At 42.7% G+C, this 144,179-nt stretch overlaps 1 pseudogene; it reads right to left on the bottom strand.

Annotated features, from left to right (window-relative positions):
- Window positions 1-13,848: 13,848 nt before the first annotated feature.
- Window positions 13,849-119,527, bottom strand: LOC122899100 (annotated as a pseudogene).
- Window positions 119,528-144,179: the final 24,652 nt, after the last annotated feature.

Below are 144,179 nucleotides of genomic sequence, written 5' to 3' on the forward strand. Positions count from 1 at the left end.
GGAGGTGATGAGATGTGTATTTGAACAACTTAAACAGGAGTGCTCAGAATGACTCCAATCGGCCTAGCACCACTGGAGAAAAAGACGTAGGCGCCAGAAACCAGACTGGCCAGATTCGAACCTCGGTTCTGTAAACAACTAGTGCCAAGAGCTCCGGTCAGCCCCTGCATTCCTCTGTGCCTTCGTTTCCCCATCTAATGGGCACTCATCATAACACCTGCCTCCATAAGTCAGTATGTGTGCCTGGCACGGAGCTGTAAGTCTGTTAAGCAGTGAGAGTTTGCTAAGCAGAAATTTGGGGGGCTGTGTCAGAAATAGAAGGAAAGACCTGCAGAAAGGGAAGCTCATTCTCTTGCAGGAGATGGAGGCCAGCCTCAGAGAGTGGCACTTCCTTGGATTCTGAATGGTTGAGAAGGGCTTCCTTAGGTGGGGAAGGAGCCCCTCCTTCCCCAGTGTTCCCTAGGAGGCCAGCTATGAGGTGTTCCCTGAAAGGAGGCGGGGAGGGTCTTCCCCACTGAGCCACACTGGGCAGGGAATGCACATGGCTCAGTGTGGGATGCTGCTGCCTCCAGTAGCTCCTTTTCACTACCCTCTGCGACTCTGCTAGCTGCGCCTTCTCTTTGCCTGTGCGCTGCATTTCCAGTCTTGTTGAAAGGAATCGGCTCACCAGGCAAGTCTTAGGACAAGACAGTAAGTCATTTTTCTAAAGAAATATGTACGCCTTTTAAAGAGGTGAATTTTGTTAAATAAAAATTATGTTTTTCCTAAAGGTTCTGCTGAGTCAAAGTTTTGGAAATTCATTTATCTTACGGAATTCTTGGCTATCAGAGCCTGGAGTGACCGTTCAAAACATGCAATTCATAGATGGAGAGATGATAGCAAGAGCCTGGGAAGTCCTACTCAGGGGGTCATGACAGAGCTAGGGCCAGGGTCCAGGGTTTTGGTTTGGACTCCCTGCTGAGTACATGAGGTCAAAGCTACAACCTGGTTGCTGGAAACATGGGCAGTAAAATGAGGCAGATTTTTGGCACAGAATGGGGATGACTGTTTTAACAGGCCATGGCTGTTCGGAACTGAAGTGGATTGCCAAAAGCTAATGAGCTCCCCATCACCAGGGGCATGAAAGCCAAGGCTGGAGGACTCTTGGGAAATGGTGTCGTTGGATTAATATACTTCTGAGTTTTCTTTCAAGTTTGGTAAAGAGTTCTTAGCAGGTTAAGATTTTCTTCCTAGTTGAAGAGATTTTTAAAAAAAATAATGAATTAGTGTTGCTGAATTTTATTGAATGCTTTTTCTGAATCTATTGAGATGATCACATGGGTCTTCTACTGTAACTTGTTAATCTGGTGAATTAAAATGATAGATTTTCTTTTCATTTTGTTTTGGTTCTTTTTAAATAAGTAAAATATTTCAGACATAATTGAAGTTCTGCATGCTCCTCATGGATCTCATTTTTTCCCCTCCCTCCCCCGAGGCAAATACCACCCTAAATTCAGTGTTTATCATTCTCCTGCATATTTTTGTACTATTGCTACATATGTATGCATCATAAACAATATGTGGTGTTGTTTTGCATGTTTTCAAAGTTTATACAAATGGTATGTTACTATGCATATTCTACAATTTGCTTTCCATTTTGATATTTGAATCTCTAGTTCATTCTAGTTGCTATATGTCATTGCATTGTGTTGCAATGTAATTGCATTACTACGGTTTATTTATCCCTTCTTTTGTTTAGGAACAATAAAGTTGTTTCTAATTTTGCTATTGCAAACAATAGCAAAGATAAATATTCTTATAAAAGGCTCCTTCTGGACCATGCAAAACTGCTTTGTTTGGCCATAGGGTATGCTCTTTTTAAATTTTATTTTATTTTACTTTTTTAATTTATTTGACAGACAGAGATCACAAGTAGGCACAGAGAGAGGAGGAAGCAGGCTCCCCGCTGGCAGAGAGCTGAACCGGGGCTCGATTCCAGGACCCTGGGATCATGACCTGAGCTACAGGCAGAGGCTTTAACCCACTGAGCCATGCAGGCACCCTGGTATGCTCTTTTAAAAAGTTGTTAAATATGGTCAAATTACTCCCTAAAGCACACTCCCAGGTGTGTAAGTATAGATCTGTGTTTCCATATCCTTATCAGTAACTTGTGTTGTCAGTCTTTTAATGTTTGCTGGTCTAATGGTTATAAAATGACATTGCATCATTGTTTTAATTTGAATTTTCCCCATTTACAATAGACCAAGAAGAGGCTATAGAGCAACCATGGGGGACTTAGGGATTGCAATCTTGGAGACACAGAGCAGACCAAAACTGAAAGTGTATTCTAAATGGCAAGGGCAAGAGGGGAGTACAGGCTTCTGAAGACAAACCGAGAAACTTACATGACTTGTTTTGAATGGATTATGATTGGTCCTGACAGAGTTAAACTAATACATGATTGGCTCTTTGACTAGTAGATGGTCCATTATTTCTGCTTCAATCCAGAAGGTACTTAAAGTGAATTGACAAGAGACAGTTGACGAAAGTCCAGTTTCTGGTGTTCAAGAACTGAAACCCAAGAGGTGCATAGGCTGTGTTTCCCCATCTTTCCCCCCGACCCCCCACTGCCCTGTTTTGGATGACTCTCTTAGCAATCCTTACTCTTTTTTTTCTCTTGACTCCTCTTTCATAATACTAATGAAACTGAGAACTTTTAATATATATTAAATAGTTAATATTTAACACATACATTAATTTATAGCTTTTATAAATATAAATTATATGCATAAGATTATATATGTAATTATCATATTGCTATTCATATCTTTTGCCCTCCTTTTCTTACTGATTTGAAGACCTGAAATATATATATGTGAATTCTGAAAGCTAAGCATTTGTTAGTCATATGTATTACAAAGATACTCTCTTAGTCTGTGGTTTCAGCTTGAGACACAAGTGTTCTGTATAATTGCAAATTGAATACTCATGGAAATCACCAATTTAAGAAGTAGAAAGTTACCACCTCCAGAAACCCATCATGTGTCCTTGCCTTTTTGTATAGTTTAGCTACCCAAGTAGAAACCCCTAAACACACTATAGGTTAGTTTTGTCCACTTTTGAGCTTTACAGAAGTGAAATTGTTTTGTATTTTTTCTTTTACTCAACCTGGGTTTATTTGGTTCATTCTTGTGATGTGCAGGCATACTCATTGTCCTTGCCGATGCTATTTTGTCCAACGAGCACTCCACGGTTTATCCAACCTGCTTTTGATTTGTGTTTTTCCATCTAGTTTTTGACTATTTCAAAAATATAACCCACAACACTCCTGTACATATCTCTCTGTGCACACGTGCATGAGTCTCTCCGGAGACTATACCTAGGAGACGAATTTCTCAATCATCAGGTATGCATATCTTCAGTTTTGTTAGAGAGTGCCAAACTATCTTTCACAGTGTCGTAGCTTGTCTTCCCTTTTGCTTGTGGTAGCTATTGTTGAACAAAATTTTTAACTAAAAGGCAGTCAAATTTATCAATATTTCTTTTCTTTTATAATGCCTTGTCTAAGAAATCTTTCTCTGCCCTGAAGACATTTTCCTCTTTTTTGCCTAAGTGTTTAAAAATTTTGCCTCTTGGGGCACCTGGGTGGCTCAGTGGGTTAAAGCCTCTGCCTTCGGCTCAGGTCATGATCCCAGATCCTGAGATCGAGCCCCACATCGGGCTCTCTGCTCAGCTGGGAGCTTGCTTCCTCCTCTTTCTCTGCTTGCCTCTCTGCTTACTTGTATTCTGTGTCTGTCAAATAAATAAATAAATAATCTTAAAAAAATTTTTTTTGCCTCTCTGATTTGGGTTCTTAATTTACTGAGAAATACTTTCTGTATGTGATGAATTTGTAGGAACCTAGTTTTTACTCTTTTCAGTAGGGATGGTCAATTGTCTCAGTACTGTTGAACGAAGAATTCATTTTCTCATCAACTTGTGACATTCCCTTTTTCACAATTTCAAGTTTCTATCGAAGGACAGATCTTTTTCGTGAGGAGGGGTTACTTTTGTTTACCATTTTATTTCCTTAATTGTTTGATTTATTCAGGTTTCTTATTCCTTCTTAAGCTAATTTTGGCAATTTTTATTTTCTAGAAATATGAAATTTCTTTAGGTTTTCACATTTAAAAACAGAAAGCCAAGATTATTGCAATTTTTAAAGTCTCTTTCTGAGTTATAGCTCCTCTTTATCCCTAATTTTGGATATTTATGTCTTTTCTCTTTGTTCCTTTGTTCAACCTTGTTGGAAGCCAATTTTATTAGTTTTTTTCTAAAAGAGAAATAGCTTTTGTCTTCGTTGATCTTTTCTCTTTTTGTTGTCTTTTTTATTTTTTTACTCTTTTAAAAAAGATTTTAATTGTTTATTTGTGAGAGAAAGAGCATGCACATGCACAAATGGGGGAAGGGACAGAGGGAGAAGCAGACTCCCCATCCAGCAGGGACTGGGATTCTGGGCTTGATCCCAGGACCCTGAGATCATGACCTGAGCCGAAGGCAGATGCTTAACCAACTGAGCCACCCGGGGGGGGGCAAAATTTTACTCTTGCATCAATTCATACCCCCATTAGTTAAAACTTTGGGTCCAGATACAATTTAGGGTTAAAAATCTAACTCTTAATCTTAGATTATACAGGTAAATCATGCAGTGTAGCATTATTTGAGACACATAAAATAGGGTTTTAGAAACTGACCCTTCTAAACCAGATTATTCTGTCCCAGTAAGTCCTTCAACAGTAGTTCTATCTTTGGTACCATCCTCCATTCAGCCACAGGGACTGCCATAATGTGACCTGTGACCCCATGGATTGGCCAAAAGGACTTCAGTATACTTGTCATGCTTCGTCCCCTTTTTCTTTTTTTCTTTAATTTGATTTTATTGATATTTTCTATTGTTTTCTTATTTCATTACTTTCTGCCCTTAAAATTTAATATTTTTTTTTCTTGTTCCTGTTTCTGTTTCTTATCTTTTCATTGGTCCCTGAATTGAACAACACTGATTCATGTGTATCTTTTATTTTAATCAGTGCATTTGCAGTTAAAAGTTCTCTTCTAATGACTGGTCAGCTACACAGGTTTAATATGCAACTTTCAGTGAAAGGCCATGCTAAATATTTTGTAATTTCCATGGCTCTGCCCTTGTTCACGATGAGTTGCTTGGTAATGCAGTCTCAAGTTTCCAATATGCTTTCTTGTTTTGTTTTGTTTGGAATTAACTTTTATGGGTGCTTTCTAATTTGGTTTTATTGTCATAGGAGGAAATGGTCTATAGATATGGATTTTTTTGGTGTTGAGATTTCTTCTCTTAGTATCATATGTGGTCATTTTTTGGTAAGGGCTTCACATGTACTAGAAAAGAATACATTTTCTCTACCTGTTGGCTGAAAATTTTCTATACATTTATTAGACAGTAGGTGTTGATTTCATTGTTCAAACTTTTTATACTTTAATAATACTTTGTCTGCTTATATATAATTCCTATAAGAACTTGTTAAAATCTCCCATCACATTTCTATATTGGTCATTTTTTCCTTTGTAATTTTGTCTGTTTCTGCATTGTATACTTTGAGGTAATTTTGTGAGGTAAGTAGAAATTCATTATTGCTATATTTCCTCAATGGATTGGATTTCTTTATGTAATATATAAGTGTATAATATGTAATAAATTACATAATGTATTGTACCTTGAATTTTATGTTGTCGCATGTTTGTCTTGCTACAATAGTTTAGTGGTGGTGGTGGTGGCCATGGCGTATCTTTCTTATGCTTTTATTTCAACATTCTTAACCAATTTTGTTTCAAGTGTGTCTCTTGTAAGTGTTTCATTGGATTTAAGTGTAATTTTATAATCTATTTTAGTCGGTGGATTTTTTTTTTTTTAACAGTTTTCTTAAAGGCAGAACCTAAAGCAATCTCAGCATGTTAAGAGAGAGGGAGTGAAGAGAACCAAGGCAGGGAGAATGGAAAGCATATGTAAGGACTTCACAACAAGCCATGAGACGGTGCTAACGCTTGACAGGTGAACTTGCTTCCCCTCTTGGTGCATCACCACACGTGCTGTGTGGACATACTCATGCTTTGGCAAAGTCTGTTGAAAAGAGGACAGGAGAAGGAATTTACCTGCTGGCTTCTTCCTAACTCCTATCTAATTAGTCAAAGTTTGCTCTGTTGGGGTTTAACTTACCTGAGCTACAGGTTGAAATAGCTAATCTGTGCACTGTGGCGTAAAATGTCGACTAAGTGGGAGAAGGCAGAGAACATGGGCAGCGGTCTTAGCTACAGACCCACACAGAGCTGACCGTCACTCAGCAGGGGCTGGAGGAGAGCCAGAGGCTGTGTCTGCGAGGCAGATGAAGCCAAGAGAATTTGAAGGTGTGCACAAGACACATTGCCTGCAACATTCACTGTAATTACTTATATATTTGTACTTATTTTTTTTTTGCCACCTTATTTTGTGTCTTCTATATTCTGTTCTTGTCTTTGTTTTTCCCCATCCTTTTCCTGCCTTCTGTTGAACTGAGAAAGTTTTTACATCTTCCCCCACTCCCAGACCTTTTTTCCCCCTGCGGCAGTTCAGAAAATAGACTGTATTTTTATATTTATGGTGGTTATCCTGGAGTTTGTATGTACTTAATGACATACATATACTTAACGACACGTTTTTCTATCAGATTTAAAAGTCATTCCATATTTCTATCCTCTCCCAAAACACGACACAGATTTCAACCCTCTTTAACTAATTGAACACCATTCCCATCTAGTTACTATTGTTTCTAAAGTTAGTTGTCCTATTAGTAACAAAACTGTGGTCTCTTTTTTAGTTAAAAATTAAGTTGACTGATTTTTTTCCTTATCTCATTAGCTCCCTCCTGAACTCACTTGTCTTCTTGTTGAAGTATACCCTCCAATGGTTTAAGTCATACTTTATTCATATTTCCTTAGTTTTTACCTACTGTCCTTTTCCTGTTCCAGGACCCCATCTAGGACACAATCCCTTTAATCATCACGTCTCCTGAGGCTCTTCTTAGCTGATGCCTTTTCCTAGACTTTCCTTGTTTTTGATGACTTTGACAGTTTTGAGGGGGTACTGGTTAGGTATTTTGCAGAATACCTCATTATTGGCATTTGCCTAGTGTTTTTTTTTTCTCATAAGACTGAGGTTATGGGTTGATGGGAGGAAGATCACAGAGGTAAAGTGACATTTTCATTACATCACATCAAGGGTACATAACCTACTATCAACATGATTTATGATTGTTGATGTTGGCCTTGATCACCTGGCTGAGCTACTATTCGTTGGGTTTCTCCACTGTGAAAAGTATTCTTCCCCAGCTCACACCCCTTCCCTATTATATACTTTGGAAAGAAGTCAGTATACACAGCCCACACCTTTGGAGTGGGGAGTCCTTCTCCCCTTCCTTGAGGGCAGAGTACCTGTACAAACTATTTGGAATTCTTCTGCGTGGGAGATTTATCTTTCCTCAATCCTTTATTAATTTTTTCAATCAGGTATTTATATTGATAGAGATTCAACTGATTCCCAAGGTGACTTTGGTCCACACCTTGTCCCCTGAGGCTTTTCTGTGAGGTGATTTCATACATTTGTAATACTGTTAGTGTCTCTTGTCATAGTTTGCATTCCTTTCTGGTATCCCTGACTTAATAGTTGAGTTTTTTTTAGGGGGGGTGTTGGGGCAGAGAGACAGGGAGAGAGAGAATCACAAGCAAGCTCCATGTCCTAGCGCAGAGCCCGATTCAGGGCTCAATCTTATTACCCCGAGATCATGATCTGAGCCAAAATCAAGAGTCTAATGCTTAACTGAATGAGCCAGGCAGTTAATAACTGAATTTTTAAAAAAATTTTTGCATGCATTAGGTTTCATTCATCATGCTGTAAAGGTTGACAAGTGCACCATTACACTGTCACACCGGCTAGTCTCACTGCTCTGAAATATCCTCTGTGCTCCCACTGGTTCATGGCTTGCCCCTTCTCCCAAGCTCCCAAGGTTGCCCCTTCCAAGTGGCAACCACTGATCATTATATTATTTCAGTATTTTGCCTTTTCCAGATTGTCACAGAATTGAACTCATACAATACGTAGCCTTTTCATAGGGTCTACTTTGAGTTGTGTGTATTTGAGTTTCCGTGCAATCTTTTTGTGACTTGATAGCCCATTTCTTTTTTATTCTAAATTCTATTCTATTGTATGGATGTGCCACAGTTTGCTTACCCATTCACCTATTGAAGGACATCTTGGTTGCTTCCAGTGTTTGAAGGTTTTTGAAGAAAACTGCTGTAAACTTTCATGTACAGGTCTTTGTATAAATATACATTTTCAAATCAATTGGGTTAATCCCTTAGGAGTGTGCTTGTTGGATGGTATAAGAAGGCGATGCTTAAGTTTGTAAGAGACTGCCAAACTGTCTTCCAAAGTGACTGTACCATTTGACATTTCTACCATCAAAGGATGAATGTTTGTTATTCCACATCCTCCCCAGCATTTGATGTTTTAGGTTTGACTTTTTTTTTTTCTAAAAAATGTATAGTGGTATCTCATTGCTTTAATTTGCAATTCTCTGATGATAAATGATGCGAAACATATTTTTGTATGCTCATTTGCCATTTGTATATCATCTTTGGTATGGTGTCTGTTCAGATCGGCTTCCCATTTTTATTTATTTATTTATTTTTAATTTTAATTTTTACTTTTTATTTTTTTAGAGATTTTATTTATTTATTTGACAGGCAGAGATCACAAGTAGGCAGAGAGGCAGGCAAATAGAGAGAGAGGTGGAAGCAGGCTTCCTGCTGAGCAGAGAGCCCGATTCAGGGTTTGATCCCAGGATCCTGGGATCATGACCCAAGCTGAAGGCAGAGGCTTTAACCCACTGAGCCACCCAGGCGCCCCAGGTTTCCCATTTTTAAATGAGGTTGTTTGTTTTCTTATTGCTAAGTTTTAAGTGATCTTTGTATATTTTGGATCTATAGAAACATGTGTTACAATTATTTTCTCTCAGTCTGTGGCTTGTCTTTTGATTGTCTTTAGAGTGTCTTTCACAGAGCAGAACACTTTAATTTTAGTAAAATTTAAGATTAATTTTGTCATTTGTTGGTCACCTTTTTGGTGTGGTATCTAAAATCCCATTGTCAAACCCAGTGTCACATAGATGTGGTTTGTCATGTAGATCTACATTTTCCTCTAGAAATCTTATAGAATTATATTTTATATTTAGGTCTATGATTCATTTCGAGTTAATTTTTCTGAAAAATGTGAGATCTGAATCAAGATCTTTTTTTAAATTTGGAAATCCATTTGTTCTAGCACCGTTTATTGAAAAGGCAATCCTTTCTTCATTAAAATGCCTTTGTTCACTTTATCAAAGATTAGTTGGCTATAATTGTGTGGATTTATTTTTGGACTCTCTATTCCTTTGATCTCTGTGTCTATTCTTTTTTTTTTTTCCTCATCTCTGTGTCTATTCTATTCTTTTCTTTTTTTAACACTATCCTGTCTTGATTAGTGTAGACTTACAGTAAGTTGTGAAATCAGGTAATTGTCAGTCCTACAGTTTTGTTCTTCATGTGTTGGCCGTTCTTGGTCTTTTGCCTTTCCATAGACTTTCCAGCTCTACATTCTGATCTTGGCTTTGTCAATATCCATAAACTAGCTTTTTGGATATTGACTGGGACTGTGCTGCCTCCATACATGGAGTTGGGGAGAATTGACATCTTAATGATTTGGAGTCTTGCTATCCATAAACATGGAATATCTCTCCATTTGTTTAGATCTTGTTTTATTTCGTTCATCAGGATTTTATAGTTTTTCTTATATAGATCCTGTACATATTTTCTTAAGTTTATATCTAAGTATTTAATTTTTCATACTCATCAATGATATTGTTTTAAGTTTCAAATTCCAATTATTAATTGTTAGTATATAAAGAAGCCATTGACTTTTGTATATTAGCCTGTATCCAGCAAATTGTCATAATTACTTATTAGTTCCAGGTGTTTTTTGGTTGGTTCTTTGGAATTTTCCACCTAGACAATCACGTCACCTACAAAAACAGGTAGTTTTCTTTCTTCTTTGCAAATCTGTACACCTTTCATTTCCTTCTTTGTCTTATTGTATGCATGAAGACTTCCAGTACAAATGGTAAGAGGGAACATATTCACCTTTTTCCCAATGTTAGGGAAAAATATTCAATTTTTTTGCCTTTAAGTTAATTTGGTTTGTATTTCTTAATCATATGTGAGCATACATTAATATATTTATAAGCCATTCATATTTTAATTTTTCTGAAAACACTAAGCTTTTAAGTTAAAAAATATTTCCATCTTCATTGAGATGTATGTATGTACATGATGTATATATGGTTGACAAGTGAAAAATTGCATATATTTAAGAGGCACAACATGATGTTTTGATATATGTATACATTATGAAATGATTAGCACAACGAAGCTAATATATCCATCACTTCACATAGTCACCTTTTTTTGTGTGTGTGGTGGTGTTGAGAACACTTATGATTACTCTCTTAGAAAATTTCAAGTATACAGCACATTATTATTTAACTATAGTCACCATGCTGTACATTGGGTCTCCAGCACTTATTCATCTTGTAACTGAATTTCTTTCTTTTTTTTCAATAGCCATTTTTTATTATGTCTACTGTTGAGATTTTGATCAGCATTGCATTGAACTTGTAGATTTATTGGGACCTTGACGATATCGTTGTATGGTACATGAGCAAGATATTGCTCTCTGTTTATTCACTTATTTATTTATGTCTTACCTTGAATAAAATTAATCTTTTTACCAGTTAACAATATCTCCCCTTTGTCCCATTCCCCTGCCTGTAGTAATCACCATTATATTCTCTGTTACTATGAGTAAAACTTTTTTTTTTAAAGATTTCACATATAAGTGGGATCATGCTTTATTTGTCTCTCCATGTCTGGCTTATTTCACTTAGCATAATGTCCTTCAGCTTCATCCATGTTGTTGCAAATGGCAGGATTTCCTTCTTTTTAAACGGTAAATAACATTCCATTTTACACACACACACACACACACACATATACATATGCACCACACTTTATCCATTCATCTGTTGATGAACACTTAGGTTGTTTTCATATCTTGACTACTGTGAATAATGTAACACAGTAGTGTAGATATCGCTCTGAGATAGTGATTTTATTTTTTTTGGATTTATACCCAGAAATGGGATTGCTGGATTATATGGTAGTTCTAATTTTAATTTTTTGAGGAACTTCCATACTCTTTTCCATAATGGCTGTACTAATTTACACCTCCACTAACAGTGCATGAGGGTTCCTTTTTCCCCACATCCTCACCGACACCTATTATTTTCTGATTTTTTGATAATAGACATCCTAACAGATGTATGGTGATATCTCATTGTGGTTTTGATTTCCATTTGCCTGATGATTAGTGATGTTGAGTATCTTTTCATACATATTTTGCCATTTGTGTGTCTTCTTTGGGAAAATGTCTATTCAGGTCTTTTGTCTATGTTTTAAATTGGGTAATTTATTTATTTTTTGCTGTTGAGTTGTATATGTCCCTCATATACTTTGGATATTAATCCCTTATCAGATACATGGTCTGCAAATGTTGTCTCTAGTTCCATAGGTTGCCTTTTCATTTTGTTAATTGTTTCTCTTGCTGTGTAGAAAATTTTCAGTTTGATGTAGTCCCACTTATTTAATTTTGTTGCATGTGCTTTGGTGTCAAATCCAAAAAAATCATTGCCAAGACTATGTCTATCTGCTTATTTTCCTTTATGTTTTCTTCTAGGAATTTTATGATTTTGGGTCTTGTGCTTAAAACTAATCTATTTCAAGTTGATTTTGTGTATGTTGTAAGATAAAGGTTCTATTACATTCTTTTTCAATTGGCTATCCAGCTTTCCCAACAGCATTCACTGAAGAGACAATCCTTTTCCTATTTTGTGTTCTTGGTGCTTTTGTGGAAAATTAGTTGGCCATATGTACCTGGGTTTATTTCAGGGCTTTCTATTCTGTTCCACTTGTCTATGTGTTTGTTTTCATGCTGATACCATGCTGTTTGATTATTATCACTTTGTAATATAATTTGAAGTCAGGAAGAGTGATATGTCCAATATTTTGTTCATCTTACTCAAGATTGCATTAGCTATTCAGGGTCTTTTGAGGTTTCATAATTTTAGGATTTTTTTCTATTTATGTGAAAAATACCTTTTGAATTTTTGTAGGAATTGCATTAAATCTATATCTTGTTTTAACTAGAATGGATATTTTTAAAATATTAACTTTTAATTTGTGAACATAGATTTTTTCAAAATTTAATTTGTCTTCCGTTTCTTTCATCAGTGTTTAATAGTTTTCAGTGTACAGATCTTTTACCTCTTTGGTTAAATTTATTCCTGAGTATTTTATTCTTTTTGATGTTATTGGGAAAGGGAATGTTTTCTTCTTCTTCTTCTTCTTCTTTTTTTTGGTAGTTTGTTGTTTGTGTATAGAGATGCAACTGATTATTTTTTGCTGATTTTCTATCTTTCAACTTTACTAAATTTATTTATTAGTTTTAATAGTTTATTTTGGTGGAGTATTTAGGGTTATATATTTATAAGACCATGTTATCTGCAAAAGCAGCACTTTTATTTCTTCTTATCTGATTTGTATGGCAAGCATTATTAATTTCAAAGAACCAGCTTTTGGCTTGGTTGATTTTCTCTATTTTCCTGCTTTCAATTTCACTGATATTTGCTCTAATTATTACTTCTTTCCTTATGCTTGCTTTAGGCTTCAATTTCCCTTCTTTCTCTAATTTTCTAAGGTGGAAGCTTAGATTGTTGATGTTAAGATCTTTCTTCTTTCCTAATATATGTGTTCAAAATGCTATAAATTTCCCTCTAAGTGCTACTTTCACTGTGTACCACAATTTTTGATGATTTATACCTTCAGTTAGCTCAAAATGTTTTAAAATTTCTCTTGAGATTTCTTTTTTTAACCCATGTGTTATGCACAAGTATATTGTTTAATTTCCAAGTTTTTCAAGATTTTCTACCTATCTTTCTGTTACTGATTTTTTTGTTTAATTCCATTGTTGTATTGAAAGCAGACATTGTATCAGTTCTATTCTTTTTGATTTAAGTTGTGTTTTATAGCCCAGCATGTGGTTTGTCTTGGTGAATGCTCCAAATGAGCCTGAGAAGAGTGTGTGTTCTGTTGTCGTCAGATGAAGTAGTTGATAGATGTCGATTATTCCCAGTTGACTGATGCTGTTGAGTTCCACTGTGTCCTTACTGATATTCTGCCTGCTTGATCTGTCAGTTACTAAAAGAGCCTCCAACTATAATAATGGATATGTCTATTGTCCTTGCAATTCTATTGGTTTTTGTCTCACATATTTTGGTTGGCTATTATTAGGTGCATACACATTAAGGACTATTAACATCCTTATTTTTTTTTAAGATTTAATTTATTTATTTGAGAGAGAGAGAGAGAGAGAGAGAGAGAGCATGAGGTGGGGGGGCAGAGGGAGAGAGAGAAGCAGACTCCCCACTGAGCAGGGAGCCCAATGTGGAGCTCAATTCCAGGACTCCAGGATCATGACCTGAGCCAAAGGCAGACACTTAACTCACTGAACCACCCAGGTATCCCCCATCCTTCTAGTTTTAATTGAGCATTTTTATGATCCTATTTTGTCTCTTCTTTTAGCATATCAATCATATATTTTTTTCTTTTTCTTTTCTTTTCTTTCTTTCTTTCTTTTGGTCTTTCAAACTTCTATTTAATGGCATTGATCTACGATGGATTTTAGATCTTGTGAAAAGTAGCCATGTCCATGGGCTGCACATATTCCTCAAAAGCATTTGTAAGGGCCAATTTAGCCAGAGTGATTTCATCTTGGTTAAACAGTGATTTTGTTGTTTATGCAGTAAAACTTAAACTGACCCTGACTGCGCCCCCCACCCCTCCCAGGGGAACTTACTTAAAAGCAAGTCCGGGAAACCAGTAAAATGTGGTCCACCGGTCCCTGATAACAGAGCCCAAATACAAGGACGGGTCAGGTCAGGTGGAGATAACAGAGTCCGAATGCAGGGATGAGTCAGGCTAGGTGGAGACATCCAATCAGTGGGGCGCGAATGCTGTCTCCCTAGCTACCAACGAGTGTGGACACCGCCTTTTGGGCACCTTTTGAGTGCCAGTTCTGACCAAGGTGATAGGCTAGTTCAAATAGCTACTATGGGGTGAATTGTAATTCAATTGGCCACCCGTGTGTGACCTAGCGTGACTGTGCAGCTTTCTCTGTGTGTTGCAATCTCATTGGCCACCTGTGTATGGCCAGGCTCAACCACATGGCCTTTTCTCCATAAAAGTTAGTCTGTGAGGCTGGGAGTCACTTGCTCTCTCAAGAGGCGGCCCCAAACGCTTGGCTTGATTCTCGATGCTTGGCGCAAAATAAAGCTTTGCTTGACCTTCGCTTTGTATCAGTCCCGCTCCTTTGATCACGGACCCAACAGCAGTGATCCACTCTTCCAGCTTATCTGTTCCAGCTTTATTGCCTTCCACGATGCACTGTTTTTAAAGTTCTGTAATTCCATTCCCCATTGAAACTAGTTTAGAAGAGCCCCTGATCATGCTGTCTGCTTGAATATTCCTGACACCCTCCTCTGGTTTGCTGTATCTGTCTCATCCTAAGGTTTCATATCCAGTAAGCTAGATTACTTGGCAACAAGTACAGGGTTTTCTTTCTTTCTTTCTTTCCTTTTCCTTTCGCTTCTTCACTTTCCTCTTCCTTCTCAGATCCAGAAAGATCAATGTCATTATTATCTTTACTATCTGTGTCTCCACACTTCCTATGATGTCTTCCACATTAGCAGGACCATAGTTGTCCAAAGCTTTCTTCACTCCTGGAAGGCTGGCTTTTTCCTTTTTGTCAGACTTGATGTGATTCTATGAATGTATGGCAAGATACAAGTCTGTGAGTGTGGGGCTGGACACCCCTTCAAATACTGCTGGTCTGTTTATGACAGCACGCACCCCTTGATGTAGCTCCTGTTTGCCAGGTAGTTGTTGAACATCTGTAGGCTAGTGAGGCTTTTCCAGTCTCCAAAACCCCTGGCATCAGCTGATCCGGAACTGGAGGATAGTAAAGGAAAAGAAGAGTGCAGGTGGTCTGCTGATCGCTAAGAGGGGGAAAAAAAACCCCTCAATCACTTTCTTTAAAAAAAAAAAATTTCTTAGTGTTTTCCCCAGAGTTTGCAATAAACATTTATAACTAGCCTTCATTCACTCTCAGATAACACCATATTGCCTCATGGGTAGTAAAGTTACCTTTATAATAGAGTATTACCAATTCCTTCCTCCTGTCTTTTGTTACATTGCTGTCATTTATTTCACTTATCCATGTACTATAATCACCTAATACATTGTCACTATTATTACTTGGAGGAAATGATAATCTATTGGCCCAGTTAACAATAAGAAAACAAAGTACTCTATTTTACCTTCACTTATTCCTTTTTTGGTGATCTTTCGTTTCCTGTATAGATCCAAATTTCTGACCTATGTCATTTTTCCTCTCACTGAAGACCTGTTGCAGAGGTGGCATATTGGTGATGAAGTCTCTGAGGTTTTGTTTGTCTGAGAAAGTCTATTTCTTCTTCACTTTTGAAGGATAATTTCATTAGATATTGAATTCTGGGTCAATGGTTTTTCCCTTTCAACAGTCTTGTCTGTCTGTCTGTCTGTCTATCTATTTATATATTTCTGAAAGAGAGAGAATGGGCAAGTGAGGGTAGGGAGGGGCCAATGGAGAGAGGGACTCCTAAGCAGGCTCCATGCTCAGTGCAGAGCCCAAGGTGGGGCTTCATGTCACAACCCTGAGATCATGAACTGAGCCAAAATCAAGAGTAGGACACTCAAGTGACTGAGTCACCCAGGAGCCCCTCTTTCAACAATTTAAATGTTTCCTTCCACTCTATTTTAGCTTGCATGGTTTCTTGTTGTTGCTGTTTTTTAAGATTTTTTTTTCTAATTAATCTCTACACCCAATGTGGGGCTCAAACTCACAACCCTAAGATCAAGAGTTGTATGCTTCACTGAGCCAGCCAGGTGCCCCAAGCCTTCATGGTCCCTGTTGAGAAGTTTAATGTAGTTTTATCCTTGCTCCTCTATAGGTAAAGTGTTGTTGTGGTTGTTTTCCTCTGTTGCTTTCAAGATTTTCTCTTTGTTGTTGGTTTTCTACGGTTTGAATATGATATGCTTAAGAATAGATTTTTTAGTATTTATCTTCCTTGGTGTTCTCTAAACCTCCTGGGTCTGTCTTTTGGTGTCTTTCATCAATTTTTGAAAATTCCCCGGCCATTACTCCTTCAAATATTTTTTCTGCTCTGTCTCCTCTTTCTTCTCCTTCTCTTTTGGTATCCAATTATATATTTGTTATGCTTTTTCAAATTGTTCCACAGATATTGGATATTTTGTTCTCTTTTCTCATTTTCCCCCTCCGCCCCAGCCCCTTGCATTTTAGTTTGGGAAATGTCTGCTGACATATTTTCAATTTCAGTGATTTTTAGCTTGGCCATGTCCTTTCTACTGATGAGCCCATGAAAGACATTCTTTATTTCTATTACAATATTTTTAAGACTATTTTTTAAGGGACACCTGGATAGCTTAGTCAGTTGAGTATCTGGCTCTTGGTTTTTGGTTCAGACCATGATATCACTGGTTGTGGGATCAAGCCCTGCTAGGGCTCCTTGTTCTGGGTGGCATCTCCCAGAGATTCTCTGCCTCTGCATCTGCTCACAAGCTCTCTCTCTCTCTCTAAAAACAAATAAGTATATATTTTAAAAAATACTATTCTTTAAGAGAAATTTAATGTTTACAGCAAAATTAAGAGGAAAATACAGAGATTTCTCATTTATCTCCTTCTTGCACACATTCACAACCTCTCCTACTATCAGCATCCTCCACCAGAGTGGTACATTTGTTACAATGATGAACCTGTGTTGACACATCATAATGACCCAAAGTCCAGACTTATCATTAAGTTTCACTCTTGGTGTTGCACATTCTGTGGGTTTAGACACATGTAAAATGACATGTGTTCACCATTTTTATATCATACAGACTATTTTCACTATCTTAAAAATCCTCTACATTCACCTTATTCACCACCTCCCCGCAATTCTTAGCAATCACTGATCTTTTTACTGTCTGCATAGTCTTGCCTATTCCAGAATGTCATGTAGTTGGAATCATATAATATGCAGCCTTTTCAGTGGGATTCTTTCAGTTAGTAAAGTGATTTAAGATTCCTCTGTGTCTGTTTTTTGCTCGATAGTTCATTATTATTATTATTATTTTTGTACTGAATGACATTCCATTGTCTGGAGGAATCATAGTTTATTTATCCAGTCATCCATTGAAGGACACCTTTGTTGCTTCCAAGTTTTGGTAATATGAAGTTTCAACTTTATTTATTTGTTTATTTATAACTTTTTAAAATTCTTTTTTTTAAATTAACTAATTAATTTACTTTTAAAAATAAACATATAATGTATTTTTATCTCCAGGGGTACAGGTCTATGAATCACCAGGTTTACACACTTCACAGCACTCACCATAGCACATACCCTCCCCGATGTCCATAAACCCACCCCCTCTCTTAACCCCCCTCCCCCCAGCAACCCTCAGTTTGTTTTGTGAAATTAAGAGTCACTTATGGTTTGTCTCTCTCCCAATCCCATCTTGTTTCATTTATTCTTCTCCTACCCCCTTAACCCTCCCATGTTGCATCTCCACTTCCTCATATCAGGGAGGTCATATGATAGTTGTCTTTTTCTGATTGACTTATTTCCCTAAGCATGATACCCTCTAGTTCCATCCACATCGTCGCAAATGGCAAGATTTCATTTCTTTTGATGGCTGCATAGTATTCCATTGTGTGTATATACTGCATCTTCTTTATCCATTCATCTGTTGATGGACATCTAGGTTCTTTCCATAGTTTGGCTATTGTAGACATTGCTGCTATAAACATTCAGGTGCACGTGCCCCTTCGGATCACTATGTTTGTATCTTTAGGGTAAATACCCAGTAGTGCAATTGCTGGGTCATAGGGCAGTTCTATTTTCAACATTTTGAGAAACCTCCATGCTGTTTTCCAGAGTGGTTGCACCAGCTTGCATTCCTACCAACAGTGTAGGAGGGTTCCCCTTTCTCCACATCCTCGCCAGCATCTGTCATTTCCTGACTTGTTGATTTTAGCCATTCTGACTGGTGTGAGGTGATATCTCATTGTGGTTTTGATTTGTATTTCCCTGATGCCGAGTGATGTAGAGCACTTTTTCATGTGTCTGTTTGCCATCTGGATGTCTTCTTTGCAGAAATGTCTGTTCATGTCTTCTGCCCATTTCTTGATTGGATTATTTGTTCTTTGGGTGTTGAGTTTGCTAAGTTCTTTATAGATTTTGGACACTAGCCCTTTATCTGATATGTTGTTTGCAAATATCTTCTCCCATTCTGTCAGTTGTCTTTTGGTTTTGTTAACTGTTACCTTTGCTGTGCAAAAGCTTTTGATCTTGATGAAATCCCAGTAGTTCATTTTTGCCCTTGCTTCCCTTGCTTTTGGCAATGTTCCTAGAAAGAAGTTGCTGCAGCTGAGGTTGAAGAGGTTGCTGCCTGTGTTCTCCTCAAGGATTTTGATGGATTCCTTTCTCATATTGAGGTCCTTCATCCATTTTGAGTCTATTTTCGTGTGTGGTGTAAGGAAATGGTCCAATTTCATTTTTCTGCATGTGGCTGTCCAATTTTCCCAACACCATTTATTGAAGAGGCTGTCTTTTTTCCATTGGACATTCTTCGTGCTTTGTCGAAGATTAGTTGACCATAGAGTTGAGGGTCTATTTCTGGGCTCTCTATTCTGTTCCATTGATCTATGTGTCTGTTTTTGTGCCAGTACCATGCTGTCTTGATGATGACAGCTTTGTAATAGAGCTTGAAGTCAGGAATTGTGATGCCACCAACTTTGGCTTTCTTTTTCAATATTCCTTTGGCTATTCGGGGTCTTTTCTGGTTTCATATAAATTTTAGGATTATTTGTTCAATTTCTTTGAAAAAAAATGGATGGTATTTTGATAGGAATTGCATTAAATGTGTAGATTGCTTTAGGTAGCATAGACATTTTCACAATATTTGTTCTTCCAATCCAGGAGCATGAAACATTTTTCCATTTCTTTGTGTCTTCCTCAATTTCTTTCATGAGTACTTTATAGTTTTCTGGGTATAGATTCTGTGCCTCTTTGGTTAGGTTTATTCCTAGGTATCTTACAGTTTTGGGTGCAATTGTAAATGGGATTGACTCCTTAATTTCTCTTTCTTCTGTCTTGTTGGTGTAGAGAAATGCAACTGACTCTGTGCATTGATTTTATATCCTGACACTTTACTGAATTCTTGTACAAGTCTAGCAGTTTTGGAGTGGAGTCTTTTGGGTTTTCCACATATAGTATCATATTATCTGCAAAGAGTGGTAGTTTGACTACTTCTTTGCCAATTTGGATGCCTTAATTTCCTTTTGTTGTCTGATTGCTGAGGCTAGGACTTCTAGTGCTATGTTGAATAGCAGTGGTGATAATGGACATCCCTGCCGTGCTCCTGACCTTAGCAGAAAAGCTTTCAGTTTTTCTCCATTGAGAATGATATTTGCTGTGGGGTTTTTTTTTTTTAAAGATTTTATTTATTTATTTGACAGAGAGAGATCACAAGTAGGCATAGAGGCAGGCAGAGAGAGAGAGAGAGGAGGAAGCAGGCTCCCTGCTGAGCAGAAAGCCTGATGCGGGGCTCGATCCCAGGATCCTGAGATCATGACCCGAGCCGAAGGCAGCGGCTTAACCCACTGAGCCACCCAGGCACCCCGCTGTGGGTTTTTCATAGATGGCTTTGATAATATTCAGGTATGTGCCCTCTATCCCTACACTTTGAAGAGTTTTGCTCAGGAAGGGATGCTGTACTTTGTCAAATGCTTTTTCAGCATCTATTGAGAGTATCATATGGTTCTTGTTCTTTCTTTTATTAATGTGTTGTATCACATTGATCGATTTGCAGATGTTGAACCAACCTTGCAGCCCTGGAATAAATCCCACTTGGTCATGGTGAATAATCCTTTTAATATACAGTTGAATCCCATTGGCTAGTATTTTGGTGAGAATTTTCACAGCTGTGTTCATCAAGGATATTGGTCTGTAGTTCTCTTTTTTGATGGGATCCTTGTCTGGTTTTGGGATCAAGGTGATGCTGCCTCATAAAATGAGTTTGGAAGTTTTCCTTCCATTTCTATTTTTTGGAACAGTTTCAGGAGAATAGGAATTAGTTCTTTAAATGTTTGGTAGAATTCCCCTGGGAAGCCATCTGGTCCTGGGTTTTGTTTGGAGATTTTTGATGACTGTTTCAATCTCCTTACTGGTTATGGGTCTGTTCAGGTTTTCTATTTCTTCCTGGTTCAGTTTTGGTAGTTTATATGTCTCTAGAAAAGCATCCATTTCTTCCAGATTGTCAAATTTGTTGGTGTAGAGTTGCTCATAGTATGTTCTTATAATTGTCTGTATTTCTTTGGTGTTAGTTGTGATCTCTCCTCTTTCATTCATGATTTTATTTATTTTTTTTCCTCTTTTCTTTTTGATAAGTCTGGCCAGGGGTTTATCAATCTTATTAATTCTTTCAAAGAACCAGCTCCTAGTTTTGTTGATTTGTTCTATTGTTTTTTTGGTTTCTATTTCATTGATTTCTGCTCTGATCTTCATGATTTCTCTTCTCCTGCTGGGTTTAGGGTTTCTTTCTTGTTCTTTCTCCAGCTCCTTTAGGTGTAGGGTTAGGTTGTGTACTTGAGACCTTTTTTGTTTCTTGAGAAAGGCTTGTATTGTTATATATTTTCCTCTCAGGACTGCCTTTGTTGTATCCCACAGATTCTGAACCATTGTGTTTTCATTATCATTTTGTTTTCATGAATTTTTTCAATTCTTCTTTAATTTCCCGGTTGACCCATTCCTTCTTTAAAAGGATGCTATTTAGTCTCCATGTATTTGGGTTCTTTCCAAATTTCCTTTTGTGATTGAGTTCTAGCTTCAGAGCATCGTGTTCTGAAAATGTGCAGGGAATGATTCCAATCTTTTGATACCGGTTGAGACCTGATTTAGGACCCAGGATGTGATCTAGTCTGGAGAATGTTCCATGTGCACTAGAGAAGAATGTGTATTCTGTTGCTTTGGGATGAAATGTTCTGAATATATCTGTGATGTCCATCTGGTCCAGTGTGTCATTTAAGGCCTTTATTTCCTTGTTGATCTTTTGCTTGGATGATCTGTCCATTTCAGTGAGGGGAGTGTTAAAGTCCCCTACTATTATTGTATTATTGTTGATGTGTTTCTTTGATTTTGTTATTAATTGGTTTATATAGTTGGCTGCTCCCACGTTAGGGGCATAGATATTTAAAATTGTTAAATGTTCTTGTTGGACAGAGCCTTTGAGTATGATATAGTGTCCTTCCTCATCTCTTATTATAGTCTTTGGCTTAAAATCTATTTGATCTGATATAAGGATTGCCACCCCTGCTTTCTTCTGATGTCCCTTAGCATGGTAAATTGTTTTCCACCCCTTCACTTTAAATCTGGAGGTGTCTTTGGGTCTAAAATGAGTTTCTTGTAGGCAACATATAGATGGCTTTTGTTTTTTTATCCATTCTGATACCCTGTGTCTTTTGATTGGGGCATTTAGCCCATTAACATTCAGGGTAACTATTGAGAGATATGAATTTAGTGCCACTGTATTGCCTGTAAGGTGACTGTTACTGTATATTGTCCCTGTTCCTTTCTGATCTACTACTTTTAGGCTCTCTCTTTGCTTAGAGGACCCCTTTCAATATTTCCTGTAGAGCTGGTTTGGTGTTTGCAAATTCTTTCAGTTTTTGTTTGTCCTGGAAGCTTTTTTTTTTTTTTTTTCTCTCCTTCTATTTTCAATGATAGCCTAGCTGGATATAGTATTCTTGGCTGCATGTTTTTCTCATTTAGTGCTCTGAATATATCATGCCAGCTCTTTCTGGACTGCCAGGTCTCTGTGGATAAGTTTGCAGCTAATCTAATATTTTTACCATTCTATGTTACAGACTTCTTTTCCTGGGCTGCTTTCAGGATTTTCTCTTTGTCACTAAGACTAGTAAACTTTACTATTAGGTGACGGGGTGTGGACCTATTCTTGTTGATTTTGAGGGGGGTTCTCTGAACCTCCTGGATTTTGATGCTTGTTCCCTTTGCTATATTAGGGAAATTCTCTCCAACAATTCTCTCCAACATATCTTTTGCTCCCCTCTCTCTTTCTTCTTCTTCTGGAATCCCAATTATTCTAATGTTGTTTTGTCTTATGGTGTCACTTATCTCTCGAATTCTCCCCTTGTGGTCCAGTAGCTGTTTGTCCCTCTTTTGCTCAGCTTCTTTATTCTGTCATTTGGTCTTCTATATCACTAATTATTTCTTCTGCCTCATTTATCCTAGCAGTGAGAGCCTCCATTTTATTTTTATTGCACCTCATTAATAGCTTTTTTGATTTCAACTTGGTTAGATTTTAGTTCTTTTATTTCTCCAAAGAGGGCTTTTATATCTCCCAAGAGGGTTTCTCTAATATCTACCATGCCTTTTTCAAGCCTGGCTAGAACCTTGAGAATCATCATTCTGAACTCTAGATCTGACATATTACCAATGTCTGTATTGATTAGGTCCCTAGCCTTTGGTATTGCCTCTTGTTATTTATTTTTTTTTTTGTGATGAATTTTTCCGTCTTGTCATTTTGTGCAGATAAGAATATATGAAGGAGCAAGTAAAATACTAAAAGGGTGGCAAAGACCCCAGGAAAATACACTTTAACCAAATCAGAAGAGACCCCAAATCGTGGGGGGGGGGGCGGGAGAAAGGAGATAAAAAGAAGTTCAGAAAAAAAAAAAAAGAGGGGCACCTGGGTGACTCAGTGGGTTAAAGCCTCTGCCTTCAGCTCGGGTCATGGTCTCAGGGTCCTGGGATCGAGCCCCGCATCGGGCTCTCTGCTCAGCGGGGAGCCTGCTTCCCTGTCTCTCTCTCTGCCTGCCTCTCTGCTTACTTGTGATCTCTCTATCAAATAAATAAAAAGGAAAAAAAATTTTAAAAAAGAAACAATTAAAAAAGAAAACAAATAAAGAAAAAATATAAAAAAGAAAAAAATATATATATATTAGATAAACTTTCAGAAAGTGGTTGATTTTCTGTTTCTAGAATTTCTGTTCTTCTTCTCTTCAATCTCCCATTGGATTTGTAGGTGTTTGCAATGTTTATATAAGCTATCTAGCTGATCTCCTGCTACCTGATGTAGTCTCAACCTGCTACTTCTCCGCTATCTTGACTCTTCCCTCCACTTTTTTTTAATTCTTTCATAGATTTTCTGTCTCTGATTTCATTGCCTATCTGCTTTTGCATACTGTCTACTTTTTCCTTGAGTCTTTAACATATTAATCATAGTTACTTTACATTCTCAATCATAATTCTAAAATTTATGCCATATATGAGTCTGGTTCTGATGATTGCTTTGTCCATTCAAATCATACATTTTTTCTTCCTTTTTATTATGCCTTGTAATTTTTTGTTGAAAGCATAACATGATGTATTTGATAACATGAACTGAGATAAATAGGCCTTAGTGTGAAGTTTTATGTTAACATGGTTAGGAGCTGTGTTTAATGTTTGTTATAGTTGTAAGTGTCAAAATCTTTAATTTTCTCTAGTATCCTTGTTTGTTAAGTTATCTTTTATCTTTGAGTTTTCCTAAAAACTCTTTTAAATAGAGTCTGGGTCTTATAGCTGTTTCACCTATAATCCACTGTTAACCTCCTGGAGCCCTACTGATGTGGTGGTAAGGTGTGGGGGAGGAGAGGACATCTATAGTCCTGTGAATAAGTCTTAGCCTTTAGTGAACCTGTATCCCTGAGCTGTGACCTTCACAAATGATTCTTACGCCTTTTTTTCCCTTTGGGCGAGACAGAAAGACTAGAGGGAGTTTGAGTTGGATAAATTCCCTTCCCCCACAACAAATAAAGTTCTTTGCCATTGACTGATAGGCCTTTGTTAGGGAGAATGCTCTGGACTTTATTTCAGAATGATTGCTGTTCCCTTCCTTCCCCTGCAAAGACATGAGATTGTTGTTTTGACTCTTCAGCATGACAACTTGGAGGGGTTCCTGGAGGCAAGATCTACAGAAGTGCAAGGTGTCCTATGACTGTAGTTCTGAAGAGTTTCTCACTTACACTAATTTTTAGTTCATCTCTAGCAATTCATTAAAATTACTGTTTAAGTTTATCTACCATCTAAGGCTCCAGCAGCTTTTGCTCAAGGTGAGTTGCTCTGGGCTGTGATTCTTTGTATTAACCTGTCTCCCCAGATTTCAAGGTAGTGGTTTGCACTTTGCCATTAATTCCTTAATGAATCTAAAAAAAGTCACGATTTTGCTTTTATTTTTGTTGTAAGGTTGAGAGTTATGGCTTTATGTGTTGGAGATGAAACTTCAAGTCTCTAAGCATCCTTTTAATGAGTTGGGAAACTTCTAGTCTTTGTATGTCTAAAAAAGTCTTTTCTTGGGGCGCCTGGTTGGCTCAGTGGGTTAAAGCCTCTGCCTTCAGCTCAGGTCATGATCCCAGGGTCCTGGGATCGAGCCCCACATCGGGCTGTCTGCTCAGCGGGGAGCCTGCTTCCCCCTCTCTCTCTCTGTCTGCCTCTCTGCCTACTTGTGATCTCTGTCTGTCAAACAAATAAATAAAATCTTAAAAAAAAAAAGTCTTTTCTCCCCTTTCACTTTGAATGATCATTTATCTGGGTATAAAATCCAAGATTGCCAGATATTTTCAGTCAGCATTTTACAACTACCACTTTACCATCTTTTTGTTGTATATTATTGCTGCTAAGAATTTTGCTATCTCTCCACGTATCATTTCTTTGTAAATTATCTGCCTTTTGGTAGTTTTAAAGATATAAGTTTTTCCTTGAAACTTTACACACCTTCTATAATAGGTCTCTGTGTATAGAATTATCTTCAGTTGATCTATTTTTTATATAATGAATTATATATTATTTAATTCTGAAAAATTTTCAGTTCTGATATTTTCCAATGTTCCATTTCTATCATTTTCTTCATTCTCCTTTTATGAAGGCCATTAGACCAATATTAGCTTGTCAGTTCATTCTCCATGTTTCCACAAATCTACTTACTCAAGTCATGTTCATTCTATGTACTTGGAATATTCTTAAGCATTATTTCCTACAAATTCTCTCTTTGTTTCTTTGTACATTCTGGAGTTTGCCCCACTTATACTCTTTTTGTCCATAAGGAAGATGTTCTATTGAGCCAAAATCTTCCTTCAGTGCCAGTATGTCCTCTGAAAACACCTGTTCAAATCGGCCTTCAAAAATCCCTTGAAATATTTGAAGACCAAGATGCCAGCCTCCCTCTTTTTTAGGTTAAACACCACAGTTAAAGGTCATTGTGAACATAAATGGGTCATAATGAATACTACCTCTTACAATATGGTATTGGGAAATTTGAAAAGTAGATCAATATCTAAATTTTAATCAATAATCCTAGAAGTGTTCATTGGGAACCTGAGGAGCAGCTTGGAAAATTTCCCTGTGGTACATAAATTTATCTTATGTGTCTCATTTGGTTTCAGTCATTTATTAAACAATAATTTATTTTATGTTCAGTTTGTATTAATTATCCTTCTGAGTGCAGGAGCTATGCCAGGGATCAAGACATGGTCCTCAGTTGTGTCAGGTTGAGATTGTGAGTGGGGTGGAAAGGGATGTGACTGTCCAGGCAGAGAGTACAGAGTGAGAATGGTGCCCAGAGAGCACTTGGAAGACCATTTTCAGATTCCCATGCAATATTTAGTAGCACTCCAATCATATTAAGTGGACCCAAGTGTAGCTTCAGGGACCATCCAGTGGAAGTTATTATCCCTCATTATGGAGCTACAGAGGGTCAGGCTCAGCTCTTACACCATTTAAGCCAGTTCTGATCAAGGACAGACAGACTAAATGACTTCAGCCCACCAGCAAGTGAGTCTAAGATTTGCTCCATTGACTCCTGCCTCAGACGTTTGTTGATTCACTCACTGTGGTAGATTAATGACACCAATGGCTCCTAGTAATGGTCTTTCTGTATCCAAACCCTTTATATTGTAACTTTGTAGTCCCCTCCTACCCTGACTCCAGGCTTGGCCACATGACTTGCTAGGGCTAATGTGATGTTTGCAAATGTGATATGGGTAGAAGCTGGAAAAGTGCCTGTAGATTTCCACATCTTCTCTTGTATCTCTGTCTTCCCTGTAATAACCAGACTATTCTCTTCTGGAACCTTGTCCAAGACTAGCTCTCTCTTGTTTTGGTTTCTTTTGTATCTTGTCTTGACTTCTGTTGTTGGAATGAGAAGATACTTGGGTTTTCCTCATGGAGGGATGTGAGGGATACATGGAAGAGAGATGTGTTCCAGATGAGACCATCCTAGATCATCCAGCTCCCAGCTCACTTCCAGTTCACAGTCCCCAGCTGAGGTCAGTTAAGCTTGGTCCAGATTGGTAGAAAGCAGACTCAAATCAACAGAAATCTTAACTGAACCTATAGGTTTATGAGTAATATTAGATGGCTGTTGTTTTAGACTACTAAGTTTTAGGATCCCTTGTTATAGAGCAGTTCTACCTGATACAGAAATGGTAGTTATCTGATGCTCAATCATTCCATGAATCTTTGTGGAATACTTTGCTCTTGGGGGCTTATGGAAAGCTCTGCAAAGAATTTTTCTATTTGCTGCCATACTGGTCCTGTTGGAATGACCAAAATTCTATCTCCGTGTCCTTGTCCAGAACTTTGTATCCCTGCTGGGACTGGAGATGCCCTAATACTCCAGTTGCTTGGCTGGGCCCCTGACCCCCAAGTTCTTTTCAACACCCCTCCCTTCCTTACTGGGTTCATTCTTTGAATGGATGAATTACTTACAATCCCTATACCTCACCTGGAGCGTATATATTTTTTTCACCTAACTGTCCACCTCTTTGCCTCCCAATCGGGTTGGACCTATTTGGGTATGGACAGTGGCCTGAAGTATATGCCTGTTTATTGCCCTCCTTTGGACTCTGCATTCACAGCTGGATGAAGAATCATCTTCTGTGAGTTTGTTCCCTGTATGGTTTGCTAGGGCCGCTATACGAAGTCCATAGACTGTATGGCTTAAACAACAGAAATTCATTTTCTCATAATTCAGGAGGCTGGAAGTCTGAGATCAAAGTTTTGGCAGGGTTGGTTTCTTCTGAGGCTTCTCTTCTCAGCTTTTAGATGGCCACCTTCTCCCTGTGTCCTCACATGGTCTTCTCCCACTGTGTGTCAATGTCCAAATTCCTCTTCCCAGAAAGACACCAATCTTATTGGATTCAGGCCCATCCTAGTGACTTCATTTTAACTTAGTTACCTCTTTACAGACCTGCCCTCCAAATATGGTCACATTCTGAAGTACCAGGGGTGAGGAGTTCAACATAGGAATTTGGTGGGGTGGTACATAATTACCCTCTTAACAGCCACTATGCTCAAATCTAGCTTTCCTTGTCTCTCTCTGGCCTATGTGTTGGAGATCTGAGTTTGCTAGGCTTCCAGCCACCTGAGCTGTGGCAGTTAAGCTCCCATGTATGTGGAGCCTGACATAGATTCTCTTGGCCATTGCAGTTTTGAGATGATAATGCCCAGTTTTTTCCTCTTTACATTGTTTTTACCTAATTGATTCTCATGCTTGTTAGCAACAGTAGCTTTGACTAGAGTAGCTGAAGGTTCAAACGATACCACCTTGCTGGTTGACATGAAAAAAGTATAAGAGAATATGAACTGCTGAGACCAAGTCCATGGAGGGGCTTCCTGGGGGACATTTTATTCTGGATGCAGTAGCTTCTCTTCCTCCTTCAGCCTGTCAGAAGGCCAGAGCCAAGGCGGTGTGTGCCTGGAGGTGGTGCTGCAGGGAGAGCAGTGCCCAGCTCCTGAGGACCCACGGCATCTCTGATAGGAGGCAGACAACACCCAGGAGGCAGCAGAGTTTTACAGAAAGGGCTTTGGAATGAGGCAAGACTATGTTTGATCTTGACTGTGCCATTTAGTATTGATGACTGAGGGCAAGCCATTGAACATTTCTGGGCCTCAGTTTCCTTATCTGTAAAACAGGGAAAGTACTCCCTACTTCACAGGGCCAAGCACTGTGCCTGACCCTATCAGGGGTCCATATATGTGCTGACCAAAAAGGGATGACCCCAAGCTGGGAAACCAGGAGGGGCCCATCTGAAACTTTTTGGAGATAGTGACATATCACAGAATGGTTGAATAACATCAGTCTGAAAGCCTTCCCAGGATTTCTCTTTCCTTAAGCTCCCCTCTATGTGCATGTACTTATGTGCATGTACATACACATACACACACACACACACACACAGAGGATGCATACTAAACAAGTAAGCACCATTCCCAGTCCATGGACACATACCTGTGAATACACAGAGTACACACACCCACGCACATAGGAGCTTGTACAGCCCCAGTGGGTCCCTCTATTATAGATAGACACACATACACAAGTGTGTGCACAAAAACACACGCCCAGACCCCTTCATGGTGGCTGGTTTCCCTCTGTAAAATGGGACCCTGAGTTCCTCACCATACAGTCTCTGATATATAGCTTAATATTGGAGACCAGACCATAACATATATCTAAATATTGAGGACCCTATATTGAGTTGTCCCCCTCAATATATCTAAAATGAAATGTGAAGAGGGGGAAAAACCCTGTAGAGAATTGGAAGCCATACACACAGATTACAATCACCCAATGTTGCTGGTGGAGAAAAATGGATGTTGAGCATTGAATGTTAAAAATTGTGTTGAATTAGATAAGAAAATCCCGTGTAGACTTTGTTAATGATTCATAATCAGCTAATAAGCTCATCTTGAGGAGAATAATGATCCGCGGACCTGTTGGCTCGTTTATCACTGTGTTTTACAACATTGGCAAAGAAACTAATTAAATCCCCGCATCATTACAGAGAATCCCTTTTAATAGAGATACAATGATGCACTAGAGGCTACAGATTACACTGCAAATTGTACCAAGAGATTTTGGACAGCGGGTTTTAATTAACATGTGAGCCAGAAGCAGCTCGCTTAAATAATAACCAGTGCTGGAACCATCTGCACGGAGGAGTCAGGCTGTAGGAGGAGAAGAGGATGGAGGCCCAGGAGGCGAGGAGAGCAGGGGCTGGACCTGGAAGAGGTTTCAGAGTCGGGGCTATGCGGAGAGGGGAGAAACCGAGACGGGGCTTGAGTCCAGGATGGGAGGGGAAGCAAAAACTGGTGGGTGTCAAGGTCAAGAATCAGAGTAGGTGAAGGAATGTAGCTGCTTCTGGGGAAGCCGGAGATGGGGATCTACACTGTGGCATGAGAGTCAGCAGAGTCACAGGAACTCTAGACAGAGTCTCCTGCTTCCCTCCCTGCCATTTTCCATTTGGACAAACAAAACCTAGAGAGATCCCCATGGGCATCATGGACCACTGTCTGGATTCCAGCCGTTGGCAGTCGAATTAGCAAGTTGCTGAGAGCTGCCGTAAAGCAGGCAGGGTGGGCGCGTCGAGAGGGACCCGGCTCTCTAGCTTCTGCTGCAGAGCAGGGGATGCCTTAAGTGGCACAGCCCACGAGGCTTTGATAGCTGGAGTCCAAGGCTTTCATCCTATGCTCTTCTGTAGCAGGCTTTCAAGGAAAGGCTTCAGCCAGTGGGCAAGCAGACAGACAGAAGGACAAGTGGGCCAGAAGGCAGGTGAGTGAAGAAGAAAGCCATGAACTGTGCTTAGCCATGAGTTGCATGTACATTCTTGGAAATGAGTTCCTGGCAAACCCAGGGAGAACTTTATTACCTTAAGGCAAATGCTGGTTCCCCAGGGAGGCCTAAACGGTTCTCTTGCAAGGGCTGGTCCTTCTGAGTTGGACTTCCTGAGGGCAGAGGCCCATGTGGGGACTGCCTGAGTCACACAGCAACTGCTTTGCCTTAGTTTGAGCAACTTGTCATCCATTTTCCCTGGCAGTCCCCGAGTCTGGGTACTTTACTCTTCCCTCCTCCCTCAGAATCCAGGCTTTCCTTCCCAGGCTGAGGCTCACCACTGAGGTGGCCTGTGCCACAGGCGGCGTCTCGGACTTCAAAGAGGCTTTTCTGACAGCTGGGAGATCAAGTATCTGTGCAGGCGAGACGCGGGAAAGAATTCTCCCCAAGTTCATGTCCTTCTCTCTGAGAAAATAAGCTGAAGGCTTCCTCCTCTGAGGCTTGTATATTGGTATTTTTTTTTTTTAAGATCGGCAGCAAAATGATTCATAAAACCTTGGAAACAGATTTCTTGTAAAGCCTCAAAGAACAATGGCTCATTGTGTACCGAGACTCCCACCTGATATTCTGCCAAAGGCGTGATGCGGGCTCCTTCGAGATGGAGCTGCACCCAGCAGTCATTTCCCAGCCTGCTCTTCTCCTGGGGTTCCATGGCAACACCGCAGAGATCCCAGTACCTTCCAGCATTCCCCAGGCAGCATTCACCTTTGTGCCCAGGCCCCCGGACTGCCTCACGGCTGGAGTACTGTTCATCTACCAGAAGTCCTGCCAACACTGTGCACTTGGGCTTCCAAATCAGCACCCCCCACCACCACGTGCCCACGTATGCACACGTGGGCACGTGTGTGCTCACACACGCATATGCACGCACATGCACACTCCTGCCCTCTTCCCACCCTGGAAGCCGGCGGTCCGAGCCACTGGCAACTGGCACTTCTCCTCTCCCCTCAGCCCCATCCAGGTCCGCCGTCCCAGGTCCCTCATGCTTCCTTTCTTTGTTTCCTCCCCATCTACCGGGTCCCCATTCCATAGTTATGGAGTAAACAGAAGTCAGATACCCTCTAGTTCAACCTCCTCCCTTTATAGACAAGGAGAAGGAGGTGCCTTTCAGAGAGGGAGGGGACCGTGATCATGAATGTCATCTTGGGAAACAGAGCAAGCACCCAAGTGTGGCGGGCATCATTCCACTGTGCAGAAGAGGGGCCTCTGTCACCCTTTGAGCTGCCTCTTTGGGACTTCTCAAGGAAGCCTGCGTAATTCCTTCCTCCCTGGTCTCTGCCTTCCATCCCACCCCCTCCTCAGATCCTTGGGCTCCCACGGGGAGCCTGCCACCCCCCACTCTGAAGCTACAAGAGCCTCCAGCTGCACGTATGGATGGTGCCAGTCCCTGGGACTTTGGATCTGGAAGGGACTTTCAAGGGTAGCTGATCCCGCCCACTCATTCTGATGGATGAGTAAAGTGAGGCTCTATGAGGTTGATTGGGGGTGAACAGAGGGACCTGTTGGGCAGGTGCTTGGGAAGACCAAGAAATGCTGCAGCCCACATTCAGGCTTTATCGTGCTTTTATTACAAAAGCTGCTACTGGCTTTGATCCATTGAGGCAGGCGAGGTGGCTGCTAGCTAAGCCTTGTCAACTTTCTTCCTTGTGTTACCTGCCTATGGGCAACCTTTCCCTCCTCCCCCACAGGGCGCCAGGCCACCAAGCAATTCCAGGCAGGCAGCTGGGGCCCCACCTTGCAGTACAGGCTGGTGGCCGCATGGACTCTGGAGTCAGGCAGCCCGGGTTGGAGTCCCAGCTTCCCCTGCTAACTCTGCGCCCGTATAGCCGCGGTTACCAGTGCCATGCTGGAGCTGGCCCGTGAGGGGCGCTTGTTAGACTTGAGGAATTTTGTAAACCAGTGGTTAAATACAACCATTATTAAAAATTAAATGATATAAACTCATAATTAAATAAATTATGCTTAAAACAAAGGCCATAAACACTAAAACAAAATCATTTTCTAATTATTTTATTATCATCTCTATCCTAGAGTTAATACTCCAGAGGCTGGTTATATCTGCTGCATCTGTATGCTATGCAAAGTGCTAACCCGTGCAATGGTGCGCTCCCTGCTTCTGCGCTCCCTACCTCTCATTCCCACTCCAGGATCCGGGATGTCAGGTTAGCAGCTTGCTGCTGTCCATGGTGGGAGCATGGAAGTCAGCAGACACCACAAATCTGGGCAGGTCCTCCCCGTCCTCCAGGGCTTTCTCCCCCCTTCTTAGCCCCCCTCCTCCCTCTCCTTCTCCTCCTCTTTCGTCTTACTTTTTTTGGAGAACCAGCCTCTAAACATTTACTAGCATGCCCCTACTTGTGTCTGACCCTCCCAGCAACCCTATAAACTTCGGGATTCTAGCTTTACAGAGTAGGAAACTCAGACTTGCAGCATCAAATGACATCTCCCAGGTGGAACTGGGAGGGCTAACAGCAGGGACGGATGGAGCTCACCCATGACTTGCAGCTCCCTGCTTGCTTCTGCCGGGGCTTCTGCCAAGTCCAGAGTCAGGCCACCGAGACCCTCAATCTCCATGTTGTGGCTGAAGACTCTCTTCCAAGTCTCTCCTCCCTTCAGCTTCCCAACCAGAAACTATCCAGGGCCACTCCTATGCCTGCCCTCCTTCCTCCTATCCAGAGACTGAGCTGTCCTTCCTGCTTTGGTCTCCTGGCCAATCCTGACACTATGTCCTCCACTGTCCCCACCGCCTCCCCGTCCATCTTGCTCTGCCAACCACCTCCTCCCTGTCTCACACATCCTCTCCCTCTCTCCTGGATGTTGCTTCTCAGATTATGAGCAAACTGAACATTTTTCATCTAAAAATAAAACCTCCCTCCTTCAACCCAATGATTTTTTTGTCCTCCTTCATTGCCTTTTTTCTCTTCTGTTCAGAGCCAGACTCTTGGAAGGGTAGGCCCTGTATCCACTTCCTCACCTCCACAGATACTCTCCCACCACACTTGTCTTCACTCCCACAGACACCAATCCCATTAAGACCTCCATATTGGTTTATCTGAATCTACTGGCCATTTTCCGCGTCTCCAGGACCTCTCTGAGCCACCTGACACCTGACTACCTTCTCTTTTATTGAAACCCTCCTCTCATGTCCAGTGTTTCTGGATCTCCTTTGTCTTTCTGACGGGTCCTTCCAAAGCTCGTCTGCTTCAATCCTCAATACCTCTTCAGTGTTGGTGGTCCTTCAGTGTTGATGATCCTGTCCTCAGCTCTCTCTCTGTCTGATAACCACTTTCCCTGAGCACGCTCACTGCCCCCACCCTGTCCTGTGACCTCAGCCCCCACCAATGTTCTGCTAACTTGACAGCTCAGGTTAATCTCTCAAGCTTCAGACCTATAGACCTGTCTAGGTGACTCCCGCCAAACACACAACTTAACACCCAGTAGTACTTGCTCAGTAAAGGCTTGTTGAGTGAATGAAGCACTGGAAGCGGGTAACCAACCCCAAGCCTGCTTCTCCTCGTACCCACCATCCTCCCCTTTCCTCAGTGACCACAGCTCCCTCCTCAGACTTCTTTTCTGATGCTTCTAACATGGTCCTTTGTGGCTTCATCATCCTTATGAAAGCTTTTCAGAAACAAGGGTCTGTGAACTCTGGCTGGATGCAGCTGAAGACATCACTATCTACATATTCCTCTCTAGGGGACTAGGATAGTTCCCAAGACTTGATCAATGGTATTGGGTTTCTCTGGTGTCTGCCTCAGAGGATCCAATATAGGACCCCATCTCCCTGGGGAAGAAGTCCATAAGATCCAAACCAAGAATGGGCCAAGGTGAGTCTAAACTTACAGGGTGAGATTTGGGGATGCTTCTGTTCTAACAAGAGCTCAGGGCACTGGTCATGGAAACTGGTGGAAACTCTGACATACGCTGGAGGAAGACTGTGACTTGGGGGCACATGGGAGCCAATAATTCATGCCAGGAATACCAGATACTACAGCTAGTGAGGCAGCACATTTAACTCTGACCCCTGTCTGCTATGAGAAGGAAAAGGTTGCTTCTGGCTTCCTTTCCCGATCAGAATGGTTTCGGGGAGTGAGAAGAACCCAGTGCTAGAGTAGGATCATGTTGTTAGTCACAGAACAAGCCTGAGGTCAGTCCTGAAATCCACTGACACGCGCTCCCCCACCCCCCGCCAAATTCCCTCATCTTCCCATCTCCTGTTCCATTCTTCTGAACCTTGTCTTCATCCTCAACAGGCTCTCCACTCCCCTACTTCTCTTGATCTCTTCCTCAGTCCTCCTCCTCTATGCTCCCAACCCTGACCCTGTTGTCAGCTTTTCCATCAAATGTCTCACCACCTCTAAGCAATTTTTATGCCCTTGGCTGCCCATTGCTCCCTGCTATTCCCGAACTCTGGGGAAACCATTCTGCTGGTTCTTTTCCTTCCTGGGCAGATCTTGACAGCCTTGCTGATTGAATCTCCTGAAGATGGTCATTGGGACTCCTGAGATGTCTAAGGAGGACCCTCCCTCCTCCTGTTATGCTGACTGACCCAGGGTTGAGAGCTCTAGTGTGGCTGCTCCAAATCTTCTCCACTCTCCTCTAGGCACTGGTGCAAGATGAGCAAGTTCTCCTGGTTTTCTCAGAGAACAGGACAAGGAGAAATTGAAGCTCCTTCATTCCTCTCTTTTCCACTTCAGAAACACTGGGCATCTTCATTGTTCCCTCCTACCTAAGAGCCAGGTAAGGTCTGGCTCTTGTTCTGAGAATTCCATCCTCCTCTTCCTGTTATTCTACCCTCACCCCTCTCCTGAAACATCTGAAACCTCACTCCATCAGTCACCTTCCCTTTCTTGCATTTCCAATCTTTCCCTTTCCGTTGACATCTTTCTAGAAACTTAGAAACGTGCTCAAGTCCTCCTGACCCCCCTGAGTGACTGCTCTATCTCTCTCCATCATTCAACTTGTCACTGCTGCCACTTCCTCACCACCCACTCCTTCCTTCATCCTTGTGCAATCTGGCTTCCGCCCCCATTTCTCTATGGAAACTGCTCTTCTAATTTCTCAAGCAGCATCCTCATCACCAAACTGAATGTGTTCCTGGCCCACAGGAAGCACCGAGAAGGTAGGGACTCCCTCCAAGGATTGGCTTAGGCACTGGGAAAAGTCAAGACTGGTGAGGGACCATGTCCAGCAGTGGAGTCACCTACAGGTATGTTGGTCTTCAAATAGCTGCCTTCTTGTGCCTTACACCCAGTGATCTTTGTGCGACCCTGTTAGGTAAAAAAAAAATGGCCTCTCTCAGGAGTATCACACTCGTTCACTTTTCTCCAGGCTTAATATCTTCAATTCCTTAACATCTCCATAACCCACTCCTTTTATGGAACAATGCACAGGCTCCTCCCCATTCTCACTAGCCTCCTCTGATGGAAGATCTGATGGATCTACTAAACCAGTCCCTGTTCTTTCTGTAAAAAACTGGTCAACAGCAGCTTCATCTACTAAAAAGTACGAGGTGTTCTTAAGCTATCTGTCATATTGACTCTGATCAGAAGCATGTAACAGTACATCCAACAAGTATGGCGTCTTGGTATAGAAAGATTATCTTTGCAATGAGTCTGTATGCAATTGGAAGTCACATACTTCTACTTCTTTAAAAACATTCTGTAAATTAGGTTCTTTTTTCTTTCATTCACCTGCTTGGTGAGATATTACTGTAGTTCTACTTTTTGGTGCATTTTGTCTTCAATGGGTACTTGATAAATGTTGAATAAATGGATAAATGCATGAATGAGTGAATAAGTATTACAAATATCAAGTCTTTCTAGGTTTATCCTTAACCAATTCTCCCTTGATAATGCTAAGAATATGCTTTGGGCCAATCTTTGGAAGTAACACATATGAAGATTTGTCCTTGATGAGTAGAAAAATTTGACAAGATCCAACAGTGCCTGAAAGGGTCACCACTTTGTGGACTGCAGTCCCCTGGGAGGACAATGCAAGGTAAGGAAGGGAGCTGGAGGCAGATCTGTGGAGACAGAATGTGTCCTGCCTGGATATTCTTCAATACTTCGAACCTCTAAAGGGTATCGTGGGGGAAGTTACAGTGCTGCCTGGAGCACTGGTCTGGTGCCCATCGGAGTGACCAGCCTCCTGTGGAATCCTGCTGCCTTCCTCCCATTGATTTGGCCGGGATCTTTATTGTCTGCTCAAATGTAATTAAAGAGTCCTCTGATGGTGCCAATTAAAGACTCGGAGGGACGGGAGCGGGTGCTCACGGCATCACATGGTGCGGCGCGGTGAAGCTGTAAACATCCATTAGCCATTACAGTTCTCATTAGTCCTTGAAAAACAACTCATTAGTGTCCATAGAACTGACAGGTAAATACAGCTAATGGGCTAAATCTATCAATAAATTCATTGTGTGCAAAATCAGGGTTTCTGTCATTGTGCTGCTTGCGGTGACTAATCAGAAGGTTAAATACTCCTCCTGCAAAAATATATATAAGTTGCAAAGCACTTAGCCTGATAGACTGTGAAAAAATGGCATGTGAGAAACTAATGAAGACATCAAAGGCTTTATTTATACGTAGGGTGGGTTCATTTCAAGTTCAGGTTGCTATGAACTGTCACAGCTGTTTAGCTGAGACTAAATTTTAGAAAGCATATTGATTTGTTTTAATTTAAACGGGGCAGTTTACAAAAGCTGCTTGAATCTGAAGTTATTCCAGAAATGATTGCTCAGTGCATGTTGGTGGGGTGGAGGTCTCAGCAGGCTTCTGCTGCCCCCCCCCCCATAGGCCATCTCCAGGGGCTGCTCATCCTGCAGATGTTGGGGTGGAGGGTCTCAGCAGTGTAGGATGGAAGAGTTGGACATGCTTTTAGGGCTCATCTAGCCCCAGCTCCTCATGGGGCAGAGGGAAAACTGAGGCCAGGGAGGGCTGGCAATAGGCACAAGGTCATTCCATGCACTGGTGGCAGGGACCAGGTCTTTGAGGCTTCCTTCTGCCTCTTGCTTCCTGTTTCTCTCCAGAGGAACCATGATGCTCCTGGGACAGACAGGGTCACCCAAAGATGAGGGCTATCTCCTTGGACATTTGCTGTTCTTTCACGCCCTTGGCCTTCTCCAGCCCTGCTACTTTAACCCAAAGATGCTGCGTCTTCCCATTTTCTGGATTCAGTTCAGCCTCTGTCCTTTGACTTCTGTACTTGGGGAAACAGTAGAAGCTCAGCTGCCTCCTTCCAGCCAAGGATCTACTATCTCGAGCTGTTCGTTTCCTGCACCTATGCCAAAATGTCCCCCTCTCACCTTGTTAGATGGAAGGGAGCTCTTCTTGATCTCAAAAGGATAAAACAGGAGAGGTTATAATCTGCTACCAGCAAGTTGTGTCTGACCTCTCTGCCCCAACCTGCAGGGTTTCTAAAATTTTCATTTGTAATCAGCATAAAACCCGGGAGATTTACATAAAATTTTGACTTTCCAGCTTCTTCTGGGAAATTGGAAGATCTGGCCACACTGGGCTTGATTTCCAGCCTGGTTCAGGTCACTGGGGCTGATTGTTGGTTGCACCTTTAGATGGGGCTGTGCTTTTCCAAACACCCTGCTGTCCTCTGGCCCAGGGGCTGCATTAGCACAGAACAGCATTTCCTCTGACAGTCACAGTGATGATCATGCTGCTGTGTGCCACCACCCCTCAGTGCAATGACTTTTGGATGGTCCTGGTTGCTCTGTGTCACCAGCTCCAGACTCAAACCCCAGGCAGGAGCAGCTAGGTGACTGTCCTGGCTCATCTTGTCTCTAGCTGTAGGGGTCAAGGAGAGTAAGTCCCTGCCCTTTTAGCTTCTGGGATGTGGGCCTGTCTATGGTCCACATAGACCCTAGACCAGACTATGGAAGTGTCTACTCCATCTTCCTCACCCATTTCTTCAGCTTGCTTTGTCCCCTCCAGTTCATGCTTTATGTGGCTTCTTTTAAAGAAGCAAATCTGAGCACATGGCTTCCCTGCATAAAAGCCTTCAAGATCCTTTTGTTGTTTTAGAATAAAATCCAGAACCGTCACAATGTGGCCTGTGCAGCCCTGGCCCCGTGGCCTCCCTTACTCTGTGCATGCCCCTCTCCTCTGCCTCACTCCAGCCTCTGTGGCCCCTTTCAGTTTCTCTGCACAGTATTATTGGCTTCCCACTCCTGATGACCTGGGCATCTGCAGTTTCTTCCGACTGGAATGTTCTTCCCCAGACATTTGCCTGTCCAGCCCCTTCACTCTAACCTCCCAGCCTCTTTCCTTTCCCTCAAAATTGCAAAACTTATCTTGGGGCCTCTAGAGTTTCTGTTCCTTCTGCTTGGAATGCATTTCCCTAGATCTTTCCATCGCCAGCTTCATCTCATCTGCCAGGTGCCAGCTTAAATATCATTTCAGAAAGGCTTTTTGCACCAGCCCCTCCCACCCATCACTCTGCTTCAAGGTATGGAGTGTGATCTGAATTTACATCATTTACTTGTGGTGTCCTTGCCTATTTTCTTCCCCTTCATGATAAAATACAAGCTTCATGAGAGCAAGACTCCATCTCTATTGTTTTCAGACATAGCTTCTGCACCTAGACAGGTGTCTGGCTCATAGATCTCTCCATGAAGAGCTGTCACCGGAACTGCATCAGAGAATGAGAACATCTCCTAGGTTGGAGAGGACTCAATTTCTCAGTTGCCATAAGGGCACTGGGGCCCAGAGAGGCAAACCTGATGTGACAATGGGCAAAGATGAAGCCAAGCCAAAGGGAACATGAAAAGAAACTCGACCTTACTAATAATCAGGGATATACAAACTAGAACAGCAGGATACGACTTTCGCCCCTCAGTCTGGCAAAACTTGTGTTGGCGAGGATCTAGGAAAATGGGAAGGTCAATGGCCGCCACCTTGGACAGCAACTCAGCAATCTCTAGGAAAACTGAAAATGCACACACTCTATCAGTGAGCAATTGTGTTCCTGTGCCTGACCTGGAAAAACCCAGGTGTGCATAAAGATGTTGTACTGATGTGCCTTCATTCCATGAATGTTTACTACACACCTACACATCTCATACCGGGGATGGAAATGCAAGTAGCCCCTTCCTTCATACAGCTTACATTCTGCTTGGGGAGACAGGCAATTATCAATAAATGAGTAAATAAGTTAAAGTATATGTCAGGGGCATCTGGGTGGCTCAGTGTGTTGGGTGTCTGCCTTTGGCTCAGGTCATGATCTTGGGGTCCTGGGATTGAGCCCTGCATCAGAGTCCCTGCTTAGTGGAGAACTTGCTTCTCCCTCTCCCTCTGCAGCTACCACCACCACCTCACATCCCACCACTTGTGTTCTCTCTTATGCTCTATCTATAATAAATAAATAAAATCTTTAAAAAAAAAGTCTATGTCAGATAGGGGTAAGTGCTGTGGAGGAGAGTGAAGCCAGGTAAGGTGCAAATGGAGCCCTGGGGGGACGGGGCTGCTGTTCTTTGGAGGGCCTTTCCAATGGAGAGACATCTGGGCAGAGTGAAGCATGTGGATATGTCTGCATGTGGGGAAGGGAAATATGTTGGGCCGAGAGACTAGCCAGTGCAAAGGCCCTGAGGTGGAAATGGGTGTGGTGAGTTTGAGGAACAGAGACTAGGTCAGTGTGGCTGGAGCAGGGGAGGTAGAAGAGAGAAGGAAGAGTGGTTAACGATGAAGTTGAGGGGCATGGGGTGCCTGAGTGGCTCAGTGGGTTAAAGCCTCTGCCTTGGCTCAGGTCATGATCCCAGGGTCCTGGGATTGAGCCCTACATCTGGCTGTCTGCTCAGCAGGGAGCCTGCTTCCTCCTCTCTCTCTCTGCCTGCCTCTCTGCCTACTTGTGATCTGTCTGTCAAATAAATAAATTAAAAAAAAAAAAGATGAATTTGAGGGGCCGCCAGAGCCCAGCTCATGTAGCCACTATCAGTTGCTGTAAGGATGTTGGCTTTTACTATGAATGCCATCAGAGGGTTTTGAGCAGAACAACAACCTGATGTCACATTGTTTTATAAAAATCACTCTGGGGTGCCTGGGTGGCTCAGTCATTAAGCATCTGCCTTTGGCTCAGGTCATGATCTCAGGGTCCGGAATCAAGCCCCAATTTGGGCTCTGTGTTCAGTGGGAAGCCTGCTTCTCCCTTTCCCACTCCACCTGCTTGGGTTCCCTCTCTTGCTGTCTCTCTCTCTCAAATACATATTTTTAAAAATCTTGAAAGAAATAGATAAGGATCACTCCAGTCACTGTGGCCATGTTGAAAGGAGACTGGGGAGAGGGACAAGGTAAGGGATGATAAGATTTAGACAAAGAGAAGACAGTGGAAAAGCATCCAGAGTTAATACTGGAGATGACAAGATTGGCTGAAAATTGGATATAGCATGGGAGGAAAAAGACAAATCCAGACTGACACCATGGATTTTGGTGTGAGCACCTGAAGAAGGGAACTGCCCTTTATGAGATGGGGGAAAGGGGGTGAGGGGGCAAGGACTGAAATCATCAGGATTTGGGGTGCATGAGAGGGTGGTGCATGTTACATTCAATAAGCCTGCTAGACATTCAGGGGAAGGTGGGAGAAGGCAGCTGGATGTCTGGGCTGACGCTGAGGGCGGAGGTCAGGTGGGTGGTGGCTATCTGGGAGTCTGCAGCATGTAGACAGTATTCAGAGCCTCAGGGACACATGAACCACCCAGGGTATGAGTGTGGGCAGTGAAGAAAAGAAGTCTGAGGACTGAGTCCCAGGACCTGTCATCGTTTGGAGCTCAGGGACATCAAGGGAAATCAGAAAAGCAGATTGAGAAGAAATGGCCCTTCTTAGAACAAGGACCAAGAAAGAGGAAGTGAAAAGAGTTTCCAAGAAGGAGGTCACAATCCAATGTGCTAAGTGATAATGACAGTGAATGAGGATGAGACAGCAGACTGCTGCCCTCTGGATCTGGCCTCATGAGATCTTTGGCCGCCTGGCCAGGTGTTTTGGTGGCGTGGTGGGCAAGAGCCCGATGTCAGTGGGAGAAGGAGAAAATGTGGAGGGGCTAAGTAAAAGCAGCTTCTTGAGGAGTTTCGTTGTGAAGAGAGGCAGAGAAGTGGGGCGGTCATGGAACAGGATGTAGAGGGATGGAGTTTTTATTACTATTTTTTAAAAAAGATTTTTAAAATTTATTTATTTGAGAGAGAGAGAATGAGAGAGAGCATGAGAAGAGGGTCGGTCAGAGGGAGAAGCAGACTTCCCACCAAGCCGGAAGCCCGACTCGAGACTCAATTCTGGGACTCCAGGATCAGCACCTGAGCTGAAGGCAATTGCTCAACCAACTGAGCCACCCAGGTGTTCTTTATTGCCATTTTTTTAAGTAGGGAGAAATTATAACATGTTTGTTTGCTGGTGGGAACAATCCAGTAGGCGGGAAAGATATGGTGCAGCACTGAAGGGATAACTGCTGAATTATTTGTCCAGCAAAAAATTAGAAACAGCCTAAATGGCCATGATGGGAAAAATAGACTAATAGAATATGTTACATTCAAAATTATGAGATACTCTACAGCTGACTCATTGCCCGAAGGAACAAATTTTGATAGCAAAAAGGGGCCTCCGTGGTATGCTTACTTAAGGATACATGTGACAGGATCTCTTGTACTTTAGAGAGACCTTAACTCGGATCACACAGGTCCCTCTGTCTGCTCTCCCCAGACACCTTCATATGTCCCAGTGAGAACATGATGGTTATCAGGCTATCTTGGAAGGTCTGTCTTCCTTCTTTTTGCCTTGGTCAGAAGACTCCTGTGTGACAGTGATGATGATGATGGTGATGTTGATAAAAAAATAAAATTAAAATAGCAGGTACTGAGTATGGAGTATTTCATCCACTCCTTGCCCTCATGGAGCTTACATTGTAGATGGACATTACCCAATCCCAACTATTTCTAATTTCAGTTACGGTGAATGCTATAGAGAATCGAAGAGGGGCCTGGCCCAATCTAGAAGGGCCAAGAAATGTTGTTTACATTGAAACCAGAAGAATGAGCATGAGTGTGACAGGCAAAGGTGGGGAAGGAAGAGAGGGAAAAGAGAGGAAGAGAGTGGTAAGCAGAAGGGAGAGCACCCCTCCCTCCATTGATTCAACAGTTGCTGAGCATCAGCTGTATCCTCTGCAGACAAGGCTCAGATCCCTGCTTTCTTGGGGCTACTGTTCTAGCGGTGGGAGACAGGGAGTGAACACATAAATAATGCCAATTTCAGTTGGTGATGGGTGCTGGGAAGATAATAAATCAGGATAACAGTGGTGGGGGGAGGGACTGGTAGAGTGCTTTGAAAGGATCTCGAGAGAGAGGTGACCTCTCACCTGAGACTGGCCAGACACATGTCCCAGGGGAGTGTCCCAAGCAGAGGAAACAGCAGACACCTAGAAGTGGGAAGTAATGTGTCATGTTGTGGGAACAGCAAGGCCAGTGTGGCTAGGCCTATGAACGAGGGCGGGGGGGCTTGGTGAGATTGGGGTTATGGAGACCAGATCACAAAGGGCTTTGAAACAGTGTTTCAAGCTTCAGCAACCCTTGGTCTTAGCTGTGGATGCAAATGGAATATTTTCTGGAGAAAGTCCAGGAGCCCCAGGTCCTCAGTGAATAGGTGGGCTGTGGTTGGTTTGGCTCACCTCAGCTGCAGAGGCAGAGTTTCCCAATGCACCCCCCCTCCAACCCCCACTTCCAGCCATATATCTTACCTTATCACTCCCGTCCGTTTAGCATGAGCCATATACTCCACTCCAGAGGAGAACTCTCACTTAATTAATTTTAGATTTAAAGCAACAAGAAGTCCTTATATTAAAAACGGAGTGGGGGGGAGAACAGCTTGTTAATTAAAATGTCAGTTAGGGTGTTCCTGGCGAAAACTATGATTAGTGGGTGTTTCCTTTGGTTACAAGCCCTTGTGCTTTGATATTTCATGTGTGAACATAAAGAACCTCACACATGTGCCCAACACCCAGGGACGGGCTACATTTCAAGGTGGTTTCCATGGGTCATTCTGTTCTGCGGACTCCAATGTCCCGGGCCTTCTGGGATTGTTCCCTACGCCTGTCTTTCAACCTCAGACCCCAAACCTCTAGCCTCAGAAGGGTTTTCTCCCACGCAGCCCCCTCTCTCTCACTGCATGCCATTCCCACCCATAGACTCCAGCTCTCTCTGCCTCTGGAAAACCTAGGCATTTAGGGATCAATGCTACCTTTTGCAACTCCTTACAAGATCTCCCGGGCAGAGAGACACCTTCCCTTCCTTTGCACATTGCTTATATCTTTGTCAGGTAAGGGTAAAAAAAAAATTGAGAAAGGAGTTATTTATGATTTATCTTATCCAGCTACCTTCCAAGAAGTGCGGGTCCTTTGTTGTGGTCCATGATGGGGTTGGGGAGGCTGGACTGGCTAAACTGGGGGAAGCCGGTGTCAAATTTCTCTGCTTAAGCAAAGGAATCACAGCAGAAAAGAGCTGGGGGTGGACCTGTCAGTCTGGGAGGCTGATTGGGGGGGTGGGCTGGGGAGGGGCCTGTAGGGAGAAGAGGGAGCTGATGGCTGACAAAATTTGGTGGATTGTGTGGAGGGAATAAGTGTTTCCTGGGGGATTTTTGTTAAGTGTCATGCGTGGTGTGCTTTGTGAACCTCTCTTTTGTCTCCCCGTGACATCTCTGGTGAAACATGTGATTCACCGAGCCTCTATGGAACTGGATTGAATCTGGAAGGGTAAGTTTCAAGAACTGAGAAGGGTCTGAGAATCACCCTCCTTGCCAACTAACATGTTAGTTTGTCACAGTGTCACCCTCCTTGCCAACTGACGTGTTAGTTTGTCACAGTGTCACAGATGCTGGCAGGACACAGGGGACTCTTGAATCAGACACAGGGGACTATGACTCATGATAGTACCACTAGGCAGAGTGTCAGCATTCGTGCTGGGTCTCGAAGCTCTGATTCCCACAGGTGGACACAGGGAGATAGTTAACACCTGCAGCACACGCAGTGGTTTCAGTATAGGAGAGGAACCCCTCGCCGAGGGAACCCACATCTTTTATAATAAGCAGTAAGCCTGGTTGAAAGTCACCCAGAAAGAGACATGTCTTTATTACACTGGACAACAAACAGACCTTTCCTGTGCTTAGAGAGAGACTATCTCTCGTTTCCAGGGTTCTTCACCATACAAACATAATTTAAAGGACAGTTCCAAACAAAGGTAGTCGGAATCTTTGCTTGCAAAGTGTGCAGAAATGCAAGAGACCCATGGAGAATTGTCTGTCTCCCCAGGGCAAGAAGAAGTGCTGATCCCTGCTTCTTGGTGGGAGGAGGATGGGACCAGAAGTTGTATATGACCCCTATGACATCTGGGTCATGAGGTTTATAGTATGCTTTTGAAAACAATTAGTTTGTTATATGCTGAATCAGTTAACCATTGCTATATAATAAACCTCCCAGAACTTGTGGCTTAGTATAAAAATTGCTTATTATTGCTTACAAATCTGAGTCATTTGGGAGGTACTATTGATTTGGCCTGGGCTGGGCCGATCTTGCTGTGCTTTCTTCTATCTCCTCAGGCCCAGCTGGGACACTGAGCAGACTCAGCATATGGTCTTTCATGCCCTGACAAGGTTCCGAGACCGAGGACCTGGTTCCCAGTCTTCTTGAGGCTTAGGCATGGAACAGTCACATTCTCTTTTCCAAGGCAAATCTTAGGACAGCCCAGATTTATGGTATGAGAAATAGATTCTGTCTCATCTAAGAGTAACTCCAAAGTCACTTTGAAAAGGCATATATATACAGAGAAAGGAGTAACTGGGACCACTTTTAGAGGCAATCTATCATTTACCTTCCTTACTGGACTCTGAGTGCCTAGCTGACAGGGATTATGTCCCATTTGTGTCTGTGTCTTGGTGACTGGCCTGGGCTGAGCATAGAAAAGGCATCCATAATGTCTTTGAAGTCAGTAACTGATGTGTAATAGGACAGATGAATAATACATAATGAGGACTTGTTCTCTCTGTGAACTAGATGGTCTGCCAGAGAGAGCCACAGGGGAAGTGCCCTGGCATCTGCTCCGCCACTAGGGTGTGCCTGGTTCTCTTGGTGTCTTCTCAACCCTGTTGCTGTTCTTTAACCTGGGATTTCATCGTATCATGCCTGGTGTGCTCTGCAGTCTGGTTACTGTTCTGTCTGCCCTTCCATCTGTCCACCACATCCTCTCTAGAGATCATTTAAAAATGCACACCTGACTGTCACATTTCCATTTAGATCTGTTGCTGACTCCCCAAAGCCTAGAATACTAGTTTCAGCTCTTTTGCCTGACATTCAAGGCTCTTCACTTGGGACTTGGGTACTGCTCTTCCTTGTCACATGTCCTATATTCTGGCCACTGCAGATCATCTGTAGATCTTGAACATGGAACCAACAGCCCCCTCAACTTGGGTCCCATCCATGCTGTCTGCTGTACTTACCTACATTCTCCCTCTTTGCTCAAATGTCACCTTGATCTTCCAGGGAGAGACATTGACCTATACTTTGTTCTCAGACCACTCAATGGCACTTTCCGTGTCAAACAGATCTGGCTTCCTGGGGCAGGGCTTCTGTCTTTTCTGGATCAGAAGCTCCTTAAAGATAAATGTGCAAAGGTGCCTTTCCCAGTTTCCTTAGGAACCCCACCCCACCATTGCAAGTCACCCTGAGCGCACAGTGGGGTCTCATGTAGAATTGAATCCCATAACATTTGCTAAGCTGAGATTTCAGAGAGGGAAAAAAATAAAGGGAGGGGATAGGAGGGGAGCACAGAGGAGGGAAGAGAAAAGGAGAGAGATTGCAGCTCCGGCTCAGACACAGACCTCCAAAGCATCTGGTTCTGCCCAACCTGGAAATCTGCCCTGGGGCTCCTTGGGTCTTTCTGGAACAGGTCACAGCCTGTAGACTAAAGGCTTTCCACCCTGAGGCTCCTTTTGGGAGTGGAATGGACACTGCAGGGGGGTGGGTGAAGGAGTTCTTCCATTGTTTTGGGGTTTTTTGATCATTTTCATCTCTGTTACTAGCTTTATTTAATTTGTCACTTAATTACTGTTTACTAAGTGTGCTTGTTGCTAACATGTATTTATTTACTGTGCACTTTGTCTGATTTTAGCAGATTTCTTCCCATTTCTTTATATCTGTATTGTTTATTCTAATAATGCATGACCAAGTTAAAAAATTTTTTTTAAATAAATACAGAAGAAATAAAAATCTCTTGGTATTTTATTCTTCAGAGGTAACCACTATTAACAGTTTGGTGCATATCCTTTCAGACTTTTTTTAAAAATGCTTATATAAATATATATATGGATGTGACCCGAATATACCTAAGAAAGCTTTGAAGCTGGTCTCTGCCAAACAGTGCATCCAAAATAACCCAGATCGGACCCCAGGAGCCTGAAGAGTAATAAGAGTCTTATAGTGCAGGGGCTTTGCATGGCTTTGCAAGAGCCAGTGTTAGACATCTCTCCTCCCCATGTGTCTTGCTCACTGCTGCTACTAAGATGCTTCTCGCTTCCTCCTACTCATCTCTTCTTTCTTTGGGCTCTGCCCTCCTGAACTCAGGGGCCTCTCATTGCCTAGAGCTCCCAGAAAGTGCTGCTCTTCTGTGACTGCTGTTCTTGTAAAATTCAGTCCTCCTGGAATTAAAAGAAAAAAAATTCACTACATCTCTTTATCCACGTAAATAGGATTACGGCATACACATTGTTGAGTTAGTGAAAGGGGCACCTGGTGGCTCAGTTAGTTAAGGATCTGACTCTTGATTTCTGCTCAGATCAAGATCTCAGGGTCCTGGGTTTGAGCCCCAAGTTGGGCTCTGTGCTCAGCGGGGAGTCTGCTTGAGATTCTCTCCCTCTCCCTCTGCCCCTCCCCTGGCTCTCACTGGGGTTTTCTCACTCAAATAAATAAATAAATAAATAAATAAATAAACCCAATGTGAAACACATTGTTGAGTTAACCACCCCCTCATGGATACTTTCCCAGGCCTACCTTTTCATTTTAAAGTCTAGGATACAACTCCATTGAATGGATAGCCCGTAATTTATTTAACCAGTCTCTTGTTTCTAGACATGCCAGTGCCTTCCAGTTTTTACTACTAAAACCAATGCTGTCATGAACACCTCTATGACTTTGAAATTTTATGTCTTTTCTTTCTCTTCCACATAGCCCCAAGCCTACTCCAAATTTTATTGTTCTAGAGAAATGTCTGAAAAAGTACAGTTTGTGTTTGATTTTTGCCCCAAACACATTTCCATTGTCTTCCTTCTGGTTCCTTTAGGAAACTCCCCATTCACTCAATGTGATCTGGGGGACTGACATAATGTCCCAACCGTGGTACTAGAGGGTGGGGGAAAGGAGGAGAGGTAGTCACATGACCAGCTGACCACTTAGAGTACCCCTTCCTTCTGACTTTGTTAAACCCATCAGTTTCCACTGTCCATGTCCACTGCACCTGTCCTAGCCCCAGGCTCATCATCTCTGCCCCTAGTCACTGCCACAGACTTTTCTCCAATATTTGTGACTCTGGGATGAGGCAGCTGTCCTCCAACCTCAATGGCCACTCATTGTCCCTGACTGTCCTTCTCATGCCTAAAAGCCATCAGTGGTGTAAATAAAGTTTTATCTTTTCAATCTGCCATGTAGAGGCTTCAGGACCTGGCTTCTTCTTACATCTCCAGCCCTGGGGCTCCCCACTCTCTTCAACACACACCAAAATTCCTGCAAGATTGTATCACTCTCTCGTTTTTGAACATGCCCTGCATTTTCCAGATTCTATCCTTTGATCATGCACTTTATTCCACAAAAATCTCATCCCCAAACAATGTAGCTTTAGGCTCCGGGTCCCCAACCTCCCCCAGGACCAATAGGAAGTAATTGCACCTCCCTGAGGGGATCCCTCAAGATGTAGATGACCTTCTAACATATCTGCATTCCTCAGGGATCACTGGTTAAAAAGGAGCAGAATCCCATTCAGCCAGCTGAGATAAGGGTGGATGGTGGCTTTTGTAAGGACATGGACATCTCATGGAAACCAAACTCAGCCAGACCTCATGGGAATCAGAACTGGGACCTGGGAACCCAGGGGTCTCAACCCATCAGGGGTTGAAAGCGACTTTCTCCATCTCTCAGTGGGTACCTGCCTTTCTGCATCTGCCCTCTCTTTGACTTAAATGAGCATGATGGCAGCTGATGTTCAATACTTGTCCCCTCCCTGCCACTACTCTGAAAATACTCCCATATTTGCATCCACCTACCCCAGGATATAACCCAGGGCTGGGCACATTGTGAGCAGGAAGAGGTATGCTAACATTTTATTTTATTTTTTTGTATGCTAACATTTTAGTACTTACCTGTGAGACATACAGGATTGGTTTATTTTCTTTTATTCTTGTTTAACCCCTCAAACCCTCCCCACATGGGTACTATTATTCTGCCCATTTAACAGATGAGGAAACTGAGACCGTCCTTTGCCCAACTGACAGCCTAGCTTGTGAGAGGACTGGCACTTGACTCTAGGCCCCTTTGAATGAGTACATTACCTTTTTAATCAACAGAAGAGATCTTGAAGTCATGTGCTCCAGGTTCTGGCCTCCAGAGCAGGAGCACAGAATCCCTTCCAGAGAGGAAGCCAGCTATTTTCATCTTAAACGTCTCCAGGGGGCCCCTACTTTCCCTCCAGCGATTTTATCCCCCTCCTCAAATATTAGACTCTTCTTCCTTGCATCTATTCATAACTTCTTGTGTTGATTTAAAAACCCTTTCTGCTTTCAGGTGTCCTCAGACATGAAACCAACTCCTAAGAATCACTTGTTCTTTTTCAACAACCCTGTGCAGCAGACATTTAAGACTTCCAGTTGATAGATAAAAATCTCAAGGCCCAAGAAGGTCAAACAAATCACCTAAGGTCACACAGGACAGACACAGTGGGTCTGGAACTCGAACCTGGGATCTTGGAGTCTAAATGTTCCCTCTAGTCAGACACATCTCCCGTGGGATTTAAGGCTGTCTGATCTGTCTTGGACCACTGAAGAAAGAGGCCTGGCTGCTTCCAAAGTGAGTAAGAAAAAGGGGAGTAAGCGGCAAGTTTGGGAGAGTGATGCGTGAAAGGGAAAGGGCTGTCTCTGAGGTGCAGGGAGGAGTGCGGGAAGGGAGGGGTCCTGGAGGTGACGAATCAGCCCAAAGAGTGGGAAGAATGAAGTAAAAACATGATGGTGAATGCCCAAGCTTTTTACCATGGCCTGCAGTCTGGGTGGGCTCTACTACCATGTCAGAACAATAAGCTGACACCAGGACCATCAAGGGCAAACGGAGATGGAGGGTTAACCTACCTAGAATGTTCTTCATGATGTGCCTCTTTCCTACCCACTCTGAACCTTTCCCTTCCTGCTCTCTGTTTCATTTACTATGCCTCAGCTCTACAACCTTCCTGGCCATCTGTGAAATTACTGGGTGTTGCTACCCCAGGACATGTGCACCTTCCTCTGTCTTTGATGCTTATCCCCCAGATCTTCTTATGGCTGCTCCTCTTGTCATTCAGGTCCCAGTTCACATGTCATCTCCTAGAAGAGGCTTTTCTATCTTCCTAATATAAAGTAGTCCCTTACCCCCGAGACTCTCTATTCCAATTATTGCTTGCTGCATAATAAATAAACCCAACATTTAGTGGTTTACAATAACAATAATACTCCCCCACCCCTTTTTTTAATCTCCTACGGTTTCTGTGGGTCAGGAACTTGGGAGGGGCTTGGTAGGGCAGGCTGGCTCAGAATCTCTCACGCAGTTGCAGTAATGGTGCTTGCAGCTGGAAGAGTGGAGGGCTAGGGCAGCTGGAGGCTCTGTTTATGTAATCTGAAAGCATTGTCATGCAGTCTCTTGGAGAAGGCTAATTTGGGCTTCTTTACAACATAGTACATCAGGACAGTTGGTCTAGTCTCTGGACACTAGGGGCTTCAGGAGAAATGTTTTATCACACAAAGTAGACACTGCAACATCATTTATGACTAGCCTTGGAAGTCACATGGCTTCCCTTCCGCCACATTCTGTGGGTTCCTAGTGAGACACAAGCCTTCCCAGATTCAGGGTTGAGAGGAATTAGACTCTATTTCCCCATGAGCTGTGGGAATGTTCTAGAAAGACACATGAGATCAGAGATATTGTTGTGGCCATCTTTGGAAAATACAGCCTGTCCTACTGTTGTGGCACCCTGTGACACTTCATGCCTGAAATTGCCTTAATCATGTATTTTTGACTTATGATCTTAGTTATTACCTCCCCACTCCCACTCCACGAGAAAATAAGATCCATGGAGAAAGAGATTTTTCTGTCTGCTTCACCTCTTGTCTTCCTAGTGCCTGCCTTGTAAAAGGCACATACACATCTCATTGAAGCAAATGAGTGAAATGCTACAGGGTATACCAGAAACCAGAGATGGCCTCCCAGGGTGCCTGAAGCTGTAGTTTGTGAGCAGTTACTCAAAAAGCATCATTAGAAACTCTGAAACATATTTTCAGAATTGTTTTGTGAACATGAGTTCTCGGCTTCAGTTATCTGGGTGTCCCAGACCCCAGGCTCCACCACCCCTCAGTGGCCCAGTGGTCCCTGATGTCAGGACCCCCCAGAGGGACCAGCATCCCCAGGTGTCTGCCACCAGCCTCACCTTAGTTTGCAAATACTTTCTGTCAGCTTAAGACACCAATTTCTCAGGAATCCTGACTCAGGGGTAAGTGTCCATCTACCCTGGGCCCCAGACCCTCTGTGATCTCATTCCTGCTGACCTTGTTTACCTTTTTCTTTTAAACCAGAAAGAAAGATGCCTATTTTACTAAAGCTTTTCTACAAAGGCCATCTATGAACCCCACCCTGAACTCATCGAACAAATAGTTATTAATGGGTGTATTAGTCAAGGTTCCCTAGAGAAATAGAACCAGCAGAGTGTGAATGTGTGTGTGTGTGTATCTATATCTGTATAAATCTATCTATATATAAATATATAGATATATATCTATTTAAATATATAGATAGATATCTATATAAATAGATATCTATATAAATAGATATCTATATATAAATATATAGATAGATCTCTATAAATAGATAGATCTCTTTATATATATAAATAGATATAAATAAATAGATAGATATAGATACAGAGATATAGAGTTATACAGAGAGAGCTTTATTTTAAGGAATTGGCTCACATGATTTTAGAGGCATAGCAAGTCCAAAATCTACAGTTGGACCATCAAACTGGAGACCTGGGGAGTTCCATTCTGGATCCAAAGGCCGTCTGCTGGCAGAATTCCCTCTTGCTCAGAGAAATCATTCTTTGTTCTATTAAGGCCTTCAACTGATTGGATGAAGCCCACTATGGAAGGTGATCCGCTTTACTCCAAATCTACCAACTTAAATGTTAATCTTATCCAAAAAACACTTTCACAGAAATATCCTGAACAATGTTTGCACTGTGGCCCAGCTAAACTGACACATAATATCAACTATCACAAGGACCAAAGCAAACAATAGAATTGAAAAAGACCTGTTCCTTATGAAACTAGTCTCTCACAGGGAAACAAAATAACCACCTTAATGGTTCTTAAATATACATTCTATTGCATAATATTTCAGAGTCATGTCCTGGGGAGCACTGATTTGGAGGCAGGTGGTCCATAAGTCCTCCTGCTTGTCCTGACACTGGAATAACACAGGCCATGATGAAGCAAAGGTAGGAGAGAAGCGTATTGTTCATTGTGAAGTTTGGAAAAGAAGCTCTTCTGGATGGCTGGTTGTAGTCTGGCCCCAATATGCCAGTGGTATAAAAGTGTGGTAGAAGGGTAAACGGTAGGAGTGTAGAGGGTAGAGGAGGAGGTAGCAGGAGATGTGGCTGATTGTGAGGTTGGAGCCCGTCAAGGCAGTGTGTTGAGTGTTTAAGGCCACGGGTTTTAGAGCTGGACAAATTTAGAGCTCACTACAGAGTCAGATACTTAGAGGCATCACAACTGTGGGCAAAGTCAGATAACTTCAGTGAGACCTGAGCTCTGTATCTGGGTGAAGGGATTGTATTAGTCTCCTATTGCTGCTGTAACAAATTATCACAGACAGGGTGGCTTAAAGCAGCATAACTTTATTATCATGCCGTTTTGAAATCCAAAATGGGTCTCATGAGGCTAAAATCAATGTGTTGGCAGAGCTCTGTTCCTTCTAGAGGGAATCTAGAAGGAAGGCAATCCTTCTAAAGGCAATCTTTCCTTGCCTTTTTCAGCTGTCCACACTTTTTGGCTTATGGAGGCATCACTCCAACCTCTGCTTCTATCATCCCATCTCCTTTCCTGACTCGCCCTTCTGCCTCCTTTTAGTAAGGGACATCACCCTGGGCCCACTCAGACAGTGAGGATAACTTCCCCATCTCTAGATCCTCAACCTAAACACATTTTCAAAGTCCCTTTTGTCATGGGAGGTAATGCATATGCACGTTTTGGAGATTAGGATGAAGATTCCTTTGTGGGGGTATTATTCTGCCTACCACACCCACTTCCCATTAGAAAGATGAAAAGAAGTGATGAATGTGAATGCCTGGCACATGGTATCTGCTAGATATGACAGATGTTACTATTCTTATAAAGAGTTCTGAATCTACAGCAAGAAGCTTGGGCCTCATCCTGAGAAGTACGGGGATAAATGGAGACCCACTTCCCTTAAAAATCTCCTGGATTTTAATCCTGGCAACAAACAATAGATAGGATTTGGGCTAGGATGGAACACAGGGAAGAGAAAGATACTAAATTTTAGTCTCTCTTTTTTTTCTTTCTTTTACAATGAGGTTCAGTCCCTTTAAGAATGACTTACTATCTCTTCCTAATATGTGCCAGACCACGCTGGGGAGGGAGGCTGCTGAGAAGGTGTTTGCAGAGTTTGTTCCTGACACTGACTTTCTGTAAGTGACACAGAAACTGGACATCTTCTGACCTTCCCAGCCTCTTCCTTCTCTGGTTTCCCAACATTGCTTTGATTTTCAGTTTAACCAAATTTCCAGTCTTCCTTCTTTGCTGCATAAACGCTGCTTAGTGGTATCCTATCTGCCCAGAGTCTCCATGGACTGATAACCTGGCAGTGGGCATTTACAGGTTTGGGCTCCTCCACCTTCCAGTCGCACTCCCTGGGAGCTCTAACCAAGGGCACTCATTGCAAGAGTTAGCCTCCTGCATACAGACTTTGTACTGTAGCCAGTCACCAGATCAGCATCCGACATCACAGAGTCACCAGTTACTGTTGCATGGAGCAGGTGATTTTAATCTAATCCCAAAGAAGAGCAACTTCCCCTGAAACTGTAGGCAGGATTTGAGGAAGGGCTGTGCATTTTTCCAGGAAGAAGAGTCATTGTTTTCATCAGATTCTCATATGGATCTGTGAACCCCAGATGGATCTATTCATAAGCACAGAAAACCACATCATCACTTAAATCGGTGACCTCATTGATCTTTTGTAGTGGCTTCTACAGAAGGTTCAGGCAATCCTATGACCCAGCAGTGTCGAGCTGAACCAAATGTTGTTTCATGTTAGTTGGGACAGGCTCCTGCCTGCTCTGATTTTTGAGCAATATAATTGCCCAGCAGACTCAGAGCTTTCTCTTTTTTGCTGAGCTCTGCCACTCAGACCCACATTCATTATGTGGGGGCTTATACATGGAGGCCCCGGGAGAGAGGGATGGCTTGACTCCACTCCAGATGCACATGGTCCCCCTGGTCATGCCCTCTATTAGAGCATGGCTGGGCAGACCCCTCGGCCTTTCTCCAGGAATTTGAAGGGATCAGGATGAAGGCTGAAGCTTAGATTTTTGAGTAGAGGTAATTTCAGAAGGTGGAATCATAGCTTAAGGAATCCTCTGGAGAATTTTCCTGATGCAAAGCTAACAAGACATTGTGATAATTTCTCTGGAGCTGGCCTCATTCCAAGTTGGATTTTAAACGCAGATTATAAAGCAAACACCATCCCCCACAAGTATTAAAGGAGGGGAAAATAACAGAACGGGGGCTGCAAAAATGGTCTCTATTGTGGGACCAAAAGACGTCAATCATGCAGGCTGACAGGCGTCAGAGATTGACAGACAGGCCCTCGCTCCTGACTTCAGTTATCAAGGGGAATGGGAAAAGTGTCTGCAAGAACATGTTAAATTGCCAAAGTCATTACCAGTCACCAATTACCAAAGAAAAGATAACAAGGTGTATTTTAGAAAAATCGATGCAACAACATGCATTTCAATACAGCGAGTTTTTTAGAACTTTTGAAAACAAAACGAACTATTTAGGGAATACACAATGGTTTTCAGTGAATACCAAACACTGGGCTTTGTAAAGTCATCAATATTCACTTTAGATTTGGCTCTGCTGAAGGGGAGCAAAGATCAAGCAGTAAACTAATAGACTTCATTTTTTCCCCTCTAGTTTCACCCAAAGGACAACACGATGACTGGAAGTCCAGGTGGCTATCTTGTAAACTCCCCCAAAGAAAGACTGGCTGGTCATTAAAGGTACCTTCTAAGACCTTGGCATGGACAGAGCACAAGTCAGGTAGGCAGTGATCTGCTGAGGGGATGGGGGATCTGTCCCATGGGACTCTTCCATACGACCCAGCAGAACTTCCTAAACACCTGCTCTGAGCCCTGCTGTGGGCTGGACCCTGGGGATGAAGAGACGAAGGACATAGTTCTTGCCCTATTGGATCTTTCAGCCTGGTTGAGGGAGCACATGACCTCAGTTAATTAGGGAACAAATCGACTGATGAGTCACCAAAGAGAAGTATGTATGAAGTGCAACAAAGAAAAGAGAATGGGAGAGGCCATTGTAGTCTAGAAGAATTGGAGAAGGCAGTGGAGAGAAGGGAGAATTTGAGCTGGTTCTTGGAGATTGATGACATTTTCCTTTGGATGGAAACACCTGATGTAAGTGAAAGCAAGATGTAAGTGAAAAGCCTGAAGTAAGGGAGGACAGTGAGATGACAACAGGAGGGGCAGGTGAGCTTCATTGTAGCAAGCCTTGAATGACAGGCTGAGGTGGTGGCCATTTTGTAGGCAAGGGGAGCCATTGTAGGTTTTTGAGTCAGGGAGGTAGAATGAGCAGAATTGTGTTTAGGGAGGTAGCTCAGCAATGGTGCAGTGGATGGCCCAGGGGATGGCATTGTGGAGGATTGCTGGAGTATATCTGACGAGAGGGGCTGAAGTCCTGACAAGGATGGAGAGGCAGCAGGAAAGACCCGAAGGACTACCATTATATTGCATGCATAAGCCCAAGAGGCCTCTCACTGATCTCTTCTTCCAGCAAGACTTCTCACTTCTCAGGGTCTGCCCAGGTACCATGGCCTCCTGCTGCCTCTTCCCATCCACTGGTAGACCATCTCCCTCATTCTCTGAGTTTCAAGGCTCTTTGTTGAGTTGCCCCTTATGTATGAGTTACATAGAGTTGCCACAATAGTCCAAGTTAGCAGTTTTGCAAGAACAGAACACTGTCACATGCATCTCTGTGCTTCTTCCAACAACAGTGCAGCACTCCTCCTCCCCCCCCACCTCACAGCAGAGGGAAAAATGAAAGAGCAAAGAATCTCATGGTAATGCTCAAGAAAGATCAGGGCTGTTGTAAATTCACCCAATAGGCCACTTGGATCCAATTACCAAAAAGGACCTTTTATGGCTGGTTAAAATTAGACTTATAAAGCTTCTATGAGTGTGCAGTAGGGTAGGACCTGGACACAGTAGATTGGATACCGAGAGACAGAGAAAGAACTGCTGGTCTTGAAACACAGAAAGTAACCGGTGAGAAGCAGAGGCACTGACAGCATTGGAAGAAAGCAAATCCTTTCCATATGATTGGTTGGTGGCCTGGGCATATCGTTAGTTGTCTAAACAGGGACAATTTTGAGGGTGAAAGGGACACCATCTGTAGTTACTACATGACAGAAGGCATAAATTGGGATTATCCCTGAAAGAATAGAATGTAGGGTTACCCTAACGATAGGTATTGCTGCTAGCTTGTCCCTGCTCCCCCACCCCATGGCTCCTTATATTTTATAGATGATAAGAACTTCCTCTCTTAGCCTCTCCTCCTCCACCTCTTCCCCAGGACTTACCTACATCTAGGTAATTTGGACTGAGGACGGAATGTGATTCACCCCTTCCAGGTCCCATCTCTTTTGGAGCATCTGTGCTCTGGGGCAACCCCCTCTTTCTCCATGATCAAATTGAGGGGAAGGTCTGCACTTGAGGAAAAGGCTGAGATTGTCTAGAAGGCCAGTGATTGGAGAGGGAGGGATAGTAGGGAACTCCAGCTGACCTCTAACCTAAGCCTTTATTAACCTTAGCAAAGCTATGATCCCAGAATCTCTTTCTCAGTTGGTTCTATTCTCAGAACCGTGTGACTCTCACTCTCCCAAACCAAATAACCATCCTAAGCAGAGGCTGGGAATTTGCAGAATCTGATCTCCTACAAGGGTGTGGTGGGCCAGTGCAGAGAGGGACTGGACAGAACCCATGCTAGAGGATTCCTAGAATGTGAACAACACGAGAGAATGAAACATCTGGAAAGAACTTGTCTTCGTGTCCATATCTGAGTGTGAGTTTTTACCAGTTTATTTGGGGAAGGATGTGAAAATTAATGATCAGAACCCCACAATTTGTATGTATTTTTAAAATTAAATGTATTGAGGTAATAAATTACATGAGATAAATGAACCCATTTGATTGTTGACAAAGGTCAATCGTGTATAACCACCACACTGTTCGATATATAGAACATTTCCATCTCCCCAAAAAGTGTCCTTGTGTCCCTTCTCAGCTAATCCCCCCCGCCCAGATTTCCCTCCCCAGGCAACTGCTGGTGGGACTTCTACCATTATAGATTAGTTTTGTCTGTTCTAGAACATCATACACATGGATTCACATGCTAGGTTTTCTCTGTAGCATGCATTGTCAATGCTCATTTTTCCATTGCTGAGTAGTTCCATTGTATGGATGTACCAAGTTTATCCAGTCACCTGTTGATGGACATTTGGGTAGTTTCCAGTTTTAAGTTATTTTGAATAAAACTGCTATGAGTATTTGTGCACAAGTCTTTCTGTGGCCATGTATTTTTCTTAGGTAAGTATCTAGGCATTTCTGTGTCATATTATAAGTATATATTTAAATTTATAAGGGACCACAAAACTGTTTTCTAAAGGGGTTGTAAAATTTCACACCTTCCCTCTGAACATATGAGAGTTCTGGGGCACCTACGTGCTACAGTCAGTTAAACGTCTGACTCTTGTCTTCAGCTCAGGTCATGAGCTCAGGTCATGAGCTCAAGCTCCATATCAGGCTCTGTGCTCAGAGCAGAGTCTGCTTAAGACTCTCTCCCTCACCTTCTACCCCTCCCCCCTATACATGCATGCTCTCTCTCTCTCTTTCAAATAAATAAATCTTTTTTTTAAATACCTTTTTTTTAAAAGATTTTATTCATTTATTTATTTGACAGAGAGACATCACAAGTAGGCAGAGAGGCAGGCAGAGAGAGAGAGGAGGAATCAGGCTCCCCGCTGAGCAGAGACCCTGATGTGGGGCTTGATCCCAGGACCCTGAGATCATGACCTGAGCCGAAGGCAGTGGCTTAACCCACTGAGCCACCCAGGCGCCCCTAAATAAATCTTTTTTAAAAAGAACATATGAGTGGTGCCTGGGTGTCTCTGTGGGTTAAGCCTCTGCCTTCGGCTCAGGTCATGATCTCAGGGTCCTGGGATCAAGCCCCACATCAGGGTCTCTGCTCAGCAGGGAGCCTGCTTCCCCTTGCCCCCTGCCTGCCTCTCTGCCTACTTGTGATCTCTGTCAAATAAATAAATAATATCCTTAAAAACAAAAAGAACATATGAGAGTTCTAGTTACCCTCCACACTCACTGACACTTGGTACTGTCAGTCTGTTTTAGACATTGTGGTAAGTATGAAGCACTACTTTACTGAGGTTCTTATTTGCATTTCCTTAATGACTCATGATGTTGAACACCTTTTTATGTGCTTATTGACCACATATGTATCTTTTGTGAAATACCTGAAAAAATTTTTTACTCATTAAAAAAAAAAAAAAAATATATATATATATATATATATATATATATATATATATATATATGTAGTTTTAATTTTGTCAACTTGACTGACTTAAAGGATACCTGGTTAGCTGGTAAACATTATTTGAGGGTGTGCCTGTGAGGATGTTTCTGGAAGACATTAGTAGACTGAGTAGAGACATCTGTTCTCATCAATGTGGGTAGGAATTATCTAATAAATTGCAGGACTGAGTGGAATAAAAAAGGGAAGAAAGGATGGAGGCTGTCTTTCTTCTTGAGCTGGGACATCCATCTTTTTTTGGTCTTGGATTTCGGAGCTTCTAATTCTTGGGTCTTTAGACTCCAGGACTTATACCAGTGGCCCCCTGGTTCTCAGTCCTTTCGATTCAGACTGAATTATAGCAATGGCTTTTTGGGTTCTCCAACTTGCAGGCTGTGGAGTTTCCTGGCTTCCATAACTGTGAGCCAATTCTTATAATCTCTCTCTCTCTCTCTCTCTCTGTCTATCCTATTGGTTCTGTTTCTCTGGAGAACCCTAATACTATAAAACAAAGAATACAAATATAATAAAAAGAACAAAATGTGTTTTGTGTTCTGTTTTATAGCTTATAGTTTTAAGCTGTATATTTAGAACCATGATCCATTCAAGTTAATTTTTTTGTATGGTGTGATGTAGGGATCAGGTTTGTTATTCCTTTTTCCATAAGGATACCCAGTTGTTTCATTATCATTTGTTGAAAGACCATCCTTTTCCCACTAAGTCATTTTAGTATCTTTGTCAAAAATTGACTGAACATGTATAAGTCAGTTTCTTGACTCTATTTTTTCCAATGACTTATCTGTATATCCTTATGTGAATACCACATTTTCTTCATTGCTATAGCTTTGTAATATATCCTGAAATCAAGTATCAGTCCTCCAACTTCAGAACATCATGCCATATATATCATTTGTGATTGTTGGAAATAAATGTACTTGAATTAACTGTGCAATAAACAGTTAATCTTTTCTAGTATGGGTTGTTCAATCACTCAGTCCAAAGGTCTGTGGTCTTCTGAGAATCGTGAGTCAAAGTGCTCATCTGGATTTTCCAACAAATAAAGATCTGGTCTGGTGAGCTCTGCTACTATAGCAGTCATGGTTCTAGTTTCAAACTAGATAACCAGCCTACTTTATAGGATGCTGCTTTTTAACAGGGTGGGTTCCTGCCTAGATTTTCTCCCCTTCATACTAGCACTTACAAAAGCGTCAACACGTCTGTTGTCTGGTTTCTCTAGCTGTGAGGCGGTGGAAAAAATGCTGGGCTAGCTGGCTGCAAAAAGCTCCTCTCTGGCATTCACCAGAGTGCTCCTTGGGATTATCACAAATGTCATGAAAAGACATAAAGCAGAGAGTCACCTTCAGACTCACAAAAGCCCCACCTGCTAGGTAGGTCCAAGTCCCCAGTAGATCTGCTGGTCTCCAACCAGGAGTGGCTCTTGGACAAGGTCTGCTGGCTAACTGGATGGCAGATACCCAGATAAATCTTCATCAGAACCTGAACCTGAGTCAGGCATTACCCGGGGACCACAGCACTATCATTCCATTCTGAGGGACTGCTTTCCCAAACAGCAGTTTGACTCCAACTGCCCAAGAGTCCTTGCTTCCACGCAGCTGGTGTGTTTAGCACAGCCTTCAACTTGGGCTGCAGTGTCAACTTGAAATCAAAATAACTGGGTTCAAGTTCTGGCTCTGACACCTACTAGTAGTGATCCTGGGAAAAACACTTCACATTCCTAGAGTCTAGTTCTTCCCCTGTGGAGTAGAGACTCTAATGTCTTCCTCACAGGGCTACTGTATGCATATGGAAATGTTTTATCAATATAACACACAGTGCAGGAATCTGTCTAAAGGATTATTATTACTGTTATTTCACCTTTTAGTCAAAGTATAGCTAACAGAAGCATGAGGAACATCTGTGTTTCCTATAGGATAAAAAGTGCGTGTATTAGTTTCCTATGGCTGCTATAACAAATTACCATAAACTTGGTTATTTAAAGCAACAAAATTTATTTTCCTACAGTTCTGGAGGCTGGAAGTCCAAAATCAGTTTCAGTGGACTGAAAACAAAGTGTTGGCAGGGCTGTACTTCACCAGAAGCTCTGGGGAAGAATCTGTTTCTTGTATTTTCCAGCTGCTGGTGGAAACTGGCAGTCCCTTACCTTGTGGCTGCATCTCTCCACTCTCTCTATCCTTTCTCCACCTCTCCACCTTTCTCAACCACCTCTCTTCTTCTGTGTCTACTTTTCCTCTACCTCTCTCTTATAAGAATGTTTGCAGTGGCATTCAGGGCCCATCCAGTTATCCAGTATAATTGCCTCATTTCAAGATACTTAATCACATCTGCAAAAACAACCATGTAGGTAACATTCACAGGTGCCAGGGATATCTCCTGAGGCCATCAAGTCACCCACAGCAGTGTGTGTGAGTGTATGTGTGTGTGTGTGTGTGTGTGTGTGTGTGTAATCTGGAACAGGAAAGCACAGCACATTCTCTGTCACATTTGTACAGATCACCTTCCTTAACAAATCATCCTATAATGCAGTCTAAATGACCTTCATGAGAGCTTGCCTCAGATTCTTCCCAAACTTCTCCAGGGATGAATAACCCTTTTACAGATTCACAGCACCCCAGATTTACCAGACATTTTATTATTTATTTGGTCCAGGGGTCAGCCGACTATAGCCCAGGGCCTAATTTGGTTTCTGCCTGTTTCTCAGAGTTGTGTAGTTGGGACAGATACTATTTAGCTCTCAAAGCCTAAAGTACTTATTATCTGGCCCTTTAGAGAAAAACTGTGCTGGTTCTTGGCCTCAACCAATGCCTCCACCATACAGATGGGGAACAGAGGCCCAGGAGGACAAGTGACTCGCTAAGACTCCCACAGTGACTCAGGAGCAGATTCAAGGTCTGTGAGTCTAGTGTTCTTGCCCAAGATGACACTCCTCCAGGGCTCCTGTCTGCCAGAACATCCCTGGGCATGTAGGGGGTAGAGCCCAGAGCCTCAGATGTGGGGTCCAGGCAGATCTCAGACCCTATAAGGAAGACCTTTCAGCAGGGGCTGGTTCACCTCCTAGAGGGATTCAAGCAGATACTGGATATCTTTTCAGAGAGTCTTTCTCAGCATGGTCCTTGGCAAATCAATGAATGGATTTTGAGGTGAAGAAATGATGTGATCTAGGTGTTTGAGGGTCCTAAGCTGGCCTAATGCTTTCTAGGCGTACAGAACACTGGCAGCTTCAAGCTGGGACAGCAAGAAGGGTCTCAGAGACCTGACCCAATCTTCATACCTCTGGCCCGAGGCCAATATAGGGTGTGTCCCCCAACTGGCCACCTTCTAGAAGGCCATAGGAAAACTTGAGCATTTTCAGAAACAGCTAAGTTGATGAAGCCCACCGTTGACTCTCAGAGAGGTAGAGAGGGACCGTGGGGCCTTTAATGATGACTAATTTGCAGCTTATTAATGCGGCGGTAATTAAGAATATTCATTTTATTAAAAGCCGTTTATTGTAATAGTGCATGCAAATCTGGAGACCGGCATTGTGCTCACGTACCAATCGACATAGGTCTATTGTGGCTCTGCGGATGGCAGGTCGCTGCGTCACTAATTGTTAAGAGTTTAGGGTCTAATTTTAAACCCTTTTAATTCCATTTGAAATAATTGCCCTAATGAAATTCAAAGTACTCAGAAGCAGTCATGGAAAAGGTGGATGATGCCCCTCCCCTGCCCCCAGGGAGCCAGGCTTTGAAAGCTTCCGCAGGAGATGCACTTGTCCTGGGGCTATGCTGTGGCTGTTCTCCCTTCCCCTAGGAGGAAGCTGACTCCAGGAAAGGCTGTTAAAGTCTAGTGAGGACCTGACCCTGTCCACAGTGCTGACTGCTGCTGAGGGTGGGGAGGGGTGGCCTGGGTGGAGAGAGACTGCAGGAGGAGGATGCTGTCCGGATAAGTCATTTCTGTAAGCCACACAGTGGTGGGCTTTGCAGAGAACAGGAGGACCCCCCCACCCAGAGACAATGTCCTTTGTTCCCATGACATCATCCACTCCCTGGGACACACCTCAGAGCAGCTGAACCCAGAAGTCATGTTTGATATGACAAAACTCTTGTCAAGGGCTTCCTGCATGACAGACACTCTACAAGGCATTTTACTTGTATTACTCACCTAATCCCCCAGCCACCTCATGACGTGGATTGCCCCACGTTCTCCATTCTATCAATTAGGTAACTGAGCCTGGGAGAGAACGAGAATCTTTTCAAAACTAACGGTTAAGTACAGAAGCAGACTTGAATTGAAGGGGTCTTCTCAGAAGGTGTCTGTGGTTTACAACTTGTAGAGGTGGGTCTGAGCCAGCATTGAGTCACTCAAGTATAGTGCTGACTCCTCTCCACCAATAGCAGCAGAAGGGGAAGTGTATATTAGAGAAAGGGAACTGCATGAGCAAAGTCTTGAGAGCTTGCAAGTCTTTGGCATCTGGTGGACAGACCCAAAGATGACCTCTGTGATCCCTTCCTCTAGTGTCCATGCCCTGAGAGTGGTTGAGACCTGGGACTTGTTTCTAAACAATAGGTTGTGGCAAAGATGATAGGATGTCATTCCTGTGATTACATTATGTTTATAAGACTCTGTCTTAGGGCACCTGGGTGGCTCAGTTGGTTGTGTCTGACTCTTGATTTCAGCTTAGGTTGTGATATCTGGGTCATGATGTTGAGCCGCATGTTGAACTCTGCACTGGGCATGGAGACTACTTGTGATTCTCCCTCCCCTTCTGCTTCTCCCTCATTCACACCTGCATGCTCTCTCTCTCTTCAAAAAGCAAAACACTCCATCTTGCTAGCAGTCTTTCTCTTTCTCTTCTGCTGGCTTTGAGGAAGACAGCACCCATGTTGTGAGCTGCCTATGAAGGGACCCATGTGTCTTTAGATGGCTCATCAGAGAAGAGGGTCTCTGTTTTGCGGAACTGGAGTCTGTTGACATCCTTAGTGAGCCTCAAAGTGGACACTTCCCCAGTATCTTTGTTTTGTGGTGTCCTTCCTTTCCCAAGCACATTATGTGATAGTCTCACTTTCTTGGGGGGCAGCTGGAGCTGCTTTCATTTTTCAGAGCCCAGAGAATGCCATGAAAATCACTCCCGTAGTGTTTTTCTGGTCAAATGCCACTTATTATGTGATCTGCCGCCACCTAAATGATTTAGTATTTCCCCTCTTCTGCAGAGAACTTATTGTGACTTTAATAAGATCTTGCAAAATGAATGGTGAGTGCAAAGACAGAAATCTTGGCCCTTCATCATCTCTCCATTCTTTCAACATTATTGACATTAAGCATAGAGTCTACCAGAAGTAAATAAGAAATAACCTTACCTTCAAGGCATTCACAATCTATTGAGAAAGACAAATGTGTGAAGCAAAGTTCACAGCAAAAGATTCCTGTACTAGAGGCATGCACTGAATGGTCTGGGATTCCCAAAGAAAGGACTGATATATTACTTAGGTTGAGGGATTTTCCAAGCAAAGGGTTCAGATAATACAAACAATGCACAGGAGCATGAAAAGCCCAATAGCACTGGAAATGAATACACACAGGATTCAAGCTGGGAGGGAAGGACAGTTAGGGACCTGAAGTTGGAGAAGTCAGCAGGTTTGGATTACATAAGACCTCACATGTCTAAGAGGCTTGGACTGTATTTTATAGGCAGGAGAAGAAGCAGGGAAAGGATGTGGTCAGAGCTTCAACCTCATAAGTTTTAAACTGTGCACTGTGGTCTTATCTTACAAATAGGTCCTCTTTAGCGTTCTCCATCTCATTGAATGATGCCAAAAGTCTAACATTAACCCAAGACATACCTTCTTCCTCCAATCACCAAGCCCCATCCATATTACCTCCTCAGTATCTCTCAACATTGTTCACTTCTCAACTCCACTGCCCCTGGAGTCCCAAGCACAACCATCTCCCACCTTCCTGAAGAGCCTCTTGACTATTCTCACTGAATCCACTCAACACTTCTTCAAACCCATTCTCCATAACCAGACCATTGTTTTCTTTTCTTTTCTTTTTATAAGCAGTAAAATTTATCTACAGTGAACTGCATGGATTCTAACTATATAAGTGGATGAGTTTTTTAAATATAATTTGATGAGTTTTGACAAATGTATGTACCCATGTACCCACCACCCCAATCAAGATAGAAGATCCATTCATCGCTAAAAGCCTCCCATGATTTTCCCGTCTAATCTCTACTCACATGTAGACACTGCTATGATTTCCATTACCAGAGATTAATTTTTTATCAGGATTCTTCTGCTCAGCATGTCTTCTAGGTTCATCCATATGGTAATAGGTATCAGTAATTCAATGTTATTGTTGGGTATTATTCAATCGTGGAAGTATACTACAATTTATCAACTTACTTGTTAATGAATGTTTGGGGTTATTATGAGTAAGGACTTTTACATGGGGCTTTTAGAAAAGGTTATGTGTTCATTTCTCTGGGGTAACTACCTAATATCTGGATCATATAGTGAGTGTGTGTTTACTGCTGAGAAATTCCCCATTTTACATTCCAACCAGCGATATGGAGAATTGCAGCATCTCCACATCCTTGCCAACACTTAGTATTTTCTGCCTTTATAATGCTAGTCATTTAGAGGGTGTAGAATCACCACATCATGGCTTTAATATAATTTCTTAATGACTCGTAATATTGATTAGCTTTTCATGTGCTTATACTCATTCTCCTATGTTAGTCTGTGAGGTGTATATTCAAGTATTGTGCTCATTTTTAGGAGTTGTTTGGTTTTCTTCTTATGGATTCCTAAGACTTCTCCATATAGCGTGACAGACATACGTACTAAGAGTGTTTTCTTCTAGTCTGTGGCTTATTTTTCATCTTAGAAATAGCCAAGAAGAGTTTAAAGTTTTGATGAAGTCTAATTTATCAATTTTTTATGATTAGTTCTTTTTATATGCTAAGAAATATTTGCCTCCTCCAGTGTTACAAAGATTGCCCCTGTGTTTTCTTTTAGACAATTCAGTATTTAACTATTGCATTTAGGTTTATTATCAACTCAAACTAATTTCTGCGTATGGTGTGAGATAGGAGTTGAAGTTCTACATCTTTCTTCATTTTTTTTTTGCTTGCTTATGGTACTATTTGTTGAGAATACTTTTATTTCCATATTCAATTGCCTGTATGTTTTTATTAAAATTCAAATAACTATGTATTGAAGAGGTCTATTTTGGGATTCTCTATTCTGTTCTGTTGACCTAATTGTCTGTCCCTATCTCCATACTCTACCATCTTGATTAGTGTAGCTTTATAAGCTTTTTATGCCTTAAAATCAGGGAAAGTCCCCCAACCATGTTCTTTATTTCAAGATTCTAGATCTGAAATTTTATATATATTTTAGAATCAACTTGTCAATTTCTTTTTTTTAATGATCTATTGAATTCATGATTAAGATTGCATTATATCTATAGCTATTTGAGGGATAAATACGTTTACAACATTGAGACTTCCAATCCATAAATGTGATAGATTTCTTCATTTATTTAAATCTTTCTTAACTTCGTTCCTTTAATATTTTGTGTTTTCTATTTCCTTTTTTGGGGGGAGGGAGGGGCAGAGGGAGAGTGAGAGTCTCAAGCAGGCTCCAGCCCATTCTGGAGCTCGACATGGGGCTCCACTTACATTCCTGAGATCATGACCTGAGCAGAAATCAAGAATCAGACACTTAACTGACTGAGCCACTCAGCCGCTCCAACATTTAATGTTTTCAATGTAAAGGGCTTGTACTTTTGTTAAATGTACTTTTAAGTATTAGATGTGTCTGTGCTATTATAAATGAATATTTTTTTTTAGTTCTTTGCTGTTAGTATCTGGAAATACAATTGATTTGTGTATATTAACTTATATACTACAATCTTGCTAAATTAATCTATTAGTTTGAGTAGATTTAAAATTTTTATTTCTTAGAGTTTATATGTAAATAGTCATTCCATTAGTGAATAAAGACAACGTTGTTTCCTTTCCAATATTTATTTCTCTTTCTTCTTAATTGTATGGGCTAGAACCCCCAATACAATGTTACATAGACATAGTGAGAGCAGACTTCTTTACCTTATTTCCTGGATTCGGTGGAAATTGTTCAGTATTTCATGCACTAAATGTGGTGTTTGTTGTAAGGTTTTGTTGTTGTCATTACTGCTGCTGTTGTGTATGAAGCTCTTTACCAAACTGAGGAAGTTTCCTGTGAGCTGAATGGGTGCTGAATTTCTCAAGTGATTTTTCTGCATCTATTATTTTCCTCCTTTATTTTTGTAATGTGGTAAATTACATTGATTTTCAAATGTCCCATCAATCTTGCATTCCTGGCCGATGATGCAGAACCCTTTTTATATATTTCCAGATTCTATTTTTTTATTCAGGATTTTTGTACCCATGTTTATAAAAAAAAATATTGGTCTATGGCTTTCTTTTCTTGTGATAGCATTGTCTGGCTTGGTACCAGTTGGCTTTAAAAAATGAGTTGAGGATTGCCCCATCCTCTATTTTCTGAAAGAATTTGTGTAGGATTGATGTTATTTATTCCTTAAATGTTTACTAGAACCCACCAGGGAAATCAGCTGGGTCTACAGTTTTCTTTATAGGAAGTCTTTGATTATAAATTCAAATTATTTAATTAACAAAGACCTATTCCAAGTATCTACTTATTCTTGTGTCAATGTTGAAAAGTTGCGTTTGTATATGTGTTTAAGAAATTTGCCCATTTTAATGAAGCCATCTAACTACTGGCAAAATATTGCTTTATTTTTCTTTTAGTATCTATAGATTTATAGTGATAGCTCTTTTAATCCTGAATCATGTTCTCTCTCTCTCTCTCACTCTGAATCTCTCTTTTGATCAGTTTTTCTAGGGCGTTGTTCAATTTTATCAATCTTTCCAAAGAATGAATTTTGATTTTGTTAATTTTTCTCACTTCTTTGTTTTTTTGCTATTTCACTTATTTCCACTCTTATCTTTATTATTTCCTTCCTTTAAAAAAGAAATTTCCCTTCTTTTCCTAGCTTCTAAAGCAGAAAGTTAGATCATTTATTTAAAAACTTTCTTCTTTTCCCATAAAGGAATTTAAATACACACACACACTCACACATACACGCATACACACACAGGTGCCACTCAGCACTGCTTAGACTACATCCCACAGGTTTTGATATGTATATTTTTATTAACACTCAGTTCAAAGTATTTTACAATTTCCTTTGTGATTTCTTTGATGCATTGGTCATAAGAAGTACGTTGTTTAATTCCTAATCATCCAAAGTTTTTCCAAGACTTCAGTGTTACTGATTTTTACGTCCACTATTTTTTTTAAAGATTTTATTTATTTATTGGACAGAGAGGGAGATCACAAGTAGGCAGAGAGACAGGCAGGCGTTGGGGGGAAGCAGGCTCCCTGCCGAGCAGGGAGCCCAATGCCGGGCTCCATCCCAGGACCCTGAGATCATGACCTGAGCCGAAGGCAGAGGCTTAACCCACTGAGGTATCTAGGTGCCCCTTTCATGTCCACTATTACCAGAAAACACACTCTGTGCGTTTTCAATCTTTTGAAATTTATAAGAACATATTTTATAGTCCAGTACATGGCCTCTCTATCTCTGTGAGCATTCCATGTGCACTTAAAAAGAATGTACCTTCTTCTAGTGTTGGGTATAATGTTCTATAGTGAATGAGATAGATTGGTTGATAGTGTTGTTCAAATCTTCTATATCCTTATTTATTTTTTATCTGTTGTTTTATTAATTAGTGAGAGAGTAAGGATGCTAGCCAATGTTTGCTCCATTTCTTTTGAGAATCCATTAATAGATACACATTTAGGATACACTTGTCTTTCTAATGATTTAACTCTTTTATCATTATGAAATATCTCTCTTTATCTCTCATAATATTCCTTATCTTGAAGCCTAATTTGTCTGGTATTAATATAGCCACATAGCTTTTCATATGCTCACTGTTTACATAAGGAAGAACACACTATATCTTTTCCTCTGTCCTTTTCCTGTCAACTTATCTGAATCTTCACATTTAAAATGCATTTTTGTGTGTGTGGACAGAAAATAGTTGGGTTTTGCAGTTTTATCCAGTCTGATAATCACTAGACTTCAGGTTTTTAAAAGCTGTACAAAGAGGGGCTTCAACCAGCTGATTGCAGACTAGCCTTTCAGCTCCTGTCTCTATGACTCCAATCCACTGCGCAAAAGACCCTGGGACCTTCCTTAAGTAAGGGACCTGCTTGTCACTTGGCTGGCCCCTACTTGGAGCCAGGACTCCAGATAGAATTATCCTGAGTGAGTTGAGGTGGGGTAGGTGGTGTTGATTGTTGCAAGTGCGTAAAACACCATGTGGACCTCTGACCACCTCCTCTGTGCGTCTTCTGTCCTGCTTTAACCCAAGACATACCTTCTTCCTCCAATCACTTCTTCTCTTCATAGCCATCTTCCCTTAACTGCTGTTTTCTTGTGGTTGAGATTTTGCCACTTGGGAAAAATATCTTCAGGGGAACTGTTTCTCTTCTCTCTCTCCTCCTTTGCTCCCAGTCCTGCCAAAGCACACAGAATTGCTTTGAATAACCTGCTAGAGGATTTCTTCCAAGGATTTCAAGGAAAGAGAAATGACAGCAGGAAGAAGAAACTAGAATGTACGGAGGGTCTCCCATGCCTTAGATCTGTATTGTGAAGCCTCTCCACAACCTTGTGAGGTGATGCTTTCATTTTCCCCATTTTGCAGACAAGGAAACCGAGCTCAGAGTGAATAAATAACTTGTTAAAGTCACTGTAGTTAGCACTACAGTGTAGTGTGCCTACAGGGTAGTACCCGCGATTTAAGGCAAGCAGTCCCCATCCCTGCTGTACGGATGCGGATCCTGATTAGTCTAACAATCCACGGGTGGCTTTCTCTGGAGTCAATGATTGCTCTGGGAATAGACAGGTCAACTTAGTTGGCTCGGTCAGACTGAAAGGAAGGATTTACATCTAGGGAGAGGGGCTCACTTCCCCTTCTGCTAGATGTGAACCAGGAAACTCTTATTCCTTGCCCGGGGAGCAGGGAGACCAGCATTGGGATAAAGCAGAGTGAAGAGAGAAAGGCGACTTAGATCTTTGGTGATATTCATTCATCCATCCACCACTACTCCGTTCCTGCAGCCTGCATTAGCATTAGTGTTCCCAGGTGAAGCAATACATTTTCCTGTTGGTTAAGCCAGTTTCAGTGGCTTTCTACGTTTCTCCAATGAGGGCGTCCTCACCGGAAAAGTCACAGAACAAGTAAGCAGGTGGACGCGGGATCCAAAGCTGGGTATGTCCAGCTCCAGAGCCAAAGCTCTTAACTGCTCAGCTCTAGACGTCCTCTCTTCTAGTGGAGTTGCTGACCCCTGTCTTACAGATGAGAAAGCTGAAGTGTAAAAAGGGGAAGTGATTTATCCAGGGTCACAGAGCAAGCAAGCGGCTCACCCTGGCTCAGAACTCATGTTTATCTGACTGCAAAGCCCACGCTCTCTGCACGCCTCCGGTGGCTTCCCACTCTTCTGGCTGCCACCCTTCTGTACCTCTGACTCCAAACAGAGGCCTCTCCGTCACCAAATAATGTGATCAAATCAAACCTTCTTTCCATACAATTAGAAAACATAACAGGTTACAGCAAAAAATGCAAAAACCTCCAAAGCCGCTCAAAGCTAATTAATTTCTATTACTAGTGAGAGAAGAACCACTTAACATGTCTTTTCTTATTCAAATTACCATTGACGGCACCTGCTTTTTTATTCTTGGGAAATCCTGCTACAATGCGGGTAAATTATGTAAGACTGTAGAATTTATGAAGATAAGGCAATTAGCATTACAAAACCGAGTCCGGGTTACAATTTCTGGGGAACAGAAAGAGTTATGATGCTCCCTTAAATGGCCCAGTGAAGTCTCACAGATTGAGTTAATCCTTGTGGTAGTCAGGAAAATTGAAGGCTAAACGGCGCCATGATGGTGGGTAATTAATTGTCTGGGCCCTTTGGTGATGGGGCTGTCTGTGCTGAGGAGGAGGCGGCCAGGGCTCTGCCTATTCCTTCTAGAAGGAAAAGGGACGAAACGGAGGGATTCTGGGGTCGGAAGGCAGGGAGGGCAAGAACTCCCTTCTGAAGTCCCTGGTCATTTGGGTCAAGCAGGGTCCATCCCTGCAGGACCACCCTCCCATATGTTTTCCCCAAATCTCCATCCTTCCCTGCAGCCCCAGCCCCCAGCACAGCTGCCACGACTGTGGAGGCAGCTGCCACCGAGCAGGTGCTCCCTTGGAGTGTTTAGATGCTGCTCAGATTTTGTGTCTGAGCTGGGAGGACTCTTGGAGACATGGTGGATTACCAAGTGTACTTGACTTAATAACCACAGAGAGGGGGTGGGGTAGAATGGTGGTGTGCGTCCTTGGAAACTGTGTGCAAAATTGTGTGTGTGTGTGTGTGTGTGTGTGTCCTTTTCTGCAGAAGGGTCTGTAGCTTCCATTAATTCTGAACAAGTTTTAGGCTTCCCTAACGCCAGGCTAGTTGGAACCATATTATATAGTTGGAGAGGCTGAGGCCGAGACAAGCAGTTTTCCCACCACCCACCTAGCTGCTTAGCATTTGCCTTTTGCTGGTTTCCCACAGTTAGGCCCACCAAGAGCCCACTATTTCCAAAATTAAGACTGGGGCCATAGCATGTGCCTTCTGGGTCTCTTGTTTGAATGTCACCTGTCTCCTTTTCAGACAGTGCCTGTGGCTGGGTCAGGTTTCAAGCAGGTCTCTGCTTCCTCTGGGAGGATGCAACCCTTTTTGGGCGGGGGGGGGGGGGTTGGTTTGCACCATTTGGCAAGCTTAGCAAGCAGCACTCAGACTGGATTCCAGGCCCTATTGGTCACCTTGACTTGTGCCTTTGTGCAGTGAACAACCTACGCAACCATACATAACTTGTTCTCAAATTCTTTACTCTAGGGGTTGAGTCACTGACTGTTACTGGCTTTTTCTCCTGGCAAGGACTAGAGCATACTCTAGGCAGGCCTGGCCAGGGGAGGAGCCAGCTTGGGGTCCAAGAGACCATTAATTAGAAACAGAAATTTCTTTATGGTAGGGCAGAAGCATCAAGTGTAACACTTAGCAGACTTCAGAGCTGTATCAGGCCCAGCCAGAAATGCCCAGTCAGAAAGAAGAGCAAGCCCAGAAATCTTGAGATGAGAAACACACAGGTGTATCTGAGGAATAGTATGCAGGCTCAAGCACTCCAGGGCCACAGAAAAACAGTGATTGTGGGGGAAATTGGTCAGCAAGAGAATGGTGTCCAGGTCTGTGAGGCATTACAGCCCACTGCAAAGACTTTTTTTTTTCCCCCCAACTCTGAATGAATTGAGATGGGAAGCATTGAAAGATTCTGAGCAGAGGAATGACAGAATCTGATCTGACTTTTTAAAGGAATCATGGTGGCTGCTATTTGGGGAGTAAGTTTCTGGGAGAAGAGTAGAAGCAGGGAGATAGTGAGGAGCTTTTGAAACTATCCAGATGAGAGATACTATGGCTTGAATTGAGATGGAAACTGTAACTATTGTTGGGTCCCCCCAAAATTGGGTACCCCAATAATAGGTCCGTGATTAAAGGACGGAGACTGATACGAAGCGAAGGTCAAGCAAAACTTTATTTCGCGCCAAGCATCAGGAATCATACCGACCGTCAAACAGACCGGTCCGGGCCGCCCCTCCAGAGAGGACGACCCCTCCCTGCTTTCCAGACTAACTTTTAAAGAGCAAAGGCCATGTGGTTGGGCCTGGCCATACACAGGTGGCCAATGAGTTTCACACAGGAAACTCCACAGTGATGCTAGGTGACAAATTGAATTACAATTTACCCTAGTAGTCATTTGAACCAGCCTATCACACCTTGGTTAGGTTTGGTGCCAAAAGGCTCCCAAAGGGCGGGGGTCCATACTCCATGGTAGCTAGGAGAGAGTATGAGCCCCCACTGATTGAATACCTCCACCTGGCCAGACCCACCCTTGTACTTGGACATTGTTACCTGGGACTGGTTTCCCGGACTTGCTTTTAAGTAAGTTCCCCTGGGGTGGGGGGTGGGGCAAGGTCAATTTAAGCTTTACAGCAAAATGGCAGTTCAACCGGTGTGGGCCTGCTCTGGCTGAATAGGCCCTTACACTATGAAGATATAATTGTATTTGGGAAACATTTTTATTTTGTCCTTTTTTAAAAAAAAATTGAAGAATAGTGATAGGATGTATTTTTAAGGTAGAGCCAACAGGATTTGATGATATATTGAACGTAAGCTATTAGAGAAGAAAGGAGTCAAGAATGCATTCAGGGTGGCCTTGCAAAATGGAAGAGAATGAGAATGGGCCCAAATGTGTCTGAAAGCCTGGAAAAACAGACGTACTGGGTCTCTTTTTCATGGTTCTGATTTCCAGGCCCAAGTCCTTCCTTCTATGCCCTTCCCCACCAGTTCTGCCCAGAACTGCTGCTCTTGACTCCCTTCTAGAGTGTCATCCTGGCTTTTTCTGTTAAACTGTGGCTTAGTACCAGAATGTTGGATGCTACCCCTCTATCCACCCATCCATCCATCATCAAATGTAAGAACCTATGATGTGCACGACATTGATCTAGGTGCAAGAGTTAAAACAGCGACCAGGACAGCCGTCGTCGCTGCCCTCAGTGCTTAAGCTTCCTCTGGACATTCATGCTAAGAAAGCATCTATCTACCAATCTATCTGTTTACCTAGTTCCATGCCATTTGTAATTTAACCTGCTAATCAATCATTCAGGGGAGACCTGGGTGGCTCTTGGTTTTACATCTCCCACCCCCTGTCATGTCTTTGACAACCAGGTGCTCAGTTACTGTAATAACGGGGAGAATTGGAAGCCCTCAGAGAAATGCCTCTTAGGCACAGAATTGTTTCCAACCCTCTTCATAAACCACAGATTCCATGGGTTTCTGCAGAAGGCTGAGGAAGACAATTGAGAACACCAGTGGAACTCTTACCAACTACTCACCTGTGTTATCTTGGAACCCCAACTAGCATGACCCAGGCTATTGTGCTGATAAGGGGTGTTGGGGCCTAGAACTTGACGCATCCATGAGAGAGAGGCCATGGCTAGGAAGAGCCAAGTGCAAGTTCTAAAAGGAAGTCCAATCAGTCAAATCGTAGTAGTGGGAAGAGAATTCTGTTCAGGTAGGCAATACCCAGTACTGCCTAGTTAGAAAACTGAGGCGTACTGCCATTCTCTCAGAACAAGGTCTGACTGTCCAGAATCTCTGATGAGGCCATTTGTTGGCAGTCAGGGAATGCCTACGTGGTAATGGGAACATTCACGCGTGGCTTTGGACTGCTCCTGGGTTTGGGACTTCAAAGGTCCTTCTGAACCATTAACATCACTCATTAACCTCACTCCACACACCAAGCATTTGGGCACGATTATCTCTCATTATATAGACCACAAAGCAGGTGCTTTGAGAGGTAGGGCAGAGTTGCAAGTCTTCCTGGTCTTTAGTCACATCCCTCAAGTGGTTTCTTCTGCCAAAGAGAATCCTGGAAACCACGCTGCTTTGCCCTGGGAACTGGACAGCCTTGGATCTACAAAAGGTGGAAACTGGAAATGAGCCCAAAAGCCATCCTCAAGTCCTGAGGCCTAACTGTGTGCCAGGCCCTCCAGTAACTACACTGATACAGCATCTCCTTCAATCCTCTGCGTGAGGTAAGTACCATTACCCTTGTCTCCCACTATATGGGGAAACGCAGGGGCTTGGAGAGGTAACACAGCACTGTCCACTCTCCCCCTGGAATCCATGGATATGGATTTGAATCTTGGTCCCACCACTTACAGGGGAAAGTTGAGAAAAATCTCTGACACTCAACTTCCTCAATTCCTCAATTCCTTAGGATAGGCTAAGAATGCCACTTCAGAGGATTGTGGTGGGGATTAGAATGATTTAGAATATGGAAAGGATCTGGCATATAGTAGGCATCAATCTACATTTGTGTCCACCTGCCCCTCGTGGATTCTGGGGAACCCAAACCATGGGAGTGTTGAGGAGGGAGAAGGTATTCTTACCCAAGTAATTCAGTCTTTGAAGGGGCTGGGTGGCAGGGCTCATGCGAAAGGGGTAGGTAGCATGTAGGACTGCCAGATTTAGCAAATTAAAATATAGGATGGCCAGTTAAATTTTAATTTAATTTTAATTTCAGATGAACAACAGATAATTTATTAGGTAAGTATGTCCCAACTGTCACACCTATATTTTATATTGAAAAAAAAAATGTGGGCTGCAAACCAGATTGGGACGGATAAACTGGTCTCCTAGAGCCACCTGCTTGGTTTCGGGTGCCTAAGGTGGGATGCTGGAGAACAGGGCAGGACCTGCAGGCCCCATCCCCTCAAGGTGCTCTGTTGGGCCTGAGGGCTTCACAAAAGAGTAATTGACTAGTAATTATCATCAGTTAGAAGCTCTGCTGCAGGCCTTTTTAGCATAGAAGTGATTCTGGTTCTTAAAAGGATTTGCAGACTTGAACAAATGCCTTCCCTAATCAGTACAAATTGTTCCTTTAAGCAGGAGAGAGCTGTGAGTCTGTACTTTCTCCTTCCAGTTAATGAGTAGTCAGCATCATTTCTGGGCGTTGGGACTCTCGCTCTTCCCTCTGGGGTGCATGGTGGTGGTGGAGAAGGTGGGGCTGGCATTAGGGTGGTTGAGAGGACCTCTGGAGTGCCCTGGCCCATTAGTAGGCTCAGGACTAGAGGCAGCTGACTCAAGCAGAGGTCCTGCCTTTATAAACTGTGTGCCAAAGGACAAGTTCTTAATTCCTTTGGACACAACTTTCTCCCCTGTAAATGTGAATAATGATCAGTACTGCCCTACTTCACAGAACTGACCTGACTGTCAAAAAGGAGAATGTGGGGATGCCTGGGTGGCTCCGTGGGTTAAAGCCTCTGCTTTCAGTTCAAGTCATGATCCCAGGGTCCTGGGATGGAGCTCCGCATCGGGCTCTCTGCTCAGTGGGAGCCTGCTTCCTCCTCTCTCTCTCTCTCTCTCTCTGCCTGCCTCTCTGCCTACTTGTGATCTCTGTCTGTCAAATAAATAAATAAAATCTTTTTTTTTTTTTTAAAGGAGAATGTGTGTGCTCATGGCCTCTCTGGTGAAGAAGCCGCCATCCTCTCCACAATCCTGAGTCCCCACTCCCTCATCGTCTTCATTCCCAAAACTTAGAGAAGCAGACTTGCACCCAAGCACCCAGAATGGAAAACCAAACCCCAACCAACCAAAGCTGGAACCCATCTGATCGTATATTTACATTCTTCCTGTCCTTCCCCTGTGTTGTGCTCAAGTGTTCATGGCTCATGGGGGTTTGTCCCTTTGGGTCCCATCTCAGTGTAGGGGCAGAAATACATGATAATTGTGTTAGAGCTGTTCTGACTTTCTCCAATTTCCAGCTTTGTCATCAGGATGTGCTTTCCCATCCTTTTGCCCCAGGCCGAGCTCAGCCTTGCCTACTGCCAGCAGCCCCTGACTCCTGCCCGATTTCGGCCATGCCTTTTTTTTTTTTTTTTTAAACTGCATCCCTTTACTTAGGCAAATGGCAGAAGGCAAGAGAGGCTAAAGTTTCTGAAACAATCCCGAGCCTAAGAGGATCCCTTCTCATCGGAGAGGCTGGAATCCTTGCAGCACTGATAGGCTTGCTTTGAAGCTTGCTGACCACGGTTGTTATGTTATGGGACCCCAGTGAGACTCCTGGGTGGCCCAGAGTGACAGCCAGTTCTTTTGGATCTGTTTCAGCAAAAAGGAGAAAGGGGAGGGTGTGCAGGAAGCTTCTGCATTAGGATAGATACCCTTGTTCTCTCAAAGAGAGAGGACATTTGACTAAGGACTTAAAGTTGTTCTGAATCTGATAGAGTGTAAATTACAGAGCATCCTAAGAAAATTCATAAATTAACTCCTTTAATTCCAGTTGAGAACAGGACAAAGGGAAGTCCAGAAGGGGATGGCTGCTCCCTCCTGCAACTCAAGCACTGCTTCAGACCTATTCAGAGGTCTTAGTTGTTGGCCTTCCACCTACAGAGATGGCAAGTGAAGCAAAGGAGTCCAGGAGGCTAGCTTCACCTGGGCAGAGCCCTCCGGGTTCACACCCAGTGTTGTACCAGAGCCCTTGGCCAGATTATGATGCTGAGTATCCCTGTTTTCCAGATTTGGAAACCCAGGCCCCTGAGATCATTCGGTTAGTGAACAGCAGAACTGGCTCCAGAACTGGGTGCTTACCCAACTACACCGAGGCTGCCTCCCCAGGATCCATTAGTATCTTCAGGCTCTTCTTGATGCATGATCACTGGCTTGACCTCATTTTAAATAATAAGCTTTTACTGAAAAGAAGGCTTCCCCAGAGGCTCAGCAGGCCCCTGGGGTTATTTGGATGAAGAGTCTACTGAAAATTATCTGGTGCCTACGGAGCAAGGACACTGGGTAGGGCATTTTCACAAACATTTCATATTCGGTGTGGCTGTAGTTACTCCCACTTTACAGTCGGGGGTTGGAGAGGCCAGGGAAACTTCTCTCAACGGTTGTGCAAAAGGTAAGTGATTAAGCCAGAACTCAGAGCTACTTTTTGTTTCCCCTCATTCCCACCCAAGTAACTCTGAGTGCCAGAAAGCCAGACATTATCTTAAGAAATACTTACTTACCTATTAGAGGAACAACGAGATTTTGCACATCCAGAAAAATCTAAAATCTTATTGTGGCCCATGAGGCTCTGCTGTACCCTTCCAGGTGCATCTCTTATCCCCCCTTTTTTTTCTCATGCAGGATATTCTGGTGGCTCCAAATTTCTTCCTGTCCTCCCTTAAGTATTGGACACTTACAATACAGGCTTTCCCTGGGATTCCCTTTCCCTGAAATATTTGTATGGGTGGCTCCTTCTCATAGTTGTCAATTCCACATGACAGCTTCTGCAGGGAGTCCCCCCTCCCCGCATCTATATTGGTGCACCTATCCTAAATTGTCACTTAGGCTATTACCCAGTCTTATTTTTTAATATTTTCTTATTATCTGAAATCATCTCACTAATTTTTCACTTGCTCACCGTGTGTCTCCCTTGTCTACCTTGACACCCGCTTTGTTCTAGCGCCTCAAATAGCACCTAACAGGCGGTAGGTGCCCGGAAACGATTTGTTGAAAAATGACTGAAGGCAAAGAGACTTTCTTGTCTTGTAACAGTGTTATTCCTGATCTCCATCCTGACCAGTGCTATTCTTAGCGATGAAACTTTTTTTTTCTTTCTTAACAAATCTCATTAAAATCATCCCTACCTCCAAAGTAGCCATCACTTTAAGAGGATGGTTTAAACAAGGCCAGAAGGTGAAGGTGCAGGGCAGCGTGGATTACCCACAATGCCGTCTTCCGCTGGCCTGGAAGCAGGGGGGAATGTGTACATAGGTGGGGGGGGTGGGGGGAGCCTCAGCAAGATCCGTCCGGCTTTCCGCAATAATGTAAAAAGAAAACTTTCAAATACCACAATTTGCAAATGAAGACCTTTAAAATAATGGGACGGCAGCTCCGGAATGGGATTATTAGGATAATGCGATGTTTAAGTGGGCGCTTTCCCTCTCAAGGACCTGCCTGAATTCTGCTGAGCTCATTCCACGAGAGACCTCAGAGAGATCAGTTATGACTTTTATTAAAGTCAAACCAATACCTGTATTCGCAGCCGCCTGGAGGAAATTTCTTTCTGTAACTCTGATTGAAGTTTAATGGGAACTACACAAAGAAAATTTACTTAACCTCCTCACCCATCTCTTCCACGGTGGAAGTCTGTTCATCACGTGCTCTGCTCCCAGGAGACACTATCCAAGATAGCACTTCTCAATTTCATAATATTTTTCAGAGTAAAAGAGGGAAGACAGATGCAGACCCCAACTACGCCAGAGTACCATGTAGTCGACGTCTGATTTCACTTACAGGAACAATGCAAGGCGTTTTCTCAAGGGTTTGCTCATTCGTATTTTACAGATGACAGAATAAAAGGCATATGAACTACTAAGAAATTATGTAACATGCATCATGTTACATGCATCATGAAAGTATATGGATATGGAGCTCTGGCTGATATGCTCCTGATTGGTTCACGCTGCTGGTCAACCTCTGCTCCAAGCACTTGGGGCAACACAGGCACCTGTTCTTACACTGGAAATAAAATCTGTGAGAGGCACCTATCATTCCAGAGAGACCCAGACATCATAGTATTAACATCTGTGGGTCTGTAGCATTTTATAGATGGAAAGTACTGAAAATCTCCCCTTTTCTTATGAAATTTACACATGTACAAAACACAGGTTTAAGTTTGTATAAAAACCTAAATGTTCAATTTGTATAAAATATTAAACAGTGAATTATCTACGTGAACATCATTTAAGTCAAGGGATAGGATGTTTTAAGCACCCAAAACCCACTATGAACCCATCCCTGGTCACTGTTGCTTCTTGCTTTCTGAGTTTTATCATAATTGCCTATTTGCTTGATTTGACAGCATTTCTATAGATGATATAGTTACGTTTTACCAAATCGAACATCATACAAGATGCACTCCTTTGCATCTGGTTTCTTTGGCTCAACATTTTGTTGTTTTTTTTTTTTAAAGATTTTATTTATTTATGTGACAGACAGAGATTACAAGCAGGCAGAGAGGCAGGCAGAGAGAGGGAGGAAGCAGGCTCCCTGCTGAGCAGAGAACCCGATGATGCGGGGCTCGATCCCAGGACTCCGAGATCATGACCTGAGCCGAAGGCAGCGGCTTAACCCACTGAGCCACCCAGGCGCCCCTCAACATTTTGTTTTTAAGGTTTACTCATAAATCTTTAAAGAATGTTCTTCTATGTAGACAGAGATGATTTGACTTGCTGGCTTGGTATTCGACTGGTACATATACCACAATTAACTTTTTGAGTTTCCTGTTAATGGACATTTGGGTTTGGGTTTGTGTTGGTTCCGGTTTGGAGCTATTGCAAATAATAGGCAACAATATTCTTGTATCCACATTTTGGTGCACACCTGTATGAGTTTCTCTAGCGAGTTGTCAAGCTGTGATCCTTGGGCTAGTTCTGGCCTGTCACTTGTTTTTATAAAGCTTTATTGGAATACAGGCATGCCCATTTGTCTACATACTGTCTATGGCGCTTTTTATGCTCTGAATGCAGAGTTGGGTAGTTACAGCACAGACCACAGGGCCTGCAGAGCTGATGGTATTTACTATCTGGCCCTTTTCAGAGTCCAGAGTGCTAACCATTACACCATGGAACCGCCACCTATCTGGCCCTTTTCAGAAAAACTTTGTAGACCCATGCTCTAGGACATAGGCTTATGAGGAAATTGTATGATTATAGGGTTTGCCAGACTTTCAACCATACCAGATACTGCCAGGTTGGTTTTTTTTCCCCCAGCAAACTTCTTTTTCTAATTTTTAGTATCTTATTATGAAAATAATATTTCAAAGTTTACTACTGCATATTCAAGATGCAGTATTATTGCACAGCTTCAGAGTTTTATCAAAAAGGATGAAAAACTACTAATTATTCTAACTACACTCCGTGCTAAATCTCAAACATGGCTGAACACTGAATGAAAAATAAGACTTATTTATGTAACCATTCATGGTCTACTGGTTGTTTCAAATCCTGCAGTAGAACGTCCTTATCATCTGACCCCTTGTTTGGAGGGACTGCAAACCCCTTCCTATTCTAGCGTACTTTCTGTATTTCAGATGACTGCTATTACAATTTTGTCATGTCTTCAAGGGGCCTATATAAACACTATGCAAGCCATTTGACCCAGCGGCCATCCAGTTTGAATGCACAAGTCTTCAGTTATAAAGGATTAAAGAAATACCATGTGTTTTTAGGATTTGAGTCAAAGAGCCTCCTTTGTTCACTGATCTTTTTCTGGCCATCTTTAGAAGTCTCTGCTTTGTCATCAATGGCAGCTTCTTCAGTCTGCTGGTATTCCAACACCAGATCATCCTGTCACTTTCTACTTTTGTGAATTCCACCCCACCCATCTCTTCTCCTATAAACCAGTGAAGGAAGCCCTGGTGACCATCACAGGAAACTGCTCCCATATGAGTTTTTTTTTAAATTCACGAATAATGACGCTGTTGCCCATAAGCATGAATGCCAGCTCAAGGCCCCAAGAAGGAATATCTCACATGACCACTGATGCCACCTTGATGCTATTGGGCAACCATTCCACACACTAGCTTCGTTCTTGTTCTCAATGATCAGCATCTGCTCTTCTACCTCTTCTGTGGACACAGGGCCCTGGAAGATAGTGATCACGGTGAGGCAGGCCTCATGTCTCTGCTCATGTGCTACTGACATATACTTAATGTGGAATATTTCCTGAGTGAATTCTGGCTCTGTGAGGGTCTGGTACTGCCAACTGCCTTTAGCTCTCAACAATGCAACGTTGGCATGAAGTGTTGGTCTTCTTTCATTAAAAGAAATGGAGAGGCAGGCAAGCTCAAGCTAGCACGGCAGCTTGATCATCATTAGGGACTCAGACCTCTTTCATCTTTTTGCTTCTCCATCCTCAGCCAAGGAATCCACCTTAAATTGGGGCTTTAGCCATCAACTGCACTCCAAGTGGCAGTTAAGGGTGTAGGGAGGGCGAACAAGAGTATCCTGGCTGCCTTCCCCCTTTTTAAGTGTTTTCTGGGAAGTTCTACCCCAAAACCTCCACTTACATCTCTTAGGTCAGGACTTAAATTGAGGCTATTCCCACTGTAAAGGGAGGTGGGAAATGTAGTCTCTTTGTTGTGCATATTATAATATTGAATATGACCAAGAAGTGGGGAGCAGAGTTTGGATGGGAAGATTACAGTTTCCACCAAAGGGAGGGATGTCTCAGCATCCAGGGCAAGAGCCCAGCTGGACCCACAGCTTGGATCAGTGATGTTAGGAGTCTCCTCTCCAGGGGACACATAGTACTTGCTTTGTGCTCCTTTTCTACTCACCTGCTTTCTGTGATGCCTGTCGTTTCTGTTCCCTATAACTTCAGCATGCATGGTATATTTATTACATGTAGAACCAACTCTAAGTTCACCTGTTCATTTCAACTGGAGTTCCCACAACTGCAGAACAGGTGGTGACTCTTACTTAAATTCTGGAGTAAGATGGTTTAGTTGGCCCATGGCTGGCCTTGGGGCAGGGCCAGCTCTGGTCTAAATATGTGTTTGGGAAAGGGAAAGGCGAGAACATGCAGAACATGGAGCAGCTCTTTGGAGGTCAGGAGGACTCTCTCAAAGGGGCTTGGGGCAAGGCAAATGATGACACATTCTTGTTGTGTATGTTTGGTGGCAGTAATTGTTAGAGGTTTGATAGTATTCTGCCTGACTCCTCCACACAGTGGAGACACACAGTCATTTTAGGATTGCCAACAGAAAGTTTACCTAGAGATAATTTTAGATTTTAAAATTGGTGGGACTTGGAAACTTCCACTTGGAGGATCACGAAAATATCTGTTTCTAGAGGGGAACAAGAATTTTTTTTTTGAGAAGACCCTTATTTCATACTGTAAAGAGCCAGTAAGGGCAATCCTTGCAGTCTATACTCAAAACCACAAAACCACCTTGCAGATGTAAGGTTAGTAGGTGTGCCCCACTGTTCTTAGGTAAGCTCAGAACCAGGGACATGGTCCAAAGGTACTCTGAGATGTTGACTGTTCCATATGGTGCTATAGATCAGCAGGTCTTTAGCAGGACCAGGCCCTTGTGGAGAGATCATTTCTTCTAGAAATAAATTTTAAAAGGACTACCCAGTTATGTCTTCCCTCATTTCCTGGGAGATGTCCGTGTGTCTTTTTCAAATATATGTTATTGAGATTATAAGCCTATATTCAACAAGGGGGTATGCCTGATATTCTTTTCATCTCATACCAGAAGTGAAAGACTGTGAGGTAGAAATGGAGTGGATTTGGTGTAATCTTTGAGAAACATACTGTTGACCGTGTGATGGCCTGACATTGACCTGGGGATGGAGGTGGGGTATTTGGTCTGTAAGAGACAGATGTTCTCACTGTCAGTCTTCCAGGAAGGAAATGAAGTGTATCTTGGAATATGGTAAGAAGGACCTCATAGTCTTTCCAGGACTTACTGTCCATGGAGAGGGACATAGTCAATAGGGCCTCTTCTCTGGCCCAGCAACACGGTGGTAGTTGTGAAGGGAGAAGCAAAGGTGGCCAGGGATGACCTCAGGGTAGAGCACAATGGATGGAACGTAGAAATAGATCTATCTGATATCCAGTTCTTATTTCCTCTTTTCTTCTGTTAGCTTTATACACCCCACATCTGCCTACTGCCACACCCCCTTACTGTGTAGAATGTTCTTTGGGAGAATGAATGGAAGGTTTTGTAACCAGGCTTGGAGCAAAACAGTAACAAACAACCCAGAGCAGCATAGAGAAAGAGCTACAGAACAGAAAAGATGACCAGAGAGAAACCTCCAGTAAAAGGTAACAATCAATAACTACTACCCTTAAATATCTTTAGGGGTGCCTGGGTGGCTCCGTGGGTTGAGCCTCTGCCTTCAGCTCAGATCATGGTCTCGGGGTCCTGGGATTAAGCCCCGCATCTGGCTCTCTGCTCGGCGGGAAGCCTGCTTCCCCAACCCCTCTCTGCCTGCCTCTCTGCCCACTTGTGATTTCTGTCCATCAAATAAATAAATAAAATCTTTTTAAAAAATATATCTTTAAAAGATAATTGACTATTTAAAGGAAAAATAATAATGATGCATCATGAGGTATGGTGTTGAAGCTGGATGTCTGACTAGAGTAGTACAAAAGCTGGAGTAGAGACGTAGAAGTGTGTTGCAAGTTTCTTATACTATGTGTGCAGCAGTATCCTTATTGAAGGTTGAATGCACTGAGTTAATGATGTATACCATAAATTCAAAAGCAACTACTAATATAGCACAACAAAGAGCTATAGCTAATAATCCAACAAGAGATAAAGAGAATCAGAAAAATAAACCCAATTAATTCAAAAGAAGACAGAAAAAAAAACAAAGAAACAAAGAACAGCTAGGACAAAAAGAAAGCAAAATAGAAGGTTGATTTAAACCCAATCATGTAAACAAAAATGACAAATTTATAAATAATCTATATAATCCAATTAAAAGGCATGGATTATCAAACTATAGTATAAAACAAGTCTGCCCATAAGAAACCCACTTTATATATAGACACAAGTGGGTTAAAAATAAAAGGATAGAAATAGATACACAATGCTAACACAAAAGAAAGTTGGAGTGCCTATATTAATATCAAAGTAGATTTCAGGGTAGAAAATATTACCAGAAATAAAGAGTATTATTTCATAATCACAAAAGGTAATTTATCAAGAAGACAACATCCTAAATGTTTACGCACCTAATAACAGAGCAACAAAATATATGAAGTGAAAACTGATAGAACTTAAAGAGAAATAAATAAATCCACAATGATAGTCAAAGATTTCAGTACTCCTCTCTCAAAAGTTGTTAGAACAATAGGTGGAAAATCAATACAAATATAGAAGGCTTGAACAGCACTATCAACCAACTTACTGACATTTATAGAACATTCCATCCAATAACAGAGGAATATATTTTCTCTTTAAGTATACATGGAACATTTGCCATGAAAGACCATATTCTAGACCATAAAACAAGTCTCAATACTTTCAAAGAATGCATGTCATCAAAGTATGTTTTCAGATCACAAATGTATTAAATTAGAAATCAGTAACAGAAAGATACATGGAAAATCTCTAAATATTTGGAAGTTAACACAATTTAAATAACCTATATCTCAAAGGAAAAACAACAACAACCAAAAAGAAGTTAGAAAGTGTTTTGGCCTAAATATAAGTGAAAACATACCATACCACAATTATGGGATGCCCCTAAAGCTTGAGGGAAATTTATAACATTAAATTCCTATCTTAAAAAGAAGAATAGTCTCAAATCAATGGCCTCAGCTTACACCTTAAGAAACTAGATAACAGGCAACTAGGGGCTCAGTTGGTTAAGTGGCTACTTTCAGCTCAGGTCATGATCTCTGTTCTGGGATCAAGTCTTGAGACAGGCTCCTTGCTCAGCAGGGAGTCTGCTTCTCCTTCTCCCTCTACCCACCCTCTCCACTCATACTCTCTCTCTCTCTCAAATAAATAAATAAATAAAATATTTTTTTTAAAAAAGGAAACTAGATAATAAAGAGTAAATGAAACCCAAATGAAACAGGAGAAAATAAATAATAAAAACCAGAGTGGAATTCAATAAAACCAGAAAACAATAAAGAATAACAATCAAACCGAGAGCTGGTTTCTTGCGATCTTAAAATTGATAAATCTCTAGCCAGACTGATCAGAGAGAGAGAGAAGACACACCCTCACTGATTATTAGGAAAATGCAAATTTAAATTGTAATAAGATACTCTATACATCTATTGGACTGTCTAAAAAGAATAACTATTACTGGCAAAGTGGTAGAACAACTGAACCTCTTACGCTGTTGAGGGGAAAGTAATAAAATGGTAGAATCATTTTGAAAACAATTGGCAGTTTCTTAAAGGTTAAACATTCATCTACCATGTAACCTGCCCATTCCATTGTAGGCACTAAACAGAAACGAAAGCATATGTCCATACAAAGAATCGTGTATAAATGTTCACAACACCTTTATTTGTAATAGCTAAAACCTGGAAACAACCCAAATGTCCATCAACAGGTGAATGAATAGACAAATTGTTGTATAGTCATAGAGCAGAATACAGTCAGTAATAAAGCATAAAATTTTGATACATGCAAGACTAGAAATGAATCTCACAATGATTTTATTGAATGAAAGCATCCAGACAACAAAAACAGTATACATATTTATATAAAATTCTAAAAATGAAAACCAAATTATAGTGACAGAAAGCAGATCAATGATTGCCTGGGCAAGAAGAGACAGATAAAGGTGTTCTGGAGAGGAACGGGGAAAGTTTGCAATGTGGCAGATATGTTTATTTTCAGGATTGTGGTGATAATTTCACAGGTGTATGCATAGGGCAAAATTTACCAAATTATGTATTATAAACACATGTCATTTATTGTATGACAGGGATACCTCAATAAAGCTGCTAAATGCATGAAACTATCAGAAAAGATCAAGATTTGAAGAACCAAAGAGAACCTAAAAATAAAATACAAGAATCAGTGAACAAGAAGACAGAACTGAAGATATCATCTGGATGGCAGCAGAAATAATCAATGGAAGAACCGGATATAAAGATAGAATATATTAAAGAAAATTTAGCTGAAATTAGCATATTCTTAGAAAACATAACTTATCAAGAGGTAGAAAATCCGAAGAGTCCCATAATCATCAAAACAAATTTGAATAGTTAGAAGTCTTCCCATAAAGGAAACTTCAGATCCGTAGGGTTTTATCATGAGTTCTACAAAACATTCAAGGGAACAAATATTCCAATCTTACATACATATTCCAAAGCACCAAAAATGGAGTAGTATCTACCTGCTTTATGAAGTTAACATCCTGATGATACCCATACCTGACAAAGACAGTATGAGAAAGTAAACTATAGATCATTCTCTTTCATGAACCATAGCTGCAAAAATCTTAAAGCATCAGCCAGTGGCATCCAGCAATGTGTCTAAATAATAATACATCTGACAAACTGAGTTGATTCCAGGAATTCAAGGTTAGTTTAACACATGGAAACTTGAGTAGCTAGGAAAATCCATTTTTGTCCTCCTTCTTCTGGTTGTCATGTGGACGTATGTGCTAAACCATGAAGTGACCTTGGGAGGAAAGCCATACTCTAAGGATTGCAAAGCAGGAAGACAGGAACCTAAATTCCTGATGGCATCAAGGAATCTCCATACCAGCCTGGACTACCAACCTTCTGACTTCTTACTTACAAAAGAGAAATAAAGTCCTATCTTGTTTAAAGTATTGTCATGCTTTTAAATAATATAAATATAAATACATATGTGTGTGCATGTGTGTGTGTGTACACATGCACACACATACACACACACATCATTTACATTAGCAGAAGCAAATCCTAGTGAATTCTGACACCTGTAGCAGATTAACGGAGGTGAGAGGTGTCAGGAAAGGCTTCACACAGGGCATAATATTTGAGCTGGGACTTGAAGAATGAGTAAGATCTTACCAGATAGAAAGAATTAGGAACAGGAAAGCATTCTAGACATAATAACAGTGTGGAAAAGTACAAGGAGTGAAAAAGCATGGCTTGCTCGGGAAATAGCAAGATGAGTGTAACGTGTGTATTTGTTGAATATTCAGTTTGGGACTTAGGCCTGGGCTAGGTCTGGGACAGAATTCAACTGGAGGAGAGAAGGGTCACTTTGTAGCTCCATTACATGCAAACCAGCACCTCTGGGGGAAGGCAGTGACCTTTTGCAGGAGCTGTGTGAGTAAACACATATTAGCCAGGCAGGACACAACCCAATGAGGGGCTGTGAGACCTTGACTCACAAGAAGGTTATTTGAGCTCCAGTCTTTGCCTTTAGAGTAGAGAATGTGCTTCAGACAAAAGTGACCACATAATCCTTTTCCAGTGGCTCTGCACAGGTGATCATGACTAAGCTCCCTGAACCTTCCATCAGTGGAGTACAGTCCCCAAACAATACAGTTGCTGAAAAAGCAATTCTCTGTAGAAGAACGGGAAAAAGGGTCTTTGCCTGTACATCTGGTGATTCCGTCACCTGACTTTTTTTCCTTGAAAATCAGGAAGATTTAGAGGAAGTCAGACCCTATGGCATATAATAGCACAATGCCATACACATTCCCATTTTCCTTCGTTGGTTGTGGTATATTATTAATAGTGCCCCTATTACTCCCAAAAGGATTCTACTTTTTTTTTTCTTGTTTTCTTGTTTTTGTTTTTTAGAGAGACAGAGAGAAAGAGCACATGTGGAGGGGGAGGGCCAGAGGAAGGGGGAAAGAGACTCTCAAGCAGGCTCCACACTTAGCACAGAACCTGTCCCAGGGCTTTATCTCATGAACCTGAGATCATGGACCCGAACCAAAATCGAGTCAGACATTTAACTGACTGAGCCACCCGGACATCCCAAGATATCCTACTTGCGATAAAAAGTTTTATGATCATCCTACTCACTTGTGTAAGGACCGTGTAGTTTATAAAGGAACTGTTATACCTTCGCTATTGCTTTCAGTCATCTGAAGAAAAAAACCCACTACCTATTCCTTTTTTCCCAAAGAAATTTGGGGATCAGAAAGAGACTTTTGGGGATGTTTTCATTGATCCTATTGTTTCAGACAGAGACAATCAAGAGGGAGGAAAATGCTTCTACGGCATACTAAGACAAGTGTTAATTTCATAAAGAATAGGGTCAAAGTTATAACAGGGTCAAAGTTATAACAGGAGGAACATGCATTTCTCAGATGAGACTAGGCTGTGTGGTCTTTGGAAGAAAAGTGAAACTTGCTACATGAAGATGTGACTGCCTTTGGTGATTCAAACTAAAACTAAGCCACTAGAAATGGAATTATGGTTGTAATATCCTTTTTCCCCTGTGCTTTTCCATCACCCAGACAATCAGAGGACAGGAGCCCCAGTCCTTCTATTGGTACCAGAAGGAACCCAAATAGGGGACACCACTCTTTTGGACTCTCCCACCAACAGTGGCTTAAGTTGAAGGGGTCTGAGTCTGCAAACACAAGCTGTACAGGGATTATTAACCCATCTTCCAGCTGGAGATATTGACGCTGAGGAAATAAGTTGACTTGCTTGAATTACAGAACTTATAAATGGCAGAAGTGGAGTTTGAACTTAGGAGATTCCTTAATGAAAAAAGAGCTAAAGGCGCTCCTAGTTCCTGGGAGAAAACCCATGGCCTGAGATGCAGCAGGAAGAACTAGGAATTTTAGCCTGAATATAAAGGAGCCTTGGAGGCACAGGATATGATCTCTGTCATCAAACCCCTGATGGGTTGCCACATGGGAAAGAAATTATCCTATATAGGTTGGACCCAGAGAGTGAAGCAAGGACTAATGAAGGAAGATAAAAGGAAGCAAATGCCAATTCAACATCAATTCAACAAGAGAAGGAAACTAACATTTCCTGAATATCTATCTATGCCAGGCATTTTACATGTGTACTCTTGTTTAATTCTCACACAGAGGGAAAAGAACCTGTGAAGTAGATATTATCCTCATTTAAAAAATGAGAAACCAGGAGACTTCCAAGTTAGGGTAATGGTAGGGTAGTTCGTATTGTGCTAATTATCTTACCCATACTAATTATAAACTCTGGACAAAATAGAAAGAAAGTTAACTGTTTGAAGGTACTGGAAAATGGCTAAAGTCAGGCAGAAACTAGAGGCAATTTGACTCTTGAAAGAAGGGAACCACACTGGGTAATACCCATTTGAGGGCAGTGCCCAGTCTATGCGGTGCACTGGGGCACTTCTGAGAAAGCTCACGCAGAAAGTTGCTGTTGTATTAGCTCAAGGAGTCAGAAAATGAACCTTGAGCCTGCCAGGGCAGTTGGAAATTGAAGGCGGGAGATTCTAGAAAGAAAGGAGCCATAGTGAGAGGAACCCCCAGAGCTGCATATATATACCATTCTAATCCTTGGCTGACACCCTAGGGCATGTAGGGCATGTAGGGCATGTGGGTAAGTGGGTAAATAGAGACTCAGTAAGTACCTAAGCTTTCCACTGAAACCTCAGAAGGACTACCTCCTGGGATTAAATACTACATCCCAGGATTAAGGCACTTATCCTAGTACCAAGGGAAAAACCCAAACAGACTTGCTCTAAAGACGGAAGCCAAGCTTTCACAAGACCAAGGAAATGCAGTGGTAATTTTTCTACTTACTAGGACAAAACTCAATGTTCTTCAGAGAAAAATAACAGAATGCAGAGTTCTGTATTCATAATTATATTTTTTAAAACTGCTATATATGTGAAGAAGCAGAAAAATATAACCCAATGAAGAGAAGAATCAGATGACAAAAACAAAGTGACAAATGAGGCAGATACTGAAATTAGCCAAAGAGAATATTAAAATAACTGTGAGAAATATGATAAGCAATCTATAAGAAAAGGTGTGTCAATGTATGAAAAAAGGGGGGATTTGAGAAGACATATGAATACTGTGAAAAAGAATGAGAAGGAAATTCTAGAACTGAAAAATACAGTACCTGAAGTCTAAAAATCTTTTATTAGAAAATATTACAGTAGCTTGGATAAAGAAGAAGACAGAATCAATGAACTGGAAGGTAGTTCAATAGAAATCATCCAAACTGAAGCACAGAGGGCGAAAAGGGTTGAAAAACAATTAACAAAACCTCATTGATTTGTGAGATAGCATCAAGTGGATGGACAGATGAGAAGCTGCAATCCCAGAAGGAGAGGAATGAAGGAAGAGGGCAGAAAAAGTTTATGAAGAAATACTGGTCAAATATTTTCTAAATCTGATCAAAAAAGAAACCCACAGATCCAGAAAGTTCATCACATCTCAAGCAAAATAAATACAAAGAAATTACACATGGGGACATCAAAGTTAAATACCTGAAAAACACAAATAGACAGAAAAATCTTAAAAGCAGCCAGAGGTAGCTGATTTCTCATCATAAACAAATAAAGCCAGAAGACATCATCAAAATGCTAAAATAAAAACAAAACAAAACAACAACAACAAAAACCCCTACCAATGTAAAATTCTATATCAAGTGAAAATACCTTACAAAAATGAAGGTAAAATAATTTCAGATAAATGAAAGGCAAGATAATATATCATTAGAAGACCCAACTGCGAGAAATGCTAAAGAATGTTCTTGAAACTGAAGAAAAATGACAAATTTCATATGGAAATTCAGATCTACAGGAAAGAATAAAGGGCACTGGAAGATGGTAACTATGTGGAAAAATAGAAAAGAAAAATGTTTGTTCTTTGTTTAGATACTGAAAAAGTGAACTGACGAGACTTCTAGTTCTGGGCAAGATGGAATAACAAGGCTGCATTTAGCCTCCCATCTGAAACAAACAAACAAACAAACAAACACTGAACAAAATATATGAAAAGATGACTCTGAAGACATTGGACATTATTCAGTGAAGAATAGTGATCTCTAAGTGAAAGGAAACAAATACTTCCCTATTATTGATACCTATTTACTGCCTGAAGGAAGTTTCTAGACAATGGTGCAGGAAGACAGAAACAGGGAATAGCCTCACCACTTTCCTGAGTTGAGGAGGCTGAAATGGACGTCCAGGGAAACAAAGGCATCTAGAATTCTCCACTCAGCGTATTGAAGACTTAAACTGCACACAGAGAGAACTTCAGAAATCTTCAGACATTCCCCTTGAGCATTTCATTAAATAATCATCAGCATATGTATGTGAAAAGTTGTCTGAAACCAAGAAAAGAATTACCCAAAAAGGTGAGATGGAACAGTGATTGCAATTCACATTGGTTGGAAATAGTGCCCATTCCCAACACTCAGAGAGAAACGCTTCGTTAAGTCCTGACATCAGTTAGAGTACAAGTCAAGTCTTGCCTCAGTAGTGGGAAATATTAATTGTAAGCTAAATGCTGGCTGCTCTGGTCCCACCTAACTGAGCTTAAAAGTAAGAACCGAAAGGATTAAGTTGTTTCCAAGTAATTTAACCACATCCTAAAACAAAGCTTAAGAATATCTTTAGGACTATAAAAATATTCAGCACAATTCAGAATACCTCATGTCCAGTAAAATATTGTCAGGTACACAAGAACCAGGAAAATAAAATTCATAATGAAGAAGAAAACCAATCAAGAATGACTCAGAAATGATACAAATTATAGAATTAACAGATATGTTCTTTAATACAGTTATTAGGACTGTATTCCACTAATCAAAAAGAAAAAAAAAAAAGCTAAGCAACTGCATTCATTTCCAAGTAAATTTCACCACACACACACACACACACACACACACACATTATAAGGGATAAAGATGGTCATTTCATAATGATAAAAAGGTTAATTCATAAGGACATAAAAATCTGAAATGTTTATAACCTATCATCTTCAAAATAAAAAAGGAGAAATAGATAAATCCACAATTATAGTTAATGATTTCAATTCTTCTCTGTCAATAACTGATAGAACAAGTAGACAAAAATTCAGTAAAGATATAAAAGACTTGAACAACACTATCACCAGATTTGACCCATTTAACATTTTTAGAACACTTCACTCAACAACAGCAAAATGCACTTCTTTTTTCAAGCACACATAAAACATTTACCAAGACAGAACATAAAATGTCTATGTCTGGGCCATAAATTATGTTTCAGTACATTAAAAATGATTCAGGTCATACAAAGTATGATCTGTGACCATAAATGGAATTATGTTAGAAATCAATACCAGAAAGATATCTAGAAAATTTCCCAATATTTGGAAACCCTATGTATCACAGTTCTAAACAACTCTTGGGTCATAAAAGTAATCAAAAAACAAATTAGAAAGCATTTTGAACTGAATTAAAATGAAAACACAGAATTTTGAAATAATGTGGAATACAGCTAAAGTAGTACTGAGAGGAAAATTTATACTATATGAGAAAAGAGGAAAGATATCAAATTAATAATTCTAAGAAACTATAATAAAAAGAGCATGTGAAACTCAAACTAAGCAGTAAATACAGAAATGATAAATATCTGGGTTGAAATTAATAAAATAGAAAAAAGAAAACAATAGAGAAAATTGATGTAACCAAGAACAAGGTCTTTGAGAACATCACTAAGATTGTGAAACCTCTTACAGGCTACTCAGGAGAAAAGAGAGACAGAAAGACAGAAAGAGACAGAGAGAGAGGATACAAATTACCCACATTAGGAATTAGAGAGGTGCTATCACTATGGAGTCTACAGATTTCAAAAGTGTAGTAAAATAATATTAAGAATAAATTTTGCCAATAAATTCTAAAATTTGGGAGATGGACAAATTTCTTAAATGGCTCAATCTATCAAATTTCATGCAAGAAGAAACTGGTAATGTTAATTGACCTGTATTTACTAGAGAAATTGAATTTATAACTAAAAACCTTCTCACAAAGAAAACTCCTGGCCCAGATAATTTCACTGGTGAATTACAATAAACAACTTAGAAAGAAAAAAAAACCAATTCTCTGTAAACTTTTCCTGAAAGGTAAAAGCATTCCCCACTCATTCTATGAGGCCAGTGTTATTCTGATACCAAAATAGACCAATATTAAGGAAAGAACACTAGAGATCAAATTCCATCACGAATATAGATACAAAAAGATTTATTTTTAAATATTTTATTTATTTGGGAGGAGGGGAGGGCAGAGGGAAAGGGAGAAAGAGTCTAAAGCTGAATGTGGAGTCCGACGTGGGACTGGATCCCATATCCCTGAGATCACAACCTGAGCCAAAACCAAGATTTGGATGCTTAACCAACTGCACCACCCAGTCCTCCCAATGCAAAAATTTTTAACAAAGTTTTGACAAATCAAATGCAGAAAGATATAAAAGTGATAATAAATCATGATGAAGTAGAAATTAATCCCTAGAATACAAATTTTAGTTTGACATTATCAAATCAATAGATGTAATTCACCATACTAGATTAAAGACGCTATGATTTTTCTCAGTAGTTACAGAAAAAGCATTTTATAAAATTTAGCCTCCATTTTAGATAAAAACTGTCACAGACTAAGAATATAAGGGAACTTTCCCAACCTGATGAAGGGCTTCTGAGAATATACAAAAGTTAACATCATACTTCATGATGAAAAACTGAATATCTTCTAAGATCATGAAAAAAGCAAGGATGTCTACTCTCTCTACCTCTGTTTAACATTGCAGTAGTACCAGCTAGTGCAATTAGGCAAGAAAAAGATATGAAAGCATCCAGAATGAAAAGGAAGAAATAAAAATGTCTTTATTCATAGAAGACATAATTGACTGTGTGAAAAATTCTATGGAATATAAAAACAAAGACCTAGAACTAATGAGAGTAGCAGGATTGCAAGTTACAATATATGTCATACAATATAATTACCCAATATACAATAATCGTATACAATTATACAACATATAATCAATATATCAGCATATCAGCATAATCAGTATAATTCAATATATCAGCAATGCAAAATTGGAAATTGAAGTTTAAAGCACTTACATTGCTTTAAAAATAAGAAACAGGGATAAATCTGACAGAGTATGATCTGTATACTTGAAAATCACAAATCACATTTGAGAAAAATTAAAGAAGATATAAATAACTGGATAGATATGCCATGTTCACATATTAGAAAATTTTATATTATTAAGAGTTAAGATCTCCCCAAATGGATTTATAGATTCAACTGAGTCCTTATCAAAATTCTATCAGCCTTTGTTTTTCTGTGGAAATCGACAGAGTCCATAATTCATATGGAACTGCAAAAGACATAGAATCGCCAAAAGAACTTTCGAAATGAAAAACAATGTAGAAGGACTGATGACCTGATTGCAAAACTTATTATAAAGATATTATAATAAAGATAATGTGGTGTTTGCTTCAAGGCAGATAAATAAATAAATGGGACAGAATAGAGAGTTCAGAAATAAACCCTCGCATAATTTAGCCAATTGATTTCCAACAGAAGTACAAAAGCAATTTAGTGGAGAAAGGATAGCTTTTTAATAAATGGCGCTTGGACAACTGGATAGCGATATGCAAATAAAAAAATCTTTTAGGGGGTCAAAGTCAGTCTAAGAGAGGCAGTGACAGGGCAGTCTAACTGTATTACGATGTAGGAAACAACCCCACTGAAGACAGGAGAGGTTCTGACCTAAGTAACTTTTTGAATTGAGTCTGTACAGACTAAAGGTAACACAAACAAACAACCTGTAAATAAACACTGTACTCTAGTTGATAACGTTGTTTCCCATGGGGGTATGCATTCACAATGCTGTCTGAGCACACACTGCTCTAAGCTTGCAGGATGGAACTGAACAATTAGTGAATGAATGGGAGATGGTAGGAGTCAAGTTTCTCCTTGTGGGAATGAGAGGTTACAAGTAAGCAAAGGGAGAGAAGGCTAACATGGATTATAGTAGATACATGAAGTAATTAATAATTAATAAATAAGTAAAACATGAATTCATGCTTTGATGAATATAGGTATAAATGCTTACATACAGAAATATATAGAGAACCTGGAAACAAGGAGTCACTGGTAGCAATGACCACATCTAATGACCCAATTTTACTTTCTAATATCATTCTCCAATAAAAGGAACAAGGGCTCTTAGGGGAAATGGTTGATTTTAGGACTGGAGCAGAGAATATATAAGATGATCTTAGAGTGAGGCACCTGGGTGGCTCAGTAGGTTAAGTGTCTGCCTTCGGCTCAGGTCAGGATCCCAGGGTCCTGGGATGGAGTCCCACATCAGGCTCTTTGTTCAGCAGGGAGCCTGCTTCTCCTTCTGCCTCTCCCCCACTCATGTGCGTTAGCATGCATGCACTCTTGCTCTTTCTGACAAATAAATAAATAAAATCTTAAAACAAACAAAAAAAAGGTGATCCTAGAGTATCTTATAGTGTTACAAAGGAAGGGAGAGCTCAAGAAAGCAAAAGTGAAAACACAGTGATAGGAGTATGTCAAAGGGGCACTGGAGTTCCAGTGGCCAAAACTGGAGTTAGGCAAACAATCAAATAAAGTACTACTGGATTATAACCCAGAGTGTACAACAAATATCCTTGAGTTCCATACTGACTTGAAGAAATGGTCAAATAAATTAACAGACGGAACAGAAGAAACAAATCTCCCATGCAAAAGAATTCCATATAAATTGTGCAGATTCTCTGTTTTCCAAAGTTGGCTGGAGCATGACTCCCCACAGAAAGGCCCTGGGGAGTGGTTGAAAGAATCTGGGCTTTAACATCAAATAACTATGAGTGGGAGACCCACCTCTGATCCTGGCTTGCTGTGTGATCCCAGACATTACCTTTTCTAAACCTAGGGTTTTTATTTGCAAAATGGGGATAATAGTACCACTTTAGCTCCCTGTCAGAGTCGCTGTGTAGACCGAATGTCTCTATGGTTTTCAGAATGGTGCTTGGAACATAGTACTCTATAAATTACAGTATTGTTCTTTTTTTAAGTTTGTGTGTTCATCTGTTCCAGCTGCTATATAACAAGATTGCAGAGACTGGGTGGCTTGAACAACCGAAATTTATTTTCTCACCATTTTGAAGGCTGGAAAAGTGCAAAATCATGGCCCAGCCGGGTTCTGTTTCTGGTGAGAGCACTCTTCCGGCCTTGCAGATGGCTGCTTTGTCCTCAGGTGGCCCTTCCTTGGTCTGTGCATGGGACAGAGATCTCTTTCTATTCTAAAAGGCCACCAATCCCATGTGACTCTAAGGCCCCACCCTTATAATCTCATTTAAACTTAATTACCTCCTAAAGGCCCCATCTCCAAATACAGTCACATTGGGGGTTAGCCCTTAGACTTAGGAATTTTAGTGGGTGGGGGGGGGACACAATTCAGTCCATAGTAGGTGGTTTGAGATACAGAATAGGATGACTTAAATTCTCATTCTAGCTTTGCCGCTTGCTAGCTGTGCTGGGAAAATCTCTGAAGTTCCTCAGGTTTTTTTTTTTTTTTCCATTTAAAAAAAATTAAGGTATTATTTTTATCCAATAAAATTCACACATTTAAAAATACCGTTAAGTGAGCTTTTTTTAAGCAAAAAAAAAAAAGGGGGTTTTATTTTAGAACAGTTTCGGATTTACAGAAAAATTATAAGATAGTACAGAGAGTTCCCAGATACTCTGCACCCAGTCTCCCTATTATTAACATCTTAAATTAGTTTGGTACATTTGTTATCATTAATGAAGGCATACTGACATATCACTAGTTAAAGTTCATACTTTATGTGGATTTCCTCCACCTTTTACATGACATCCTTTTCTGCTCCAGGGCCCCATCCAGGACACCACATTATATTTTAGTCGTCTGTTTCCTTGGGCTCCTGTTAGCTATGACAGTTTCTCAGATTCCCCTTTGTTTTTGATTGATCTTGACAGTTTGGGGGGCACCAGTTGGGTATAACGTCCTTCACTGGGATTTTTCTGATGTTTTTCTCATAATTTCACTGTGCTTATGGGTCTTAGGGCTGAAGACCACAAAAGAGAAGTGCCATTCTCATCACACCTCATCAAGGGTACATACTATCGACATGACTGATCACTGTTGCTGTTGACCTTGGTCACTTGGCTATGTTGGCCAGTTTCTCCAAGTTACCCTCCCTTCCCCCTTTCCACACTGCATTCTTTGGAAGGAAATCACTATGCACAGCCCATACTTAAGGGGTCTACCTCCTTGAGAAAAAGGGTCTCCATAAATTATTTGGAATCCTGCATGCAGAATTTGTCTCTTCTTCCCTATTTATTTATTCATTCAATATTTGTTTATATCAGCACAGACTGAAATGTATTTTATTTGGGGGGTTATAATCCAATATTATTGTAATGTATTCTGTTGCTCTAATTGTCCCAGCTTTGGTCATTGGGAGCTCATTCAGATTGGCTCCTGTTTCCTTTTGACATGGTCCCATCGTTCTTCTTACCTTTGTTTCTCTCTTTCTCTCTCTTTTAGATCTTCTTCACTTGCTATTACTATAAGGTGTCCTAGGCTTATCTTGCATTTTCCTAGAATCAGCAATTTGTCTAAGGAACCCTAGTTCTCTTTAATGGAGAGTGGTATTTAGAGACCAGGATCTGGACACCAAATGTCATTTCTGTTACTGGAACGCCACTACTTCAAGGCTTCGAGTAAGTGGTGAGACAAGACGGTGCACTTGGAACTGAGGCCTGGAGGATGAGAAGCAGCCGTCACTTTAGACCCTACCAGAGAGCTCCAGGCAGAAGAATCACTAGTAGAAAAGATATAAGGAACAAGCGTGGCTCATCAGAGAGAGAAAAAGACGGCCAGAGAGGCTGGAGCAGATTGGAAGAAGAGAAGCGGGGGAGGTGAGGGTGGGGAATGGTCTGAACATAGTGGGGTTTGCAAACTAGAATCTGATTAAAGGACATAAGAGAGCAAAGGATTCTGTGAAGTCATGCTGAGTGAAGGAGGAGGAAAAACGGGGGAGTGTAATAACACAGTCCTCTAGAGAAGAGAGTGATACTAAAAGGAGACAGAGCACCTGGGTGGCTCAGTGGGTTAAGCCTCTACTTTCGGCTCAGGTCATGACCTCAGGGTCCTGGGATCAAGCCCTGCATCGCATTGGGCTCTCTGCTCAGCAGGGAGCCTGCTTCCCACTCTCTCTCTCTCTCTGCCTGCCTCTCTGCCTACTTGTGACCATTCTCTCTGTGTCAAATAAATAAATAAAATCTTTTAAAAAAAATAAATAAAATAAAAGGAAACAGTGATCCCAGGAAAAATGGGCACAAGCAGTGACCAGATCTTGGTTTCTAAATATCAGTCTCCCAGTTGATGGCAGGGCTGGGGCAGGGAGAGTACAAGGCGAACCTGGAACTTACTGTGCCAAAGAGCAAAGAGGTACTCCATTCACACAATGATGGGGCCATTACGGAAGTAAACCAAGACCACCCAAGTGAGGCCAAGCAAAGTCTAGTTATGCAGAGCTTACGATAGCATGGGAGTCAGCCACCCCACATGTGTTTTGGTAGAGGCTCAAAGGCAGGCCCAAGAATGGAAAAAACCTTCATAGTGGGGGGAAAGGGAAGCCTTCAGGTATGCCCTGATTGGAGGCTGTTGGTATGGGAAGAACTGTAGGTGTACTAAATAGAAACAGGGCATCCTGTGTAATTGGTTAGTGGGCATATTTTGTTCTCCGGTAGGTCCTAAATTGGCAGCAGGGACAAAAATTAGGGAAACTGGCAGTTACTAGTTAAGTCCTGGCCACTTGGGGCTGATTGTTGCAGAGGATAATGATTGGTTTCCTAGATGCTTGCTAGAGATAGTAATCTGACTTTTTAAGGATCTTATAGTTCTAGAGATAACAGATTAGCTTTTTAGGCTAGAAGCTGCAGATCATGGGTCAGAGTTCTATTTTTAATCATAGTCTGGCCATTGTTCCTTTATCTCTTCATCTCTCAGTAAGGTAAAAGAGACACAGGAGTCAACCTACAAGAGTCCCCACTGGTCAATTTTAGGGTAATTTAGGTATTAAAATGATTAATAACAGTAATGGAATATAAAACTCATTGAATGAAAAAAAAATCAATAAATTCACAGATACAGAACAAGAAACCAAAGATAAATAAAGTGGTGGGGGGAGGGGAGGGAAATTTTTCCTTACAGTGGAATGCCATCTACAAAGTATACAGGGGATGAAAGAGCAAGAAATTCAACATTCTGCAATAACTAGTTCAGGTAAAAATCATTAGTGGACGTAAAAGTCTTTCATCGGGTGTGGGGGGGTCTAGATCAGAGTACCTCACCACAGACCACCTGCTAAATACAAAAGAAAAGAAATCCCTTTACAGTGGGGGAGCCTACAGGGTTTCGCCCTAACTGAATGATTGAAGTGGACATCACCAATGGTGGGTCCAGATGAAGGATGTGTGTGTGTGTTCATCAGAGTTATTCTTGGAAATTTTCTGTGGGTTCGAAAATTTCCAAAATAAAAGGGTAAAAATATGCAAAAGAAAAATAAAAGGAAGTGGTGGTCAACCGTGCTGAAGATTGTGGACAAGTCACAGAAGACGCAAGGACTGGGTTTAGCAATATGGCGCACCCTGGTGACCAGCAGGAAGTCCTGGAGGAGGGGTGGGGCAGGGGTTCAGTCAGCAGGGACTGAAGGGAACTCGCACTGAGGGAGTGGAGAAAGCAGCTTGAAACATGCCTTTTTAAAACTTTTTTTTTTTTTTTTTTTAGCACATCTAGGTTAGAACTGAAGAAAACTAGTGGACGGCTTCTGTTACGCTCTTTTCATTCTATTGTAATCATTAACTAGCATTGAGGACTCTTTAAACCAGTCTGGCTCAGATTTAGTCCTGGAACTGAGTAAAAAATACTTTCTTCCTGAATACTTCACTCCTTCCATGAACACTGGATTTGAAGTCAATTTTGTGTCAGAAGCTCATATGATCTTCTCCCACAGCTGACAGGGAGTTCTCTAAGCCCCTGGCGGTTTCTTGCCACCCAGTTTCTGGCCTCTCCCTCTCTTAGTTCACAAAGAAACCAATAAAGCACCTGTAGCCCCAAGGCATCTGGACCACAGTCCCAAGATCCCCCAGGAGTGCCTGCCAATTCTACGAAGTTCTGTCTGGTTAAACACTTCTTCACCTCTTCTATCTTCTTCTTCATCGGCATGAATTAATTTAAGATTTTGTCTTTCTTATTCATTGTCGAAATCTGCATCCTCTGCCAAACCATTAAGTACCACCTCCTTTTGATACAGAGCCTAGAATTTCAAGCCATTAAATTATAAGTTCATACATACCTATTGCATGTAAGGAACAGAGTCTTCCAAACAGATCATTTAAAATATACCTACTGACCCACATGAACCATAACAGGGTGCTATCATGATTTCTTTACATATCAGTTCAACAAGTTTTTCTTTAAGCTAATTCCAGGAATTGATGATGTTCTTCCAATAGGATTTACTGCAAAGAACCATGGCTTTCTTAATTAAATCCAGTCTCCAAATCTTTATGGTTTTGCTATGTATGATCAGAAAATGTTAAGAAAGACTCCAGATACACACCCTCCTCAAATCTCAAGTAATCCTACCTGCTTTGAAGGTCATGAGTTTGAAATATCAACTCATTCTTAACTCCCAATGGACCTGCCACGTCATTTTATCTTCCCACTTTTCAGATGAGAAGACAGAGACTCAGAGAGATGAAGCCTTTCTGGTCCTAGAGGATTAAAGACCCAGGATTTAAAATCTGTGCTTTACTCACTATGTCAAGCTGCCTTTGCAAAAAGATTTACTTCCTTCGGTTGCCCAAAGGAACAAGAACTCAGTAAGGCTTTCAAACATCTTGCTGATTTTTTTTTTTTAAAAGACTCAGATATGAACTCACCATACATAAGAGGGATGTTACAGAGAGGGTGCATGTGAAGCTAATCTTTGTAAATTGAATCACACTGTAAATGCACTGGCTATTTAAATAATTCCTGAAGCAAATCATTTTGTATTTGTGAATCTGGATTTTCATCTGTGTATCCTGTTTGCCTGCTGCAGAAATTACCTGTTCTCAACTATCCCGAAATGGATGCAGAGACCATCACTCAGAAGCAGGGAATAGAATTGTATTTCAAGGGAGGGTCACTGCCCCACAGAAAGCACTCAAGATAACAGACAAAGGAAGTCCAGCTCACAAGTAGCTTCAGTTGAGCGAGGCTTGTGTATATGATATATTCTCTTTGAATATAGAGGGTGAGGCTTCCAGAAACAGTGATGGAGGCGGAGAGGGCAGGAAAGGGGAGAGAACTGTCAGGACAGAAAGAAACGGAGTGAGATGGAAGGAATAGGAAGGGAGGAGAAGGAGCCAGGCTAAAAAGGTTGAGAGATTCCAAGAGGAAGTGCCAGCCAAAGCTTATGAGGATTAGGAGGAGGTAGAAAAGTGGTGGGGGGGTGGGAGGTGGGGGTTAGGGATAGAGGGGCAGGACAAGGATGGGGAAGGGGGGGCGGGGTGGTGGGAAGAGAGCCTCTGTGGCACGGCTCTCCTGCTGTGCCGCCTGTGCTCAATCTTGTTCTCTGTCCAGAGCCCCCGTGCTCCCTACTTCAGCTGTTCCCCTCCCCCATGAACCTGGTTTCAGGGCACAGCTAGCCTTAGAAAGATTCAGGACCTAGGACCCCTCCCACCTCCCAGTTCTTTTCTGGCCTAAGGCTTCCTGCTATCATGGAGGATAGCGGCTGCTACTCACTCCCATCCCTGGGGAGGCTGCTGCTAAGCCATCTCTCCCAGAAAGTCCCCAGTCTCTCCCTGAGACTTGAGACCTCAAGGCAGATTCCTGTGTGTATGACCAGTAAGGACAAAGCTTGGAGAGCTTGTCTTCAGGCCTCTGATGAGCAGCCTTGAGGCACAAACCCCTTCTGTACAGCTCTAGAGGCCAGAAATAGGACCAATGATTAGGGGCCCTAAAGATTTGGGTATAAGAAAGACCTTTCCAATCAGCCTGCTTTAAGATGGAATCCACTGTCTCCAGAAGGGGTGAGTTCCCCGTCACGGGATGTATGTAATCATGCCAGCAGAAGCTGGATACCAAACCTACCTTCAATTGAGCTGAATGACTCAAGATTTCTCCTGTGACTCTGATTTCTCCTAAAGCCCTTGAAAAATAGCTTTTAAATTCATCATTACCCATGAAACCTTGCCCTATTTATGTGATTAGAAGAGTCTTCCCTTCACATCAAGTTCAAGGAGCAAGTTAATCCAAGTCCTAGTCACATGATCACAAATTCTGAGTCACTGGGTTTTGAATTAGTGGGGTTTCCCAGGGGAATTCAAATGTTCTACCCAGGAGACACAGAAAAGAAGGTTCGCGCCTTCCGTGGGAACACAGCCCAGAGAAAGACGAGGAGATGGCAGGCAGCTGCCTCCTGTGCATTCCAATAGGCCCGCTGCTGCACAGAATCTCAATGTTCCAGCCCCAAACAGTTGGAGCAGACGGAATTTCAGGAAAGGGATGAAGCAGAACTGCCAGTCACCCAGACATCCGACATTGGTGGGGGCGGTTTCTCTGGGGCATGTGCCAAGATCGGGGTTGCCCTGACCCTTCCAGGAGCTTTCTGTCAAAGTCATTGTTTCCATAAGACCTGTCCTGATGCTTCCTCTTCTGCCCCTGGCAACATCCAGGGCTCATGGCTCACACCACACTTCAAGCCTAAGTGATTCGAGGCACAGAAGCCATGTGATGGGCATTAATACCTGGGTTGGAAACACTGCATGAAGTTCCAGGGAACCAAAGTCAGCAGGGCTTTTCTCCTGGTTCCTTGGATGTTCTCAGTACTTTCCGATCTGGCCAGTTTGGGGTTATTTTTAGGTCTTTGCTTTCTCCCCCTCGATACCCATAAACAGCACTTACCCTGTTGCTGGGTTGTCTGATTCTTGTTCTCAGTGCTGCCATATGTCCCACTCTTATCCACTGGGTTGGATAACCCTCCCACTGGGGTTCCAGCCCCTTTGGGTTTCACCCTACCCTGTGCCTCCAAAAGGAGCTCTCTGCCCATCTGGGTCCTGAGCTCTGCCTTTTGTGCAGTCCTTTTCCAGTGTCAGACCCTGCACTGACCCAGCCCCTCTGTTTCTGTCCTCAAGCACACTGAGAACTCCGTGACCACAGACACTGTGTTTCATCCATCTTTGGATCCCTGGCCTCTATAGCAGTAACCAGCAGTTAAGAGGTGCTCAGTAAAAAAAAAAAAAAAAAAATCGTCAAATTAAAATTGAATTGAAAGTCAAGGGAAAATGAATGCTTTATTCCACAATGGGAGATTTTAGCAGAGAAGGCTTGGGAAAATCAGGGGACCTGAGAAATTTATTGGTTACCATCTCTCTCTCCCTCTCCTACACAATAATTGATTAGATCTTATCATTACTTCTTAAAGTGGCCTTTGGGAATGGCCCAGCTGGTCCAGCTGGACGCAGCAGCTGCGACTTAGGGCAGGACAATCATCCTACTGCATCTACTTCAGAGTCTCCTCTGGGATTGCCCAGAATTACCCTCCTGGATGTGGGCACTATTGGCTGGCAATATCCAACCACCATCTTGCCTTTGGGACCCCTCACTGCATCCAGGTGTTAGGGGAGCAGGGTGGAGGGAGCCTGATGCTCTGTTATTTATTTGTCCCGTAAACATGATTTCATTCTAATTCTGATTTCCACCTGCTGGGTGACCCCCACAAATGAGCAGGAGATTGCTATGTTGCTGCATATCACACTGAATTTGGCCAACTTCCGAAATACCCTCCAGTAGATGCCTTCTTGCAAGTCACCAGGTCTTTTGTCATTACAACCCTTCCAGTGCGCAGCCCTGGGTTTCTTCTATTCAGTAGTCCTCTCACTTCCCCACATAAAACAAAATCCATACAATCCCTGTGGAGACTGGTGTGGATGCAGTTAAATAGCCTTTCATCATGGACTTCCAGCCCCCTTTTCAATGCACAGATCTGACTTAGGACAGAATAATATATTGCAAGCCACGCCAGCTTGAGAAATGTTCGTTGGGTGCCTACAGTGTGCTGAACCCTGTGCCAGGATCTGGAGACAACTGATTTAGGGCCTGACTTTCTGTTGCGTGTATCTCAGAGTCCAGGAGCTAGATTAAAGCAGCATTAAGCATAGGGAGAACATGAGTGCTATTCATCTAGGACTTGGAGTAAGGTCATCACTCTAAGTTTTTCATTCAGTAAAAACTCTTCCTACTAGCCTGGCACGAGGTACTAGAGAAATAAAGATGAATAAGATAATTCCTGTTCCCAAGGAAGTCACCATCTCGGGGTGGAAGAGACAGACAAATAAAGAGAGGACTGCCGTAGCCTATGATGTATGCTATGATAGAGGAAAATGTGAGGTCTAAGGGACCCCACCTGACACAGACCAGGGGAGGGGAGGCAGATGTGAGAGAAGGCTTCCCAGTGTGTGTGATGTTTAAGCCGAATCTTGAGGAATGAATTAGAGCTTGCCAAGGGGTATAGGCAAGCAACATACAGGAAGCACATCAAAATCACAAGGAGAGGAAGCTGGTCAGTCTGGAATGCTAATTAATGGAACAGCTGAGAGAAGGAATAGGAGAGATGCATCTTGTGAGGGAGACAAGGGTGAAATTATAAGGAGTTTCTTAGGTTAGCTAAGGAATCAGTCTATTGTCCTAAAGTGCTGGCATCCAGGAGATCAGCTTGAAGGCTTTTGTTACAAGCCTGAAGAGAAATGATGATGAACCAAACAAAAGGAGTAGCTGGGAGAATAGAGGCAAGGTGGTTCCAAGACACCTTTTGAAGGTTAAATCTACAGGACTTGATGAGGCATTGAAAATAGGAGGGAAAGAGAGAAGGATGGAATCAAAGATTGCACCCATGTCTCTGGCTCAAGTGAAAGGCAGACTACAAAAGATTATAGAATAGTACTGATAGTATGACAAGTGTAATAATAGCAGTAACAATAATAAAATAGTATTTAAAAGAATCACTAAGGTGAGGGACTTGGGAGTAGAGCTATAAAACTTCTAAAAAAAAGGCAGGGATAAAGCAATGGAGGAAAAAAGTCATATGGAGGACAAAAAGGAAAAAAGGGAAATTAAATGAAAAATCAAAGATATTTCCAAAGGTGCATATAGAATATAACAGAAGCAATAATCAAATACATAATTTTTAAAAATGAAAAGAAGAAAAAAAGCCAAAGCTTTCTGAGCCAAGATCAAATCGAATATATAGAGCAAAAAGATTCACCAAGTTATAAATGAAACTAAACAAAAGGAAGAATAGTAAAATCTCTCAGCACAGTTGTATTTTTGATTATTTATTCCTATATTTCTAATAGCTTCTTGCTCTATATTTTTGGATGTAAAGTTATCTTGTGCCTTTATCTTGAAATTATACTTCCATGGTAAAGTGTACATTTTGTCAATAAAATGCAAGTTTTCCAGCTCTTACTAGCATGTGGAAACAAATGACACCATAATTTCACCAGCTCTTATTCCCAACCACATGAAGGATCTATAGACTTCCTTGGTTCCTCTCTGTTTTATTTAGGAGTCCCCGGGGGACTGGCACTCACATTTGCTTATTAACAAGTTCTCTCCTGAAGAATATCCTCTTTGTACCACCCAGCACCCATTTAAGAGCTCCATATCCTCCAGGGCCATAATTTCCCATCAGAATTCTATTGAATTCTAATTCTATTCTATCTATTCTATTCTATCTAATTCTATTCTATTAGAGTTAATTCTAATTCTATTCTATTAGAATTCATCAGAAATCTATCCTTAATAGAATTCATGTCCACTTAGTGACTCTGCCCTTCTTCTAGGCTCATGAGTGATATTGGTCTATGGTCTACTTTTCTTATAACACTTTTACCTGTTTGTGGTGTCAAGGTAATGCTGGTCTTATAAAATGAGTTGGGAGGTGCTACCCTACCTCAATTTTTTTAGTTGGTGGAGGATTGTGTTTGGTAAAAAAAAAATCCATCATTAAAGCCATCCAGGACTGGAGTTTTCTTTGTGGGAAGATTTTGAAATTATGTATTCTATTTCTTGAGTATATGGGGCAATGCAGATTTTCCCTTTATTCTTTAGTCAGTTTTCAATTTGTGTCTTTCAAAGAATTGTCCATTTCAGTTAGGTTGTTGAATGTATAGGTATAACATTGTTGCAATATCTTCTTCTCCCTTAAGTTCTGTAGGATCTGTAGGGATGTACTCTTTCTTGATCATTTGTGTCCTTCCTCTTTTATTCTTGATTAGTCTAGCTAAAGGCTTGTCAATTTTTTTAAAAAAAATTTTGTTTATTTATTTGACAGATAGAGATCACAAGTAGGCAGAGAGGCAGGCAGAGAGAGAGAGAGAGAGAGAGAGGAGGAAGCAGGCTCCCCGCTGAGCAGAGAGCCCCATGTGGGGCTCCATCCCAGACCCTGGGATCATGACCCGAGCTGAAGACAGAGGCTTTAAACCCACTGAGCCACCCAGACACCCAGAGTTTTGTCAATTTTGTTGACCTTTTGAAATAACCAACTATTGGTTTCACTGATTCTCTCTACTGTTTATTTTCTATTTTACTGAGCTCCACTCTTTAGTTTCCCTACTTCTGCTTATCTTAGATTCAATTTGTTTTTCTTTTTCTAGCTTCTAACTTTTCATGGAACCATGATCTACAAGACACATCCAGACAGAAATCTGGAATAACTGTAGGGCTTACCTTGTTTTTTTCCCTTCTCTAAAGAATCACAGCATGGCAGTACCATTGTCCAATGCTTGAAAAGAATTATTTCATATCCTTTGTCTAGATCCCTTTACAGTGAGAGGGAAGGTGGGAGTTGACCTCAGTTGCTCTATTATGGCTACAAGTGGAAGTTCCACAGCCCCTCTTCCAGGCATGTATGGTATACAACCATGAATTTATTTGTTAAGCACCCCCTGTTTTATGCTGCGCACCAATGAGAACATGCTGGAGCCCTTGTGATGCCAGATTGCACTTCTCTCTTAGATTGCTGTAACAGCTTTTTAAATACCTATTTTCTCTGTAGACTTACTCATTCCATGCTACCAGAATACTACTTTGGAAACACCAATCATATTGCATGGTATTCAATGCAAAGTTGAAGTGAATGGATGGCCCTCTCCACTTTTTATGTTACACTCTGTTATAAGGATCTCAAGGACACACTGCTGGCTTTTTTTTTTTTTTTAAAGCTATGTTTTAGGAAAGTAATCATTTAAGTTTTTAATTGTAGTTTCCATGCTTTGCAGAAGACTTAGATTAGAAAAATAACAAGAGAGTGGACCAAAAGGCAAATCCCAATAATAGATACCACATTGTCCTAAGAAATGCTTCTTCTGGGGTGCCTAGGTGGCTCAGTGGGTTAAGCCTCTGCCTTTGACTCAGGTCATGATCTCAGGGTCCTGGGATTGAGTCCCGCATTGGGCTCTCTACTCAGCAGGGAGCCTGCTTCCCCCTCTGTCTCTGCCTGCTTCTCTGCCTACTTGTGATCTCTCTCTGTGTCAAATAAATAAATAAAATCTTTTTTTTTTTTTTTATAAAGAAATGCTTCTTCTGATAAGTATGATTTCCTTCCCAGGTCACATTCATTGTACTTGGTTTCTTTACCCCCAGTGATGAGGCCCCTAGAATCTTAGGCAAAAATAATTTTGGCACAGAAAGTCCTATCATCTCCTAAGATATGTGTAGCTGTATCTCACCTCACAGTGAACACAGCTTGAGTTCTCTCCTGGGAGACCCTCAGCCTTAGTTCATATCTCAAAAGAAATGGTCAGAAATTTCTGAGTCCTACTCAGGTTAAAGCTGGGATTCCCTCTCGATGAAACAAGACTCTCGTATCTTTATTGCTTTGAATTAAACTTTGCCCAGCTAATGCTGTAGTCCTTGATTTCTGTTTGCCTGAAGCATCTGCCCACCCCTTTTTTAAAAAAATTTTTTTCCCAGACTTTTAGTTTATTGTCTTATAGATAGAGTATAGTTGATTTTTTTTTTTTGAGAGAGAGAGAGAGCAGCAAAGAGGGGCAGAGAGAGACTCTTAAGTCTAACACGAGGTTCAGTCTCACCACCCTAAGATCATGACCCGAGCCAAAATCCAGAGTTGGACACTTAAGTGACTGAGCTACCCAGGTGCCCTGAGTATAAATGAATTTTATTTTTATAAAATCTGAAAGTCTTTGTATTTAATAGGGGAATTTGATACATTTCTACACATTGTTATAACTAGCCATTTTGTTTTCTCTTGTCATCTTGTAGTAACCGTCTTGTTTCCTTTTTTACCTGTCTACTGGTAGATGAATTCTATTTTCTTTGCATTTATTTCTCCAGCGTATTAGAAGATAAATGTTGGTGCCAACCCCACTATTTATAACCTTGACATTTTTCAAAAATAATTCCTAATTTACATTCTTTTAATTATCAGAATCAAGTGTGGATTGGAATCCTCTGAGATCTTTTTATTGAAGATAAATAGTTAAGCATACTTTTACTCTCTTCTTTCAACTCCATGCTGCATCTTTCTTTTTTTAAACTTGGGTTTTCATGGTGGATTACCATATCCTATTATTCTCGTTTTATAGCATATTAAACTTTTTTTTCAAGATAAATGTTATAAATTTGGGGGATATCTAAGCTTTCACAGTTGTTTAGATTTATCCTCATTATTCTGGTTTCATTGTTTTCTCCTAGACCTTTTACCTTTTAGAGCATGACTCCTCCATCTTTGAACCCTTAATTTCATTCATATCTGTTTCTTCTGTGGCACATGTATGGATGTTTTTTGCTTAACATTTATGGAAGAGATTGTTAGTTGCCTACTCATTCTCTGCTTCTTCCTTCTTAATAGAAACCTGATTTTTTTTGGAGGGATAGAATGAATACTGCCAAACAACAACAACAACAACAACAAAAACCCACCACATTTCCCACTTTCTTTTTCTTTTGCATACAGGAGGACCAATGAAATAAAAGCAGAAGTTTAAGGCAAGGCTACTAGAAAAGCTTGAAGTAGCTGGCTTAGTTGAAATGTGCATTCTTTTAGCCTTTGTCTCCTTTTTCCTGGAATGAAAACATAATGGCTGCAGCTCTAGCATCCATCTTGTGACCATGAGGTGATTTTGAGGATACAAGCCACACTGAGGATGGCAGAACAGAAGAATGGAAGGAGACTGGGTCTCTATGATGCTATTATGCCACTGCTGACCCTGAATCGCTTATCACTAATCTTCATGTTACATGAAAAACACAAACAAACAAGCAAAAACAAAACAAAAAACCTCCTCCATCTTGCTTTAGCCATTCTTATTTGGGGCTTCTCTTTTTAGCAGCTAGCACACAATTCCTAGTTTTATAGCAAAGAATGGGAGGAGAACATTTCAGATTGAAAAGCAAAAGCAAAAACATGGAGGTGTGAAAATACAGTGAGGTCAGAGAATAACAAAAAGTCCAGTGTGACTGGAATCCAGGATATGTGGTAATTCAGAGGGCGTCAAAAACCTAAGTAGGAGGGCATGTCCCAAATGTATTCCCCTCAAAGAAGCAGGATAAAATCGAAATCACATTATCCTGGCATTCAAAGCCCTTCATCACTTGGTTGCCAGTTTTCCAGACTTAATAACCACTTCTCCCATACCTGGCATTGCAGACACATGGAATTGCTGGAATTCAGGATTTTTCATCTTCGTGTCCTGGTACTTGCTTTTCCCTTTCCCCATCCCTCTGTCTGACTAGTGTGTGATCAGGGCTTTAGACAAAGCCCAAGATTATCCCTGCCCCTGTCCCATGGATCAGCTGTAGCACTCCTTCTCTGACTTCCCACAGCTTTCCATTACTACCTCTATAAGACATCTTACACCCTACTTAGGGACTTGCTTATCTGCCTCTACTCTGAGATCACCAGCTTCTAAAGGTAAGAACGCTCTCATATTTAATTACTGTGCTCACCAGATAGCAGACAGCCTACTACATACCAAGTCCTCAATAGGTCATTGTTGATTGGATAAATGATTCAGTGAACCAATGGGATGGAAAGCTTTGATGGCAGGTTAAGGAATTCAGACTTGATCCTTCAAGCCATGGGGGCAGCAGAATGAAATGGGAGGCATATGTGTGGTTTTGGAATTCTGCTCCAGGGGCCAGGACGAGGGAGGGACAGGAAGCCAGGGAACCCTAGGAGTGGGAAGACTTGTCAGGAGGCTTAGCTCAGGCAGCTCCCAGCGAGGGTCCCGCCCTGTCCTGAAATGGTTAAGGTGGTCAAGGCACACGCCTCTGCAGAGGAGAAATTTCCCTGTCCTTGCCTAAGTGAATGGCTGGGATTAAAGTGACAGCCCACCTTAGTGATGGCGGCATAATTGGTTGTTCAGCTCTGTCCTTGTCAGAGCGCTGACAGTTCTGCAGATGTCCTGCTCGGCTCTCCAAAGGTTAGCCTCAGCTGGTGCGGCTGTTCATTAATCATTCCTCCCTGACAGGCCTCGGTGCAGCCCACAGCTGCCACACCAGCCCCCACAGTCCCCGCCCCACCCAGCCAGGCTGGAGGCAGCCTGCACTCCGCTCCCCCAGGGGGCTGGTCCCCACATGGGGAGACAGGCGGTCTGTGTCCTCTCCACCCCGCTTGCTCCTCTGCTGAGCGAGAAACACTGATAACGGAATTTCCCTGGGTTCCTCCTTCCCAGAACTAGGGTCTGAATCACCTTACAAGCTATCCTGACATCCTTGACTTTATCTGTTCTTCTCCTCCACTCTCGCAGAAGCTTCTTACTGAGATGAGGGCAGTCCTAGCCCAAGAGTTCCAGAAAGACAAGAAGGCCAATGGATTTGGGCTGCTCATGCTGGAAAGGTGCGGAGCCTGGCTTAAGACCTGTAACCTGGGCAGGGTGTGCATTGATTGCATCCATCCTGTGAAGCTTATGAACCACTATTTATGACTTAAAACAGAACATGTATATCTGCGCATGTGCTGGTTCTAGCCCAGGAACATTAAGGAAAGGACTACCCTTTTTGGTCCCTGGGGCAGAATAACCTGGCAGCAGGCTGAGGAATCTGATTTCCTGGGTTCAAAAGAGGCCAGTTCCTCTGGGGCTCTCTCCCTTACTCTTTCCCTACCAAAGTCAACATGGGGGACCATGCCAAGATGGTGGATGGGATTCTAGACAGAGCAAAGAGGTTGATGGAAGGGTTGGAGGTCCAGGTGTAGGGAAAAGAGAACAAGGAAGAGAAGGCTTGTTTGGTACTGAGCAGAAATTACAGTCTGGGTCAGGAAGTGTGGTCAGTGTGGAGGGTGAGGTTGCTGTTGGGAGACCATGTGATAGGGCTGATTAGAAAAAAATCATTTCCCACCCCCAGAACAAGAGTGTAGAATGCATCTCTAAGCATCCCCTTCCAGGCTCCAAAATGCCTCAAGACCTCCTCTCACTTTCCCTTCTTCTTCTTTTTTTTTTTTTAAGATTTTATTTATTTATTTGACAGAGAGAGAGATCACAAGTAGGCAGAGAGAGAGAGGGAAGCAGGCTTCTTGCTGAGCAGAGAGCCTGATGCGGGACTCGATCCCAGGACCCTGAGATCATGACCTGAGCCGAAGGCAGTGGTTTAATCCACTGAGCCACCCAGGCACCCCTCATTTTCCCTTCTTTTTTCCCTTTTCATTTTTTCTGATTTTCCAGGCCCTAATTTTGGCACAGTACCTCAATTCTCCCTTCTCCCTCTGCTGCCCTGTTGGAGGTCCGAAATGGATCAGACCTTGCTCTCCAGGCAACCAGACCCAGGATTAGGAATTCTGCCGTGGTTCCCTGCCCAGCCTTCCTTCAAGAGTAAAAGCATGTTCCCAAGGCCTGGGTCTCAGCTACAGGCTGCCAGTCGGCATGTGCACAATGCAGGAGTCATCATTTCCCCCCATTGATTAGCTGTCCACCCGCAAAGTTTCCAGAGGAGCAAACAAGGACACTGGGAGATTAGCATTCAGCTAGTCTTTTGGACTCCAAACCACAAACACCTGCATTTTCACATCCAAAGACCCTACGGACCGTCGGCCCAGAAACCAAGAGAGTCCAAACTGAGCTTCCTGGAACTCACACCCAGATAAATAAAAGACCTTCCCCCAATGCTTCCAACGACAATGGCCACCTCCCACATTACCTAGCACCTTTTTACCCCATCATTCTGCTTCATCTTCCCAGTAGCTTCTGGAGGGAGGTAAGACCATCCCCATTTTACACTAGAGAAAATGAAGGTTTTAAGAGGCTAAATGTCTTGCCCAAGAACACACAGCTAGTATCCAGGCATAGATATGCTCAAAGCCAAGCCCTGTGACTTTGCAAGTTTTATCTTCTTCCTTTTCATCCTACCACTATGGATGGGCTTGCTATGACCCCACACCAGGGTTCCTTGAGGGTGGCATTCTTGGCCTCCGGGGCTTCCTGCTTCTTTTTTGTGGGTACTGTCCTGCACATTCTAAGATGTTTAACAGCATCCCTGGCTTCAACTGACCAGATGCCTGTAGCATCTCCTGGACTAGCTGTGACACCAAAATGTCTCCTGACATTGCTAGGTGTCCCCAGGACGACTATATCCCCTCCAGTGGAGAACTGCTACTTATGTCTTCCCATTCTGTGGCACTCTCTACATGCTGTCTACCTGAAGCCAGGAGCTGTTTTCCATGTGTGGCCAGAGATCCCACTACGTGAGGAGAAGTCAAGAAACATAGCAAGGTTGTACACCTCGGGAAGACCACTAGCCGTGATAAGGCAAAATGAAAAGGGCATTTCTGGAGACAGGAATGGCAGCAGATCCTTGGATCAGGCAGTAGATCCAAGCCTCCATCTATCCAGCTGTCCACTAGCCCCTCCCTCTTCCATCCTCTCTATGTCCCTCCACTCATTCTGCCAGTATCCCCTGATATAGGGCCCACGGAGGCATCATGTGGGAGGAAAAGTCACCATGATGCCTTGCACAGCACTGTGTGGTGGTTGCCGGAGTCCCAGCCCGGCCACCATAGTACAGGTCTTCAACGGACCTCTGAGCTTTAGTTTCCTGAAACTAAAGATAATAATATAATAATACAGTCCTTGCAGGACCTCCATGAGGACATAATGAGCTCGTGTACGTGGAAAGTGTTTTGTATGCTGTACAAATGTTAGCTATTAGAATAGGGGAATGTTGGACAAGTGCAAAAATAACTATAATATCAGGCAGTAAGTGTTAAAAGATACAATCAAATATGAGCAAAGGAGTTGAACAAGGAATTGAATTCCCAGAAAAAGTGCAAATGGCCAATAAATAGAAAAAGATGTTCAAATTCACCAGTATTTAGGAAAATGCAAGTTAAAACGATAAAACGCCATTTGTCACACAGATAGGCAGAAACGGAAAATTCTTATGTTTAACATCTAAAACGTGGTGGGAGGGTAAGGGCGCAGGCAGCCCCTTACTTCACGGTTGAGCCAAACCACCACCTCCTTTCTGGTAGAAACTACAAGAATTACACATGACATATCTTTTGACCCAGAAGCCACATGTTTGTGACCCTTTCCCGCAGAAACATAAGCACCAATGTAAACAAAGATAGGTATAGGATGAATGAAGCCATAGAATGAATTTATATTTATTCAAATAGAAGTGAACTGGCCTGATGGAATGTCCGCAATATATTGTTGGTTTTTTTTTTTTTTTTCCCCCTAAGGTGATCGTGTATTTATATATGGGATGATCCCATTCAAAAGTTAGAAGAAAAACCCTTTCCGTATGTGAGTATATGAATGAATATGTTAGTGTGGGCACATCTGGAAGGTCCTGGAAGTTGCAGGCAAAACAAAGCATCGGTTACCCAAAGGAATACAAGGGTTAGGGAGATACAAGGGAGGAGAACAGGAAAAATACTAACTTTTTCCCTCCTATGTTTCTTTCTTGTTTGGCTTGTTAGAGTGAGTGTTTCCCTTTTGTAATGTGAAAGAAAGCTCCCAGGATTCTAATGAAGGGAGAGAGAAGGGATATGAGAGCCCAGAATGGGAGAGCTCTTTCGCCATGGGGAAGGCGGCTGGGGGATGGGGGGGGGGGGGCTGGATTTGAAAGGATGAGTCTGCTGAGCACCTTCCAGAATTGGGGAAGTAGAGAATCAGGACTGAGTTGAGGAAGGAGAATGGTTCCAAACGTTAGGCCACGGATGAGCTCGCACTAGTGCTCGGGAGCCAGATGAACCATCGGTCCGGCTGGGCTGGGCTTAGTCACAGACAGCAACCCCGAATGGCTGGCCAGCAACCAGCCATGGGGGCTGCAGAGTCAAGGACAAGGCAAAGCTATGGTCATCCTGAGCTCCATCGAGCCCACACAGTGAATGACCAGCTGATTTCTCCACCCAGCAGCCCCTCCGAGGAAGCTTTTCCTGCATCCCCCACTGGTGCTGAAGGAGAGGAGAAAAGAATTGCAAAGCCAGTTGGAAAACCTTCCTACTTTGCCTTTACTATTAAAGAAATGCAAAGGTGATGAATTAGGCAAATTGGTTGATGTCAAGTTGTATCCATCAGAATGATTCAGAGCCGGGAATGAGTAATAGTAATGGAGAATAGCTGTTACTAAGAGTAACCAAATTAGCATTATCGAAAAAGACAAAGGAGAAGCAGGCGGCCAGCAGGCCCCCCATCTCTGAGCCTGCCCCTGCATCTGCATATCCCAGCTTCTGCACAGAGGCCCACCCTGACCTGGGAGGCTGCTCCCCACCTGCAGGGCTCCCTGTGGGGATGGGGCTTCAGCAAGATCAAAGGATGTTCACATCTATTTTCTGATTTGATCGAACTCGAAGCAGGCCGGGGACACTAACTCCATGTTGTAGGAGGGACATGGAAGCTCAGCAAACTGGGAAGGTCTGCCCCGTGCCATGGTCATGTGGCTGGAGGTGCCAAAAATCTAGCTTTTAAACTCAGGACTCAGGTATCTGAATTTAGGACCCAAGTCCCTGTATTTGTTATGGGAACTCCATTAAAAAAATTCTCTACTTTTCTGCAGAGGCATTAGCAATGACACGTAGGAAGTAGATGGTGAGTGGGAAGGTGGAAGGGGATGATGAGAAAGGCCTCTAGGTCCTGCCCACAGTCAGAAGGGCTCTGCCCAGGTACTTGCTTAGCAGTTTTGACCTCTCTGGTCTTTTGAGCTTGAGGAGTCCTGCTCTGTTCTATGTGATCCCAGCACAACCAGTTACAGTTGACTGGCCCAGGGATAGCCACCAAAGATGACCAAAGCCAGATTCCTTTTGTATCAGGAACTTAAACAGGGAACAAGGAGGGTGCCAGTTGTTATCCCAGCCATGGTAGGTAGCTAGATGTATTCCTTTCCTAGGGCAGCTGCAGCAAAGGACTGCAAACTGGGTGGCTTAAAACAATGAAAACGTGGGATGCCTGCGTGGCTTGGTCGGTTAAGTGCCTACTTTCAGCTCAAGTCATGATCCCAGGGTCCTGGGTTCGAGTCCCGCATCAGATGCCCTGTTCATCGCAGAGCCTGCTTCTCCCTCTGCCTGCCGCACCCCCTGCCTGTGCTCTCTCTCTGACAACTAAATAAATAAATCTTTAAAAAAGAAAACACTAAAAGCTTCTTTTCTTGGGGTGTCTGGGTGGCTCAGTCGGTAAGCATCTGCCTTCAGCTCCAGTCATGATCCCAGAGTCCTGGGATCGAGCCCAACATTGAGCTCCCTGCTTGGCAGAGAGCCTGCTTCTCTCTCCCCCACTCCCCCTGCTTGCGTTCTCTCTCTTGCTGTGTCTCTCTCTCTGTCAAATAAATAAATAAAATCTTTAAAAAACAACAGCAAAAGAAGAAACTTTTCTCTCACAGGTCTGGAGGCTCGAAGTTGAAAATCAAGATGTCAGCAGAGCCAGGCTCCCTTAGAAGGCTGGAGAGACGCATCCCTCCGTGTCTCCGAGCGGCTGGTGGTTGCTGGCAAGCCTTAGCATTCTTTGGCTTCGGACTCCATTACTCCAATTTCTGCCGCTGTCCTCACATGCTCATCTTCCCTCCAAGGGTTCTGTGTGTGTCTCTGACTTTTTTTCCGAGGACACCCATGACTGAACGGAGGGTCCGCCCCAATCCAGCGTGACTCATTGTCCTTGATCATATCAGCAAAGACTCTATTTACAAAGAGGGCGCATTCGCGGGTATCAGGGCTTAGGACTACAACCTATCTATGGGGAGGCAGGGCACAGCGTATCCCACAACATTCATCGCACAATACTGGGCCACGATAATAAGATCGACCAGGCCCAGGGACAGATGTCTCCGCGGCCCCCAGAGACCCCTTCACCTTACAATTCCCTCCCACTCCAGCCCCAGGGAGGCTGACGGTCGCCATATGGATTCCTGTGAGAACCCGACTTTGAGTTCGAATATTCCACGGCCAGTCTCCTCCACAACTTCTCCCTGTGTTTGTGCGATGACGTGATAAAAGTTATTCCTTACCACCAAAATGCACCATAAATAAAACGGACTTTCATGTTTATTTTGCTCCCACAAAGGGGCTCAGTTTTGTCATTTAAAACTCTAAAAGAAGTAAGATGCTTCAGAGACTCCTTTCGTTGGAAAATGGAACATTGTTGCAATGGGCAGGCCCAGCCTAGTCATGGTGATAAGTTTTTTTGTTTCCTGGGTTTGTTTTGTTTTGTTTTGTTTTGGGTTGGTTTTTTTGTTGTTGTTGTTGTTGTTTTGTTTTTTTGTTTGTTTGTTTGTTTTTTTTCTGAAACAGCCACATCTTGTCCCTGGGATAAACTGAGTATACCCAAGATACCCTGAGGAGACCTGAATTAGAATCACTGATGTTTCCTTACGAGGACTTAGGTTAGACCCTAAAGAAATCAGACCAGGAAACATGGCGTTCTTTTAGCAAGCCATGGAAAAAAAAAAAAGCTGCCTCCAGTGGGGCTGGCCTGCCTGAGTCATCGCTGTGTGGGAAGGCCTGCGGCCAGCTGTCCCAACCGGCTGGGGTTTTGAATTTCTCTGCAAAGGCACACTTCATGCAAGTCACACAGCCCCCAAAGGGACGGCTCGGGTCAGAATGGCAGCTCTGTTCCCTCTCCCTTCTCTCTCCTCCCTAGTCGTCCTGTCAGACAGAGACCTCTCACGCACCCCTCTGTTCTCCCAAGGGGCAGAGACCCTGGGGGATGGTGCTAGTGTAAATGGGCTGACCAAGTGTGACAAGATGGAGGGACAGGAGGCCCTTGCACTCTGCAATGATCAGCCCTTATGAATGTGCAAATCGTTATCAGTCCCAGAGCGTGGCATGTGTCTACTGAAAAGACCCAGGGGTGTGTGTGTGTGTGTGTGTGTGTGTTGTGGAGACGAAGGGCTGTCAAGAATTACACAGCTTGGAGGCCCACAAAACCCTCTCTATGAGGTCCTTCCCCAACGTCATGAGGCTCTCCCAGCCCCGCGAGCACCCCAAGGTACCCAGCCCCCACCCCACTTCCCGGAAAAGTCCCGAATCCAGCAGGAGCGGCCACCCCCCACGCACTCACCTTTCATGAGCTCTGTGCTTTGGTGGACAAGACAGGTGCCAATGACAGCACTTACCCCTTTACAACATACAACAGCAAAGTACAGACAACAGCCTGGGTAAGGAGGAAATCAGAGACGCGAGTGGAGGACTGTCACACCTCCCGTGGTTTTTTTTTTTTTTTTTTAAGATTTTATTTATTTATTTGACAGAGAGAAATCACAAGTAGATGGAGAGGCAGGCAGAGAGAGAGACAGAGAAGCAGGCTCCCTGCTGAGCAGAGAGCCCGATGTGGGACTCGATCCCAGGACCCTGGGATCATGACCTGAGCCGAAGGCAGCGGCTTAACCCACTGAGCCACCCAGGCGCCCCACCTCCCGTGTGTTTTTAAGGCACTGGCCGTCCTCACTTGTCCCTCAGCCTGTCTGCCTCTACTCAAAGAGGCCTAATCCTGAGCTCAGGCAGAAGGAACTTCAGAAGCTCTAGTCAATGCTTGGGACTCAGCACTAGTGTGGTTGCATGAGTCAGACCTTGACTTTATTTCCCTGTTTTCAGCCACTTCCATAGCCCACCGTAGTCCAGTCTTTTAGAACTGTGATCTAACTTGTTTTTCTCTCTCTCCCAGAGAGTGTGGTCCTGGCGAAATTCAGATAAGAAGCCACCTGACAACAAACCTTCCTTCCTGCAGAGGGGGTCTGGAGGGATGAGGAGGAGGGGCCGTGGCCAGCCCTTCCCCCTCCGCCAGTCCCGGCTACGGTGAGCCGGTATACATCCTGCCATAGGAGGCAAACAGACTACGTGATATGTGGCCAGGACAGAGGTGACTTGTCCCTCCTGCTCATTTCGGACCCTTCCTCTCAGAGGAATCCAGCACTGAACACTCAACAGCTGGTTGTCAGAATGTTCCCCAGGATGGGAATAAACAGAAAACCCTGTGCTGTTAGTCCAAGGCTTCTGGACCTAGAAGGGCCTGGAAAATCATTCAGTCCGAGCTGCCATTTTATAGATGGGAAAACCAAGCCCCGCCCGCAACTCTGGCCTGTGGGGAGGTAAGATCAGAGGCAAAAACATTCCTCAGCTGCATGTGCTGTGAGCTACTCTAGACCAAGCATTAGAGATACAGCCTAGGCTCTTAGGGAGGACCATGTCCAAAGGACAGACCAAAGCAAAAATACCATCCGGCCAAGGATGCCTGGGCTGGTGGGCAGCACGTGGTGGGCTATGGGAGCGAGAACAGGCCTCTACTCTCTGGAGAACCAGAGGAGATTGACGGGGCCAAGGATCGCGGTTGGCACCATCAACACCGTGTTCGTCCAGCTTGAGGGGTGAATACGGTCATTTCACCATTTCACTTCTGACACTAAACCAAACCAAACCCGATAACAGATTGAATCAGAGAATTCCTTATGAAAACTGCATAGTGAACAGTCTGAAATCGATGACATATAAATAGGAAAAGGCTTTATTTTTCTCCAGCCACTGCTCTCAAACATGCTCTTTTGGATTCTTATCCCCTATCTTGTGATACAGACTCGGGCAGAACTCAGAGCTATCCTCTCCCTGACAGTCATGAGAACATTTTCTCTTTGGTAATTGAGACTTATTTGCAGGTATTGAAAAATCCCAGACTATTCAAATCAAAACCACCTAAATTGAAACTTCAATCTTACCTATGACTTAAAGTTTCTACCCCTCATCATGCTCAAGTTCACTCCTGGGTCTGAGAAAGGATACTGACCATGGAGAAGGGGGTGTGGTCTGCTGGTCATGGAAGGGGTGTGGTCTAGTCTTCCACTTCTTCCTCTTTCTTTTCTCAGGATACTCTTGGCAATTCTAGAATCAGGGCAGAAGGTGGGGATTAGAAAGAAAGAGCCGAAGTCTTTTTTTTTTTTTTTTAATGGTTTTAAAATTTTATTTATTTATTTATTTATGTATTCATCAGAATGGGGGAGAGAGAGCAAGCACACAAGCCAGGGGGAGTGGCAGGCAGAAGGAGAAGCAGGCTTCCAGATGAGCAAGGAGTCTGATGTGGGACTTGATTGCAGGACTCTGGGATCATGACCGGAACCGAAGGCAAACGCTTGACTGAGTCACCCAGGCATCCTGGAAAGAGCAGAAGTCTTATCCTTAACTTAACTGGTGCTATCTTCTCTCTCAGTGAAGGCCGTTGACACTGATGCCCTTGATGTGATAGGCCTTCAAGTACTGTCTCTCTCATTGGGAGGTTCCTTCTGGGATCTCTATCCTGAATAGTCTCCTGACATGAGTAAGGTGTCCTCTGGCTGACCTCTTATAATCCTCCTTCCGCCCCAGGACCTCTACTGATGGAGTCCCCTTGCCTAGCCCATAGAATGTCTCCATCACCTAAGAATACCTAAGCCCCCTATCCGCCGTAGCATTCACTTCCCTCATGAGATATTTGCGTGTCCTTGCCATGCTACCACAAAATGTGCAGGCTAACTGTCCTTTGACCTACCTTTGGCCTCACACATGACTCCAATGACCACTTTCAGAATCTTCCAGGCAGCAGTTTTTGCATTCATGTACATTCCAGGGGATGCGTGCCAAGCCCTCTAAGAGCTCTCCTACCGCGCTCCACTCCCGGGCATCACCGGGTAGGCTTGGAAGTTTCTGCAGCTTGGCAGTCATCCGGCTGGAGAGTGAAACGCCTGTTTGCACTTTTGCTGGCACCTCAGGCTCTGAGTAATTCTCTTGGAATTACTGTCACTTGGCTTTGGGTAAGGGGAACACTCGCGCTTCTAATCTTTAGCGAGGGGCAGGGAAGGGAATGGCGCGGCTCTTCTCACAAAGCCAGCCGCTCGATTTTCCTCCAAATTCCTTCCTCCAAGGAGCTCCAGTTCTTCCATCTACATGGCTGGAGATGGACAATGGGGAAAAGACTGGGGACCAGCTCAGCCCTCTTTCAGGAAACTGCGGGCAGGGCACGTGGCAGCTGCGTTTCCCATCTTCAGTGCTTTGGTCAACATTTCGAGACAGCTGGAAGGTAAGTTCCACACCCTAGGTCAGTTACGTTATTGCTTTCATTGATGAGAGTCATCGGTTTAATCCCTAGACTTGAGAATTCGTTCAGCCCATTTCCCTCATGTCACAGACGACTGCCTGAGGTCCAGAAAGATGAAGAACTTGACCAAACATGGGTCAGGACAGATCTAGGACTACCCCAAGACCCTGACCTGAAACCTGTGCTCTACCAGCTTCTTTTCCCTGCTCATTGCCACTAGACCAGTGAGTCACCTCCCTGTGGAAGGGGTGTCCAGAATGATCTTCGGTTTACTCAAAGTCAAGACTTCTGGAAAAGCCCAAGGCCTGGAGCTATGGAGCCAACTGTGGGGAGACTGGGGGGCAGGGAGTGGATCTCTGGCTCCAGGAAAGGGAGCAAAAAGCTAATGCCAGGCAGGTCAAGAGCCCTGAAGGAAAAATGTGACAGTAATTAAGGAGGAAGCTGGCCTTCTCGTCCTGGGTCATGACCACTCCCTACAGTTTCTGTCGAGGTCACTTGAAGCGGAAGATTGTATCCGGCCAGACACTGGAGGCACAAGCCCAGTAAAGTGTTCAGGACAGCTTTATTTAATTCCCCGTCCATATGGAAATGCCCTCCACTGAATGGTTTGGAAGCCACAATTGCATTAGCCGTCTGGAGCTCCCATAAGCTCAATCAAGCCATAATCAAGGATCTTCTGTGATTGTCCATTATCTGCCTCTCAGCCAGAGAGGCACGTTCTTGGGGGAAAGTGATCAGAGAGCTGCGTTCCTAGTACTAATTACATGCTAGCCTGCATCTGTGTCCCTCCCGTGGCTGTCAGGAGTCATTGTGGATGGCCTGGGGACATCACACCCGCTTCTGTGCAGGTGACCCTGAGCAGGATCAGAGCCCAGAATAGAGTCTACACAGCAGCTCAGTCTGAATATGGTTTACCAGGCAGACAAGGTCTCGCTGGTTTAAATGTGGCTGTATGTTCTACATTTGAAAGCACTCCCGGTGCTCAGGAAGGGGCTACTGCTGGGTCAGCAGATAATTCACAGCAGGAGCCCAGAGAACATCTGGAGACACCGCAAAAACAACCAGATGGGCACCTCATGGGAAAGTCAAGGATGGAAAGGAGGCAGAAACACCAGCCGCCCTGGGCAAACAAAAGGCCATCCTTTGGGGGTAGGGACAGGGGTGAATGGAGACTAAGACCCGAGGCCATCTGACTTCAGCTGACTTCTAGCAACATTCTCACACTCGACGCATCATCCAAATGGGCTCCTTTGGTCCTGCACTTTCCCACCTCTCTGCCTGGTTGCTCTCTTGGCCTCTACTCAGCAATCCTTTATTTGGATTCACTTGAAGGTCTAGCTTCTAAGACCAGGCTGCTATAAAGCTTTCCCTGTTCACCCAAGCTCGTGTGGTCTTTCCCTCTGCTTCACTTTTTTTTTTAAGACACAAAGTGTTACAGACACGGCTGATGTCCTCTTAGCATAGCTATTAGGAGAACATAAAGCTAATAAGTGACCCTGGAGCTAGATTCTCTGGGTTTAAATCCCAGTTTTGCCGCTAATTAGCCAGGTGTTCATGACCAAGTTGCTTAACCCTTCTGTGCCTCAGTTTCCAAATCTGTAACATGGATGTGGAATGTTGTCATGAAAATTTAGCAAGTTAACAGATGTAAGGGTCTTAAGAAATGCTTGATGGCCACAGACAATATTCAATAAACACCAGCTGTTCCCTGTCTTCCATCCCTAGACCTATTTCTCAATGCTCCTTTCCTGCCCCTAGTGTAGGCAACCGTATCATGGATTGAGTAGACACGCTCTTAGTCCCTGCTTGATACTTCTACTTCTGTATGTATATATCTATGAAAATGTATAGTGTTTTTTTGTGTGTGCTCTTTTAATTCCTATAATAGCATATTGGTTAGTATCCTGTGAGTCGCAAATACAGAAAGCCCAGCTCTAACTGAGGATTTCCTAGCTCCCGTAACTGAAATGTTTAGCTGCAAGGAGGATTTCAAGGTTGATTTGATTTAGCAATTCAACAGTGTCATCAAGGACCCAATCTCTTTTGTCTCCTGGCTCTTCTTTCTCTAGCTTCAGGTTCATCCCAGGGCCGACTCCTCCTTCTCCTCCTCCTCACAATGAAATGACTGCCATCCACTCTGGGATGGTCTGCCTCCTTGTCGGCATCCAGGGAGAGAGGGGGTCAGTCAGGAATTGCTTTCAGACGAGGAAGCTTCTTCCCCAGGAGCCCCAACAAACTTGTGCTCATTTCTCATAGCTGAAAATGGTCCGTGCAACTGGCCCTGCAGAAGATGTTATAGCCACGGAGTGGGATTATATCCATCAGCCTTGGCCCAGGACATATCCTGCACTGTAAGAGGAGGATAGAGTTAGTCTCTTTCAAAGCACACAGGCTGCACAGTAGCCGTGGATATCTATACAAAATTATATCAAGAGAAGGGAAAGGTGCAGGGGAGGCAACAAGGCCCTCTACAAATGGTATCTGACACTTGCTAGCCAAGTGTATGTGGTTCCGCATCTTGCTTTTCTCACTCAGGGTTTTGTTTTTTGAGATGCACCCATTTGATACAAAGAGATCTAGTTCATTCTTTAATGCTATCATATGAGTAAGCCACAAGTACTTGGCCATTTTCCCATTGATGGATTTTTTAGTGGTTGCCATTGCAAACACGAGCATGCGTTTTCTTATGGACCATCCCAATCATCTCTGTGTCTGCCTCTGGCTCCTCTGGTGGTCGAGCCCACGGCAGAGCTCAACCAGCATTTATGAAATGGATGAACACATGAATGTATGCATGAATGAGTGAATACTTACTTCTCATTTCCCCAACTGTCAGCTATTGAAATAGTCATTACAGGTTGTGGTCATGGAACCCTGCAATGCTTGAGTTCAAACGGGTATTTTCATTTCCAGAGGAGAAACAAAAGTTCAGAGAGGGGAAATGGCTGGCCTGAAGATACCCTGCACTGTCTGGGTCAGAACTGGGACTTGAACCCTAGGCCACTGACTCCAGCCAGGCTCTTCACTCCAGTCTATCCCCTTCTCCCTCCCCAGGCCTCTCAGTTGCTCCTTTATCCAGCTTCTTCTACTCTTATGATCTGTTCCACAAAATCACCTGTGAATTAAGTGTAGCTGTGTATGGGTGTTTCTCTCCCTTATAAGTGTGGAAGCTCTCACAGGCAAGGCTCAGTCTGATAGATCTGTATCAGCCAAAAACAAGGCAGAGTCTAAATATACCCCAGGCTCTCCTCAACAAAACCCTTCCTGAAGGGCAATGGCACAGAGTCACAGAACCTCTGGCAAGAGGAGCCACCAAAGATGCTCTAGTCTAATTCCCCGTTAAGGATTACAGCACATGCCTTCTAGCTCCTTCTTGGCCTCTCCAGCAATAAGGCACTTATAACCTCCCCCAGTGACCACTGTGTTTTTAGATAGATCTGTTCAAAACTTCACCTGCCTCTAACAGCTACCTAGGACTGTCACCCAGGCTTTTGGAGCCATTGGGAATAAAGCCAAATCCATTTCTTCTGTGTCAGTCTTTCAGATACTGGAGGGAGCCCGAACCTGCTCTTCCTCAGGGGGAGAAAATCCCCAGTTCCCAAATCCAGCCCACATAGAATGGGTTCTACACACATACACACACACACACACACACACACACACACACAACCACTTTGGTTTGACGGTGTTCCTGATAGATGGGTGTCCAGGCACCAGGACAGGACCCCCTCCCAGTGACCTGAATAGCTTGTACTCATCCTTGTGTATCCCCAGCCATCACATCCTCTAGGGAATCTTTCTTGAATTCCCAAGTCTGGGTTAGGTGCTCTTATAGGTACCCTCCCAGGATCCTGCAATGAATCATTCCTATCCTAGCAATCATCACCCCACATTCCATAGTCTGTGTTCTTATGTATGCCCCTCATGATTGGGGTCTCCATGATGGTGAGAATAATGTCTATTGTGTCTACCACTTCATCCCCAGAACCCAGCACATTGCCTGGCAACCTGAATTCACTCAATGCATATTTATTAAATAAATTAATGAGAGAGATCATTTTAAAATGGAAGAGAGAGTGGAAGAAAAAAATAAACAAAGAAATCATTTGCAAAGGGGAGTAGGAAAAAAAATTAAAAAGGAAAAGAAAAAAATATGATTTGATTTGTGAAAAAGCAAGGAATCATCCCTTCCCTGCCTCCAACCTCAGTCTGCCTAGCCATGAAGTCTGAAATTCGTTTGGCTTGAAGGCATTCCACAGTCTCTCATACTGTCAGCTGCTCCTGAACTTACAGACAACTCACTCCCGGAGGCCTTTCCCTGGAACAGCTGGTCTCTTCACTTGCTGCTGGGAAAGCCAGAGCAAGAGTAAGACAAAGAGTGGTGGGAGGTGTGTTGATATGCTAGGTGTATAGGAAGCCATAAGATAACAGGGAGCATTGACCCAGAGCACTGATTTTACTTGAAAATTTGGATGGAGAGGAGGGGGAACAATATGAAACAATTTTAATATTAAAATAAAATTGTATATATAGAGAGTAGAATACAAAATCTGTATTCCTTTTAAAGTTAAAACATAAAACCTCAAGGAAATTTCATGGTATAAGATGAAACCCCAATTCATTCATTCATTCATTCATTCATTCAATTTTCTGTAAAATTCCTCTATGCCAGACACTGGAGATTTAGCAGTGAGCAAAGCAAATAAAAGTCATGGCTTCATGGAGCTTACATTTTAGCAATGGGAGATAGACAACAAAAAAAATTCAAAAAATATATGGTATGTTAGATGCTAAGAGGTATGAAGAAAAATAAACCATGGAAGGAAAGGGAATGGAAACATTGGCAGAAATGTGTGAATGAGTGTGCATGGGAGATGACATTTGGGGAATACACAAGGAAGGGAGGAAAGCACCAGAGGTGTATAAGGGAGGAGCAAGTCTGGGGAGGAGTGAAGAGGAGGTCAGCTTAAACCTGGTAAGTTTCAGGGAATGGAGAAAGTCCAGGTGGGATCCAGAAAATGTGGGAAAATATGGAGGTCAGGAAACAAGTAAAGGTTGAGTTTGAAATAGAGATTTGGGGGTGCCTGGGTGGCTCAATGGGTTAAGCCTCTGCCTTTGACTCAGGTCATGATCTCAGGGTCCTGGGATGGAGTTCTCCGCTTAGCAGGGAGCCTGCATCCCTCTCTCTCTGCTTGCTTCTCCATCTACTTGTGATCTCTCTCTCCTTGTCAAATAAATAAATAAAATCTTAAAAAAAATGAAATTTGAAGTTGTCAGCAGAGAGGATATAGCTAACCCACAAGAGTAAGTGAGCTTTTTAAAATACTCAAAGGCACTTGGGTGCTTGGATGGCTCAGTCAGTGAAGCATTGCTCTTTGGCTCAGGTCATGATCCCAGGGCCCGGGATCAAGTCCTGTGTTGGGCTCTGTGCTCAGTGGGGAGTTGGCTTGAGGATTATCTCTCTCCCTCCGCTCTGTCCCCCTTCTCACATTTTCTCTCTCAAATAAATAAATAAATCTATATAATAAATATATAAACTACCTACCAATGCACTGGGTCTGGCACATGCCTATGTTTTGTTTGGTCTAATAACTGGCTGGAATATTAGATTTAAGAGCTTAGGTTCTGGCATCAGACTACCTGGATCCAAGATCCTGCTCAGTCTTTACTAATGAAATGAATTTGAGCACGTTACTTCACTCCTCTGTGCCTCCATTCACCTATCTATAATAATTATACATGTTATATAGAGTTGTTGTAAGGATTTGATTAGTAAATTCATTTTAGGTAATTAGAAAAGTATCTGGCTCTGCAAATGTTAGTGTTGCTATCATGGTTATGATTGTGATTGTGATTATTGGGTATTTACCTGGGAGCAAATGTTTTCCAGGTTGCCCAGTCCCTGCAGAACCATTTGGTTTATTTAAATTGCTTGCCTGGTCCTTGTGACAGCTGATGTGGAAAGAGGAAAAGGACAGAGACTGAGGGTTGATTTTAATTGGTGGGGCCAAAAACAAGAACCTATTTTCAACCTTGAGACTTCATCCATTTAGGAATGTGTTGGTATATGGTGTGAGGCAGGGAACCAACTTAAGGTGTTTCCCAAAGGGCATGGCAGTCATCACAACATCACACACGGAATCATCCATGTTTCTTCACTATTTTTAAATGTCACTTTTGTAATACCTGCATATTTTTATATACTTAAGCTCATAACTGGATTGTCTGCTCATTTCTATTGATCTGTTTATGGACTCCTGCAACAGTAGTACAACTCCATGAGGAAAGGGATGTTATTTGATACCATCACTGTATTCACAGAGTAGGTATTCAAATATTCATTGAGATAAATACATTATTATTAATACACTATTATACTTCTAGAATTTTAAAATACATTTGCTTGGGAAAGTCCCACCTTTTTAATTCTACTTTTACAAAATACTCTGGGCTAGATTTGTGCTTTTATTCCCCTGAAAGGAACCAAGAGTGAGGAAGGGGAATCAGCAGAAGATGAGGCCAGAGAGGTAGCAGGGAAAAAGTTATAAAGGGTCTTGTACCCAAGTCAAGAAGGTTAGATTCCACTCTCTAAGGCATCAAACAGTTGTAGGCAGAACAGAAATGGTCAGATAGATGAGTTCAGTAGATCCCTCTGTGGGCCCTGGGATGGGTGAATTTCAGGAGGCAAGACTGGAGAGATAGTGCAGGAAGTGTAGCTAAATGGACTTGAGAGTCACTTAGAAGGTAGAATCAACAGGCTACAAAATCTGATCTGGTTAGGGAGATGGAGGGAAGGTGGAAGGAAATGAAGATGATCTTCAGTTGTTTGGTTTGGGTGACTGGGTGAAGAGTGTCACCCCTTATGCACTAGGGACTGGAGAAGGACTCGGCTGGGGAAATGCACAGTTCTGCTGTGAAGGTGGTAAGTTCAAGGCATCCATGGGTCTTGTTTAGAATGCAGTTTAGAATATAGACAAAAAAGCTGGAGATAAGGTGTTTTCAGGTCATTAGAAGTTGAAAACCTACATGAGATGAGACAGCCAGGACCATGTGCTGTCCAAAGATTAACGGTGTGGAGACCATTTAAAAAAATGGTTTTTGAGTGCTCACTAGCAACAGAACTAAGTGCTTCATATTCATCGTATTAATTATCATAGGCACTGTTGTTACTTTTGTTTGTAATGAAGAAACTGAAGTTGAGTTTAAATAACTTTCCCGGTGTCACACAGCTAATAAGAGACAGGTCTGTTTCAACATAAAATTCATGCTCTCAACCACTAGAGCTAGTCTTTTACTGAAAACAGCATCCCACAGACCTATTCTCACCCCAGCTCTTGGCCTCCAGCTGCTGTTTCACTGGGTCTGCAGCAGTGGATTTATTTCATAGGTTTGGAGATGAACTCCCAGCCCAAGGGGGAACTACTCCTACCCCTTATTTAAGCAGTCATAGACCCAAAGTCTTGAAGTCTCCAGAAAGTTGCTGTGTGATCAAAACCAATTCACGGGGCTCTGGGGAGGAAGAGGTTTCCTTACCAGCTAGCTCTCTGCCTCATCACCCTTAAGCAGCTTGGGCCTCTTGGGGCTCTTCAGAAACAAGAGCTGGTGAGAAGGGGACAGACAGTCTAGAGACTGACTTCTCCCACCCTCTTCTCCCACTGACCCCCAGCCACTTGCCTCACAAATGTTAGAGAATCAGCCCCAAGCATCCAACCTATTCTCTCTTGCATTATATTTAATAAATGCAAATGCATGATTAATATTTTCCTCTACTGATTCTGATTTCATTCTGTTAGTGATTATACTGATGGCAACAGTTGAGGGGATTAAAAATCCCATTTAATTCGCGTTAAATTTTTTTTTTAAACTTTGCTGATAAATTTTAAATGTCAAGTGCTTTGGTGTCTTCCACAAGCTGCAGAGGCCAAATGAGGAGGGCAACAGTAGCAGGGAGCTTGGAAATAGCTCAGAGAAAGTAGGAACTCAACCAGATGACCCATCTCCCACCCAATCCATGAACACAGAGCACAGAGCTTGACTTGGGACAGTGCTCAGCTAGCCATGGCTCCTGAAGCCCTAATGTTAACCATATCTTTTCCACTTAATGATTCACAATAATGAAGGCACTAGGGAGACTTTGCAATATAAAGAAACTCCCTAGAGAACCCTCTTGTAAGACAAATAGTCACCCCTTGGTTGATCCTTTTTATGAGTTTAGTGTGCTTTTTTACAACTGAGTAAAGCAATGCAGGTAGATAAAACCCCACAATTTTCTCACTCACTTCCACACCCCTTCCCTTTCCACCCCAAATTCTACCTGTTTCTTACCATATGATGAAAATTCTTTGAGACGAGCTCAGACCCTCCACATACTTCCCAAATGGCCCCACTCTGGAGTTCTACTATTGAGGGTCAATATAACAAGTGAGTACCTGAGAAATTAGTTTTGTTTTCTTTTTTTACTTGCAGACAGATCCAGAGCGCAGCCCCTGTTCATTGTACTGATGACGGATCCACCCAGAGAAAAGGTGACTTGCCAAAACACATGCTAATTCAGACTCATTCAGCCCCAAGGTGAGGGCCCCGGAAAAAGTGGGTCTGAATTAGTGAAGTCCCACCTCAGAGCTTCCCCTGCTTCCTAGTATCGTCTTCCTTCTTCAGCCACTGGGATAGCCCTGCTTGTTTCCTGAGGCTTTCTGCTGCCCACTCTCAGTGTCCATGGCTTATGGGCTGTGGGCTGCCAGTCACTTGGGACACAGCCCATTGAGGGGGTGAAGTGGTTCCATCAATTGTAACTAACAATGCTCTGGGGCTAAAATTTCCATAATCAGACCTTGACCCTCCTCCCAATTAAGGACCTCCCACTCCCCTGAATACCAGGAGCCTTTTGTAGTAGGTCTTCTTCCACCAGCATCATCCCCGATTTTGTCATATTTCATACTGCGATTAATTGCTCACGGGGTCTGGTCCCCAGTATTGTACTGAGAGTCCCTTGGGGCAAAAGTATGTTTTCTCCTCTCTTCCCTACTTTCTATACAACACCCCTTCTATCACCACATTTTGCTGTTTGGGACTTCAGTGCACAACACAGTCACCTGTGTAGATTAAACAAACAAATATGATCAGACTTTGTTCCAGACCACTGAGCTAGAATTTCCCCAGGTGAGACAGGCACCCTTCTTACAGAGAGCTCCCCAGGTGATTCTGATGAAACCTTTAGGTTAAGAAACTTTGCCCTGGAACATGACGGGCTCAGAAAGAAGGAAAAAAGAGGAAGACAAAGAGAAAAAGAAGATACACAAAATAATCTAGACGAAATGAGTCTTAATCTCCGTATGCTCCCGACTTTATTTCACATGCCTGTCCTTGATCAGGTGTAGGATCTGCTTCTTCTCTTGTCCCTTGACCACTCATTCTCTACAAAAATCCAAGAATCTCTGTTGGACACAAACTGGAGCATGTCATTGCCCCCCTTAAGCCCACTCAATGGTGGCCATTGCATTTAGAATGAAATATTCCTTTCCACGACCTTACCAAGTTCTTACCATGGTCTTACCACTTAGATGGCCCCCACCCATGGCATCAATGTCATCATATACCATTCTTCCCCTTTCTTACTATGCTCCAGCCACAGCAGCCCAGGTAGTCCTTGAACCTGCTGTTCTTCGTAGTGTGCCTTGTGCTTCCTATGCAATCTTAGAGCACTTGCTTTGGAATTTTCTGTCCCTAGTTATTCACACCATCAGTTCCTTCTCGTATTCTGGTAGCAGCTTTAATTCCATCTTCTCAGGTAGGGTCTCCGCCACCTACTACTAATCTAGAGTAGCAAGCCTCCCACTAGCTGTCACAATACCCTGTTCTACTGACTCCATAACACTTCTCACTTTCTGAAACTATCTTACTCATTGAGTTGTTTGTTATTTGTCTGTAACTATCTGTCTCCCATCAACAAGGGGTAAGTTCTAGGAGAGCAGATAGCTTACCTGTCACATGTATTGTTATATTCCACTGGATGCCTTGTGCAATGCCAGGCACATGGGTAGGGGCTTGATAAAATGCTTCTTGGATGAATGATTTACATAGTTCTTATTGTCAAATATGACCTACTTTACAATATTTCATTCAATAATGCTTCCAGGGACTTATGGTGAAAAGTGGAATTTTTTTCATATTTAAATTGCAAGGGAAAAAACATAATTTTGCTAATTTCAACTGTATATGTTGTTAACCAATATTTCTAAGTAGAAGTCCTAACTTTAATTAGTAGACAAACTTGTCTATAATTAGTATATCAATTATATGCAAATTAAACTGCCAATATCCTTGAATACATTTTGTCCCCTTCAGCAACTGAAACTTTCTGGCCCCACCATGTAATTTTGTTTATGGGACTATTTTGCTTAATTCATAAACAGTGTAAAAATAAATATCAGCCTTGCACCAGATAAATTATCACACACCCCAAATCACTGAAAACCCAGTTATTAAGTGGTAGAATCACCTCTGTACATGCAACAAGTGAGGGACAGATTAGCCACGAGGCCAAATCACACATCAGAACATAAAGCTGTTTTGAGGCCATCATTTTATTCTTGAAAACTTCTAGCACCTTCTTGAGATATTGGTGGTAGCATTGAGAATGACTTCTTAAAGAATGACATCAAATCATGAGGAGGGAGATAACCTGACTTTAAGTTCAGCTCTCACCAACTGGAACAAACCTCCTAGCTCTGGAGGGCCAGGGATTAACCGAAGATAATCCTTGGAGCTTACAGACTTCCAAACCTGGAGGAGTGAGCAATGGGCAAAGAGAAGAATGTGATTTCCCAAAGAGAGTCTAAATCAGAGGGCATCATGACATAACTTTATGTCAAAGAGATACTTGCTGTTCATAGCAATATTATTCACAATATCCAAGAAGTGGAAGCAACCCAGATGTCCGTCAGTGGATAAATGGACGAGCAAAATTTTGGTATACATACAGTGGAATATTATTTGGCTTTAAAAAGGAAGGAAATTCTGGAACATGCTATAATATGGGTGAATCTTGAGGACATTATGCTAAATGAAATATGCTAGTCACAAAAATACTGCATAATTCCACTTATATGAGGTATCTAAAATTGTCAAATTCATAGAAACAGAAAGTACAATGGTAGTTGCCAAGAGCTGAGGAGTTAGGAAAATGAGGAGCTACTGTTTAATGGGTATAGAGTTTCAGTTCTTCAAGATGAAAAAGTTCTGGAGATCTGTTGCATTCACAACAGTGGGAATGTCCTTAACGCTGGTGAACTGTACACTTAAAAAAAGTAGAGACAGTAAATTTTATATTATGGGTTTTTTTTTTTAATAAACCACGATTAAATAAAAAAATAATTATATGTTGCGAGTAACTTTAAATATAAGGAAAACCAACCATAACAAATCAGTACACTGGGCACTATTGTAAAACTATTTAGATTTTTCAACTTCCAGGAGAAATATTTGCCCTTTTGATTCCTACCAATACTTCAGCTATGACAGCTTCTCAACCTAATGGTTTGGTCACATAGTTGGCAGAAGTTGTTCTCATCTGGGATCCCAAAATCCTATTGGAAAAGCTTAGAGACATTGTGTTTGTACTTATTTTGTGTGTGTCCAAGAAAATTCTTGATTTTAAAAAGCCTACTAGCTTTTAAAAATGAAAAGAAAATGTAATAGCATTAAAATTATGAAAACAAAACCTTACACACTCTCTCTCCCCCTATATAACAACTATTCCCGATTTGCGTATTAACCCTTCTGATCCTCATCCAAATGCTGACATCTTTTTATGTCATTGTGGTCATGGTGTGCATATCATTTTGCATGTGCGCTATTATGCTGGAGACAGTTTTCTAACTTTTATATTTTCACTGAAACTGTCATTTTTTTTTTTTTATTTGACAGACAGAGATCACAAGTAGGCAGAGAGGCAGGCAGAGAGAGAGGAGGAAGCAGGCTCCCTGCTGAGCAGAGAGCCCGATGTGGGGCTCCATCCCAGGACCCTGGGATCATGTCCTGAGCCGAAGGCAGAGCCTTTAACCCACTGAGCCACCCAGGCGCCCCGAAATTGTCATTTTTAATTGCTGTGTGATACTCCATTGAGTTAATGTCCATAATGAACTTGGCTATTACACTATTTTTGAGCACTTGTTTCTGTTCTACTAATATAGATAAAACGGCCTGGATATTTAAGCTACTTTTTTTTTTTTTCCCCTAGGAATGCTGGTGTGGCTTATTATTATCAGATACATATTTTTTTTGTTTTTTTTAATAATTTTTTTATTTTTTATAAACATATATTTTTAAGCTACTTTTGATGTGCTCAGTGTTTTAAATGATCATTGTTAGAGAACAAAATTACCATGTACACAGAGCTGAAAGGGCCAAGGGGGTAACAACGCTGTTCCTCACTGAGGAAGACTGAACCTATACACTGAGCACCCCTTAATGCCCCAATAGTATCTTTCAGCAAGTTCATGACCCCACATCGTTCCAAGTAGGCTTTTCTGTGGCATTTATCCAAATGGCAGCAGCAACATGCTTCTGTTTAAATCACACATACAGGAATGTTTCAGTGTTCAATTAGTGAATTACTCAACTATGCTAGGTTCTGGGTAACTCTGGGGACCAGAGGTTCCATTTGTAGTACTATGCTTACTTAGCTATTTATTCCTTTTGGTACAAAGAGTCAATTTTGTTCAATCACAATGAGGTTTTAGCACATGATGTTCCCCTCTGCCATGAAGCCTTCCTTACCGGGTTGACTCCTAATCATCTTTTACATCTCAGGACAAAATATCACTGCCTTAGGAAAGGCTCGTCTGGCACTTCTTCTCCCAACCAGGTCAGTCTTCTATCCCCCACTCCTGGTGACATGTTCTCATCATTTCCTGTCTGTCCCTTCCTTACACTGCTTGTAACCACATATACTAATGAAAGTATTTAATGTCTGTCTCCCCCTTGAGATGTAAGCTCTAGGAAGTCAGGGACTGTAACCGTTTTGCTTCCTGTATCCCAGTGTCTAGCTAGTGGATAGTAGGTGTTCAGTAATATTTGTTGAGTGGACTAAATGTCATCAGGGACAGCCATGAGCCATTAGGTTAAAAAAGGAGGAGAAAGGAGGAACCAAGAGTCAAGGTTTAGCGATCTGAACATGATCCACTTCTCCACATTCAGGAAAAACTTTGGAATGATTTTAACAACCAATAAACCAAAAACTTCACCAAAACTTTTTTTTTTTCCCCTAAAAGTAGTCTGGAGTGTTATTGCTCAGGTTTCCCTCCCTTCTCTACTTTTTCATGATGCAGAGATGCTAAAGATGCAAGATGCTGAAGGCACATGTCCACTTCTATTTTACATTTATTTGTTAAATCTTCTAAAAGGATGGTACTCTCTCAGAAGGCAAGGTTTACTTCTTCCCTACTTCTTATTTCCACTACCAACAATGTTGAAGAGGTAATATATACTCAATAATCATTGCTTCTTTTATCCTAAAATTCATATGGAATCCCAGGAGACACCAAATACCAAAATAATGTTGAAAAAGAACAAAATTAGAGGTCTCACATTTCCTGATTTTAAAACTGACTACCAAGCTACAGTAATCAAAACAGTGTGGTACTGGCATAAAACAGACATACAGAACATTGGAATGGAATTGAAAGCCCAGAAATAAACCCTGGCATGAATGGTCAAATGATTTTCAACAAGGGTACTGAGACTAGTCAATGGAGAAAGCATCATCTCTTCAACCAGTGGTGTTGAAAAGATTGGATACCCCCAAGCAAAGGAATGAAATTGGGCTTTTACCTGTGGCTGTATTATGCAGAAAGTAACTCAAAATGGATTGAAGACCTAAACACAAGAACTAACACTGTAAAATTCCTAGAAGGGGAAAAGTTTCATGACACTGGATCTGGCCATGACACCAAAACACAGTCAACAAAAGAAAAACAAATAAATTGAACTTCATCAAAATCAAATACTTCCATTCCATCAAAAGATACAGGCAATGAAAGAAAAAGGGAACCCATGAAATGGAAGAAAATATTTGTAAGTCATGTACCTGAAAAGGGTTAATGTCCATAATATAAAGAACCCCTGCAACTCAACAACAATAAAATAAACAATCTTTCTAAAGGTTGTTTTTAAAATGTGTTTTTAAAATGATTTTAAAATGTGCAAAGGACTTCAACAGATATTTCTCCCAAGATCTATAATCGGCCAACAAGCACATGAAAGGATGTTCAACAACACTAATCAAGAGGGAAATGCAAATCAAAACCACAAGGAGATACCACTTAACATCCATTAAGATGGCTACTATTAAAGACGAAACAAAACCCCCCAAAACAGAAAAACAAAAACCAAACAAACACCCAGAAACTATCAAGTGTTGGAAAAGATGTGGAGAAACTAGAACACTTGGGTATTACTGGTGGGACCGTAAGAGGATACGGCCACTGTGGAAAACATTAGGGCAGGCACCCAAAAACTTCAAAGTAGAATTAGCATATGATCCTGCAATCCTGTTTCTGGGCGTACACTCAAAGGATTGAAAGCAGGGACGCAAACATGTATTTATACGCTCATGTTCACAGCAGCATTATTCACAAAAACGGAAAGTGGAAGCAAGACAACATCCATCGACAGATGCCTGGATAAACTCAACACAGTACACAGAGGCAATGCAATATTATTCTGTCGTAGAGAGGAAAGAAATTAACAACCACCACAACTGTCACTTTTGAGGGGACACTACTCAAGGACCTTTGGTCTCACACCCAGCTCACCCCAGACTTATTTCTTCTTGCTGAGCTGCAGCCCCCGGTTCTAACCTGGCACCTCCCATGGCTGGGATCCTCTGACCTTTCATGACCCGGCAATGACTTCTCCACATTTGGGCAGTGCCCGCCTGAATTTCTGACTCAACCCTCGTCTCAGCCTCTCAGGCAATTCTCTCTCCTTCAATGCCATGGCCAAGGCTTCTGCTGCCCCTTCCCCATCCCAAGGAGCAACCCTCGCTTTTGAACAATGACCATGCCGAAGGGGAACTAACCCTTGCAGCCCCCCAGCAGGTCCTGTCAATCTGATTTTGAAACGACAGAGGAGGCTCAGGGAGGACGTGGCTCAGGGTGGCACTGGCCCTCCCAGGGAGGATGCCAAGATCAAGGGAGGAGGAGGAAAGGATCTTCTGAATGTGAGCACATTCACAGACCCAGAGGACAGAGAGGTATTTAAAGTAAACTGGAACAAACCCGCAACATCAGGTGCGTTCTGCCTTCAAAAATAGCTGGCAGTTAGAAAGGGTTATTTACATACTGATTTCATGCTAACTTTGTAATGGAATGTGCTGCCTGCTTGCCTGAGACCTAACAACTGTCATCATAATTTTTTCTAAAAATACAGTCAGAGAAAAACACTCAGTGAACCCTCCACTGGAAAGTGGCTGCGAAAGGCCCCAGATCCCAGACCTACTTGACAGACCACCGCCAAGGTAGGCTTACTGAACAGCCGACGTGGAGGGAACATTTCACAGGCACAGCTGGCCCTTCGTCCTTCCAGCCAGCTTGCACTACCTATTATTATTATTATTTTTTTTTTAAATGTCATTCTAGAAAACCCTTCTTGTTCTAGGGTAAGGGAGATGCCTTCCCCTATAGAGCAGCCTTGATGGAAACTCCAGCTGGCCCCTGATCAGAAATACTGGATGATAGACACGTTGCCCGAGTCAGTCCACCAGCGCCAGCGAGTGCCCTATTTTGGGGGCATTCCTCGCTCAGACTCAGCACCCCCCGCCTGCCCGCCACCCTCTCCCTGCGCCTCCCCACCCCCCGCCCTTTGAACCCCCCCCAAGTCCTTGTCTATGGAGGCTACAGGACTAATGCTCAGCTGGGCTGTCATCACTCTCCGATGCAATATTAGCAATTTAAATGCCTCTTTGCCAGGCCTGGTGGATCCGATTTGGTTGTGATCCCCGGCATATGGATGGCATATTTGCTGCGAGCTGGGTGAGACGAGTCCCTGAAGGCCCGCCACCGGTCCCCACAGCCCCCATCCCGTCCCCAGCCTCTCCCCGGCAGGCAGGCAGTCGTGTGAGCAGTTACATCGGCCAGAGCCAGCCGTCACTGCTGCCCACTTTGTCTCCAGCCGGGCCCCCACGGCTGGGGACAAATCTTTCATTCATGAAGAGTAGCTTGTTAGGCCAACTCCGGGACTCTAAAGCCACTTAATTAAATTGTGGAAAGTCGCTTGGCCCTGGTGGGAAATTTGCACACAAAGGCGGGGTGTCTGGCATTCCCTTTGCCAACAGGCTCCACAACAAAACCATGACCTTACCCGCTCCCCACCCCCCTGGCTCTTCCCCTCCGCTCTCAGCACCCCCTCATTAGAGGGCGTTTGTTAAGGGATGTTTTCCCAGCGATTCCCTGACAGGCCTTTCATTCCTCCCTCGGCAATCAAGGGCGGCAAGTACAGGCTGAGAGCCCTCCAAGGCCTGATTGCTGAAAGAATTTCCAAAAGTAAAGAGTGTAAACAGGTACATTGAAAAAGCCTCTTTTGAACAATTATGTAAACATTCCGAACACTATTTGAAAACTTTCACAGTGGAATTGTCAGATCGGAGCATTCTTGTTTAATGGTGAGAGCACAATGGCTGCTCTGGGGGGTCATCCCAGCTCCCAGCAGACACCCCGCCCACCCCCCTTGCCCAGAGAGATGGCTCAGGGGGCCATGCAGGCGCTGCAGAGAAAGAAGTCATGAGTTTCACTGTTGGGCCAACAGCATCTTTCTGCCTGTGTTCTCGCTCCCTTGGCTCTCAGAGGAATCTCCTGGGAACGGGGTGGGTGCGGTCTTTCTTCTGATTAGGTTTCTCCAGGACCTGGTCCAGTGCTCTGCACTCAGACTTGATAATCCCAGGTGCAAAATATATTCCTAGATTCACTTCTGTCTCATTTAAGGTTCTCTTCAAACCACCAAGTGATCATTTGTGATACCAGCCAGAGCTGGTGGCCACGTTCCCTTCACCATAGAATTGGTTCCTCTGGGCTTGCCTTTCTTCCCTGCCTACGCTGGCGCTGGCGTGCTGTCCTCTTTTCCACACAGCCCAAATTCTCACAATTCACGAACAGCGGCACCAATGACCCTGATTGTGTTATAAGGGGCTTGGAAGAGTTTAGACCTCATGAGCGAAACACCCTATCTCCTATTTCCTGGAGACCCTGAGGTTTCAGATGACTGTTCATACACATCCTTCCTGGAAACAGCAGTCCATCCGGCCCGAGATCTCCAAGCCTTTCAGGGTTTACCTGAATAAGAGCTGTGGCCCTGGAGACTGGGGCATGGCTTATTTTTATTTTTGTATTTTAAAATTTGTTTAATAGCCTAACTGTTCAATAAAGGGGATTGAATCTCAGCACAATGAAGTCTTACAAATGTGTCATATGAAGGCCAGGTGAAGTCACAGGAACTATTATGAAAATAAAGTGACAAATCAGGCTACAAAATCGTATTTGTACTATATTGGGAAAAAAGAAAAAAACTGTGTCTGCGTGCAGCAAGGGACTGGAAAGGGCCACGGCAGAATGAAAACCCTTATTCTGGGGAGTGAGAGTACCAGCATGTTTTACTTTGCAAGCCTATCTTTAATGTCATCACATTGTGTTGTCAAGGTAGGGTCTGGGAATGCTGGAAAGCACCCGTGTACATATAAGGTTGAACATAAAAGGCCACCCCAGTAACCCGCAGAGAGATGTACACACCAGCCCGCAGCACTGTGCATCCTTACCAAGGATGTGGATCAGAGCTTCAGAGTACATTCGTCAGGTCTAAAGAAGGAGCTAAAGCTTGCCTGCTTGCTGAGTCCCCAGGAGGCAGAAACAGAATCACAACTACAAGATAAATCAGAAATGTAGTTGGTAGAACTGGTGATGCTCAACAGGGTCAGTTGCAGAGCAGGAACCAGAGAAAAATATCACCTCTCTCCATTTTTATGGAGCTCCCTGGATACAGAAGGGCTCAAAGAATGTGACTAGGCCTGCCTCCAGGTTTCTTCCATTTGACTAACGTCAACATTTATTATGCATCTACTCTGTGCCAGGGCCGGTGTTATGTGTTGGGCATACAAAGTCGCAGGATAATTTTGATCCCCAAAAGTTAATTCACAAATCAGGTGAGGAACCAGTATCTTTTTTTTTTTTTTAAAGATTTTATTTATTCATCAGAGAGAGAGAGGGCGAGAGAGCAAGCACAGGCAGGTAGAATGGCAGGCAGAGGCAGAGGGAGAAGCAGGCTCCCTGCCGAGCAAGGAGCCCGATGCGGGACTCAATCCCAGGACGCTGGGATCATGACCTGAGCCGAAGGCAGCTGCCCAACCAACTGAGCCACCCAGGCGTCCCAAGGAACCAGTATCTTTAAACACATGCACGAATAAGTGGGATTTGGCCAAGGGTGCCAAGACAATTCGATGGGCAAAAAATAGTTTTTTAACAAATGATGCTGGGAAGCTAGATATCCACATGCAAAAGAGTGAATCTGGACCCCTACCTCACATCACATACAAAAATTACCTTGAAATAAATCAGACATAAACATAAGAGCTAAACCTATAAAACTCGTAGAAGAAACCATAAATGTAAATCTCTGTGACCTTGGATGAGGCAATGGCTTCTTAGCTACAACAGTAAAAATCACAAACAACAAAAGAAAAAGATAAATTGGACGTGATCAGAATCAGAAACTTTTGTGCTGCAAAGGACACTATCAACAAAGTATCTACAACCCACAGAATGGATGTAAATATCTGTAAATCTTATAACTGATAAAGGTTTAGTACCTAGAATATATAAAGAGCCCTTATAACTCAACAACAAGAAGACAAATATCCAATTTCAAAAAACATTTCTCCAAAGAAGATCTACAAATGACCAGGAAGCAAAGGAAAAGATGCTCAACATCATTAGTCATTAAGGAAATGCAAATCAAAACCACAGTGAGATGGTACTTCACAACCTTCAGGATGGTTATCATCAAAAAGTCGGATGATGAAAAGTGCTAGAGAAATTAGAACCCTCATCCATTGCTGGTAGAAATGTAAAATGGCACAGCTGTTACAGAACAGTTTGGTGGTTCCTCAAAAAAGTTAGAGCTTACCATATGATCTAGCGATTGCACCCAGGAGAATTAAAAACGTCTTCACACAAAAACTTGTACATAAATGTCTCCAGTGCCATTAATTATAATAGCCAAAAAAGTGTAAAACAACCCAAATATCCATCAGCTGATGATGAACAGATAAACTCAATGTGGTCTAGCCATTCAATGGAACGTTATTCAACCTAAACGTGAATGAAATAGTGATGCGGGCTCTGAGCCAGACACAAAAGGCCGCGTATGGTATGCTTCTAGTTCTATGACATGCACAGAACAGGCAAATCCATAGAAACAAAGTAGATAGCAGTTGCCTGGTGCAGGGGAGGGGGTGACCGCTGAAGGGTACAAGGCTTCTCTTTAGGGTGAGGGAAAAGTGCTTTGTCCTTAGAAAGCACTGCCAGTTACACAACTTTGTGATTACACTAAACACCACTGAATTTTTTACTTTCAAAGAATGAATTTTATGGTATGTGAATTATACCTCAAGGTTTTTTATTTTTTTGTTTTCTGTTTTTTGTTTTTTTGTTTTCTTAAGTGCATATGAAAGGTTCTGTAAACTCTACAACCCCGCACACAATAAAATTTCTGTAGCTGGAGCAAGAGGTCCTAGGTATTTCATGGAACTCCAGAATGCCCATCTGCCTAACTCTCCAGGCCCCTCTCAGGGTTCCTGCTGGCAGTTCAGGGTTCCTGCTGGCAGTTCCCCAGGATGGGCTGACTGCAGGTGCCGGCCCAAGGGCTCAGGGTGCCTAACCAGGGCGTCTGTGTGTCCCTGGTTTTTCTGTATTTGCTGGGACATGTCAGTTCTAGATCCGCTGAGCCCCTTCAGGGTGGGAGGATGGGGAAACTACAAATAAGCCTGCCTGGAAAGCCAGCACAGACAAGGAGGCCAAATGCACTGAGTCAGAAGCATAGGACTCAGTCCAGAATTCCGGGAACCGGGTAATGACCAGGGACCGCCCCTTCCTCCCCTCCCTTCCCGTCCCCCTGCAAGCGCGCATGTGCACATACACCACTGATTTCTTTCATCAGATTTGGCCAGATTGTACCTTGGGATTCTAAGGAAAGTTTCTTTCCCTCATTCTGTGGTCCCACAATAGCAACCAGAGTGCACAAGAGCCCTATACCCCAAGCACAGCCCTGCTAGAGAAGAACTCTGTTTCCTGGGACATACCTGTTGCTTGACTGTCTTGGGGTCACAGGAGCTGGATCTGGTCTCAGATTGCTTCTAGGACATGGGGCCACCAATGTCCCACTGGCTTCCTGAGCCATATCCCTGAATCCTACTTGGAAGTGGACCCTGGTTCTCTGTACGGACTACTGCTGCGGCTAGATCCAGGACCCAACCTAGGTTTCAGATCAGCCCAAGGGTCCCAACTGTCTTTAGACGCAGTCTTCTGAGTTCTAGCTTGGGGTGGTCAGAGTGGCTGGGACCCGGTGTTCAAGGAGTGGCCTGGGCTTCAGACCATTCCTACATTCAGATATTCTGCTTGAGCTCTACAAGTCTATACGATCAGGCCTCAGGCTGCCTCTGACATCACCCCCACCTCTCCCACCTTCCTTCATTCCATTTGGGCCACACTGACCTCTTGGGTGTCCTTGAGCAGATCAAGCGTGCTCCTGTTTTGGGACCTTTGCACCTGCTCTTCTCTGGTTTGAACCATTTTCTCCCAGGTCACCTGGCTGGCTGCCTCACTTCATTTAGCTCTTTGCTCAAAGGTGACCTCCTTACAGGAATCTCCTTGGGCCGTCTTTTACAAAGTAGCAGTCCTGTCCCACTGTATCCCTATACCCTGCTTTATTTTTCTTTCTCTCCATGCTTTGTGTCTGCAAGAGCCCTCCAGAGTGGAAACACCGTGAAGACTGGACTTTGTTTAGTTTACTGGTGTATCCTCACACCTCAGAGCACCTGGCACCCAGCTGACACAGTACCTCTGTGTTAAATAAACAAATGAATGAACAAATGAATATATTATCCCCTTCAGACCCCCTGGCAGCTCTGTGAGAAAGGCAAACTATGAACTTTGTCTTAGCTCTGAGAAATTCAAGGTACAAAGGTCATAAATGATTTGTCTGTGTTCACAGAGATTTGGGGGTAAGAGAGGGCCTTGGGCATCTCTTCCTGACTCCAGACATCCCTCCTGCTGTGAGGGGAATCCTCCATGTGGAGGCCTTCTGTAGGTTTAGGGAAGAGCAGTATAGCCCATGAGGCCAGCTTAGGGTCGGGGCAGAGGGAGCAGGTCTAAAGGGCCAGGAGGACAGGCAATCGTGGGAGGAGCTCAGAAATCTCTTCAGGAGACCCTGGGTGTGCCTTCCACCCTGGCAAAGCCCTTTCTAGAGACTTCTCTGGATGCTGCTGGGAGCCTGCTCTGTCTTGCTGGTTCTCAGGTAGGCTGGTCTTCAGAAATTCCTGGGCTGGAAGCTGGAAGAAAGCCTGTGTTCTAGACCTGGCCTCTGCACCACATTACACTTAGGACAGCTGGGCAGGGTGTCTGTCCTACTGCCTTAGAAAGGGGAGGAACTGCAGGTGCCCAGCAAGTTGCAAATGACCATGTCATATGATGTCGCCCCACTTTCATTTGAGGGGGGTGACGGAGACAAAGAGCACTGGGTCGGGAGTTTTGAATTCTCACTGGAGTTCTGGTGCTCAGAAGCTCCATGATGGACTGTCCTCATGGCTCTGAACCTTGATTTTCTCATCCATCCAATGGAGCTAATAAACCCCGCCTTACAGCGATGCTGTGGGGGATCTGGGGACCTGCTTATTGTCCGCTGAAGATCAATACAGTCTGTGAGAGCGGGATACATTTTGTGCACGTGGCAAACCCAGGAAATCACATGAATGAGGAGAAAGGAACTAAACTACCCCGTCAAGCTTGAGAACATTCCCTTTGTGTTCCCCCATTTTCTCATCTGCGAAGTGGAGGTAATATTAGGACCTATTGCCTAGGATTACTGAAAAATAAACTCAACAGAAAGTGCCCTGTCTGGCCTCAGGAGAGCTCTTAGTGGAGGTCGGTTAGTATTGTTGTTGCTATTATTATGAATGTCACTTATCAGCATTATATCCTAGAAATAATGAAGTATTAACTAGGAGGTGTTGAGTAATGTTGGGTAATGTTGATTTTCTTTTCTTTCTTTCTTTTTTTTTTTTTAAGATTTTATTTACTTATTTGACAGAGAGCAAGAGAGGGAACACAAGCAGCGTGAGTAGGAGAGGGAGAAGCAGGTTTCCGCTGAGCAGGGACCCTGATGCGGGGCTCGATCCCAGGACCCTGGGACCATGACCTGAGCCAACGGCAGACGCTAAATGACTGAGCCACCCAGGTGCCCCTGCAATGTTGATTTTCCATTCCACATCTACCCTCCTCCATCGCAGGGTCCCTGTCAAGGGGGAATGACTCCCTTGTCATTTCAACTCCCTCCCTGAACATGCATCTCAGGCAAAAAAAAAAAAAGAAAAGAAAAAAGAAAAAAAGAAAAGGAAGAAAGAAAGAAAAACCTTCAGCTCTCATATACAAAAACCATTAAAGAGGTAAAATATTATACCGCCTTTCCATGACAAGGAAAGTTAGCTAATTTATATCTCTGTGTGAATTAGTAAGGAGGTAGGAAGCTGTGAAATAATTGGTTTAATAAAAGTTACTAACCTATGATGTGCCCAACCTAGAAATTCCAGTGGTCCTTGCAGGAAGAGACCAATTTCTGCACCCACAGGTTGCTTTTAACTATAGAAGAGGGACAGATATAATCTTCGTGCATCAAGAGGTAGAGTGGGGGGGTCGGGGATGCAGATATGAGGAGACAGACTGTAGTTCAGTATTAAAAAAGCACTCTCCAGGGTGCCTGGGTGGCTCAGTGGGTTAAAGCTTCGCCTTCGGCTCAGGTCATGATCCTGGAGTCCTGGGATCAAGGGAGCCTGCTTCCTCTCTTTGCCTGTCTCTCTGCCTACTTGTGATCTCTGTCAAATAAATAAATAAAATCTTAAAAAAAAAAAGCACTTTCCACCAAAAGAGCTGCGTGGAGATGAAATAGGCTGACTGGGGAGGAAGAGTATTTCCTGTTCCTGGATGGGATCACGGGAAGGCCCCCGCTGCAGAGGAGAGTAATTCTTGGGGAAAGATCCTAGTTACATTACTTTTAAGGCCCCTTCTGAGTCTAAGACTCTGTGACTCTCTAAGCATATGAATTGCTGAGATAGGAGATGGGAAGGTATGCTGGTCTGACCCTCAGACCATGATTCTGTGCACAGCAAACCCAAAGGGCTCCACAGTTGCCCTTGGCCATCTCCACTGCACCAGCCAAGGGACTACAAAGACTCTTTCCTTCCACCTCCACTCCTGGGATAACAGCCCCGTCAGTCTCTCCTAGCCACCACCATAACCAGCACGCACTCCCACCAGTTAACTGGCCACAGGTGAGGACGACTAAGAGGACCACAGTCTTGTTGCCTAGCTCCACCCTGGCACAGCTTCATTCATTCAGCAAATGCCCCTGTTTCCTGCAGACACTGTGCTGGGTGCTGGGGAACTGAGGCAAGGAATAAGTATGGTCTCTGTCCTTAGGAAACCTATAGGACAGTGATGCATTCATAGAAATCAATGAATATTATTATACCGTGTAAGAAGCAGTGAAGGGTACGCCAAGAGACGTGTCTAATCTAAGTTGGAGAGGCTCCCTAGAGGAGAGGACACAGGCTGAATTTCAGAGATTACAGAGAAGTAGCCAGATTAGTGCTGTCCAACAGAATTTTCTCCAATGATGGCGATGTTCTACAACCTACCAAAATAGTAGTAGTCCCTAGCTTCATGGGTCTATGGAGCCCTTGAAATGCAGCTGGTGTGACCAAGGGACTGAATTCTTTTTAGTCTTATTAATATTAAAATGTGGCAAGATTGGACAGGACAGATAGGCAAACAGTACGAGAAGGTTATAGATGCCTTGATAATGGAATTTCAAGGGAGTGGGGTTAGGGACAAGGCCATGGAGAACAGGTGTATAGGGTCAACAGGAGAGAAGGCAAAGGAGCTCTAGAGAAGGCTGACATTTAAAGGGTGAACCAAGAAAATCAGAGATGCAAAAAGAAATCTAGATTTGTGTCACCAAAAC

This window comes from Neovison vison, chromosome 2, assembly GCF_020171115.1.
Source record: "Neovison vison isolate M4711 chromosome 2, ASM_NN_V1, whole genome shotgun sequence".
Lineage (NCBI taxonomy): Eukaryota > Metazoa > Chordata > Mammalia > Carnivora > Mustelidae > Neogale > Neogale vison.